Below are 144179 nucleotides of genomic sequence, written 5' to 3'. Positions count from 1 at the left end.
AATGCATGCGAGGAGGAAACATGACTTGAAGGCGTGAAATTGTTTGACACAAATAGACAGCAGGGGAAAAAAGACAACAACCACACGACGCCCGCAAAGAAGTGATTATATTTTATTCATTATGGGCTGTGGAGCTGTAACCAGCAAGCACTTGAGTTGCATACCCACTAGACACACACACTGCACAAATGCACTAATCCACGGAGACTGAGTCGTCGTCGAGCAATTGCTTTGAATTTAATCATTAGGCATTTAAACGGCGCGAGCAATAGAAAGAAGAAGAAGGAGAACAAAAAACCTAATGCCATGTGCGTGCGGCGACGAGGCCCAAAACAGTTATTCAATCGTCGAAAAATGGTAATTTTGTACTAATTTCTGTGATTTGGGGAAGGAAATTGGCGGGTGTGAGTGCCATTCGCACTGTTCTCAGCAGCAGCAGCTATGCAATTGGAAAACGTTTCGTAGTGATTGTGGCGATGGAGTTCAATATCAATTGCTTGGATATTTGGATAGTGTTAGGAGAATTGAGAGACAAGAGACAAGAGAAAAGAGACAAGAGACAAGAGACAAGAGACAAGAGACAAGAGACAAGAGACAAGAGACAAGAGACAAGAGACAAGAGACAAGAGACAAGAGACAAGAGACAAGAGACAAGAGACAAGAGACAAGAGAACCTTTTGTATTGATGTTACAGTGTGTTTAATATATGATTTCTTACTCAAAATCATCGAACATGCTTTCTGAATCAAATCACTATTATTTCGTCTTCGAAAAAGCATTAAAAGTCCTTTAACACCCCACACAAAAATTCCATCGCAGGAAATCCGGCATCCAACCAGCTCCTAGCAGTGATGCAATCAACTCATAATCCAGTCTCCGGAATGTTGTGCACACCACACGGGCGGGTCTAAAAATAAACCCTTCACGCACAACACAGCATGTACCCGGTCAGTCGCCACAGGGACCGGTCACCGTCCCCGAAAGAGGTCGCTGCCGCAAACATGCTCTTTCTCCTGGTCGCACTCAGCGTGCGTTTGGCCCGAGATGACTTGTGCTAAATCTTGGCCGGCGTCGTAACCGGCGCATGTTTCACGAAAGTTCGTCCAGGATCTTGGGAGAAAGGTTGGGAGGAATATGAGTGGATGGTAGGTTTTATGGCATCAACCTTACAAACCAGATACATTGCAGTCCAACAGTTGGAGAAAATCGCACAATACTTCAACTTATGACTGCGAGTCTGACTGCTTTGCATGCCGGAGATTGCTGTCGGAGGAATCAATTTAACTGTCTGTTTAGGAGGCAAATCCTCCGAACTACTGTCGCAAAGAATAGCTCTGAAGCTCCGGGACTTGGAGACGACGACGCCTTCGGGCTTCACCTTGAAATTCTTGGTCACAGCAGCAGCAGCAGCAGTGGAGCAAGCCGGTTCGAGGAAAAGGGGGAGTTCGTTGCGGATTAGTGGCACAATACTATTGCAATACGGATCGATTCGCGATGGTGACATCCTAGGCCTGAGCTAAGCTGCGGGGAGTTTGCATATTCATCGATGATTTTTTTTTGCTGCTGTCATTGTGCTTGACACGCGATCGAAGGTTGACTTGATGAGTTTGGCCTCCAGCTGTCGATCAGGACGGTCTTCGTCGGAGATTTGCCTTTATTCTTTAACAAAAGAAATCTAATTCGATTAGAAGATGTTATGATGAGTGAACAGAAATGAAAATAGTTTTTTAACACTGCATCTTCAATATTGAATTTTGTTTCATTTTCCACGACTCATTTCTCATTTCTCATTTCTCATTTCTCATTTCTCATTTCTCATTTCTCATTTCTCATCTCTCATTTCTCATTTCTCATTTTTCATTTTTCATTTTTCATTTCTCATTTCTCATCTCTCATTTCTCATTTCTCATTTCTCATTTCTCATTTCTCATTTCTAATTTCTCATTTCTCATTTCTCATTTCTCATTTCTCATTTCCCATTTCTCATTTCTCATTTCTCATTTCTCATTTCTCATTTCTCATTTCTCATTTCTCATTTCTCATTTCTCATTTCTCATTTCTCATTTCTCATTTCTCATTTCTCATTTCTCATTTCTCATTTCTCATTTCTCATTTCTCATTTCTCATGTCTCATGTCTCATTTCTCATTTCTCATTTCTCATTTCTAATTCTATGTTTCGCATTATTATTTCTCGTTTCATTTTTGTTTCAGAATTATTGAGGACTAATTCAGTCAAAAAGTAGTCGAACCTTGCAAAAAACATAAATTTTGACATTTTAAAATTCATTCCATGCTAAACCCATTCGATCTCACTTTCAATTTGCTTACTCAATCGAATATTCGCAATCTCACCCATAACATCTCGATTACTCAGCGCCCGGTCATTCTGCCACGTTTGGCGGCCTCACAATCACCACAACCTCAGCTTTTTTTTAATATCTCACTTCATTGACCATTGACATTTCACCGCCACGAAAGATGACGAGTCTTGCTTGCATGCGGGCCCACCGTCGAAACCCGGTGCAGCAGCAACAACCAGCTGTTTGCCATCGATCGGAGGAGTTCCTGATCACACTTGTCGTGACCGGCAAACCTTCCCAACAACCTGCACACATACACACAGGCAGGCAGACAAAAAAGTGTCGTGACCTATTGATGATGACGCAAAAATCTACAGCTACACTGTGACAGGGGCTGTTGTTCAACCTGAAAAAAAAATACACACCGTACAAGTCGCTCCCTTCTTTGTCTTGCGAGGGATGGTGGGCTTTGTTGGGCTGATTTTCATTCGCCAATTCTCAGTTTTCATTAGTTATGTCTCTTGGCTCATTACTCTCAACTCATTACTCATTGCTCATTTCTCATTACTCATTACTCATTACTCATTACTCATTACTCATTACTCATTACTCATTACTCATTACTCATTCATTACTCATTACTCATTACTCATTACTCATTACTCATTACTCATTACTCATTACTCATTACTCATTACTCATTACTCATTACTCATTACTCATTACTCATTACTCATTACTCATTACTCATTACTCATTACTCATTACTCATTACTCATTACTCATTACTCATTACTCATTACTCATTACTCATTACTCATTACTCAATTCTCGTCTTGGCACTCTTAATTCTTCTTGCTCAACTCTTTAAATAATTTAACAAAAATATTTCTAATTTTTTATCAAATTTAGTTCCAAGCAACCCCACTCTCCCCTGCCCACAACCAGCTCTTTTATTATTTACTATTTATTTATTGATTGCAGTCACCTTTCACCGGGCAATTTTGTTTCAATATTCATAGACGGGCTCACGCTGGTGAGTTGCGCCAAGTTTACGGTAAATACGCGACAAAGTTCGCTTCTGGCCGCTTCGCCCTTTTTCGAACTCGAACTCGATTGAGTTGTCCCGAAATGATCGGCGGAGCGGATCCTGGCGTTCGAGTTCAGTAGGCCAACGTCCGTGATTTATGGGGAGCCTCCTGGCGTTGGTGGAATATATCAAATAAATTACAGTTTAAACACGGTGGATTTCAAAACTGCACAAATGCAAATCCGCGCTGACGGCCGCCAAACGTCTAGCCCACGCTGCAACTTTTTTTTTCGATGTCGGAATTCGCACTCTTTTGGCCCATTTGAATGCAAATTTCGTCAAGGTTTTCGGGCGGGAGTTATAGAAAAAAAGGACTCAGAAATGCTTGTTCAACAGGCGAGGATCACTGAACGATTGCGGAAATTCTAGCAATTTCCGGATCAAAATCGTAAAAAAACTACACGAGTCACAAAAAAGAAATTCTGAAATGTGCACCCGAAGTGCCTTTCTCATCATTATATACCAGTTCTTAGTTGAACGTGCTTGACTTCGTTCGAGAAGGAATTTGAATCTAACTTGTTCTAGCAAGGAACTGAATCGGTGAGCTGTAACAAAGATTCTTGTAGAAAAAATCGATAGTTCCAAGTAAAATTCATTTTTTATTAGATGAGATCAAGAAATCACAAATAGAGTAATGAGTAATGAGTAATGAGTAATGAGTAATGAGTAATGAGTAATTAGTAATGAGTAATGAGTAATGAGTAATAAGTAATAAGTAATAGTAATAATAATAATAATAATAATAATAATAATAATAATAATAATAATAATAATAATAATGAATAATAATAATAATAATGATAATGAGTAATAATAATAATGAGTAATGAGTAATGAGTAATGAGTAATGAGTAATGAGTAATGAGTAATGAGTAATGAGTAATGAGTAATGAGTAATGAGTAATGAGTAATGAGTAATGAGTAATGAGTAATGAGTAATGAGTAATGAGTAACGAGTAACGAGTAACGAGTAACGAGTAACGAGTAACGAGTAATAAGTAATGAGTAATGAGTAATGAGTAATGAGAAATGAGAAATGAGAAAAATGAGAACGATAAACCTTAAACAAATTTTTTATAACCAATAAATTGACATCCATTCCACCAAAGACCCACCGCTCCTTCTCACCCAAAGTGAACGCACAGCCCCGACCGCCGCCGACACGACACGAGGTTCGTCACTTGGCCACGCCGCCAGCATTGCAGTCGTCACCCAAGCGAGCCTGCGACCGACCGATTCGTGCCAGCCGCGATCCATTCGTGATCGAGCAGTTGACTGGTACGAACGCGTCTCTTTTGTTTCTTTTCGGGTTGTTGTGCCTTTCGTGGAGTGGAAGTGCCTTGTGGCAAGCAATTTTGGGTTTTCCAGGGTTTAATTTGAGTGATGTTAGTGCGATACTGGAAATGAGCGCCTCGTTTCAGAGCCCTGTGTGACTGTGACTGTAATGCTCTGAAAAGGCCGTCATTTTCAAGTGTGGGTTTGTCGAGAAAATTTAAAAAGTTCTTTTTCCTACTAAATTTTTCAAGATAGTGATAGTGATCTAGTCGTGGCTTTGAAGAGTGCGTGGGAGAGTGAATCGATTCCGGATCGTGAAAAGAGTGCGAAACTCCACCCCTCCGGGCAAGAGAAAAGAGTTCAACGGAAGAAAGGAACTAAGGAGAAGCCTCGCGGAGGCAATCGACACAGGTCACGTAACTCAACAAAACCCCGGCGAGCTCAACGGACGAACGAAGGCAGCAAGCAACGTGGTTTTCGAGAAGAAGAATATAAAGCTAGATCAACTGCCAAGATGCATTTTACGAAAACGTGAGTTCCATGCCTAATTTTTTTGAAACGATTGTGATGGGTTTTGTGGGCTGGGATACGTGGAGTGAATTGACTAAATTGTTTTGTGAGATTTAATGGTTTAGGTGTAGGGTGCCATGGAAAAATATCCGTGTTCCAAATTATGAGAACATATGTTTATTGTCATCACCTAAACCTAAAATATTTAAAATATTTAGTTTAGTTTAGTTCTTCATGAAAGTTTACGTGGAAATTAGGGCGGCTTGGCGCTCTTGCATATTATCCAAAAATTGCAGTAATATGTGCAAGAAGCGAATCGTACTGATTCTTCATACTTACGGTAGAAAAAATCATTCGACCCCGTCTAAATATTTTTTTAAAAACTCAAGGTATACTTTTTGAAAATCAATACTTTTATAGCAAAACATCATATTTTTGTCTTGTTTTATTAAGGTATGCTTACCTTGAACCTTTGAGGGATTTTTCCCAACTTTAAAATTTAAATAACAGAAGATAATTTACTTTCACAACCCAACATCAAACTGTTATGAATAATTTCTGAAGTGAGCATCCATTACTACAGCCACTTTTATGGAAGAAGGGTACCCAGTAGACACACCTTTTCTTAAAATATGAGCCCGATTGGTTAATACAACAATTTGTCAGAGCCATTTTATCATTGCTGACATTGTTGACCTACAAGTGTTTGTTTCTGGGGACCCCAAAGTTCATGCTTCCAGAAATGTTGGTGGTCGCTGTAGGTTAAATTAATTTGTAGTCAAGGTTGACTAAATTTGCTCACATTTAGAACCATTTTTTAGTATTCTGGACACCCTATCGAGAAATCATTTGAGGTTATTTGCTCCATAACCACACAGTAAAGAATTTGGTATATTTTTAAGGGTTTAATTTGGAATGTTGAATATTATCTCTTTCATGATGTAATGTTACCTCTATTTATACTGAAAAAGTGACATTACACCAGAAAAGCTGTAAAATTACACATTTTCAGAGTAAAATTACATATGATTTCTGAGATAAAAGATGTACCCCTTCCCAGTTGTAAAATAACCATGATTTTTTTTTTACAGTACATTAGAATTCAATTAAGAAGATAACTGCATACGAACGTAAAGTTGTACCACATAAAACTTGGTAATGCTAGAAGCTATTTGGGCTTGAACTATTTCATCTATGATTGAAGCATTTTTCCCATTTAAATTGTATTTTAGTTGAAACTTTTTTTTTTTGTTTCTGAGAAACGAAACGATTTTTTTTATTGTCAGGACCAGGGCGGCGAAATTATCGAAACAAGATTTTGAGAATTGCAGGGTGAAATAAATTCTTGTAAAATGTTCAGGAAAATGTTGACCCTTTACAACCCAACCCCGCCTTAAGACGGGCTTCGATTTAAAAAAAATCGCCAAAAACCAATTTTTCAATCAATTTTTGATCTTTAAAAAGCATTCGAATGAAGAACTCTCAAAGTTTTAGAAAATTTTATGGTTCAAAGTTTGACTTGTTTTATATTGCTTTGCCAATGTTTTTGAAAAGGTTACTTTTGGGGTCAACTTTGGCTGTATTTTTTACTAACATTTCATATTTTTGGAGTAAAAAGAAGTATGCAGTAATTTTTCTAGTTTCCCAGACTATGCCTGTGCTCATTTTTTACAATTGAAATGATAATGGTGCCACTCTAGAGCAGAAAATGGGAAAAACAAGAATAACTCCAATTATTGACTTCTGATCACTCCAGAGTACACGTCTCAAAATTAAGTTTGGATCAAAGCTTGAATTTTGGTAATCATTTTCAAGTTCAAAATCTAATCTCATCTAATCTAATCTAATCTAACACAAACGTAGCAAGTCCGATGAAAGCATGCTGGAAAGTCTTGTGATTAGATTACGCCCCAAGCACTTTTCTTGTCATTATTACATCCGAGAACACCCAAAAACGCATTTCAAAAATTTAAGCGGCCAGCCCTACCGCGTTGTGTTTACCGCAGCGAAGATTCTGTGAATCATTTTGTTGTCTGGCCGAAATAATTAGACCCGATTTTTTTTGTTAGGCCATTGCTAGGCCAATCCGAAAAATGACCGTTTTCGTCGATTTTCGCAACTAATGAGTAGTGCGGTGCCTGTGGGGACGCGCAGTCCTGTTTTTTCGTGTTATTTTCCGTCTCTTTTGTGTCGCTGTTCGAGTGCATGGGGTGATTGGCTATTATAATTAAATAATGGCATCAGTAGTGTGGTGCTTTTCGGGACGCGCAGTCCTGTTTTTTTAACCTTCTTTTTTTCATTGTTTTTTTCCGCTCGCGTTCGTTGGCCGATGAGTTTTTTTGTGTTGTTCTCTATTTATAGTTTTCTATAAAAACGTACCTATTTTTTTTGAGACTAGCAAGTCGTATTGCTGGATTAAGCCCTTTCTATATCATTTCAATAAATGAAGCCCTTCCTACATCACCGTTGATCGGAAGGCACGCCGACGGAGAATTTCTGGAGAATCGCGGTCGAATTAATACTATATTTAAATCCCTAGATAGCTATCTTTCCGCAGCCGGCTGCCTAAGATTTTAAAAATTTCAACCGAGAAACAAATTGCTCATGGTCGCATCACCTACCACAGTGAATCCTGACCTCATACCCATCTTACTAACACCTCAAAACTCATGTGATACTTTGTCGGAGACGCAGTCGATTTGGCGGTCCCATCACTCAAGTATCGGACTAACATTCCCATCCACTTCCCCGTGTCTTACCTCTGGTCGTGGCCGGCGTCGGTATTGATCAGCATGATAGGGACCTTTGAAAATTGCGAAGGGGTGATGATTGGTTCCTACTTTTTATCTGTGGTCCACGGAGCAATTTTTGGGGGTCCTGGTCAATAACGAAGTAGCAGCTACGGGTAGACACCAATGCTATGCTAAAATCAGTTGCGTCTTTCAAATCAAGACTAACATTTCAAACGGGCCAAACATTCAATATTACGCCCATTTGAAATGTTAGTCTTGATTTAAAATTTTTGAAAGTATTTTTATCTAAAAGATCGGAAAATTTTACGAATGTTTCATGTTTTAACATTGTAAATCGGACCTATAGTTGCTGAGATATCGACGTTAGAAAATGGTGGGTTGTTTGGGTGAGACTTAGAAAACATAAATTTTCCTGTTTTTTAACCTTTGCATGGCAATATCTCAGCAACTATGGGTCGTATCAACAAAGTCCGAAAAAGAAAAATATAGAGAATATTGGGCAATCATGGGCACTATTTTAAAAAAATGAAAAACTGTGATTTTTTTTCAAAAATGTTACCTAAAAATGGCTATAACTTCAAAACGGTGCCCTTTATCAAAAATTCACTAAAGTACTTTTTGATTGCAAATTCGATTTTACATCGAAAAATGAAGTTGAAAATTTTTTGCGACCGATATTTCGATTTTTGAAAAAATCCTTATTGATTCAAAAAATTCTAACTCGGTTAAAGATTTTTTGCCCATTCTGGAAATTTCTGAAAAGATGGCATTTTATGTCCTCTAAAAATAAAAATAGTTTTTTTTTGCAAATCAAGTTTTAGTGACAAAAAGTTAAATTAAAAATCACCAATTTTTTTTACCGTGTATCATTTTTTTCAGTGTAGTCCATATCCATACCTACAACTTTGTCGAAGACACCAAATTGATCAAAAAATTCCTTCAAAAGATACAGATTTTTGAATTTTCACTTGTATGGAAAATTATATGGACAAACCAATGATGCAAAATGGCTTCTTTGGGCATACCAAAAGCACCAAAAAAGTTTCAGCCGGATTAAAAAATACAAAAATAAAAATTAAAGAAAAAAACACTGATTCCGTAGAGAACTGCTCATACATCTCGAATGTAATAACAACATTTTTAGGAAATACTCAAAATTTTCACAAAACTACGTATTTTTGTAAAACTTTTCAAAATTTCAGTTCTTACAATATGGGTATCAAATAATCAAATCAATGTTTTTTTTTTTCAAAAATAAGTAGTCTTGTGTAAATTTTGAGTATTTTCATCGTATTTCCCGATCGTTTGATACCCACATTGTAAAAACGAAAGTTTTTAGAAGACTTCTTTAAGATGTTCAAAATTCGAGTGATTGTTTTGCCTTTCCTCAGTATAGAAGTCCAAATCTATCAAGCTGCTGCCTGTACAATCGATTTGATCGGCACCGAGTAAATTATGTTTGCTCTATGAGCTAAACATTACGTTCCTGTTTTATAATCATAGAATGAGTTGCCAAATATTCGATGTGTTTTCCTCTCTTGAAACCTATTTTGATGATGAAGTTGTTAAGTTGATTTTCAAAAGAAAAATATCAAAATTTTTGACTTGATTTTAAGAAGCAGAAGTTTCAATTCAGTCTAAATCTCAAAACTATTCATTGCCCAGGATCAAACCCAAATCAAGATGCATTTCCACATGTTGAAGGCAGCCTTTCCCAGTGCATTCTCTGTGAAGTGGCGGTGGCTCAGCGGCTGACTAAACGGCAATCAACTCAACATCAACTGCAACCAATAATAAAGGGGTGATCGTGCAGAAAGCCCGCGCACGGAAAGCCGGCGAAAACTGGTTATTTCCTGTGCCCAAGAAGTTTGCCTTCTGCTCGCAGGCCTGCCGGGTGTGGAATTTTCAAGTAATTGCCCGTAACTTAAGCGCTCTCTGCTCACCGCCAAGAACGTACGCCGTGATATTGTTCAGCCGGGTGTCGAAATTATGACTATTAAATCGAGCCGGAGTCGTGTTGGGCTGGCTGTGGTTGTGGCGAAGAAAACGCTCAATGAGTTTGGTTGCTTGGTGGTTGTTTGCCATTCACCGCCAACTTCCCTTCCAATTGGCAGATAACAACCCGTCACGGAACTAGCCTCTCCCGGGCCAGTAATCACGTGCCCTGATTGGGAGATAATCGGCACGTTGTCGATGGTAGAAATGTCAAAAGGTACAAAAAGCTTCGCCATTGATTTTGATTTCCTTGCCCGTTGCCTTGGACGCGATGCGGTAACACTCGCCCTGATTTGAAGGTTTTACGAGCTTTCATATTTTTTGGAATGCTTTTTTGAGGGGTGATTTTTTGTTTGTGGCATGATTAAAGGTCGTGTATTAATTTAGTAAATTGATGTAACGAGCGATCCGGAAAAATTTATGACTTCCTTGTGGGGAGTTTTCTAGTTGGTTAGTGAAGTAATTGGCGGCAATAAACTTCAATTGTGGTCAATAGTTGTAAGTATCTGATTTTCTGTATTTTTGAACATTAATCTTTGTCACCCTCCCAAGTAACCACAAGCACTAAATTGAAGTATTAATTCAGTACTAAATCAGCACTGGAATGTTTTGAAGTAGTAAATAAGCATTGCGAATGCTTCAAAGTACCACAACTTTGCAGCATTACAACTGGCATTAAATCACCATTTACGACCTTGAAAATGTGCTTCAAAGCATTTGATGTTTATCAACAAAGTAACCCATCGATACGGGAAACATTTCAACCAGGCACGCTGTTATTGACTTTAATCCTTTTCTCGTCATACCGTTCTAGTAAGCGTGCGGGCTAAGGCGCAGTTCCCCCAGTGTGCATCAGTTTCATTTTTGCGTGAACTGGGTTCAATTCCCGCTGATTGAAGTGTTTTTTTATTGTTGTTTTTTTTTTTGTACAAAATCGCAGCCTGTAATCACAGACAAACAGACGTAAATCATTGAACAAATTTAACGAAAATCCATCAATCACAAAAAAATGGAAAAAGGTTAGCTAGTAGCTCGATCTGGTGGCCAATACTAGCATTCAGCATCACTGTATATGAGAATTGGTTAGTGTGTGAGTGAACGCGGTCACTCTTGTTGTAGTGAGAGGAGGGAGATTTGTTCACTAACATTTACATTTGTTTACCAACATGTGAGAAGAATGCAAGAAGTTCAAATTCTTAACTCACGCAGACGGTCCACGTCCGCGTCCGATTGCGGCCATGCACTAGGTAAATCTTGCCGTGTAGGCTGCAGAGGTTGATGGAAAGATGCACCAGTTTGAGGGTGGTTTGGGTATTACTGCGCTGTTTGTGAACAATGCCCACAAATTGGCCATGAGTTTAAATAATAAATTTCTTGGCGTGAGGTTAAGCTACCTTCTCGGCAAGCAATTTAGTCCACTTGCAAGCAACCAAATAATTGTATGAGACCAGGTTGACCTTGTTGTCGACGGTCTATACCTACATCTTCAACCTTATCAGTGGCCAGTTTCTGCCATCCAGCTTCCGCGTCATTCACGAAGGCCGGATTTGAGGACCACGACGGAGTAAAGATTCTCGCGGTCTCTTGCGTCCTCGAAGTCGGCAGGGTCGCGCAACTGCCATCGCTGGACACCGCGTCATTCCGGCGTCTCTTCTTCTAACGGTTCGGCCGGGAAGGATTGAGGATTATCTAAATGCTCAACAGACCATTCAGCGGAATCCACACCCGGAGGCGGGTCCGGATCAAAAATTCCACCGACCAATCTTCTCCAAACTGGTCCATCATCACACTCAAGTAGCAGCAGAAAAAAAACAAAACTTTTGGCGCGCTAGCTTAAACGTCATTTGAAAGTGTGCCTTGATTGCAGCGCCATCCTATTCTGGTGGATAATCCGAGAACTAAATTTAAATTCAAATCAGCCGTTATATTCCTGATTGATGGAATTAAAAAGAGATTTACGTCTGTTTGTCTGTGCTGTAATTAAGTCAAATTTTTCAAAACATATTCCCATAGCACAAAGGACATTATCAAAGGTTCTCTGGTAAATTGAATTACTTTTCTCACAAGCAAAAAGCTGCTTTCCGGAAGTCTGATACACTTTGTGAAATTTTGCCAACCGTGGACCAAGCACTCCTCTCCTGCTTGTCCCTTTTAACCCGTAATTAATTGTACTGCACTTGACTGGCTGGCCACAATTTGCTGAGTGATAATCGATAATTTCCGTCCAACGAAATCACAACGGAAACTCGAAACAGCAGAAAGAAAGTCTTAATTAATGTTCGATGCATCAACCACATCGATTAAAACTTTCAAAATAAACACTCAATTCCGAATACATCAGTTGGCTGGCGCGCATCCTGGAGATCGATGAAAAAATGTAAGAATATCATCAAAGTGTCACACTCACACATGAAACGCAACAGGAGAAAAAAAACAAAGGAGGCCCACCACCAAGTGTGTGAGTGGAGCAGGTGTTCTTTTTTTTTCCCCAGCCTTGACGTCGATAAAGCAGTTTGTTTTTGGTCGAGCTTTCGGCGAATTATTAAATCGGCATCACTGTGCGCCACTTGAAATATTTCTCAAGGGAAAAGTGCTGATTAAATGTTTTGAAGCATTATTTGCTGTGTGTGTGTGTGTGTGCAACCAACCAAACGGGACCACGCGGTCGCTTCTTACAAATAGGGGGATGGCGTCGCTATTTTTAGACCACGTTTTCCACTTTTTCTCATCGAAACCGACTACTTTATCGACTTCATTTTGCTGGGCGAGATAGGACGCCGTCTATTTTTAGACGATGACTCAGCACTTTTCCACTCTTGCGCTTAAAAAAACCAGATGGCAGCACGATGTAACGCCACGTCCCTATTGAGTTGTTTCCATGTATTTTTTAGATCTACATTCTATACAGGCAAATAACTCGCATAGGCATTTGGAAGGTGTTAGCTCTGCCGAGCTTCGGTGACCCATTTCTACGCTGGCTAGCCGAGCGCGAGGTCCCTCAGCTTTTATCGACTTTTCAGACTTTTATCGAAACGTTATTTAGAACTTCCGAACCCCTGTCAAATGGACAAGGACCCAGCGCGTATATAGTTTGATAGTAACAGTATTCCTAATTCCAGACGTCGCTCACCAAGCCGTGATGGCCTAGTGGTTAGCATTTTTGCTTACCAATCCAAAGGACGGGGGATCGAACCCCGACTCTGGCGACTTTGATTTTTCGTTCATGTTCAGAGTTTCAAGATTAATATTTCCTATACTTTCTCGTTGGGAGCAGATGGGAATCGAACCCAGGACCATTCGCTTAGAAAGCGAACACCGTAACCAGTCAGCCACGGCCGCTCCATGTTTTGAAGCATTATTTGCTGGTATTACATGCCAATATAATGCTGATTTAATGCTGCTATTTAGTGCTTCGCGGTTACTTGGGCCTGTTGGGTATCTCAGTATTGATTTGTGGGGTTACTTTGACCACGTGGTAGCTGTCTGACGTATGGCGTCGCGGTGTTCATCAAACTTTCATAGCATGCTAAGGAAAATTTGATGTTTTTTGGGGGAAAACCGTTGATTCCGGAGACATCGGATTGTTTGCCGATGCGCCAGGTCTAGGGACAATGAATCCATATGCACTCTTCGGGAAAAGTGTTCTCCAGACTATTCTCCATAGGCCTGGCCATACCAGAAGTTGGCGCATGATTTTCCCAGACCTGTAGGAGCGCTTGAACAAAATTTCCAATTTTCCCATAGTAATTCCCATGTAAACTTTAACCCTGATGCGCGCAGCCAGTTTACAACCAAATGAGCTGATATTTGGCATGAAAGTCCCTATGGGCATGCCCTACAAGGGGAACTATACTAAAACTTGATCCGAGAACTTTTTGAAAAACGTACCCACCCTAATGGACAGCTTCCAAAATTGTATGGAGACTTAAGTCAATTGTATGGGTGAACTAATGGCAGAAATGGCTTTTTTGGGCAATGGCCCCCACAATGTTTGAGCCAAATCCATTTCCGAAATTTGGGGAGAGTAGCAAAACTGTCAAACATCTTTCACTGAGCTGAGGTGAATTTAAACTGACCGTTAAGTTGTTGAGTGATGGATTTCAAATGATAATTATATCTGTTTGTCTGTGAAAAAATCTGACATTTGTTCAATGAATATGAATATGAATATCAATATTATCCAAAAACCAGACTTCATGCATGGATTCTTTGGAGAGTTTTCTATTTAAAGTAGAGTAGAGAGTAGAAAAGTTTACAAATAAACCTTTTAAATATATTGTTACTGCAACTCTCATAAATTAAGTAACACACTTCAACATTGTTGTTAATGATAATTTTTGCACTGGAAACTATCGCTGAGAAAGAAACAAGTTTGCCCATATGCCAATCACATTAGCAAAAGGCCTCTCACTGCTACCGTCATTCAAATAACAGTTATTCTAATTAATTGTATCAAGGTTAGTGGAGTACAAACGCAGCTGGTCTAGCAAGTCAGTAGTCAATCATTTGTAATGTGAGAGCTGCAAATATTAAACCTTTAAACGAAGCTTAAAAGGATCATTTGTAACATTTAATTAAAGTTTGGATCAGTTTAGGCAACAATTCATAATTTCAGCTTATAACTAAACACGACAGTTCATGCCAAACCCTGTAAAATGGTACGCTAAGCTCCGTTACCACTGCTGCTCGACCCCGCGGGCGCTGTCCTTTCGACTATCGCGTCTAATATGCAAAACCCGTAAGCAGAATCGAAAAGTTGAGCCAAAATCGATTTACATAAAAAGTTGCAGTCTACCGAGCAAGCTTCACCTGCGAGTCAACACGAAATGTCGACCCCCTCCCGGGGTGGTCCCACCACCATCTGTCAGCAACGCCCCACAACCCGTTCCGCGGCGACTGTTGTTGCAGGCCGTGCCCGTTTCGGCAAAGTGGGTCACAAATGTCACAGGTGGCTTGCACGGCTCGTTCTAGCACCACGAGTTGGTGCGGTTCGTCGCCTGTTGGCGCGCAAGTCTTTTGCAGGCCGAAAAAACGGTAACAGAGACAACTGAAATGACACGGCTAGTCCCCGAACACCAGTGCGGTCTTGAACTAATTTTGGAAGCAATTGAACGGAAAAACGGAATCGACGTAACACCTTATAATGTGGCCCTCTTAAACCTTGCGGTTTCGTCAACGGATCCACAGGCGTGTATCGTTCTTTTTGCGACAAGACTCCGCCTCCCGGGTCTCCTAAGTGTGAAGGTATGGGCACGGGGAGAGGGCACCGAATACCTATATTTACACTTAGAATTTTTTGCGTCCGCCCCGGGATTCGAACCGGCGACCTCTGGATTGTGAGTCCAGTGCGCGGTCCGATTGATCCACACAGGCTGACACGACAGGCTGACAGGCAATTAGTTGGTTTATTTTGTTCCACGAAATTGCTCATCACCGACAAGATGAAGGTCCGATCCTCGTTTTGTGGGGGTTTCCAGTGAGTTGCACAAATTGCAGACGATCCACTTCCAATTTGGAACGAGCGCTTCCTCCGCTGCATACAATATTATTCGTTGATGTGTTGTCACTATGTGACGATGGCGCTGACGCGTTTCAACAAGCTTCCGATTGGGTTTGGGGCATGTGTTTAACTGCATAATGCACTTATATAGTTTGAGTATTCATAAGATGCAGTGTGTGAGGAGGCAGAAACAAAAAAGTCAATACACGACGAACTGTGAAAGTTTGCGTAATTTTGAGTCGATGCATTTTGATTCGATAATGATATTGTGTGAAACCGTGTGTAAGTAATCGATTTTTTGAACGATTTCCCCTGGTATTTTGCGTTGAATTACTCCAAAAAGGTAAAAAAAAAATCGTTTCTTTAACAAACGTTGATAATGAGTTAATGATAGCGTTTCATTAAACCCAATAAACGCTACAAAATGAAGGGATATCGCAAAGCACACGTGTGACATATTTGACGAATGTTTTCTCACACTTCCGCAAAGTAGTTCCCTGGAGCATAGTTTATGAGCCCACACAGCAAAAAATCCGATGGTAAAATCGCATGCAAAAGCATGCACATCACCTTCGTCAAAAAAGACACTTAATATTACACGCTGCATGTACAATTTTTGTAAACACAAAAAAAAGTTGCAACAGACGGGACTCAAACCAAGCACCTACAGTAAGGACTGGCGCCTTAGCCCGCTCGGCCATCAGACCGATAAAAAATGAAAAGGATAAACGTATATGTGAGCTTGACATTTCGATAAAGTAGGTTTCCCATACTGATGGGCTACATATTTCATGGTGTAATATTACACAGAATTTCATAGAATAATGCAAAATTTATTTTACACCCAGGCCTTTTACACGCAGCTGGATTACTACTTTATTTGCTGTGCATGTGGCTTTTGAAAAATGCAAAAGTCGATAAGGTGCTCACAACTGGCAAAACTCAAAACGCACAGATTTTACGGGTTAAGTTCCATTCAAACAACAAAGTCAAAGCGCAAGGTCCTGTCGCAACCGAGCGATTCTCTACGAAATCTGTCTTTTTTTATTTTATTTTTTTGTATTTTTTTAATTCGGCTGAAACTTTGTTGGTGCCTTCGGTATGCCCAAAGAAGCCATTTTGCAGCATTAGTTTGTCCATTTAATTTTTCATACAAATTCTGCAACTGTCCATACAAAACCGAGTCACGTAACCCAGTGGTAACAATTCCGCCTCGTAAGCGGTAGATCGGGGTTCGAATGCCGGCTCGGACCAACACAACTGGTTATCTTTTCCCTTCTGGATTCGATTGCTTAGTAAAGGGAACTGGACCTTATCAAGACACCATAGGAAGACAACCTGTAAACATTAACCATACCATGTTAACATTATGTTGATTAATAAACTGTCACTGAATCCGCTTCGTTAATGCCGGCCCCGATACTCTTCACGGGTGTTCCCCTCGGGAACAGGGAAAGATTTACTTACGGTTAAAATAAAGATGATTTTAAATTTAAATTGTTGTCTCTAAAACTAAATTTGCAAAAAAACACACTTTTATATGGGTCATTCCAGGTCAACTGAGTACACTTTTGGACTTGACCTTCACCGATTTGGACCAAACTTAGAGGGAACGTTCATCTATCGATGGTTAACAGAAATCCCAAGTTTGGTGCTGATTGGACCATCCCTCTATTTTTGGCACCGCCCTCTTTTATGGCGATTTTCTAGAAAACTTTTTTTTCTTTTAATCATAACTTTGAAACTATTTGAGCAAAAGACTTTCTACAGGTTTTATTTTACAGAAAATTTTCCAAGTAATTTGATGAAAATAAAATTTTTACCCTTAAATGCCCACTTATATTATATTTTAACGTTTTAAGTATTAAAATTTAGTTTTGACCAAATGCTTATATTTTTATTTGTTTTATTTTATCACCGTCGTGTTTCCCGGATAATTTAACATAATAATCAATGTCGACCTCAAACTAAAATGAACTATCGGCGAGATACAGCGATTTTACTAAAAAAAAAGTTTGATTTTGCGCAGCACTCGGAAGTACAAAGTGTACTTTTCAACAAAAAGGGATGAATCCCGCATAATTCGGTTTTCATATGTGAGAAACTTATTTCGGATTTGAATTCATAAGACAGAGTGCAGCGCAAAATCAAACTTTTTTCAGTCAAATCGCTGTATCTCGCCGATAGTTCATTTTAGTTCGAGGTCTACATTTATTTTTATGTAAAATTGTCCGGGGAACACGATGTTGTTAAAATAAAACAAATAAAAATATAAGCAATTGGTCAAAACTGAATTTTAATACTTAAAACGTTAAAATATAATATTAGTGGGCATTTAAGGGTAAAAATTTCATTTTTATCGAATTCCTTGGAAAATTTTCTGTAAAATAAAACCTGTAGAAAGTCTTTTGCACAAATAGTTTCAAAGTTATGATTAAAAGAAAAAAAGTTTTCTAGAAAATCGCCATAAAAGAGGGCGGTGCCAAAAATAGAGGGATGGTCCAATCAGCACCAAACTTGGGAATTCTGTTAACTATCGAAAGATGAACGTTCCCTCCAAGTTTGGTCCAAATCGGTGAAGGTCGAGTCCAAAAGTTTACTCAGTTGACCTGGAATGACCCATATATGGGATTTATTCAAAACTCAAAATCATAAAACCTTCTTAAAAATATTATTTACAAGAATTAAAAGATAATTACACAATTTTTGTGTACAAATATCACGTGTCTGCTCTTATTGAGCTGATACAATCGATTTTTTTGCAGGTTTGAAATTATTAAGTTCATTAATGGATTTTTATGAATAAATATGATACTTCTTGAAGCATACATGAATCGGGAACATGGATCTAAAAGATGATTTAAAATCGAAAATGTACTACCAATCACTGTTGCAAGGTTCAAAAGTCATATTCTCATGTGTATGAAATAACGAAAAAAAAATTGCTGTTGAAAATGAATTTAAATGTAGGAGTAAAATTTGTGTGTTTTAACTCTGAATGTTGAAAACACTGCCACATACATTTTTTGGTTTAAACATAAATAAAATATTATTTAACAGAAAAAATCAAACAGATGCTTCCATTCCAAACTATTTAAACAAAAATCAAAGTATTTTAAAAGCGTTTTAAAAAGATAAGATTAGACCTCTATAATATTGCTGATTCCTTGATCATCTCATACAAAATAAAAATTATAAAAATCATTTCATACTCATGAAAAGTTTTTCTCCTGAAACTCGCCACAGTAATTTATAGTTCAATTTTGAGTATATAACATGTTTTGTATCCATGCAATTGATTAATGTTTGTTTAAGGAAATATGATTTTTTTTTTTCATAAAAATCTAGTGATATCCTAACTAATCTCAAACTTGCAACAAAAAAAATCGGTTTTATCAGCTTAATTCAAGCTTAATCCGAGCATAAACGTGATATTCGTAAATAAAAATTATGTTTTTATCTTTTAATTACTGTAAAAAAATATTTTTTTAATATGGTTTTATGATTTTGATTTTTAAATAATTCCCATATATTCAAAAACTCAGTTAAACTTAATTTTAAAAATATTTAGCGATTGGCAGCCTCCTCCTCTTGTCTTATTTTGCACATTTTGATGAGTAAATGACGCATGAAAAACATCATTTGACAAGTTTCCAGATTAGTTATTACTAAGTTTACAATAAATAATACAGGAATTTAAAACAAAAAACTTTAAAAAAGGATATCTCAGAAATTTCCCGATGAAACATTTCGCTCTTGGAAGCATTGGAAAGCTGAGAAAGTTTCCTTTAAGACACATTTGACAGTAGCGATGACTATTTTTTCTTGAAAAGTGTTGCGACACGCCGTGCAACATCAACTACGGGAACCAGTAGCCAATCCCCCGGTCGCGTGAACTGTCACAGTCCGAATCGAGCGGATGCGACAAAAGAAGAAAATGAAGCAAAATCAAAACGTAAACATTGAAAGTGAATGTGCATTTTGTAATGAGGAGAAAAGATCAAGTTTTGTGAGGGATTTTGTGCGATATTTGTAGACGGGCGGTTCGAATGTAGGAAAACTGGTGGCGATTTGTAAGTAGAAGGCAAAGAGAAATATTTTGTTCTGTTTCTCGCGCAATATTTACCGTTATAAACTTACCTGTAGCGCAACAAATTCTCACCTGTAAAACCTGCGGAAACTTACCTGCTCGAAGACTCCAAGTACGAAGATTCGTGAGTACCTAGAAATAGCTAAAAACCTAGAAAAAGAAACTTACCTTTATAAAACAACCTCACAGAAACGCCTACACATAGGGTAACTGTTCCATGATTGAACCAAAGTAAAGGAACTCAGTGCCAGAAGAGTAGTGAAGGAGGAAACCAATTCTTGTGAGTGGTTAAAGGAAAGGTGTGTAAATTTAAACTAAAATAAACAAATATTTACAGTTTGAGTTGCTGAACAACAAAACGTCGGCTACTACAAAACGCTGGTTAATCCATCCGAACATTCTCAAAAAGAATTGACACACGGTGTCACAAAATGTCTGGCACGGACGATGAAGCTCTGGAGACGGCGCTAGCTTCATGTGGAACCTGCAAGGTGAAGATTGCCGCTGGCGAACAGACTGTCAGCTGCGGAAACTGCAATCACCGGTTCCACATCCAGTGCGTGGAAGGCGAGGCTGCAACCCAAGTTGGAAAATGGTTCTGCAAGGAGCAAATTTGCCAGATTGCCAGCCTGATCGAAGAAGAGAAGTTGCTGGCATTGGCGGAGAAAATAAAGAACCTGGAAGATGCCCAGAAAATCGAGTTGCTGCTGAAACAGAAGGAGAGGAAGATGCTGCGCGCACTGGAGGTGAAGAAGCTAGAAGAGGAAGAGAAGATGCGCGCTGAAGAGGAGGAAGAAGAAACTGCCTTGCAGGAACGTATGCTGCAGGCCAAATTGCAAGAACTGGGCCGCAAGGAAGCCAGAATAAAGTCGTTCGACGAAAAGATGGCGGACCTGGATCGGAAGATACAAAACCTGAAAACCGCTACCGGTTCAGGGAAGACACAGGGACCAGCAAAAGATGCAGATGAAAACGGCAGTACTAGCGATGGCGATGGGCAGGAGAATCGAGATAAAACCAACAGGAACAAACACGGGCTGGGGCAGCAGAATTCCGGTCCAACTAAGGCACAGCTGGCAGCGCGAAACGGGCTTACACAAAAGCTTCCATCGTTCTCGGGTAAACCAGAGGAGTGGCCTCTGTTCTACGGAGCATTCCAAGCGTCCAATGCTGCTTGCGGGTACTCCGACGTTGAAAATCTTGTGAGGCTTCAGGACTGTCTGACGGGACACGCCCTCGAAATGGTGAGCGGCCAACTGGTTCTCCCGAAGACTGTCCCTAAAGCAGTTGCAAAGCTGCGCATGCTGTTTGGACGCCCGGAACAACTGCTGCAGGCTCACTTGGCCAAGGTACGGAATCTGCAGCCACCTAGGTCCGACAAGCTGTCCACTTTCATCCCGTTCGGAAATGTTGTCGAGCAGATGTGTGAGCACATCGAAGCGGCTGGTCTCAATCAACATCTGATCAATCCATTGTTGATTCAAGATCTGGTTGAAAAGCTACCAGATCCCGAGAAACGTCAGTGGGTCCGTTTCAAAAAATCGCACAAAACGGTGACCTTAAGGACGTTCACTGATTTCATCACGGAAATAGTTGAAGAAGCCTGTGAAGCGAACGTCACACTCGACTTCTTGTCGTGTGGGCAGTTATCGAGGGAAGAGGAAAAAAGTACCGAAACAAGATACTATCATCGCGAAGAAGAAGAACCAGAAGCTGGTCCTGGAGACCAAAGGAGGTTGGCGCCTTGCAAGATGTGTCACAGCACGGAACATCGCCTGCGTGATTGCGGAAACTTTAAGAAACTGAAGTACGCTGAACGTCTGCAGCTGGTGTCTGAAGAACGACTGTGCAACAGGTGTCTAAACGATCATGGTGGCCAATGTTGGTTCAAGTTTCGCTGTAGCGTCGGCGACTGCAGGGAGCCCCACCACCCGCTCATGCATCCGGTGGAAACAGTTGTGGGGGTAAACGCACACATTTGCTCTGGCACTGACGTGATGTTCCGCATGATGCCGGTTCAGATCCATTGCGCTGGACGATCGCATACTGTGTTAGCATTTCTCGATGAAGGCTCTTCAGTCTCTCTGATCGAAAAAAAGCTGGCTGATCAACTTAAGCTCGACGGCATTCCTGAGCAGCTGACGATCAGATGGACAGCTGGTCACCAACGCGAGGAGCGGCAGTCCGGAGATTGAACCTTTCGGTATCGGGCGTAGAAGAAGCAGACGGTTCGCTGGAACTGCACGCAGTGCGTACAGTAGAAAAGTTGATGCTGCCTCGACAAAAAGTAGACTTCGATGAGCTTGCCGGAAAATACAACCACTTACGGAATCTGCCAATCGCGTCCTACGATGGGCAGCCAAGGTTGCTCATCGGACTCAACAACATCCACACATTTGCAGCTGCTGAAGTTAAGGCAGGTGCCGATCGAGAGCCGGTCGCCGTCCTTTGCAAGCTCGGGTGGTCAGTGTATGGGCTTACAGACTCAGCCACACATCAAGTTAGCTCAGCTGATATGGATGAAGCGCAACTAATTCTAGGGAAACCGAAGAAAACGAAGAAGGCCACACGAAAACCCAAACAAACCGGGAACCGCGCCGATGTGAACGAGGAGCAGTCTTTGGAGATAAGCGAGGAGAGTCGATGTTGCCGCGTCATTTCTCTGGTAAAATCCGGATTTTCAACACAAACGCCGGATGTTACGGGCTGGGGTGTTGCGACACGCCGTGCAACATCAACTACGGGAACCAGTAGCCAATCCCCCGGTCGCGTGAACTGTCACAGTCCGAATCGAGCGGATGCGACAAAAGAAGAAAATGAAGCAAAATCAAAACGTAAACATTGAAAGTGAATGTGCATTTTGTAATGAGGAGAAAAGATCAAGTTTTGTGAGGGATTTTGTGCGATATTTGTAGACGGGCGGTTCGAATGTAGGAAAACTGGTGGCGATTTGTAAGTAGAAGGCAAAAGAGAAATATTTTGTTCTGTTTCTCGCGCAATATTTACCGTTATAAACTTACCTGTAGCGCAACAAATTCTCACCTGTAAAACCTGCGGAAACTTACCTGCTCGAAGACTCCAAGTACGAAGATTCGTGAGTACCTAGAAATAGCTAAAAACCTAGAAAAGAAACTTACCTTTATAAAACAACCTCACAGAAACGCCTACACATAGGGTAACTGTTCCATGATTGAACCAAAGTAAAGGAACTCAGTGCCAGAAGAGTAGTGAAGGAGGAAACCAATTCTTGTGAGTGGTTAAAGGAAAGGTGTGTAAATTTAAACTAAAATAAACAAATATTTACAGTTTGAGTTGCTGAACAACAAAACGTCGGCTACTACAAAACGCTGGTTAATCCATCCGAACAAAAAGTTTGTTCTAGAAAACACGCCGTGTCTCACTTTTAACAGAAAATTTCTGCAAAATTAGCACCACCTTCCGGGTGGTGCCTTCAGAATGCCCATAGAAGCAATTTTGCATCATTAGTTTTTCCTTTTAATTTTCCATACACATTTGGCAGCTGTCCATATAAAAATGATATATGAAAATTCAAAAATCTGTATCTTTTGAAGAAATTTTTTGATCGATTTGGAGTCTTGGGCAAAGTTGTAGTGTAGGTATGGATAAGGACTTCACTGAAAAAATGATACACGGTATAAAAATGGAGATTTTTTATTGAACTTTTTGTCGATTTGCAAAAAAAAAAAACACTATTTTTGTATTTTTTTTATTTGTTTTAGGGGACATCAAATGCTAACTTTTCAGAAATTTACATGTTGTGCAAAAAATCTTAGACCAAGTAATGAATTTTTAATTCAATACTGATTTGTTCAAAAAATGAATATGGGTCATTCCAGGTCAACTGAGTACACTTTTGGACTCGACCTTCACCGATTTGGACCAAACTTGGAGGGAACGTTCATCTATCGATAGTTAACAGAAATCCCAAGTTTGGTGCTGATTGGACCATCCCTCTATTTTTGGCACCGCCCTCTTTTATGGCGATTTTCTAGAAAACTTTTTTTCTTTTAATCATAACTTTGAAACTATTTGTGCAAAAGACTTTCTACAGGTTTTATTTTACAGAAGATTTTCCAAGGAATTCGATAAAAATGAAATTTTTACCCTTAAATGCCCACTAATATTATATTTTAACGTTTTAAGTATTAAAATTCAGTTTTGACCAATTGCTTATATTTTTATTTGTTTTATTTTAACAACATCGTGTTCCCCGGACAATTTTACATAAAAATAAATGTAGACCTCAAACTAAAATGAACTATCGGCGAGATACAGCGATTTGACTGAAAAAAGTTTGATTTTGCGCTGCACTCTGTCTTATGAATTCAAATCCGAAATAAGTTTCTCACATATGAAAACCGAATTATGCGGGATTCATCCCTTTTTGTTGAAAAGTTTACTTTGTACTTCCGAGTGCTGCGCAAAATCAAACTTTTATTTAGTAAAATCGCTGTATCTCGCCGATAGTTCATTTTAGTTTGAGGTCGACATTGATTATTATGTAAAATTATCCGGGAAACACGATGGTGATAAAATAAAACAAATAAAAATATAAGCATTTGGTCAAAACTAAATTTTAATACTTAAAACGTTAAAATATAATATTAGTGGGCATTTAAGGGTAAAAATTTTATTTTCATCGAATTACTTGGAAAATTTTCTGTAAAATAAAACCTGTAGAAAGTCTTTTGCTTAAATAGTTTCAAAGTTATGATTAAAAGAAAAAAAGTTTTCTAGAAAATCGCCATAAAAGAGGGCGGTGCCAAAAATAGAGGGATGGTCCAATCAGCACCAAACTTGGGATTTCTGTTAACCATCGATAGATGAAAGTTCCCTCCAAGTTTGGTCCAAATCGGTGAAGGTCAAGTCCAAAAGTGTACTCCGTTGACCTGGAATGACCCATATTCAAAAACTCGTTTAAACTTAATTTTAAACATGTTTAGCGATTTGCAACCTTCTCCAAAGTTGTTTCTTGCCTTATTTTGCACATTTTGATGAGTAAATGACACATGAAAAACATAATTTGACAAGTTTCCAGAATAGTTATTATAAAGTTTACAATAAATAATAAAGGAATTTAGAACAAAAAACTTTAAAAAAAGATATCTCAGAAATTTCCCGATGAAACATTTCGCTCTTAGAAGCATTGGAAAGCTGAGAAAATTTACTATAAGACACATTTGACAGTAGCGATGACTATTTTTTCTCCTTAAGGTTGCCCAGAAAACACGCCGTGGAGATTCTAATGTGAAATTTCAAGCTCTACATTTATAACCAAGAGTGCAAAGCGATCCAAGTTGATCCTGAAAATAAATAAGCGATTTTTTCATCGACTTTAACGTTCTTCGCTTTTGCAACATCTGTGGCTAAAGAGTAAAGTCGAGGGATGTCCCTAAAATATTTTTTTGTAACCCTACTGTCCATACCAAAAGGCTTTTTAAATTTATAAAAAATCTGTATGTTGAGAACGGATTTGCTGATCATTATGATGTATTCAGCAAAGTTGTAGATATTAACTCTCAGAAAAAAATAACTCAGTAATTTTTTTTTCTGTTTTGGATATGTTTTAGATGACATTGAAGCTACGACAAAAATAGTTTGCAATCATTTGGCAGTGTTGCCAATTTTGCTTTTAATAAAACACGATTTAAAAAAACGTGATTTTTTAAAGTTTGCATAAAAACATTGCAGATTTAATCAACAGTAGCCTCTGAAAGAAAAGCAAACTGGAAAAATTTAGTCATTAAATGCACCACCAAAATAGCTTTAAAACTGTTAGGTGACTCAACAAATATGCGTCATTATTTTAAATATCAAAAAATAAAACTATCGTATTATATTCCGTTCTTTCGGCAAACAAATATTTTCAAATATTTTGTAATCAAACCTGACATTTGAATGGCCAGAAATAATTGTCTTATGGCCTTTTGAAATGTAATCGTTGATAATTTTGAAAACATTTTTCAATTCTTTTTTTTTTCAATACGATCTTAACTATAAATTGGCAACATTGCCAAATGAATTTCGACCAACTTGTGCCTAGCCCAAAAGAATCCTTTTTTATCATTTGAAACATATCAAAAACTCTGATTTATCGACAAAAAAAGTTTATATTGCGCAGTTTAATATTTTGTTTACAAATTCAATTAACTGTAACTGTTTTTTCTGCATTAATTTGAAGAAATTGAGCCATACTTTAATTGATTAAATGTATTATTTGGTATCTCAAATACTCAGTTTTATTTCAACTGAATTAGGTAGTTAAACCATCTGTCAATATGAACCAATTTTCGCCAAAAAAAAACGGATATGCTGTGAATTGGCTCACATGAACATACTTCTGAATTTAAATTGAATATCACAAAAATCGGTAGTTTTTTTCTGAGTGAGTACAAAGCAAAAAATTGGATGTATCAAAGGCTGTTGCATTTTTTTTCTAGTTGATTCAGTTTTTGTCACCATCCGGCAGCTCAATCCAGGGGCAAAAAATATTTTTTTCGATAAAAAGAGGAAAGTTTCAATGTAATTTTAAACTGGATATCCCTTCGTTTACAATAACTTTTAACATGTTTCATTAATTCAAACATATTTTTGTAAATTTTCGTTGTACATTATGGCAAGAAAAATCGTAAAAAAATTGAAACTTATAACTTTTGAATACTTATCATTGCAATCCGACCGTATACTGCATTTTCCACAAATTATGGCTTGTTATTTCAATATTTTTTTTTTTTCTCATAGCCATAATTATCAAGCTCTAGACCATAGTAAATATTGGGTTGGTTGTACAGATTTAAAAATAAAATTAATTATTGATTTTTCAGTAGTATTGGAAACGGAATTGGGTAATTCTCTACCAACTCACACGAAATCGGGAAAAGTTGCCCCGACCCCTCTTCGATTTGCGTGAAACTTTGTCCTAAGGGGTAACTTTTGTCCCTGATCACGAATCCGAGGTCCGTTTTTTGATATCTCGTGACGGAGGGGCGGTACGACCCCTTCCATTTTTGAACATGCGAAAAAAGAGGTGTTTTTCAATAATTTGCAGCCTGAAACGGTGATGAGATAGAAATTTGGTATCAAAGGGACTTTTATGTAAAATTAGATGCCCGATTTGATGACGTACTCAGAATTCCGAAAAAACGTATTTTTCATCGAAAAAAACAATAAAAAAGTTTTAAAAATTCTCCCATTTTCCGTTACTCGACTGTAAAAAATTTTGGAACATGTCATTTTATGGGAAATTTAATGTACTTTTCGAATCTACATTGTCCCAGAAGGGTCATTTTTTCATTTAGAACAAAATTTTTCATTTTAAAATTTCGTGTTTTTTCTAACTTTGCAGGGTTATTTTTTAGAGTGTAACAATGTTCTACAAAGTTGTAGACCAGACAATTACAAAAATTTTGATATATAGACATTAGGGGTTTGCTTATAAACATCACAAGTTATCGCGATTTTACGAAAAAAAGTTTTGAAAAAGTTACTTTTTGCGTTTCTCTTTGTTTCGTCGTCCGTGTCTGTCGCGGGTGACCATGAACGGCCATGATCGATGACGACCAACTTTTTAAAACTTTTTCGTAAAATCGTGATAACTTGTGATGTTTATAAGCAAACCCCTTATGTATATATATCAAAATTTTTGTAATTGTCTGCTCTACAACTTTGTAGAACATTGTTACACTCTAAAAAATAACCCTGCAAAGTTACACGAAATTTTAAAATGAAAAATTTTGTTCTAAATGAAAAATGACCCTTCTGGGACAATGTAGATTCGAAAAGTACATTAAATTTCCCATAAATGACATGTTCCAAAATTTTACAGTCGAGTAACGGAAAATGGGAGAATTTTTAAAACTTTTTAGTGTTTTTTCGATGAAAATACGTTTTTTCGAATTCGGGGCGTATAATTTTACATAAAAGTCCCTTTGACACCAAATTTCTATCTCATCACCGTTTCAGGCTGCAAATTATTGAAAAACACCTAATGGAAGGGGTCGTACCGCCCCTCCGTCACGAGATATCAAAAAACGGACCTCGGATTCGTGATCAGGGACAAAAGTTACCCCTTAGGACAAAGTTTCACGCAAATCGAAGAGGGGTCGGGGCAACTGCTGTGTGAGTTGGCGGAGAATTACCCAATTGAAAACTGTTTGCGGAAATCTTCATAAACAGTCGTTTAAATTGCCCTCAAATCACATTTAAACGATCAATATTTCACAGAAGTTTCTCCGATTTCATCGCCCGAGAAAGAAAAAAACCAACAACCATACCATAAACCACTCGCTCGCTCGTAACTCTTAACGAATCACTTATTCCAATCAGCAGTGCACTTTTCCCTGAAACTTGAACGACTGCACTCGTGGCTGATTTACCACCTCAACAAACCACACAAGAGTTCCGGAACTCTTGTACGGTCGACGGTGTTTTACTGCAGCACAAAAACAGCCTTGGCTGTTGTTCGCGGCCAAGTGATGGGGCTCGTCGTGATCTTGCCTTAAGAGGCAACACTTCAGCCGCGAACGTCAAGTTCAAAGTCCTCTCTCTCTCTTTACCGCAATAGTTGGGCTGTCACCTTAACACGGAACACTTGACACCAATCGCACGAGTTTAACTTTCAAAAATTCTTCAGCTTGTTTGAAACAGTTCAAAGAACCGGTCAGTTTGCGTTTTTTTTTTTTTGTTTCTGGAGAATTGCATATGTAATTTTTGCGTAGAACGCGGAACTTTGGACACCGTCCAAACACGAGGAAGAAATATGTGAAGGTCAGTGAAGGCAGATCTGGTCGTTCAAAACTTGCCTCAACCATCACGAAGCAGTCATTTAAATTAGCGTTTTTTGGAGCCGGTTTCGGTCGTCAATATCAGCAAATTTAGATCAGGATTAGACACCGGCCAAATTCCTGAACAACTTCCTGAATAGTTTGGATCTCTCTCTCTCTGCTTCTTCCAGGGCTTCCGTGATGGTGGCGACGCTGCTCTGCCTAGCGGCGGTGACTTCCGTGCACTCACAGGACGGTGGTGGTGGGGCCGCCAACAGCCGGAACAACCTGCTGCTGCGACGGGGCAACATCGGCCGACAGAACCCGCTGGCCAAGACGACGACCACGACGCCACCGCCCGAGTACGCCGAGGTGAGTGAACTAGATGTGAAGGCTTAGTAGAGCTACTGAAATCTTGATGACCTTTGGGGCTAGGGAAAGCGTGCATTGGACGCGTTTTATTGCGTGTCAGTTTGGGTACAAATCAAGGTTTATCAAAATAGAGCCCTATAATGGCTATCATCGTTTGAATGGGAATTAAATCCAGAAATTATGGAGAAAGACAGTTTTTATTTTACGAAACTGGGTATATCTCTGCTTATATTGAACCAAAATTGATATTTTTTATGGAAATTGTTCAGAAAACTGTTCTCTACAATAAGATTGATTCGAAAAAGTTTCAAACAATTGAGTGGTTTATCGCAGAGGATTGATAAAAAATAATGTTAGGAACATTTTGGGTAAGCTCGATTTTGTATCCGGGCAATCTGTTGCTGTATTTTTATGACAAATTATACAAAGAAAAAAAATTATTCGGTTGTTTTGAGGTTTCCAGTTTGGATGTTGGGGTTATTTCAAAGAAAATTAGAAATCTGGTAAATTTGGGTTGGTAACTTTTGATTTGAGTTCAAATATGTAATTTAGAGTCTCTTGAGGCACATTCATAAGGAATTTGATGGATAAGAACATGAACCCATCGATTTTTATGGGCTTTATCCTCAAAAAAAAGTTGCTCTAGACCCCCGACGAAAAATTTCGCCGGACCCCGCAAAATGTCGGGAAAGAGCCCTTCTTTCATGGTGCCAAAAATCAGACTTGCCGAATTTTTTATCTTAATGTTCTCGGAAAAATACACCGTGACTGAAACAGTAAAAACGAAAGTACGAAATTTCAAGTCGCTTGATACACATATTGCAAATTATGGAAGTTTGAATAATTTCAACAAAAACACTGTATTTTGTGAAAATTTTTGTATTTCATTTTAAAACTAAAAAGCAGTCAGAATGCTTGCCACATTTTGAATCCTTTCAAATTGTTCAAATTGAAGTAAAACTCTCAAACAGGGAAAATCAAAACGTTATTTCAAATCGGTTTATATACAGTGACATCCCATTTTTGTCAACATTCGAAAAATTTACTGTCGTCAAAAATGACTGATGAATGAGACTAACTTCACTTTTCTTTTAAATTGTCGATTGTTGAACCAATCTGAAAACTTCACACAACAAAGATCAATTTAAAAATTTCCGTTTTTTTTTGCAATTGGAAAGGTTTGAATAATTCGTGTTGCCAAAAACGGGATTGCACTGTATGGCAAATAATGAAAATTTTAAGTGTTTAAAAATATGGTATTTGAAGTACCGTATTTTGCTGATTTGTTTGAACTATTATACTCGCTTTAGGCCGTTGCAAATAATTTTCAAAGTTTATGTCGCCCCCCCCCTTCAAAGTTGGCCTGAAAAACCAGGGGCCAAAACAATATTTTTTCGAAAAACTTCAAAATTTTAGTGTAAATTAAAGTTTAACCAACTGAAAACCAGTTAAAATGCATTTTCCCGCGTTTATAATCATATTTAGCATGTTTGAACTCCTTTAAAAACATTTTAAGTTTTCATGAAATACCAATGTACAGTCCTAGAATTTTGTTTTTGGGGAAAAAAATACGTCAATACGCATGTAAAAAGCATTTTAAAAGACTTTTTTCATCCAAAAATTAGGCTTGTAATTTCAAATTTTATATTTTTTTAGACCTCCCCCCCCCCTCGACTTTGGTCAGAGCCGAGGGACATAAACTTTGAAAAATATTTTTGGTCTCGTAATTCTTTCAAAACATAAATTAATTAATGAGTACTTAAAAATATAAATATTTTTAGTGTAAATAATATTTTTATCACAACATAATTTATTTTTTAAAAGTTAAAAATTCATCAATTTTGTTTATTACATGATTTATGAATATTCCCTTAAACCACATCCTTCATTATGGAATGTTAGCAATATTTATTGATGGTTCTCACAAAAATATTAACAGTTATTACTAAAAAATACACTTTTCAAAATTTCCCGATTTTGGCAACATGAAAATCGCTTCTTGTTTCCAAAAACGGGATGGCACTGTATATTTAAAATGAACTATCGTCATCGTTAACGAACCTCGATAATTTTATTGTGCACAACCTTGGGTAAGATGCAAAATCATTTTTTCTTTTGCCTTCCTCACTGAGGTAAGGCTATAATCCTGCTCGAAAAATGAACTTTTGAAAAACAGCTCGTAGACCTATATTCATGTATACCTATCGACTCAGAATCGAAAACTGAACAAATGTCTGTGTGTGTGTGTGTGTGTGTGTGTGTGTGTATGTGTGTGCGTATTCCCCTTGGTGCTCAAAATTCTTGCCAAGTTTTCTCGGCACTGGCAGATCCGATTTGAGTCAAATAAGTTGCATTCGATCTGGTTTGGTGCCCCATACTGCACTATTGAATTGTTTGAAGATCCGATAAGTAGTTCAAAAGTTAAGTATAAAAAAGTGTCAGAGTTGCGAATCGGATCGCACATAAATGCATCTAAACTATATCCAGACCCATCACCCGACCCATCGTTGGTTAGGTTATCAAAAGACCTTTCCAACGAGCCCAAAACATTGAAGTTCTGGCAACCCTGTCTCAAGTTATGACCACTTAAATGATATTTATGTACTTTTTTGATGCCGGATCTCACTTAAATGTATGTAAACTATGTCCGGATCCATTATCCAACCCATAGTTGAATAGGTTATCATAAGACCTTTCCAATGAGTCCAATACATGGAAGATCTGGCAACCCTGTCTTATGTTATGACCACTTAAGTGATATTTATGTACTTTTTTGATGCCGGATCTCACTTAAATGTATGGAAACTGTGTCCGGATCCATCATTCAACCCATCGTTGGATAGGTAATCAAAAGACCTTTCCAATGAGTCCAAAACATTGAAGATCTGGCAACCCTGTTTCATGTTATGACCACTTAAGTGATATTTATGTACTTTTTTGATGCCGGATCTCACTTAAATGTATGTAAACTATGTCCGGATCCATTATCCAACCCATAGTTGAATAGGTTATCATAAGACCTTTCCAATGAGTCCAATACATGGAAGATCTGGCAACCCTGTCTTATGTTATGACCACTTAAGTGATATTTATGTACTTTTTTGATGCCGGATCTCACTTAAATGTATGGAAACTGTGTCCGGATCCATCATTCAACCCATCGTTGGATAGGTAATCAAAAGACCTTTCCAATGAGTCCAAAACATTGAAGATCTGGCAACCCTGTTTCATGTTATGACCACTTAAGTGATATTTATGTACTTTTTTGATGCCGGATCTCACTTAAATGTATGTAAACTATGTCCGGATCCATTATCCAACCCATCATTGGATAGGTTATCAAAAGACCTTTCCAATGAGTCCAATACATTGAAGATCTGGCAACCCTGTCTCATGTTATGACCACTTAAGTGATATTTATGTACTTTTTTGATGCAGGATCTCACTTAAATGTATGTAAACTGTATCCGGATCCATCATTCAACCCATCGTTGGATAGGTAATCGAAAGACCTTTCTAATGAGTCCAATACATTGAAGATCTGGCAACCCTGTCTCATGTTATGACCACTTAAGTGATATTTATGTACTTTTTTGATACCGGATCTCACTTAAATGTATGTAAACTGTATCCGGATCCATCATTCAACCCATCGTTGGATAGGTAATCGAAAGACCTTTCCAATGAGTCCAAAACATTGAAGATCTGGCAACCCTGTCTCAAGTTAAGACCACTTAAGTGATATTTATGTACTTTTTTGATGCCGGATCTCACTTAAATGTATGTAAACTATGTCCGGATCCATTATCCAACCCATCGTTGGATAGGTTATCAAAAGACCTTTCCAATGAGTCCAATACATTGAAGATCTGGCAACCCTGTCTCATGTTATGACCACTTAAGTGATATTTATGTACTTTTTTGGTGCCGGATCTCACTTAAATGTATGTCAACTATGTCCGGATCTATCATTCAACCCATCGTTGGATATGTAATCGAAGGACCTTTCCAATGAGTCCAAAACATAGAAGATCTGGCAACCCTGTCTCAAGTTATGACCACTTAAGTGATATTTATGTACTTTTTTGATGCCGGATTTCACTTAAATGTATGTAAACTATGTCCGGATCCATTATCCAACCCATCGTTAGATAGGTAATCAAAAGACCTTTCCAATGGGTCCAATACATTGAAGATCGGGCAACGCTCAGTCACAAGTTATGACCGCTTAAGTGACATTTGTGTATTTCTTTACTGAGAAACAAGCCTTACCTGACAAACTTCGTTCTGTCTTTTTTCGTTTGTTGACGTTTTTGACTTTTTTGCTTGTTCAGCCTCCTGTGATCGAAACTTGATTTTAACCTTTCCCATACAATCTGCAAATTTTCCGGAATCAATTCCAGAGTGGCCAAAGTTGTAACTTTTTGGCGTAAGAACCTTCCTTGGACTCACGAACTTACCATACGAACCCAACGCAACAAAGAGCACCTCGATCGGACGTTCCGTGTTGAATTGATTCGTGTTCGAACAAAACCGTCGAAATTTTGTATATATATATATATATATATATATAGATAGAATTTGTGTCCAAACCCATCACATCACCAAACGTTGGTAAAAAGTGAGGAAGGCAACAACCACATAGGTGGATTAAGTTAGTTTTTATATTAATTTCATGAATTCCTCAATTTAAAAAGAAATTGATGCAAACAACATTTTAAGAAAACATGTACAGCTATTTTTTAATCAAGTTAGCTTATATCTGTAAGCCCATACATCCAATTGAAATGTGGTCAAAGACAAACTTATGGGAAATTGGACGAGCTTTCCGTTTAAAATATTTTCGAGACTGAAAAATCAAGTCTGTCATATAGAAATTGCCAAAAACCATAAAAAAACCTATTTTTTCAACATTTTTATTTTTAAACCGCTGTAACTTTACAAGGATTGGACTAAGGACAATGGTCAATATGGAGACTTTTATGTAAAATTGCCTGGAGAATCGATTCCTGTACTCGGATTTTGAAAATTTTGACGTTTAGAGCAATTTTCAAAAAAACAGTTTCATTAAATGATTTTTGTATTTTTATAGGGGAGTTGCTCCATCCTGCAATTTTCGTGAGTCTCTTTGTAACATCTTAGGCTATTTTCACAAAATTTTGAACGAAAAAAATCGTTGGCTCACCTTCAAATTTAACTTTTAAACTTTAAAATCAAAAAATCTCATAAAAGTTGAGTATTTTTTTCTTTCAGTGTATTTTTTCGGAAAGGATTTTTTTTTGCATTAAAATTAAAAAAAAAGTGATCACAAATGGTTTTTAATCGAATTTTTTACCGTTTTACATTCAACTTTACATAGGTTTTTAGGACCACATTGATCTCCTAATTTGTTTTACAATTTTATTTTAATTTTCTTCATTTTCCTCCTCGCCAGGACGAGTACGTGGACGAGGAGGGCGAGCAGCCCGAGGGTGACGAAGCCGGCGAGGAGGCACCGGCCGCCGGCCGGGGTCCGCTGGTGACGACGACCACCACCACCACCGAAGCGCCCAAGAAGAACCTGCGGCCAAGCATCCGGCCGTTCCGCAGCAACGACGATCTGCTGTCGGCGCTGAAGAAGCGCCGCCTCGACGCAAAGAACAACAAGCCAGGTAAGAGGGATGGCTATCAAAACAACGTTAAGAAGCTGAATTTAGTGAACAAGAAACTCATCTGAAAATCGAAATGGTTCTAACCATATAGTCTTATAACCTTGCAAAGAAACGACATTCCTTAAAAAAACGAAATGTCATCGAATGTCGCAAAAAACCACACAGTCACGGGGCAAAAACTGGATCCACCCCGGGCAAGGACGTTCGGACAAACAACAGATCTACACACTCCTGTCAGAGAAAGTATCCGATTCTGGTCCACCTTCGCGCCGCCGCCACCGTAAACCGGTAATCCTCTCCACCCACCACCAATCCCCCCCGTCAACCGAGACTCGAACCACATTCCGCGATGGATTGAGCGATTTTATCGTCGTGGCCGCGTGGTGGTTTGCATAATCGACCGGTTCGCGAACACCTCAGCCGGACAGTCCGTGTGTGTAGACGCTCAAACCGGGCCAGTTCTTTATAGGTTATCCACGCCGCCCCGTCGCACTACTACACTGCTAGGACAAGATACTTCACTCTCACTTTTGTTTTTTTCGCGGTTCGATGATAAAATATTGATGGGAGGGTTGGTTCTTTTGCTTGGTCATTGGTCACTGGCTGGCCACGTGCCCACCACTGGAATTGGCGTGAAGGGTTAAGTTCAAGAAATTATTTTTCAAATATTGTAGTCCAAGTAAGGTTTAAATGTGTATGGTCAAATCGATTGTAATTTTACCGTCTAGGTTCTGCCCAAATTTGTTCTACGAAAAATTTGTGCAGATTTATTATTTATTATTCATTATTGCAGTAAAGATATTTTTTAAAGCTGGATGAATCAATGCACTACTGCCATACACGTGAACATATTCTCTCGTGGTTCTCAAATTCATGAACATAAATCACAATTCCGGAAATTGACTTTTTTCTGTCCAAAAACTGTAGAGGAATTATTTAGATAAACTTGGGGTTCAGGATCTATTAAGATAAAACTGAGAGGTTTACAGCTCACCAATTTAACGTTGATATCAGAGTGTAAACCCGAGCAGGCGGAAATAACTTGGGAAGGTCAGTTTTTGATATTGTGAGAAGATCGAAATATGTTATTGGGATGATCGGATCAGTTGTTAAAATAACACAAATCAAAAACAAAGATTTGTTCGAAGAATAACTTAAACTGTTATTTTGTTGTTATTGCAATAACAAACCAATAACACAGAAGGAATCATGAAGGAATAACAAGATTTGTTATTTTGTGCGGAGAGGTGGAGCAGCATAATAACAAAATTGTTGTTGAACTTGTATGTCTCCATAACAAAAAAGTTATTGTTTTGGTTTATTTGCCATTTGCAAATAAACCTGCAGTTGCCATAACTCTTCTGAACTAGTCAGGGCTGCAGAGTCGGGTACATTCAAGCGATTTTGAATCCATACTTTGGAGACAACTCTGACTCTGGATGCAGGATATGACATCAACGCCGACTTCATCTTTCGAAAAATACCCGACTTCACAGATTCCGACTCCAAGTAAAAGTTGCTGAAAATTAGCTGAATCCGATGCCGTCCCCGAGGTCTCACTCCAGCTCGAACTTCAACGTCAGCTCCGACTTCCTCGCTCTGTGAAAATAATAACAGTTTTTGTTATTCACCTTTCAAAAATTCTCAATAAACAAATCAATTCCCTTAGAGAATATAACAAACTTAAAAAAAAAAACAACTTTCAAAATTTAATTTTATCAGATTATTTATGCTTAAGGACCCCATTTCATGGTCAAATAAATGACCACGATTAAATTGGTCAAAATTATTCCATAGTCAATATAATGACCCCTACAAAAATGGTCAAAATTATCCCATAGTTCTAGCAAATTTTAGCAAAGGCCTTTAGGGGGTATATCAAATAATGAAAAAAAAAAATCAACTTTCTAGTTTTCAACTTTTTAGAATAAATTTAGATTAAGGACCCCATTGCATGACCAAAATAAAGACCCCGACGAAATTGGACAAAATTATACCAAAGATCTAAACATATTTAACAAAAGAAAAAATAATAACAGATTGTGTTATAGAAACTTAAAAACTTTTCCATTTGTGCGATTTATGGTAATTTTATTTCTAAGTCAGAATACCAAACGAATAACAAATCTTGTTATTAGGAGAGTTTTTGAAATGTATAACATTTCCTCCTATTAGTGTATAATTAGTGTATAATTCAGTATAATACAACTTCAATACCAAATCTTGTTATTTTATCAGAAACTGTTATTATTTTTTCTTCTTTAATTACACTTTTTGTTATTTTAACAGGATTTGTTGTTGAAATATTCTTAATTTTGTTATTACCGTCTGCCCGGGGATGGTTTTAAAAAATCCGGCCAGATTTTTAAAACATTCTTAAATAAAACGTGATTTGCTGAATTAAATCAAAATATTCTGAAAATTTTTAGAACATTAAAAAGTTCACAAAATATCAAGTTTGTTTTAAAGAAAAATATCGTTCTGAGTGTTTTCACAAGCACATTTTTTAATTCAGGTTTTCGTAAGCTTTTGGATCATTTATTGGATGAAATTGTTTTGTAAGAGATTGGATACGAACAATCTATATTAAAATTTAATGTGACAAAATCCCGAAAAACTACCCCAATTATCATTTCAAAATCAAACTGACAGTAAAATAAAAATGTAGAATTAGCAAAAGCCTTGGCCCTAGCCAGACAACCCAAGTAACATTTTTAAACCAACTAGCCACCACATTGTTTTATTAATGTTTTATGGTAGCATCTTGATTGCATAATAGTTTTATTTGGGCATTCCCCGCAACCAATACGCAAGAACTAATTAATAGGCCTCGGACATAAAACCTTGTGACAACAAAAGCTAAATGGCTTTCCAAAAGATTTTATGAAAGTTTTAAGAGAGTCTTGAAAACCCAATGGCAATTCATGCCAAACGGTTTTATCGCATGCTTCTTTAAAACTAAAGGTGGGCAAAACCGCCCTTTTTAGGAACCGCTCATTTTCGTTCGCTCATTGAAAAGAGCCGCTTTTTTGAACGGCTCTTTCGCTCTTTTTCTAAATTTAGATGAAAAGGTATTTCAAGAATCGTATGACTTTATAAGTTATTTCACAATGGACTTTTACAAACTGAAAACGAGAAAATGCTCTTGAAAACCATAGGACCATTTGCAGAGGTCCTTTTGGGTTTTAACAGAGGTTTATCGGGGTTCTGGAGAGGCTGTTACGACTAAGTGGTTTCAATGTTGGTTTTGGCTGATAGGTTTTACAGCGGTTGTGACAGCTTTGATAAAGCCTAAAATGTTACTTGGGATGCCTCAATTTCACCACAAAGGATCTACATTTTTGAGAAAGATACGACCATTTTGGAAAAAATCATGACTTTTCAGTGATTAGTAAATAACTCTGGAAGTCAAAGTCGAAGATATAGTGCATGTATAGGCCTTTCAAATAAAACCAAGCGAGCAGGTATACGCATTGTCAAACTTGAGTTATGATCATTTTAGAAAATTGTTCAATTTATTTGGAACTTCCAAATTGGAACATTTTTGCAGAAACTTGAATGGGTGTTTCACCTCACTTACCTTAATCGTAGGGGGCTCATATTTGGGATGAGTTCATATTTTGTGTAAACCAACAAACGCTGAAAGTTTCATCAAAATCGGTACCCGTCGATACGCACACTGAAAAAATAAAAAAGTACCAATTTCCTAAATTCTAGAAATTTTGGCTCCTTTCCTTAATTAGAAAATTGGGTTTTGTAGATTACTTAATAAGAAAAGGAGGCAAAATTCCTAGAATTTAGGAATTTGGTATTTTCTTTTTATTTCAGTGAACTCTAGAACAAAGCCGTGCCCCCTAGCGAAAATCTGGCTCTTGAAGATAAAATGAAACTCGTTAAATTCGGGCTGAAAAAAAGATTATTTAAAAAAAGAAAAATATATTATTATGGTTCCCGAGCAGACGGAAATAACTTGGGAATAACACTTTTTGATATTTGAAAAAAACTTTGCCAATAACATTTTACGTTATTTATAACAAAATTTGTTTTTAGTCGTAATGATTTTTTTGTTTTTGGATTGTTTTTGTTATAACATTTTTAGTTATTCTTCGAACAAATTTTTGTTATTATATTGTGTTATTTTAACAACTAATCCGATCATCCCAAAAACAGTTGGAGGTATTCTTCCATAACAAAAAATGTGATTCCAAAGTTGTTTTGGCTTTCAACCAATATAAGGCCAATAACAAATTTTGTTATGATAACATAAACCCTTATGCAAAAATGGATTTTTCAAGAAGATTTCATAACACTTTCTGTTATTTTAACAGTATTTGTTATTGAAATGGCATGAATTCCGTGAAATTTTCAGCGAAGATCGGAAATCATATTTGTAGCGGATTTTCAGCAATCCCAAGTAACAAGCAAAATGCCTTTACTTCTTAACAAGTTTTATAAAAGGTTTGAAATGTGCTTTTCTGTTTTATGAAAACATTTATCAGAACTTTCTGAGTTTATGATACGGAAGTTTTAAAAATATCTTTAAGAATACTTTAAGAGCATGGAACATAGTTTTATATCACACTTCATTGTTTCTCTTAAAGCTATCCTAGAGAGGTTATTAATAAGACTATTAAGCATTGTCAAAACTGCTTCGAAACTAAATTAAAACTACTCTGTTCTATGAAAGCATATTTCCAGATTATTTGAACTTGATCTGTCAAATCACATTTTTTGTACAGTCGGTCGGTTTAGTGTTAAAGAAACTTTTACCAAAATTTGAGAGCGAGTTGTGGCGCTATAACCACGGCAAATAGTGTCCAGGGCATTTGTGGAAATACGATGTCCCATCCTCGAGGGTCCCGGAGCACCAAAACTTCTTAGCATGGTGGCTCCCAACGATTAATTGCCTAAATAAACAGGAACGTGAGCGGGGATTCCACGTTTCTTCGTAGATTCAGAAATGTATTGCTGTTTGAACATTCGTGTTCAAACTCAATCCAATTCAACGAATCATCTTTGCGGTTAACTTTACGCAGTTGGCCTGGCCGTTTCGACGTTTGTGATGTTTCAATGCATGTTAATGCAATGGCGCACTGCAAATGTTGATAATGACAAGAAGATGCTAGGCGTCAATCAACCTAAAGCATTCTCCAGGATGCCCTCGAAAGACTGGCTGCGCTAGGGTTAGATTAGATTAGATTAGATTAGATTAGAAAGAAACTTTTACCAAAATTTGTAATCCCGGTAAACAAGTGATACTTTTCGTCCATTTCCGGCTCCAGCGCGGATGTAACGGGGTACACCAATCCGAGGGTGATCGAGTACATGCCGATTTGGTCCATTGGCATGCATGGGCAGTAGATGTTTTATTCCGGCACGTGCTGATCGAGTAACAGGAGAATCATCATGGGCGTCGATTCCGTAGCTACCGTGAAGCTCTCTCCGACGCGCAGAATCGACAAGCTACAAATCATCAGTTAGGCCATCCGTTTGTCCGTCAGAGCCTTTCGAGGACAAGCTGGATAAGGCGTTCCGAGAAGCGGATAAATTCGTCGCGGAGTGCTAGTGTTTTAACGTTGGTCTAGTGTTGTTTATTAAAATCAGTTTTGTTGGGTCGACGGAAAAATCCTTCATACGAGGAAAACTTATGATGATCCCAATCGAATAAATGAATAAATAATATGAAAAACATTGATATTTTGTTTTTATCCAACGATGAAAAAATAACCATAAAAAAACGTTTTGGATCTACCTCCTGCTAACTAAAATTCGCATGCGCTACGGTCGCAGTACTACGCCTTTTGCTCTAGGTTAAAATCGCCTTAAAGCTCATTGCAGTCTACATGTTCTTGCTTAATCTTGAACAAGAGCTTCGCAAGAAACATAGCTCTTAAAGTTTCTTGTACGAGAGCTTCTTAAGAAAAATGGCCCTATTAACTGCTTTGAGTAAGAGAGCATAGTGTTTATGAGATCAGCCATATTAACACGAAAAAGCAACGGCCAAAAATGGAAGCCATGTTGATTTTTTAGAAAAAAAAAATTAATCGGTCCATCAAAATAAAAAAATCTATGCAATTTTGAACGATTCATGCCTTCGATGCATATCTAAGAAAACTGACCAGTGAAATTTTGATGGCAAGAATTTTTCGGATAGATTGGCTGCGTAAAGTCACAATAAATTATTATTTTGATATTATTTCATAGTTATCAATATAATGTTATCTTTTATCATTGGCCATTTGTGATTTATTTCATAAAGAATGATTGAATTTAACGAGATTATAATTAGAACTGATTTTCCTTCGACAAATCAATTTTATCTTCAACGAGAGAAAACATCTTTAATGAAAGTTTATTTCAATCTTGAAGATCTCTTCTGTGCGGTTATAAATTTAAGAAGCTTGAGCATAAGTTTTTTTTAGCAATTAAATACACTTGCAGAGTGTTTTAAAAATCAATGTCAAAGCAGATGAGTTTTAGATGACTCCTAATAAAAGGCCTTGATAACCTCCTAAAATAGTCCACTTTGCTCTTAACTCAGGTTTAATGCTGATTTATTACTGTCCTGGAGATAAAATGACTTTATCATCAATTTAAGCTAAGATAACTTGAATCTCTCCTCAAGATAGGTACAAAACTGAAAATGTTACTTGGGATGAGATTTCCTACATGTAGGTACGTAATCACTTAAACGCCCAGGTTTTCATGTTTGGTTTTGTTATGCCTAAGGCTACCAACTGTACGGATTTTTTCCTTACCATACGGATTTTCGACGCTCTTCGCGGATTTTTAACGGGCCGGAATTTTTGTAGGGATTTTTTAGCATTATACGGATTTGTACGGAATTTTAACAACTTTTTAAACATTGAATTGAATTTTTTTTATTTATCAAAGCTTTTGTTAACTAGACATTTTTATTTTTATTTAACTGTGAGTTTGATTTAAAAAGGGAGTTTTCCGGGTTTTCCTCAATTCAAACTTGATTATCAATAAGGATCTAGAGTTTTTTTAAAGGTCCTATAAACTGTTGTGTTTTACATGTTGTAGGACCTTTTCAATATTTTTTTTGGAAATGTGTTCGTGAAAACACTGAGAACGTTATTATTCGTTAAAGCAAACTTGACATTTCGTAATCTTTTAAACTTTACCAAAAAAATTAAGAACATAATGTTTTGATTCAAATCACGGTTTATTTTATGAATACTTTTAAACGTGCAAGTCATAAGCACTCTGATAGCATTTTGTGAAATTTAAAAACGACACAGTTTTATATTTTTAATTCTCAAATTTACCTAATTTCATTTATATAAATAATTTCTTGACAGTTTTTGTTATACCATGCTGTCATTTCGGCAAAGTGTACGGATTTTTGCTCAGCAAGAGTTGGTTGCCTTAGTTATGCCGCTAGTTGATTTTTTTACTTATAGCAAAGGAACTTCCTGAAATAAATTGTTTTTCAAATGCTAGTAAAACGATCGAAAAACGTACTTCGACTACAACAGGCCTTAGAAGCATATTGCAGGCTAACCTAAAGATTGGTCCACGAAGCTTGAACTTAAAGAATTTTTCATCCATTTTTTGTTTTTGTTTGGTTATTTTGCAGTTTTATTTGGCTTTTTATTTAAGAAATTCATGGATTTTTTTATTTAGAGGCTTTTCATCATAAAAATTGTCTCAAACAGCAATTCATTGCACAAATGCGCAATTTTCCATGTTAAAATCCAATTAAAAACGCTACCGGTCATTTCACACCTCGAAATCAACGTAAAAGAAGAAGAAAAACTCCATGAAGAAGAAGCAATCGAAGAAGTGCAGGCACAGACAAAATGCAAGAAAATTAATGAATCAGATCACAAAAAACAACAACAAAACAACACAAAAGCATTAGCAGCATCCACGAGCATCGACGAGTTTGGCAAATCGACCGTAACCGAATTACAAGAACTTAAAAAACTCGTTTCGTGTGTGAGTGTGTTTGTGGAGGTAGGGTAAGGTGGCCGATGTTGGACATCGTGAAAAATAAATAAACGCAATGTTGAAGCACTCCATTTCAGCCACCGCCAAGGGTAATCCTCCAATGACAAGCGAACAAGTTCAGCTGACATTTAATCAAGATCAACCTTGCGTGCAAGTTTTTCCTGCTGCCTGTCCAAAAATGGCCCATCGTCGCATCCTTCGAACTTCTTCCCGGCTCGAAAACTGGATCGTCGTAGCTCGTCGAAACTGGGTCAATGAAAAATTGGCGAATATTTCAACAAATCACCAGAAAATGTCAATATCAAGTCCTTCTGCAGTGGCGACGGCGGCTGCAACCGACCCGACCACCGCTGGAACCGGTTCTAGCGCGGCCCAAATTCTGCCTCGCTCGGCCCGCGCCGCCACGGCTGCCGTCACTATGGTGATCGGCGAGCTTGCCCGTGTGCTACACGGTTCGGTTCGCAATCGGATTTCATCATCATCATCTCAGGCAGGCCCGTCTCTCGAGCGGCATTTCTTCGGGTAGTGTGCCGTGCATAGTAGGCCGCCGTGTAGACATGGTCAAGCTGCATCGGACGGGCGCTGCTGACAAGAAGAAGGCGATTTTAATAATACGATATCAAGGCCTTCGAGAGTGTCATGCTGACGGCTTCTTTTGGACGGGCGGCCCGGCGGTTAGTGGAACCTGGTCATAGTTGGCCGTGTGGGTTGGGGGGACCACCTCAACCTACTACTACTGCAGGTCAACGTTAGTAGTTCTTGGCGTGGCTGCTACTATCGATACGACTAGGTCGCTGGGTTTACAGTTTAGTGTAACAGTTTTAAGTTGGGCAAATGTCCCTTTTTTGGTCCTAATATCCATCGACTTTCACTGATTTTGACAAAACTTGGAGGGAACGTTCATCTATCGATAGTTAACAGAAATAAGCGTCCTCTTTTTTGACGATTTTCTTAAAAACTTCTTTTTTTCAACTATTTGAGCAAAAGACTTGCTATAGGTTGAAAATTTTACATAATAATCAATGCAAACGTCAAACCAAAATGAAATATTGGTGAGATACAGCGATTTTACTGAAAAAAGCTTGATTTTGCGAAGCACTCGGAAGTACATGGTGTATCCCGCATAGTTCGGTTTTATATGTGAAAGACTTATTTCGGATTTCAATTCATAGGACAGACCAAACTATTTGCAGTTAAGTCGCTGTATCTCGCCAATAGTTCATTTTAGTTTGAGGTTTACATCGATTTTTATGTAGAATTTTCCGGGGAACACGATGGTGATAAAATAAAAAAATAAAAATATAAGGAATTGGTCAAAATTTTATTTAAATAATTAAAAAGTTAAAATAAAATATTAGGGGGCATTTGAGAAATAAAATAAAAATACTTGGAAAGACCGTTAATTGATCGGTTTGAATAAAAAAATCATTATGATCATTTGCTTGCAACATCATTTCCTTCTGACCGTCTGGGATCGGACCAAGTCCAGCTGGAGTGAGAGGCAACCACGCTTATCACTACACAGCAAAAAAATGTGTAAATTTGAAAGGTGTTATTTAAGAAGGTTGAATATTACCTCTTTTATAATGTAATTTTACCTCAACTTAGACTGAAAAAGTGACATTACAACAGAATAGTGGTAAAATAACACATTTTTTCTGACATAAAAGAAGTACCCCTTCCTAGATGTAATATTACCATTTTTTGTGTACACCACCGGGCCCGGCTTGAGTTTCTTAAATTATTGAAAATTCTTAAAATTTTAAAATTTCTGAAATTTGTTTAATTTTGAAAATTTTGAGAATTTTGGAAATTTCTGATATTTCTTAAATTTTCTAAACTCCTTAAATTCCTTGAATTTCTTGAATTTCTTGAATTTCTTGAATTTCTTGAATTTCTTGAATTTCTTGAATTTCTTGAATTTCTTGAATTTCTTGAATTTCTTGAATTTCTTGAATTTCTTGAATTTCTTGAATTTCTTGAATTTCTTGAATTTCTTGAATTTCTTGAATTTCTTGAATTTCTTGAATTTCTTGAATTTCTTGAATTTCTTGAATTTCTTGAATTTCTTGAATTTCTTGAATTTCTTAAATTTCTTGAATTTCTTGAATTTCTTGAATTTCTTAAATTTCTTGAATTTCTTGAATTTCTTGAATTTCTTGAATTTCTTGAATTTCTTGAATTTCTTGAATTTCTTGAATTTCTTGAATTTCTTGAATTTCTTGAATTTCTTGAATTTCTTGAATTTCTTGAATTTCTTGAATTTCTTGAATTTCTTGAATTTCTTGAATTTCTTGAATTTCTTGAATTTCTTGAATTTCTTGAATTTCTTGAATTTCTTGAATTTCTTGAATTTCTTGAATTTCTTGAATTTCTTGAATTTCTTGAATTTCTTGAATTTCTTGAATTTCTTGAATTTCTTGAATTTCTTGAATTTCTTGAATTTCTTGAATTTCTTGAATTTCTTGAATTTCTTGAATTTCTTGAATTTCTTGAATTTCTTGAATTTCTTGATTTTCTTGAATTTCTTGAATTTCTTGAATTTCTTGAATTTCTTGAATTTCTTGAATTTCTTGAATTTCTTGAATTTCTTGAATTTCTTGAATTTCTTGAATTTCTTGAATTTCTTGAATTTCTTGAATTTCTTGAATTTCTTGAATTTCTTGAATTTCTTGAATTTCTTGAATTTCTTGAATTTCTTGAATTTCTTGAATTTCTTGAATTTCTTGAATTTCTTGAATTTCTTGAATTTCTTGAATTTCTTGAATTTCTTGAATTTCTTGAATATCTTGAATTTCTTGAATTTCTTGAATTTCTTGAATTTCTTGAATTTCTTGAATTTCTTGAATTTCTTGAATTTCTTGAATTTCTTGAATTTCTTAAATTTCTTGAATTTCTTGAATTTCTTAAATTTCTTGAATTTCTTGAATTTCTTGAATTTCTTGAATTTCTTGAATTTCTTGAATTTCTTGAATTTCTTCAATTTCTTGAATTTCTTGAATTTCTTGAATTTCTTGAATTTCTTGAATTTCTTGAATTTCTTGAATTTCTTGAATTTCTTGAATTTCTTGAATTTCTTGAATTTCTTGAATTTCTTGAATTTCTTGAATTTCTTGAATTTCTTGAATTTCTTGAATTTCTTGAATTTCTTGAATTTCTTGAATTTCTTGAATTTCTTGAATTTCTTGAATTTCTTGAATTTCTTGAATTTCTTGAATTTCTTGAATTTCTTGAATTTCTTGAATTTCTTGAATTTCTTGAATTTCTTGAATTTCTTGAATTTCTTGAATTTCTTGAATTTCTTGAATTTCTTGAATTTCTTGAATTTCTTGAATTTCTTGAATTGCTTGATGTTTTTTAATTTCTGGATTTTTTTGAATTTCTTGAATTTTTTGAATTTTTTTAATTTCTTTGGTCCTTTTTCTTACTTTATTTTATTTTTACGTCATATTGCAGCTCCCCCCAAGGAGAGGGTTTACGACGACGAGGACATCCCTGCCCCGGCACCAGCCAAATCCTCCGCCAAGGCCCCAGCAATCGGTAAAATTGCAGATAATGTTGTTTTTTCTTTAACGAAACGTAAATTATACCATTAATCTTCTTTGTCTCTATTTTATCCTATTTCTCTTCTCTGTTTATATTTCTTGACCTTTATGCTCTCTATACTCTATTCTATTATTATTCTTTATTTTATTTTTAAACCCTTTTCTTCCTATCATTACACTTTCACGTCTTCGGTTTCTTTAATAAAACGTGTTCATATATTTTACTAAACTTCTTTTTTTTGCACCTTTTCAATACTCCCTCTATCTCTTTTTTTTACGCAACCATTCTCTCTATCACCCTTTCATCACGCTTCACAACTGCCTCTCTCCATTTCTCTTCATTTTTCTCTCTCTTTCTCTTTCCCCTTCTCCACTTTCATTCCACACTTCTAACTCTCTATCTGTGTACGTGTGTGTGTGTGTGCCATTGCAGTGCCAAAGGGACGCCGCTTCGGACCAGTCCGCAAGGAACCTGAGCAGAACGCCGCCCCGTCGGAACAGAACGAGCAGAGCAACAACAGCAACGGCAGCGAGGGAACCAGCGGTGTCAAGTCGCTGACCAGTCGCCTGGGCCGGTCCCGGTTTGCGTTGAAGCAATAGGGGCGCAGCGAGAGAGAGGGTTAGGCGACTTTTAACTGAAATTTTTACACCTACCTAATTGTTTAGTTTGATAAGATTTAAAGGTTCTCCTGCGGCATGTGCTCACACAGTTTTTTTTTTTTTTGTACTTTTACCCTTTACTCTGATTACCTTTTTATTTTGTTTGTTTAGAAAAGTGCATTTCTCCTTCAAGAATTAGAATTTCGTCGAATATATATAAAATGTAAGGTAAAATTCGTTAGGACAAGAGTGCATCCGCTGCCAACACTGCCATCCGAGAAGGTGCGTTTTTAGAAGCATGAAATGAGTGCATGGTTTTTACTTTTCAACAAATTGTAAAATGAAGAAATGAAATAAACAGAATCTAAATTAAAAATTTGGTCGCTTTATTGTTAAATGTCACATACATTACCTTTGTACACGGACGAACGGACATGACACGTGGTTTCAAAAAGTGAAGCAGGTTTTCTTTTACTTCTTCTTGGCGAAAACCTGCGCAAGCGAGATCGCTTATGTCAAAATCTTCGCGCCACGTGGTTTAAAACGTAAACAAAGCCAGCTGATGATGCTAACTCATGGGCATTGTTTGAAATGGTCGTATGAATTTACATTGGATTACCTCCAGCCGAGGGGCGCGACAATAGTAAGAAATTAAATTATTTAATTAATTAACGGCAGGAATTAAATACATTAACGATTGTTTACGGTCAAAACAACGCCACCTCTCCTTACACTACATTGATTTGACAGTTTGACACCGCACGTGTTTGTTGTTGTGTTTGGTAAAAAAATTGCGTCCTCGAAGAGCAGCTTGAGCAGATAAGTGCCAGCGCGGCACAGGCAAACCGGAAAAGTTGCGCAGAGCCATCCCGGGCAGTGACCAAGACTTGGACCAAGACGTACTAGGGACGATATCGAAGCTGGCCCAGCCGGAAGCGGCAGCGCGGTTTAGTTACCCTCCAACTTCCCACCCTCCAGATATTTTAAACGGATCTTTACCCTCCACCCTCCAAATATCCAAGCAACTTTTTCAAAACGGCGTATGTTTTATTCGATTTAATATACATACAACTTCTTAAAAAGATACTCATGTTCAAAAATATATTTGAGAGCTCTCCGAAGAGTTCACTCGATCAAATGTAGAGAAATCTCTTGCAACAATACCACCACCAACCGCCCTGTTCCGCTATCGATGGCTAAGTTATGTTTCAAGCAGCACCACTACCCACTTTAGTAATGTTACATCAGCGATGGATAAATTAAAGTTTTTAATCAATGGGCTTTTGGGAGCGATTTAGGTTAATAATTTGCATAATTTACCGTTTTTACTTTCAAACAAACAATTAATTAACAGATTAATCACATTTCGCTTTTCAACGAATGAATCATTCCTTTCTAAGATTTTTATTCATTTCAATCATTTTGAGCATTTCAATTGAGAGATTCGACAGAAACGTGCACGCATCCTGGTGGCGAGTAGAAGCACTATGCAACGATGTTCGGAATGACAGCGTGCTTGGAAATATTATTTTTTTTGCAGTTTTTGATTTTTATTTCCTTTAAATATTTTTTAACGTCGATGAAAGTCATTGTAAAGTGTGGCAATCGCATAAACGAATCGAATGATGTAAAAATCATAGGGGCTGAGTTAATTTTTCATGTTTTTTCCTCAAATTTATCAAAAAGATCTTTTGAAAAATTGATTTAAATATGATTTATTTGATTGATAATGCTCCTTATGTGTGTATTATTGACATAACAAACTATTAGAGTCATATTACAGCATAATAACAATAATTTTCTCAAAAAATTTCCAGTTATTCCAATTTTTCCAAAAAATTCCAAAAAAAACACCAAAATGCATTTTCAAGGTCAATATTTTGGTCAAAGGGGAAGAGTAGTAAAGTTTAAACACTTTTACATAACATTTCATCATTACTTTTAACTTTTGCAACATTTAACTCAAGTTATCCAAAATATCGATCATCTTTTTAGAAAAATCGTTTTAATAAAATTCCAGTCACAATTAATCACTACAAATCACCACGCATAATGATCGTTAGCGAAATTGCCACACTTTGCAATACCCCACTTTTCTGAAAATGCTTGATTTTTCATCATAAACGCGATTTTTCCCTAAAAACTGCTCAAACTGTTTGGGGGCTGTCATTCCGAACACCGCTGGAACAACAGCGAACCTAGCGGAAAAAACGTCGTCGAATTTTTCAATACTTTGAAGTATGTTAAGTTGATTTTAAATATTACGACTAATTTTTATATTTAAGGTATTTCAGGTATACGAGTGTATCAAGTTTTTGAAGGTTTTTAAAGATTTCACGTAATTCAAGTTTTTGCAGTTTTCATGGATTTTAAGTATAATAAGTATTTCCAGCATTTCAAGTATTATAAGTACCGCAGTCAGGGGTGAGATTGATTCATACAAAAATGCAGAAATTTGTATGACCCAATCTCACTCCCTCACGGTGCATCAAGTATTTCAAGGGTTTAAAGAATTTCAAGTATTAATTTTTTTCTAAGCATTTCAAATAAATCATGTTTTCAAGTATTTCTTGAACACAATCATTTCAACATTTGTAACTATTTCATGGATTTCAAGTTTTTCAAATTGATATTTAATATTTGTAGTATTTCAAGTGTTTCAAGTAGTTGAAGTAAATATTTCAAGTATCTTTTTCATTTATTTTAATTTCATAAAGAATTTAAAATATTTCCTGTACTTCAAGTATTTTGTGTTTTTTAAGCATTTCAAGTAATACAAATAAGTCATGTATTTCAAGTAATTCAGTTAATGTTAATATTTTAATTTTTCTATAATTTCAATTCAGTTTTTTTTTAGATTTAATCGTCTCTTACTAAGTTTAATCATGAAATATCTTTATAAACGTTTCAGGAGTGATTGAAAATCATTTTTTTAGAGGATTTAATAAATTTTCAGTAATATGATTTTTGTTTTGGTTTTATACATGTTTGTAACCCTCGATGTACACATCCAAATTTAAAATATTTCTAGTATTTTAAGTATTTCACGTAATTCTATTATATTAAGTTTTTAAAGTTATTCATTTTCAAGTGATTCCAGTTTTAAAAATATTTGGAGTGTATCACATATTTTAATCATCTTAACACTTTTTTAATTTTCAAGCACTTCAATTATGCTCATGTTTTTTTATTTAATTTTTTTTAAGAATTTCAATAATTTAAGATTTTTAAGGTATTTCAAGTACCAAGTACATGAAATACTTTAATTATTTGAGCAAAAGTTTGACAAAAATACCAGTTTTTTAAGTGTTTCTAAATAAATAAAATAGCTGATTTAAATTAATTTCCTTTTTTGAATAAAATTTTAAAAACCGTATGTTATTATTATAAAAGCATCATATTTTAAGGAGTTTATGTAAACTGAAAAGTAATAATAATGATTGAAACTCATCTGAATATACAAAAGAAATCTTGGAACAATAGAAATTTGTCGATGTTTTCGATTCTTCAAACACTTTAATAACATAAAACAGTTAACAGTTTAAAATTTAAAAAATGTTCTTATTAAGTGAAAATCATTCTAAAACCCGAATAAAATGGTACTTGAAATACCGTCAGTTGGGGTGACATTGGGTCTGGGGGGTGAGATTGGGTCAAAGTGATTTTTTACGGATTTTACCATTTCTCAGATTCTTTTCAATGAAACTGAATTCTGTTAAAAGGGTTGTGTAGGGGACATCTTAAGATGACTTCGCTGAAAAAAATTCGTTCCTAGAACATATCCTGTTATTTTGGCAGATGTCTAAAGTTGGGGTACGTTTTTGGCCAAAAATGACCTCTCGAAAAATCATTTTTCTAATATTTTTGTTAGAATTGCTCGAAAACTACCCAAGTGTTTGAAAATCTACACTTCAAACATTGTAGCGTGTCAATACGATTCCCTCGAACAAGAAACGCTGTTGGATGACTTGTTTTTACCATATCTTTGTATTTCAGCATCATTTTAATTTCATTTGACCCAATGTCACCCCCTCTAAGGGGTGAGATTGGGTCAATTTTCAAACAATTGGCATTTAAGGTAGTGTTCATCAAAATCGACCATATTTTGGGAAAATGTTAGTAAACTATCTAAGAACAAATCTACGTTAAAAGATTTTCGATGTTATTTAAATTGTGTTTGTTATTAAGAAATTTCGAGAGGTGTTTCGTTTTTTGACCCATAGTCACCCCCACTGACGGTACATAAACTATTTATTGTACTTTCAATATTTACAATATTTTCAAAGATTACTTGAACAGTTGAAATATTTTTGTAGCTTGGAATACATGATAAAATATTTAAAAAGGAAGTATTTGACGTGTCAACAATTCTTAAAATACTTCAACAACATTTAAAACATTCGAAATCACTAACATATATTTAAAACACTGAAACACGTAAAAATTCAAGCTTCATATGATCAAAATACTCGACAAACCTAAAATGCTCAATATAATAACAAAAAAACAAAGCAGAAAGACTTTAAATAATAGAAACTTGAAAATTTAATATACTTGGAATCTTTGAAATAATTGAAATACATGAAAAATAATAGTAATCGAAAAATGTTAAATCATTTCGAAATACTTAAAATCCTTGAAAATAATGAAATGCTTGAATGACTTAAACAACTAGAATTAATAACATGAATCACATGAATTACTTAATGTAATAGAAATACTTCAAGGTCTTGAAAAAACAAAATACTTGAATTAATTCAAAAAACAAAATACTCGAATTAATTGAATAGCTTGAAATACATTTAATATTGGAAAAACTTGAAATTCCTGAAATACACGAAAACACGAAGTTTTTCAATTACAAGAAATTTGAAGTATTTGAATTACTAGAAATGTTTGATACTTGTTTTACTTCTATAGTTTTTAAAGGTCTAATTTGCTGTGTTTTTGAATACTACTAACTAAATGCGGTTCCAGAAACACCAAAAAACAAAAAAAAAAAACAAAAATGTGTTTACTGGACTTGAAAAAACCCCAGACTTGAAGTACTTGAAATTCTTCATATACTTGAAACACTCGAAATACTCAAAATACTTAAAATACTACAAGTTTTTGAAATACCTAAGATCAATCTGAAATACTATTGATTCTTGAAACACTTTCGGTTCTCACAATACTTTAAATCCTTGAAATCCTACTTCGAAAACTTGGAAAAATTTAAAAACTTAAAGTACTTATGAGACTTAAAACCCAATACTCCAAAACATGAAATGCTTGATGTACCGTCATCAGGGGTGACATTGGGTCAGACAAAAATTTCGAAATTTGTATGATGCAATCTCACCCCCAGACCTAATGTCACCCCTGATGACGATACTTATAACACTCTTGAAATATTCAAAATCGATTTGAAATATTTGAAGAATTTGAAAACATGAAGTATTTGAAATACTTAAAACATATTTGTTTACTTCTATTGTTTCTTTAAAGGTCCAATTTTGCTACCTCTGACTCAATGCGGTTTCAGATACACCAAAAAGACAAAATTTTGTTCATTTGACTGTAAAAAACTCCAAACATGAAGTACTTGAAAACTTTCAAGTTCATGAAATCCTTGAAATTCTTCAAATACATGAAAATTGCTTGAAACACTCAAAATACATAAAAGACCGAATTCTTTAAATATTTAAGATCAATTTAGAATATTTCAAATCATAAAAATTCAAATACATGAAATATTTGAAATACTTCAAAACTCGAAATTTATGAAATACATGAAATCTTTGAAATATCTGAAAACATGAAGTATATACAAGTATATACAAGAAGTATTTAGTTTTTTTGAAGGTCCAAACCAATATTTTGCCTGTGTTTTTGAATACCGCTAACTCATTGCGGTTTCAGAAACACAAAAAAAAACAACAACATCAAAAAACTAAATTTTGCTAACTGGACTTGAAAAAAACCCCAGACCCCTTCAAGTACTTAAAACCCTTCAGATACTTGAAACTTGCTTAAACACTCCAAATACTACGAAATATTAAATTACTACAAATTCTTGAAATATCTAAGATCTATCTGTAATACTATACATTCTTGAAATACATTCAGTTCTCGCAATACTTTAAATCCTTAAAATTATACAAACACTTGATATACTAGAATACCTACTTCGAAAACTTGGAAAAATTGAAATACTTCAATTACTTATAATGAAAACTTGAAATACTCGAAATTCTTGAAATGTTTGAAAATCTAAATTCTTAAAATATTTAAAATCATTTTGAATTATTTGAAGGAATTTAAAATAATTGAAAAAATATATTATAAGTAATTAAATAACTTGAATTGCATGAAATACTAAGACACTAGTATACAAAGTATTTAATAAACATGAATTAATAGAAACATTTGATATTTTTATTTACTTCTATTGTTTTTATAAAGGTCCAATTTTGATTTTTAGGCTTTAGAGTGTTTTTGACGCAATGTGGTTTCAGAAACACAAAAAAAACTAAATTTTGTTCATTGGACTTAAAAAAAACTCCAAACACGAATCTTGTTTGAAACACTCAAAATACATAAAAAAAACTACAAATTCTTGAAATATTCAAGATCAATCTAAAATTCTTAGAATCCTAGAAATTCTTGAAATAGGTACTTAAATACATGAAATATTTTGAAAACTTGAAATACTTGCAATACTTAAAATCCACAAAATACTTTACATACTTGAAGCTCTTGAAACACATGATGTTATTATTACACTTTAAATCCTTGAAATAATTAAAATCAACTTGAAATAATTGAAACAATTTAAAAAATATAGTATTTGAATTATTTAAAAAACTAAAACAAATTGGATAAATAATATTTGAATAACTTAGAATACATGATATACATACAATATTTGAAATACTTGAAGCACTTTAAATCCTTGAAAACTTTAAAAAACTTGATACACTCGTATACCTGAAATACCTTATCGTAATATTTAAAATCAACTTAACATACTTCAAAGTATTGAAATGCTCAAAATGATTGAAATGAATAAAAATCTTAGAAAGGAATGATTCATTCGTTGAAAAGCGAAATGTGATTAATCTGTTAATTAATTGTTTGTTTGAAAGTAAAAACGGTAAATTATGCAAATTATTAATCTAAATCGCTCCCAAAAGCCCATTGATTAAAAACTTTAATTTATCCATCGCTGATGTAACATTGCTAGTGTGGGTAGTGGTGCTGCTTGAAACATAACTTAGCCATCGATAGCGGAACAGGGCGGTTGGTGGTGGTGTTGTTGCAAGAGATTTCTCTACAATTGATCGAGTGAACTCTTCGGAGAGCTCTCAAATATATTTTTGAACATGAGTTTCTTTTTAAGAAGTTGTATGTATATTAAATCGAAATAAAACATACGCCGTTTTGAAAAAGTTGCTTGGAAATTTGGAGGGTGGAGGGTAAAGATCCGTTTAAAATATCTGGAGGGTGGGAAGTTGGAGGGTAACTAAACCGCGCTGGAAGCGGCGCATTGTGACACACCTGAATGCTGCGTTTGCTTAAACGTATTCTCGACACCAATTCTTCCCACGGGCCACATATTTCGGCAAAAATGGTCCTATTTATTTGGTCTGGTTTCTTCGTCGCCACTGCTGCAAACTGCTGGGCATGTTCAACGTGGCCCATCAGAAGTGTTGTCCCTACCGTTGCCACCTTTATCACCGCTGAGTCTTTGACCTCCGTTAGTCCCGTGACGACCTCCATCACCGGTACTACCATGAGCCCGGTGGAAAAGCAAGCGCCGGTTGACGGTGATGAGGACTCTTCCACAGAGTAATCCAGAGGACGCAGTCCGAACAAAAGTCATTGAATTTTGTGGCTGCGTTACGGTTGTTGTTGTTGGATTTTCCTAAGGGTAGCAGGCGTTATGTTTTTTTTTCAGGCGTTATGTTTTTGAACGGATATTTGAATTAAATCTAGTAGCCAATATTTGAAAATGTTTTGTCAAACTGTCTTTTCTTTCGTTTTGCACTGATCCATCGTCGGGATCGACTGTAAAAATTAAAAAAAGGTGTTGTGGTGCGAGAGAAAAAACGACCGCGAACTGTCCTCGCCTCCGCGTTGGAAGACGTCGGATTGAGCGTTAGTTTACTGTTGTGTCGTGGGAGAAAGTCCGCCTGGCGTCCTTGTCTTCGGGCCGTACGAGAAGAAGTTACCTGCTGTGCCGTGGGCGGAAGACCGCGTTGGAAGAAATCGGATTGAGCGTTAGTTTACTGTTGTGTCGTGGGAGAAAGCCCGCCTGGCGTCCTTGTCTTCGGGCCGTACGAGAAGAAGTTACCTGCTGTGCCGTGGGCGGAAGACCGCGTTGGAAGAAGTCGGATTGAGCGTTAGTTTACTGTTGTGTCGTGGGAGAAAGTCCGCTTGGCGTCCTTGTCTTCGGGCCGTACGAGAAGAAGTTACCTGCTGTGCCGTGGGCGGAAGACCGCGTTGGAAGAAGTCGGATTATCGGATTTAAAGAAGTGTCCTGAATCATGGGAAGAAAGTGTTGCATCACTGGCTGTTTTAGTAATGGCGCAAAGATCTCATTGCATTCTTTCCCATCTGACCCACGTTTGTATGATTTTTATTCAAAATTATTCTCTTGGTTCCTACAGAGATTATCGTTTTCCAGACTATCATTCTGGACTGCATTTGCCGAAGTCGATTCGCCACCAGCAAATGGTTTTGTTTGCTCGCGCCATTTCAAGCCGGACTGCTTTCAAAATCCTAAGATCTGTTCACATGGGTATGTTTTTCATCATTTTTAATTAAACAATGTAATCTTTTTTTTAGTTCTTAATAAACCAAATTTTAATGAAGGAATAGACAAGCATTAAAAAAATGGAAGTTAATTTTTTTCATCTTACATTTTTTAACTTCCATTTTTAACACTCACTATAACATAATCTTCTTTTGATGACCAAAAAATCCCATGAAGTTTTCGATGATTTGTTTGAGTTTCTAATAGGTGTTATGCAGTTGAACTTGGATGTTAAATAAACTATAAAGTTTAATTCATTTTTTTGATAGTTTTAAAAGTTTTAAAAGTTCAAATAGTCTTCTCGGATTTTTTTGATTATATCTGAAATTTTATTTCCCAGAATGGACGTTTTCCGAAAGGACCTATCCGGAAAGTACATTTCCCGAAATGGACACTTCTGAGCAACTCTCTACGAAATCGGTCTATTTTTTGTTAATTTAATTTTTTGTATTTATTAATCCGGCTGAACTTTTTTAGGTGCCTTCGGTATGTCCAAAGAAGCCATTTTGCATCATTAGTTTGTCCATATAATTTTCAATACAAATTTAGTAACGGTCCATTCAAAAATGTTAAATGAAAATTCAAAAAACTCTATCATTTGAAGGAAATTTTAGATAGATTAGGTGTCTTTGGGAAAGTTGTAGGTATTGATAAGGACTACACTGAAAAAAAAAATGATACACGGTAAAACATTTTTTGGTGATTTTTAATTTCACTTTTTAACACTAAAAATTGAATTGCTAAAAAAACTATTTTTTTTAAATTTTAAAATGTTTTTGGGGACTTCAAATGCCAATTTTTTAGAAATTTTCCAGAATGGGCAAAAAATCTTTGACCGAGTTATGAATTTTTAAATCAACACTGATTTTTTTTCAAATAATCGAAATATTGGTGGCAATTTTTTTTCTATTTTTTCAAGTTATAGCCACTTTAAGGTAACTTTTTTGAAAATAGTCGCGCCCGAATGAATCACCTGTTCAATGTTTTTTTAGTTTTTATGTTTCCAATTGCTTTTTTTTACGTTGTATTATTTTTTTATACTGTTATAATTTTCGGTTTATGCAAATAATTAACTAAAATTTTGATTTAGACTTTTTAATCTCATTAAAATGTATTTTTAAGACTTAATCATTTGTGCGGGGAATGTGGAAAAATAGGACAATTGCTCCGCCATCGAAATTCAAGGGAACTTATTAAATATTAGAAAAAAATACCACATCTTTCATAAAAGAAAACTGCTTGTTCGGCTTTTATGCCCTAATAATTTTGAGCTAACTTTGCTCAGGATAGATTGTCTAACTTTTTAATGATATTTATTCATGATCTTTTATTTTCTTTTGAATTTAAAATTTAAATAAAATTTTTATATTTTGTTGTTTAAATTAAAGCCTGAAGAAAAACGCAATACCTACAATCAAAGAAATCACCATACAGGAACAACCGGCTACAACAAACTTGGATTTCAAGGCATTGTACCTCCAAAAGGTCGCAGAATGTGCTCAGAAAGATCTGATGTACAACAAAGTTGTCGCAGAATGTACCAAAAAAGACGAGTTATTGACAAAAGTGCGACGTCAGAAAAACGGTCTGCAAAGGCTATGCTTCAGGCGAAAGAAGAACAATCTTGAGAAATCGGCCAAGATAAAACTACTAACAACAAAACTTAAAGCTGCTAACAAGCTAAAAGACCGGAAGAACAAAATTTCAAAAGCAATAGAACAAAACCACCGACACCGACGTAACACTCCTTGTAAAAAATCTGGTGAAATGTGTCCCAGCACGACTCACCCCAATCACTTCCTTGGAATCACCCCTTGCCGATAAAAATATATTTCGCAACACTGCTCGACCCATTGTTTGCAAACAAATCGTAGTTTATGAATGAATCAGCTGATTTGTGTTTACAAACAAAATAGAATCAGTGTTGCCTTGCTGATAAATTTTTCGAAAAACCGTTTGACAGCTCACCGGACTTACCGGAGGGGTGATGCAAAGAAGGGTCATCTTTTTTACTTGAGTGTTACGTCGGTGTCGGTGACAAAACCATCTACTGCGAGAATGCCTGGAAAATTCCGTTGTTCATAAGAATGCAAGACGTTACACGCACTCAAAGATGTTTGCTACAAAGTTAAGACTCGCTTCACCTGCTGCTTACAACATTTTGAGAGCAGAAAACTTTATTGCCATGCCTCATTTGAAAACGACAACAAGATGGCAGCAGAAATTATCGATCCAGCCAGGATTCAACGTTGAACTACTCCACAGACTTGAAATACTAGCACCAACCCTGTCAGAGCAAGAACGAACTGTAACTATTTTGATTGATGGAATGAACATCAAACCGAATATTGATTACCAACCAAATTCTGACCGATTCTTTGGATGGCCTGATGATGATAAAAAAGCTGAAGATTTGAAACTCGCCAAAGAAGCAATCACGATCATGATTAGAAGCACAACGAGCAGTTTCAAGCAGGTATTATTAATTTATAGCATTTATACTGCTCATGTATGCATAAATGTCCCATATGCAAAACTGCAAACGGAGAAAACGCAAGGCATAATTGTCTCCTTCTTTTATTGACTTTTTTTCATTTATAAGTTTAACTTGACATATACTTTTAGAAAAGCTCATAAAATCTATCTTTGTTCGGAAACACATTAAAAAACCATACTTTTTGTCCCATCGTATAGTTTTCTGTGCATAACTGACTACTGAACAGAACTGTTATAATAGTCAAGCGATTAACTGTTAATTGGGGCAATTAGGGATACATAGGACGAACAAGACAACTACGCGTAGAAACACAGAAATCGGTCAAAAATTCTAATAGCGTTTTTCTCAACAGCACTTCTTTGAACATGGGACAATTGTGTTGAATGGCAGTATAAGTATAGTATAGTTTACTTAATTTTAACAATAGATTCTAGGCTACTTTTTGGCGGAATCTGTTCTGAAAAGCGAAGTGCAAAAAGAGAAGATATTCGAAGCAGTGCGATTACTAAGGAAGTGTAACTTCATCCCCATCGCTCTAACTCTTGATCAGCATCCTACTAACGTAAAAATGGTAGCAGAATTAAACGCAACCAAGGAAAACCCCGTATTCTACGTGGACGGAGAAGGAGTCGTGGTTCTCTATGACACTCCGCACATCCTGAAGTCAATCCGGAACAACCTTTTCAAAAAAAACCTACTCATCGACGATCAGATTGCTTCTTTCAAGCATATCAGAGATTTATACGAACACGACATCAACAACGTTCCGCGCCTTGCTCCAAAGTTCGAAAGAAAATGTTTGCTGGAAAATCCTCTAGACAAGATGAACGTGAAAGCAATGGCAAGTCTGTTCAGTAGAACCACATCAATTGCTATGGAAACTTACGTAACATCTGGCGAAATGCAGTCTGATGCTTTACCCACCGCTAACTTACTCAACCGGATGGATTCTTTGTTTGATTGCTTCAACTCAAACGGTGAAAAAAACCAGAATAAAGTAATATTCACTATTAAATATCACACACATATTTACAATTGAATTGATTACAGCCACTGAAGGCAGGTGTAACAAGAAATTCAGAACATTGGACTTTTCTGGAAAATTTGAAAAAGTCCATCGAAAATGCAACATTTGTTCCCTCAACTTCGACAGATCCCAACAAGGTAATTATAAACAAACTCTTATCGTTTTGCTACTTTTTTAAGTTTAAGTTGACTTCCCTTTTAGTCAATCTTGAAAAATTTGTGGTTAATTTTATATTAAAAAAAAAAATTAAATTTCAAAAAATGAACAACTGAAAAAGTGAAAACTATAGGAAATTCAAATTACTAAAATGATTTTGAATACATTCCAGAAATTCCCTTCTATATGTTCTACACCAGCGATTCTCAACCTTTTTCTACGCTGGTACCCCCGTTGAGAATCAATGTTCTACACTCAAAGTCAGAAGTATCCCTCAAAAGGGTACTTTCAATCCTCAAAAAGGATACTTTCTTTTTTTTTCTTTTTTTAAAGTTCACCCGGCGTCACCCTTTTAAAAGGGTATGTCAAATTCAGTACATTTTAGATACCCTTTTAAAGGGTGACGACGGGTGAACTTGAAAAAAGGATACTTTTTACTTTGAGTGTAGGAGTGAACCACCCATTTAAAGTATTTTGTAGTATTTAGTATGCTGTTAAATGAAGATTTTTACGAAGTAATTTTATTGTTAACAAAAAAATCGTTTTTTAAAATAAATGTAATAAAAGCAGGTGGAAAAAACTCTTGAATAACAAGACTTCGCTTGTGTGCTACACTAAAACCCCCGTTTACGCGCAGGAGTTACGTTTTTAATTTGGTTGATTTCTCCAAAACAGTGTAATGTTTTTACATTCTTTTGAAAGCAATTTGTAGATCTGAACAAAACCTACAATTTGCTTTTCATAGATTGCAAAAATCGACGAATAGAAATCGACGAAATACAAAGCCTGAGCGTAAACCGAGGTTTTAGTGAATCTTGTGACCGAGGGGCAGGACACATGCTCTAATCAACTAAAATAATCGGCTAATTGATTAGAAATTATCAGTTAATCAATTAGTGTGACGCTAATCAACTAACGGTTCCCACCTTCTATCATTATCTTGGTCTGATGAAGAAATGTCAAAAACACAAAACAAAAACAATTTTTTTCCGCAGAAGCCACAAATGTTCCGTCAGGACCCGGTTGCTGCTGGTGCTACTTCAAACGACGAGGGTCATTTCCGTTCGCCGGATCCAGCTCCAACACGGTGTCATCCGACAGTAGCAGAACAAGCAGCTGTTCATTGTGGAAGGTCGTTTGTTGTTGTTTCGTCACGTCCGCGGTCTGCAGCGTCGGCAAGAAACCCAAACTGGAGGCTTCCTCTACCGAAGAGCCGGCGGCCGGGACGCAATTCGACGAAGTGGAGGCAAATTGTGTCGTTCAGTAAGGAGGAAACACCGCGAAGGCCAGGTTTGTAGATTATAACCGATTCACTGTTTTGGAGCTGGCTAAAACGACTATTTTTCACAGCCCCTCGTCGGTCCTGAAATCCCCGAGCGACAGCATTCCAGGGATCGTTCAAGTCCAAGCGCAAACCGTTGGAATCGCCAAGAGGAGGTGAACACTAAGAACAACATGATGAGTTTCTCCACGAGCACAAAGAGAAGGTGGTTGCGGCGATTCTGACCGCCTCCAAGAACTACGGGACGGAGTACAATACGGGAGAAAGTTCTGGCGAAAGGGCGAAACGGTGTCGTCGACGACGTGCAGACGTTACAGATCATCGAGCGGCTGCGGATGATCAAGATTCTGGCCAACTACTTCTGGTCGGTGATTCTGATTCTGAGTCCGGACGATCTGCTGGCGAGTGTGAACTTTAAGCTTGAACCGGCTTGCTTCGCGCCGGCGTACGCGAGCTTCGAGATGGACATGACGGGGAGCACTCGTTGATGATGCGATTTGGCAGAGCACGGGCCGAAGTTTGGCGCAAATTTTGATGACGGGGATGACGGGGGCGGATGATGGACAAGATTCAGTCAATGTTTGTGGCGGGTCGGCACGGTTTGGGTTGGTGGAGCAGTGGAGCTGTAGGCGTTGGTGCAAGCTTGTGCGATGACGCCGTCGAATCATGACGGTTTTAAAGAACCGATGATGCCGGGAACACCGTTGAAGTCCATGTTGGCGCATTCGACCAAGAGCGTTCAGCAAGTGTTGGAGCGATTCGACGGGATTGATTTAAGTGCGAGTGGAAGTACGACGGAGATCGGGCGCTTATCCACCTGGTGGAGGACGGCTGCATGAACATTTACAGTTGGAACTAGGAGAACAACATGAGCATGTACCTGGACGTGATTGCCCGGTTGGACCGCACTCGGTAGGATTCGCTCAAGAGTGCGATCACATAGGTGGAACTCCATACATTCTGATAGCCCAAAAAGTGTGACGATAGTTGGGTTCTGTAACTGGTATAGTGGAAATTTGTCCACGCTTGTCACAGCCTACTCAGCATAAACAGCTGCAAAATTTTGAATCATCTATACCGCTTGCAGATTGACAGAACAAAACATGTATACCACTTGTATCTTGACAGTTGTTATGATTACAGTGATTAATCGTTTTGTACGGAAATGTAGAGTTTAAGAGAGATTCATTTTTTGAAATTTGATTATTTTGATAATTCCATTGGAAAGAGTCCTCGCTCTTTCATACAACCAAAAATTGCATACAATATGTAGGAGTAGTGAACCGCACTTATTCTCCATACAAACTTTGGAAAAAAAAATTCGACCGTGTCCAATATTTTGGCAAAAATCAAAGAGCATGTGTTTCTTGGGAGCCCAAAGTTCCTGCTTCTCCTCGAGTTGAAAATGCGCAGAAATTATGTTGGTCGGTATTATCAGACGCTTGCAAGGCTGTGTAATCGGAGTCGGTTGGAGTTGCGTCTTTTTGGAGAGCATTCGGTGTCACCATATTCTGAGAAGCCGGAGCTGGAGTCGACGTCACTAAATCTTCAGAAACTGGAGTCGGAGTCGGCTAAATGAAAAAACAAACGTATTGTGAGCGCCACGCGACCTGCAGAATAATGTTCAACTGGGAGATGGAGTTGGATGTTTCCGGCAAACTGGACTATGAATGGAAGTCACTAAGTCACCAAAACCCGGAGTCAGTGTCGGATTCGCCACCTTGTAAGAACCCGAGATGAAAGCAGACGCCTCGAAAGTATAAGAAAAACCAGTATTGTGTTTATAAAAGTTTTATTATATTTTCTCGTCAAACTACTCTTCCATGCTCGACGCTGTTCTGCTCCGAGGATTGCGCGCTGTAGACTTTTGATACAACACTAGTCAATCAAACCCCAAATCATTTTTAAAAAAATAGTTTGTTAACGTTTCATCTGCGAAATTCTTCGAAACACAGTGCAAAGAAGCATACATAACCGTACAAAACGGGGTCGAACTGTGAAGTCTACGTTGCTATGGAGACGCGATTTCTTTACCAGCATTTCAATTTATATGCTCTTCTTTAACAGCTAAACTCTCACCCTCGTGATTTCGCAGAATGTTTGATAAAATCGTGGTTTTCAAAATTAGCGGAACAGATTTTAAAGTTGCGAAGCTCCTCTTCGCCCCACACTTTATCGATGGCGCAAACTGCAAGACATTTTACAAGCACATCCGGTCGCCTGAAAGTAGCAAAAAAAAATCAACATTGGTTTATTTAAATGTGTTTTAAAAAGCTAAATACCTATTCCAGAATGATTAAAATGATGATTCGGGTTCACTTGAGATGTAATTTTTAACTGCACAGCTTTTTTCGGCATTTTCGAGCAGGAAACGTAAATCAATCAAAACAACAAACAGCCGACACGCGAAGCAAAACGAAATTTCAAATCATGGCATGCTGCGATTGTGTTTACTTGAGGCAACAGTTCAGTATACCAGTTTTGATCGGACGAGGGGGCAATGCATATTCTATGTAGTCGATGGCTTTTCACGATTAAAAAACAATGTCATCACCTAGTTGATTAAGTTCAAAACATGATTATAATTAATTTAAGGATTGAGTTTCAGAGACGATTGTTGTCGTTCTCAGTTGAATAAGCATTAATTTTAGGATTGAAAGAAAATAGGGGATTTTGTCATTTGTATAACTTTTTAAATAAATTGATTTGAGGTTTATCAACACAGCTGTGTTCAAATGTAGGCAGCACCACTAATTAGGTTACCTGCTTGATTCATTGATAGCAGAGGTCCTATAAACATAAGGAATCCCACCTTTGCAAAAAAAAAACTCTAGGTATGTTCTTGTTCATAATAGATTAATAGAAAAATGGATAATTCAAAAATGATCTTGTAATTCAATTTGGCTTCCAGGTTTTGTTAATAGACAATCCTTTTTTTCAGAAATCGTATTTTTAAACTACTTGTTCAGTCGTCCATAAAAGTAATCCTTCCAGAAATTTCAAAATTATTGTGAGTAACAAATACTGGGGTTGGGCACTCCTTTCATACGTAGCGCATGTGGAGCGCATTTCGTATGTATCGTAAATATTGGTAAATATGGATGCACGCGTGAATGTACGGATCAGCAAAAGTCAATGCAATATTAATTTCAGTGTTTTTAAAGTGACATTTCTCCACAAACATTTCGAGCGCGTTTTTGTCACCTTTACACAAATGCCTTAAAAGCTGAAATGTTCCACAAATGGAAGTACAGATACAATATATTGATGATTCTACATGATATTTCCATGTAGGAAAATTAATAGTCTTTCCAAATATCTAAAGATTTTTTTTTGAAAAGGTCCTATAAACCAAATTTAGAATTTTTGCTTTTTGAGTGTTTTTAGAACCGCCTTGAGTCAGGGGTATTCAAAAACATCCAAAAAGCGAAAAATGAAAAATTGGTTTATAGGACCTTTTCAAAAAAACTCTGGATATGTAAAAACATTGGGGGTTTCTTCTTTCATTGTGCCACTACAACCAAAACGCTAAAACATTTTTTTTAAAGAAGCCGAAGGTAACATTCCTACAATATTACATTCTATAAAAACAAATCAAATCGTTTCATTGTTGGCAACGATAATGCTAATTTTTCTAACCACCTCTCCCTATTGCATGTTAAATTGAGTTAACAGTATGCGCTCGATGGAAATGCTGTTAAAGTTAAACATAATAATTTGCTCCTTTATATTTTTGTTGATGTGTAATTTTCATTACATGCAGTATGGACGACCCGTAGCTGAAAAACTGTCATGAAAACTGGTCGAAAAGTTGGAGCTCTCCACCGCTAGAGGCAGCACCGTACTTAACCCCGTTTTTGAACCTCAAGTTCCACGGATGTGGTGCGATCCTGAACTGCGAAAAATTGTTGGTGATGAGCAGATCTCGTGTCTCGGGAAGGCTATCATTTGTAACACGAGATTGGGGATACCCGGAATATCATTCTAATCTGGAGATTACGTGAGAAATAAACTTTGGTTTTACATATGGGGGTGGGGGAATTTCTTTTGAATGAAAGTACAACTCAAGAACTGGACCACTTCAATGATGATCCCGGAAGCCGGAATCTCAATGGAAATAGTGATCATATCACCCAGGCAACAACATTCTGGACATCGTAGACTTTTCTTTTCCTCTTCTAACTCGTCAAACGTCGAATTCCCCGCAACTTCCATGGTGGTCCGCAACTACGAAGCGCCTTAAAATTCCCCCCAGAAGAAGCTCGATTCCAATGGTCTGAATTATTAGAACCGTGCTTGTTTCCTTGTTTCCGTTTGTCTGTGAAAAAAAACAAACCTTCCGGTTACGGCCAGCAGTTATGGCCACAATAGCAGCAAGCGGTAGCAGAACCAAATATCGTGTAACCGATAAAGGGAGTTTGGCTGAGTTGGCAGCATCTAATGAAATCCGTTTCAAAAAGAAAAACATCATACAGAGACCCCCAACCATCAAAACGTCTCGGTTGAAGCATCATCTGCCGGTAAGCATCATCTGCCGGTAAGCATCATCCGCCGGTACCTGATGCGGAGAAACTCCGGGACCATCGAAAAAAGCTCGATCTCCGGGAAGTTCCGCTGGGGACACCAAAGATTAAACCTATATTTGTGCTTAAAAAACATACTTCTCACTCAAAATAAATAGTAACATAAGTAATAAATCTCCGAAAATAATGACCAGGTTTGGTGCTGCAGTACACCTCTTTCGCTTGGACCACAGGACTAACGAGAAAGGTCGTCCTGGAAGGAGCAATTCTCACGAAATTCCGAGTCGGGGTTTTAGAATCATTCCAAAAACACTGGAAACAAAACACGTTTGCTGCTGTCAAAATGACTCTTCTCGATATGACAAGATAGTTTAAATCGGGGTGGGAATGACGTGTCAGTTCAGCGCTAATTGATTAGCTAATTGACACAAAATTACGCTAGTTGATTAGCGTTACAATAATTGATTAGGTGTGTCCTGCCCCTCGCTTGTGACACGTCTGCTGTAAAAAGATAGAAGGTGTCATAAGATAGCACACAAGCTACAAAGTTTTGATAGAATTTAATAATTCATCATTACACGAGAAGTTAAACCAAGATCTCATCAAGTTTCAGAGAAACCTCTTTTTACGCGATGCGTTACGTTTTCCTAATTTTTCTATTTCTCTGGAACGACATTTTTGCAATCTAGGAAAAGCAAATTGAAGGTTTTGTTCAGATCTACAAAACGTTTTTTAAAGCTGCCTGCCTACGATCTCAACTAAAGTGAAGTGAGAAGTGACACAAACTTTATTAAATCCTTGAGCCGAGGATAATGCATTTTAAAGCAAAGATGCTTAGTTTGAAGGTGTAATAGTACAACTCATTGTTTAAATTTACATTAATATATGTTGTTAAAGCTAGAATCACTCTTGTAAAAAGTGTGTAAACAATATACATGAAGAGACAAATTACTACATGTTAGTACAGAAAAAGAAAAAATATAAATAATTAATTATAAAAAATGTAAAAATTTCAGGCCAAAACTGAAGCAAAAGAAAGTTTAACTGCCCAACAGAGATATCCCCCATGTTTCAATGGGGTAATCAATAACATTAACGGTCTGAAGTTGATATGGGAACGACTTGAACAAATGGGTTTTCAATATTTGCTAACGAGGAAGCTAAATCAAGATCCACTAGAGAATGCCTTCTCTTCGGTGCGGCGATCGTGTGGTTCCGATGACTGCCCGAGTGCACGTAAATTTGGGATTGCTGTGAAATATTTTACTGCACGGAGAACTTTAGATTGCATAAATGGAGCCAATTGCGAGTTAGACGATGAAGATGCCGAAGAATTATCATCAATGGTAGAACCATCGAGTGAAGAATCGTCAAGGCCAGACCCAAAATACACTGTTGATGGCAATTCAGTGTACATCGTTAACGAAGAAACGGAACATTTTGATTCGTCAAAGCGTACTCTATTTGAAGCAGATCCTCTAGAAACTTTTTGTGATTATGTGGCTTATCCCTTTCTTACACTCGAACCTAATGCTGAGCTACCGAACATCCCAACTTTAAACGGACTGAATTATATTCTGGGGTATGCAGCATCCAAATTGCGACACCGCAAATGTAAACGAAAACTGAGCCTCAAGCATAAAAGCGAAGGTATTCTGCAACACGAATCATACTTATTCTGTAGGCTCAAGAAGTTCTTGAATGCGAGAGGTTTCAATTTTCCAAATGAGGTAGCAGTCGAAATAGGTTTGACTTTGATTATGGCATTCAATGAGAAATTTTTTGAATTCTTGAATCAGTCTAAAGTAGGAGTTAAGCGAAGGTTAAAAGAATATGTTTGTTTTGATCTGTACAAGAACATAACATGTCGATCATGTTTGGAAAAGTTTTTGAACACCATACTTAATACTCTATTTAAGGCTAAAACCGCGCAGCTTATTAGTAAATATAAGAAGAGGAATCTTTTGAGCCGTCGAGGCAAACTGCGGCGGATGGGTCTTAAGGAAAAGAACTCTCGAACATTACCACGAAAGAAAGTAAAGCAATCTTGAATCGAAGGGCAAATTAGATTGTAAGCGACAATAAATGTAATTTGTATAACGGGAATTGTTTACTATTTTCGAATAAAACCAAGCGAAAGAAGTAGAATATTTTTTGCTAGCGAGCAGCGATCGCGATCGTCACTGGACGGGTGCGATCCATACGTCTACATCAACGGCGCCAATCGAGAAATTAAAAGTGAGAGTGGAGTTAAACTTTCTGTGCATTTGCTGTGAAGGTTCTTATGGTACTTCGAAAAGTTTAACTCCATGTTGTACGCACACACTCTCACTTTTAATTTCTCGATACCGCATCTGACGCACTTGGGCATTCTCCGCAATGGAACACCCGACGGGGTGTTTCTCCAAATTGCCGCCAGGTTCGCTTTTGTTGTACGCTGTATCCCTCTTTTGGTAGATTCAATGAACTAAATTTTAACCAATAGATAGCACCACTGTAAAGTAAACAGTTACCGTACAGGATAGTAACACTGGTTCAAAATAATTTTAATGAAATAATAAGTTTTTCACGCCGTTTTCAAAATAAACTATGTAAAAGTTAGCGGAACTTACATATCTGCAGTGCAATATTTTTTTCTTATCGTATTATCGTGATATTTGCCCAAAATCAGAAAAAAATAAATTTTTCTTTCAATACCGTATGGTGGTACTGTACGGTAGGATTTGTTTATGTTTACTGCTGTTGTTGTTGTTGTTTTTATTCTCGATTTTTGTCGTTCCTTTTCGCGGTAATTTTGCCGAATCGTCAGGAGTTACTTGTTTCAAGTGGCCGCAGCGAACAGAATCTATCCAGGACAAGCATGACCGGATGATTCTGCACTACGGCGACATGACCGACAGCAGTTACCTGGTGCATTTCGGCCGTCCGCCCGACGAAGATCTACAACTTGGCCGAGCAAAGTCACGTCATGGTTTCGTTCGACTTGAGCGAATACATGGCCGAAGCGGACGCCGCGGGGACGCTCCGGCTGCTGGATGTCATCCAGACGTGCGGGTTGGAGTACGGGAAGGTCCTCGAAATGCCGCAGAGCGAAAAAAAACTCCGTTCAACCACGAATCGCTGTGGCGCGGGGAAAACTTCTTTCTCGGTCAGCGGATCTGCCTAGAGCTGGGCAACCTCGTGACTGGGGCCACGCCCAGGCGATCATCCGTTGGCCTGAGTTCAGCTAGCCTTGCCACTGGAAGAGGGTGACCAGTTAAGAACCTGGTCAGGACGACGAAATTAACTCCTCGCTTCGACCCAGGGCTGCCGATCTCGCATCGCCAACGAGGACTCACCCCAACTGTATCAGGCATGCGTCCCGAGTACACGCTCCTCGATTTGAGTCTGTTGTTACGGCCTAGATGTTTTCGAAATGGCCGTCTTGAAGCTACCGGATAATGAAAACGTCGTCTGGGCCGTCGAGAAACGCGCGGACGGTAAGTTTCTCACGCACTGCCATCCCACCTTCCGGAGCTGACTAACGACAATCGCCTAGTCCTCACGTTTACTAAACTTAAAGAGCCTCACCAAATCCTTTCATTGCAGGTCGACGCGTTCTTCATTTTAACCTTCGTGGACGGTGCTGAGCACCGGAGACACAGACAGTGGCGCCGTCCGAGTGACCTCTACGTAGGCGTGCCCTCATTCTATTCCTCGCCGAGTTGCAGAAACACCAGCAACTCCTGCTAACCCACGTCCGAGCTCCCAAGTTGGATGAGTCCACCTGGCCGGCCACACCTCTAACTCAGCACAGCGTTGCCGCCTGGAGGTCGACCGCGTTAAGCTTGGTGAACCGGCGCTACTCGGAATGTGCCCGGCCCAGCTGAAAGAGCTCGCGCTGCGTAGCGTTGAGGATGTTTGAGAAAAGGCGCTGCGCTTGCTGCTGGGTCGCAAGTTTGGCCAGCTCGACGGGCTAACCTTATTGCATAGTGTTGCAGACAGCGATAATGCGTGAAGCTACCCTAATGCACTTTTATGCTTCACGTGCCGCAGGGCTCACAATCAACTGCCAGGCTGTTGACTTGTGATGCTGTGAGCGCGTAGATGGAGAAAAGTCATCTGTCCAACGTCATATATTGTCATTGTTTATGTTTCATTCTCTGTATGGTCGTCAGTAGTTAAATACACATTTTAATTTGTTAGATCTTAAATGATCCTTTTCTTTGTGCGTGCGCGTTATTCCGTCAATCCCAGACGCTGGGACTCGTGCCTCCCTCGTCCTGCGTACGAACACAAAAGTGGCGACGAGGATTTCCTCGATTTGGCTGGATTGTGAGCGTTCAATCAGTTCTAACCTCACACTTCCGGTACCCACGCGCGGGAGGAAGATCACCATGGAGAAGAACAGTTTCGCCAAGCCTGATGTCGACATTCAGTGGTTCCCGTGCTCACGCAACGCACTTGGAACTCCGACTGACCAGCTCCATCAGAACCCGGCTGTTCCGAGACGGCCGCCGTCGCCGTTCGTTCCTCCTCCTCCCTGCCAACATTCGCTCCCAGTAATGCTGCAATGTTTGTCATCAGCTCTGCAAGTGCTGCAGCAGACAAACGAAAACTGCCGTTTGATGTCGTCGATCGCTGGATTTTCGGCAGAATGGGAAGCCCACTACAACGACCACTTTGCAGAAAATCACGCCAGATTGCAAGCAGAATGTCAACATCTTCTCGCTCAGCAGCACGCCATCATCGAATCAAGAACTTCCCCTGTGAACGCGGTTCACCCAGTCGATCAGCTCGACGCGAAGCACCACAGCACGGAGGCGCTTCCAATGCAGAAGGGGAGGAAGGTGTACACTAAAGATGATGAGGACACGGTGCACGATCGTCAGGAGCTTCCTTCCATCAACACCAACGTGGCTAATCAAGTGGAAGCGGACGCAACAACCGACGTCACCGAAGCATGCGAAGATCCCTGGCCGGGTGCCGACATCCCAGGGCTAGCATCACCATCAACAACTTCCGGAACTTCATCGTCATCCACGAACGGTTGCAATGACGTCATCAACACCGGAAGCTTAACCATCGAACTGTCTCAAGTCTCAAGTCAGCTGCACAAGCCTGTGAGCAGCCACCATCTGCGGAACTTCAACAGTTCCCCAGCCAGCGTCCCGAAGCACGCCAACCTGTTCTGCAACGATCAACTCAACTATGCTGTTTTCCAAGTTCTCGTCGCCATTGGAACAAGCAGCGCACCAAGAACAACTCCTTCGCATCGACCCAGACTGCGGCCAAGAACTCGCTGGAAGTTGGATAACGCCAGCTTCGTAGCGCCGATCATCGTCACCGGTAGAAATGGTCCCCATCACCGCAGCTGGTCGATCACCTCATCACTCTTCTTAGATGCAAGAGTTGTTTGCTAGGCCCGATCCCTGCCTCCGGTCTTAGCGGGGAGATGTTGCAGACAGCGATAATGCGTGAAGCTACCCTAATGCACTTTTATGCTTCACGTGCCGCAGGGCTCACAATCAACTGCCAGGCTGTTGACTTGTGATGCTGTGAGCGCGTAGATGGAGAAAAGTCATCTGTCCAACGTCATATATTGTCATTGTTTATGTTTCATTCTCTGTATGGTCGTCAGTAGTTAAATACACATTTTAATTTGTTAGATCTTAAATGATCCTTTTCTTTGTGCGTGCGCGTTATTCCGTCAATCCCAGACGCTGGGACTCGTGCCTCCCTCGTCCTGCGTACGAACACAAAACATAGTGTTTGTGGACTGTGGCCGGATGAGGAGCGGAACATGTATGATCGGTTTCGCGTTGTGAAGGTGCTGCCGATTTTCGACTAAGCGAAGTTTTAGTCAGTGGAGAAGGAAGTTTCAAGAATTTCGACGGCCACCAAGGGATCTTGCAGCACATTCCATTGGGTTCCCTTCGACGAAGGGAATCTTCTCGCTGGTGCCTTGCGGAACGAGCAAACCTCCCTGCAACAACAAATATTGTTCCTGCACTGTGTCACCCTCACCACCCAGCACGGATACGGCAAACACGAACGCCGCAAAACAATCCCCTGCAACCAAAGTTCCTTCGATCGTGGACTCGCGTGCTCCATACCACTGGTGTGTAGCCGCAAGTGTGACCACACGTGCGTCAAACCGTTCCAAACCAACGTCGCCGCTGGTTACTTGCTCCCATCGATCGTGAACTTGCGCACCAATAACCACTCCAGAGAGGCGATCGTGCTGGTGCTTGCACCAACCCGATTCGTCACTTCAGAACGCCGAACATCCGCTACACGTGCATTTTTTATGGTGCGCTGGAGGAACAACAGGTGAGTTGCGCCAGATAGACTCGGATTGCCTAAGTTAAGGTTTTTGTTTTTTTAGATAGCACACCAGGCTCGACGACGCGGATCGGATGCTGGAAATGGGCTTCGAGCCTCAGATTGGACTGCGACGTGGCCGAAGGGGGTTCGCCGGTGGAGGACCGCAACTTCTACCAGATCGTGGAAATTTGTGCGAAGAACGAAAAGGAGATCGATATTTTGTTGAGAAGAAAATCAAGGTTGAGGATCTGCTGAAGAACATCGTTCGGCATGGGTACGGATCGCCCTCGATTCACGGTGACAAGTCGCAATCGGAGAGCACCACGGTATGTTACTCGTCGTTCGGAAACGGTCGTCAGGCGCAGGAGGCCGTTCAGCAGCCTACGCTCGAGCTGTATGGCCAAGTCGATGCCCGGAAGAACGGGAGAATGAAGCCGGTACAACGTACGTGGTGCGTTGACCTCGGGTGGACCATGAAGGATTCGTTGGACCGTGAGTAGGTTGTTTCAGAAAAAGTCGTTCGGTAACCGCTTCGGAGGACTGCCTGCAGACATGGAATGATCGCGATTCTGCAGTAGAGTTTAGATTTTAAGTGCGTTTTTGTACGATGTACTAACAGTACAGACTCGATTATCTGAAGCGCCCTATTTTGCAAATTTTGATCCAACTTGTAATTTTCCCACAACACTTGAATAGTTTGCCTTTCTATCTAGTTATCGGTAGACTTGAAATTTGCAAAATATGGCGCCTTCAAGGCCTTCGGATAGTCCAGTCTGGACTGTACTAGTTTAGCTTGTAAAATTCATGTATAATAAAAGTTTATTTTTGGGGTTTCCGGTGTTGGGTTAGTGGGTAACCAAAAAGACCGTTGGTGCATCCGTAAGGAGAAACACGCCGTGAACTACGACTCTGGTTAGATCAGAATAGCCGACCTGCGACCAACACGCAAGTGCGAACAGAGCTGCGTCTGGTTCAGTCTTCACGAGTGGGATGAACAAAACGAACCCTAACCCAAAAATATGTTCACGGCGAACCCTTTAAGTGTGAATCAAGTCGCATTAGATCATCTTGGTTAACGTTCTCACCCTACTTGTCCCAAGAGCCCGTCATCATACGGCCGATGTCGCAATCGTTGCCGGCCCACGTGAAATTTTATTAGTACAAGACTTCGAAAAAGCGTTGGTCCACGTTTGCATGATCGGTTCTTCTATCGCTTTCACCCTCTCTCTCTCCCACTTATCTGTTGGCGACCGAAACGAGTGTTTCCCACAATCAGGCAGGTAAATCACACATTTTTTTTAGAGAAAAAGAGATCGTTAGTAGAACTAAAGACGCGGCACACTGCCTAGATGATTCCGATCTAGTTTGCTATGTCCAGGGCGTCGCAGTCACGCGCCAGCCGCACGTACGCCATCCGGTCACAACCCTAGTGACAATTTGACTGAGTACTTCTTTCCGTGGTTCTTGTTGGCGCGCAGAAGGGTCAGGAACACCAGCATGTTGCTGTCCTCGACCTTCTCCATCACGGCTTCCGTCGTCAGCGGACAGTTGATGATGTCGTATGCGGTTGCGGTACAGACGCATAGTACGCGGCCAACGGAGTTTCAAACGGTCCTGATCTTGGTACGCTTAGCTTTCAGCAAACCGGCGGCACGAGCCATAGCAGCATCCTGGCTTCGATGCCGTAGGTGGCTGTGACCTTCTTGGTGGTGGGCTTCTTCGTGGCAGCCTTCTTCGCTCCGGAAGCTTCCTTCTTCTTGGCAGCAGCCGCTCTAGTGGCACCGGGGTTGGCTTCATGGCGGCGGCCGCAGTCTCCTTGGTATAGGCGGTGGAAACAGCAGTCAACGTCGGAGCTTGCCTCTTGCCTCCCTTAGCGGCCTTCGAATCAGTAGCAGCCGGACGCTTCTCAGCTTACCTTTGGAATCATATCATTATAAATCCGTTCAACATTAAACCGTGAACCAGACCTTACCTGTACAGATTACGTAGAAAATTCCACGGGCGCCTTTTTCCATCTGGTACAGCAGATAAATCGCTAGTTGGAGTTGCTCTCTCGAGTCGGCCATCTCGGACATTGAGGTCGACAACGTGAAATCAACGGTCCTACCCTGGTTGAGGTTCCGGGTTATAAGAGCAAAATCACCTTCGGTCGACGTGGCTTATAAAGTTCAAGGATCGTCATCTCGACGACCCGGCCGGAAACGCTACTCGGGGATGTGGCGGTGGCGGTGAATCCGACGACGGGTGGTACGCGCGCTTGCGCGGGATTACGTCCATGCTGTAGCACCCGATACGGAAGGAGGAAATTCCGCTGGTTTTTTGACGAGTCGGTTGACGCGGTGTTTGGCACGAGGGCGGTCAAAATAACACCGGCACACGATCGGTACGATTTTGAGCTGGCGAAGAGGCATCGGCTGCCACTGGTTGAGTGGATTGACTGCAAGAGGAGGATTCTGGATGGGTTTGGTCACTTTACGGATCTGCCACGGTGCAAAGCTCGCATCAAGATGATGGACTATTTGACTGAGAGGAGTTAAACCTCACTCGATGGTACTTCCGGTTTGTTCGTGGTCAAAGGATGTACTCGTTCGGTGCCAAGCGATGGCCAAAAGAGCGGTTGAAGCGGTGAAGAGTTGTCAGTTGGAGATCATTCCTGACCACTTGGAGAGGTAATTGTTTCGCTGGCTGGAAAACTGCCACGATTGGTGCATTTCTGGTCAACTCTGGTGGGGTCACCAGATTCCTGCGTTTGAAATTAAGGCCAACGGCAAATTGTCCTGGATTGCTGCCACTTCACTAGTCGAGGCTCGCTAAAAAGGCAAAATCCCCACTCAAAAGCGAAACCTTCGAAATCACCCAAGATCCAGACGTGCTGGACACGTCGTTCTCCTGATCCCTGCCGCCCTTCTCAGCCCACGGATGGCCATCCAACCAAAGTCGCTTTTAAACGCTGGACCTCATTGAGACCGGACAGGACATCCTTATCTTCTGCGTCCCCCGAATGGTCATCCAGCTACGTACGCGGCCTGGTTGGCCGCGTCCATCAACCTTTGGAAACATATCATTAGAAATCCGTTCATCCTTTAAACTGTGAACCAACCTTACCTGTACATTTCGCGCAGAAAATTCCACGCGCGCCTTTTTCCATCTGGGACAGCAGCAGCGGCAAGTGTTCCGTTAGGGAGTGCAACCCCGGAGGGCAAGGACAAAGGCGACGGAATGGCTTGTGGTGTCCGTTCCGACGGAGATTTAAATCGCGGACCACAACAAACAAAACAAAATATTTCTGGTTTGACATCTCGTTTTGACTGATCTCGCTGTCAAAAGCGAGGCGAGAAAGAGAAAAACGATGATGGCGGCAGCTGTCACGCTGGTAGTAATCGATTTAAAAAATGTATGGGGAAAATCAGTTTAAATTCAATATTTCCCAAGTTAAGCATCGCTTATGCTTTAAATTTGACCTGGTAAAGGTAATTTTTTTTTCAATCAGTAGGTCAAATTTTGTGAGGCTACATTGCGTAGTTTTTGAGATATTAATGAAAAAGTAATTTTCTCAGAACAAATTTGAATTTCTTACTACCAAACGAACAGCGCCATCTATGAGAAATTTTGGCCCGTCCGGTAATCCATTCGCACACACGCACGCGCCCAAAATCGACACACACGTGTACGCCATTTTATCGACATCCTGCTGAAGCCACTCAGGTCGCGCTAAACCTTGCGCGCCACCGTAGAGAAGCGCAGAGCTGCGTGACCATCTCCTGCACGTAGTCTTCTGACGACAATTCGTCGAACAGCAGACGGCGTATGCAGCTGTGGGGTTCATCCGCGTTCCTGCCAGCTGCTGCACGAGCATCGAGCGGCCACGTAACATCAACATCACGTCGGACAAGCGACACAAATCAGGTCAGATCAGCTAGATTAAGCTCCCCAAGTCGTCCTTGATGCATTTTGCCAAGGCAATAAAAATTATGTTCATTCGCCCTGAGCAGAACTAGTCGGGCTCGTAACACACCTTCCGGCAATTGAGGGCAATCGGAGGCACACTGGCGCAAAAGCGGAAATTGGGGTTTTTCCTGCAAAACCTGGCCGAGGAAGGTTTGCATTTATGTGTGGTATTGATTCTCCTTCACCTCGGTTCAGCTTGCTGCACATCAATCATTAAAAGATGGTATCCTCGCCAAGTTGGTAAGAATATTTACCGGAAAAAAAGTTTACTGTTCGAAAGCAACCTAACAATGAAGAATTTTCAACTGATTCAGTTATGTTTTGAATTTCTGACAAGGAAAACTGTCATTGAAAAACGTAACGCCTTTGAAAATCCAGTGAACTAAGATAGCAAAGAAATAACTTATTATCATGCTAAGTTTTTCCTGAAGGGGGGATGTACCGCGATGTACCGCGTAACGCAACCATAAATCAAATGCCAGTGCTCCCTCTGGATTACTCTGTGACTCTTCCCTGGAACGGAAAGTTGTGTATTTGTTCACGTCCTCGTCAAAGTCCTTAGCGATCAGCAACTTGGCATATTTATTCCAGACACTTCAGGAAATTACCAACTCAACACGGTTCCACCGACGACCGTCGTCGGTGCCACAATTGATGCGATTCTTGTTGAAATAAATGAAACAACAGACTTGAGTTTTTTTATTTGTCTATTTTCAGTAAAATCTACAAAAAAGTCATCACCTAACGTAAGTGAAGGCCACTTCGAGTAACCAACCCTGATGGTCTCATAATTATAATGGTCCACTCCCTCCTGGTTGCTCTTCCTTGACCCCTGGTCCTGAACCTGCGAGCGTTAAAGTGGCCTAGCTGGTGAACCGGATTAATCACTCCTGCATCCGAGCGTGAGTGGACAACAGAATTTCATTTCCTCCGGTGTCGACTTGTTGAAGGCATCGCTGTCACAAGCCACCACCAGCTGCAAAGAAATCTTGCTAGTGTCCGACGCAAGGCGCGTCCCAGGATCTCGTCATCGATTAAACCGCACTTTACCAGCTTTTTGATTTGCTGCTGGCCAATGTCATCAAAATCCGCCGGCTGCAACTTCTCCGCCTATGGCACTTTTGCATCGTCATGCTCCAGAATTTCCTCCGCCTCTTTTTTTATCCACCATGACCAAGCGCGAAACGAAAACAAACTTGACAGCCGAGCGCGCGAAAGAGACACAAAGCAAACCAATGTTTTCAAAGCAGGTGTGGCGCTGTCAAATGTCAAATGACATGAGGAATTTAATTCCTTAATGTATTAAATAGCAAAAATTAATATATTAAGGCCTTTGTCACGCCCCTCGGTCGAGCTCTTTTTTCTTTCAGCGCTCTTGTCCACGAACTAACTAAATTCAAAATATTGTTTTCGAAAAGATTGAAAAATTTCATGAATGTTTCATATTTACAACATATCGGCACATTAATTGCTGAGATATTGACATTAGAAAATGGAGGGTTGTTTGGGTGAGACTTGGAAAACTTCAATTTTCCTTTTTCTTTTTTTTCCGCTGTATCTCATCAACCAGTGGTCCAATCTCCATTGTTTTTTAGACGAAATTGTAAGAAATTTTCTGAACTTTTCGAAAAAAATATTTTCAGGAATGGGCATAGGACACAGTAATTATAGGCACTATTATAAAAAAATCAAGCAACCGACATTTTTCGGCAAAATTAAACTTTGAATGGTTCTATTTTAAAAACGATGCACTTAATCACAAAAATAATAAAGCACTTTTCGATAGCAAATTCGATTTTACATAAAAAATGAGCTCAAAAATGTTAAGTACAGGATTTCAATATTTTACAAAAATCACTATTTTTGAAAAAATCGTAAGGCCGTTGCAAATTCTTTTTATGTCGCTATGGATGTTATGGATGTAAGGGTTTCTCTTATATTCCGAAAGTGTTCCCAAGGGGCCACCGGTGACCAGTTCCAGATTGGCCAGGATGGCTCAGCGAACAACGGCATTACCAAAGATGGACATATCTTTCAATTTCATGAAGTTTGATGATGGGTTTTCAACAAAAAAAAAGTTCAAGATGGTATGTCAGAGACATAACCGAAAGACATAGGACCAAACAATTTTAATGAGATTGTTGATGTTTTTGGATTGCTAGTGAAATTTAGAATAAGATTATTTTATTTTGTTTCATAGATTTGTCGGCAAAATTGTCATAAATGTACCCCAAAGTGAACCTTCCATGAGGGCACCGGCTTCTCCAGGTTGTGGCCACTACTGTCGAAATTGCAATTTTCATGTTCAGTATCAAAATCCTTGAATTTTGATACCCATATTGCCAAATCACGTATGGTTCTGTAAAAGGCCCTCTGGGCCCCGGGGGAACCTGCTTCGAGGGCACCGGCCACTTCAGTTTTTGGCCACACTGTCGAAATGGCCATTTTCATGTTCAGTATCAAAATCCTCGAATTTTGATACCCATATTGCCACTACTCGTATGGTTCTGTAAGTGTCCCCCCGGGCCCCGGGGGAACCTTCTGTGAGGGCACCGGCCACTCCAAGATTTGGCCACCACTGTCAAGATGGCCATTTTTCATGAGAACCGCCACATCATGGCGACTTCCACCGGTCCGCTTGGTACGGCTTCGTACGAGGGGCGCGAAACTGGCCTTAATATATTTAATTTGCGCATTTAATGTATTAAGGAATTAAATTCCTCTTGTCAACTAACATTTGACAGCGCCCAACCTGCTTTGTCGAAAACATTGATTTGTTTTGCGTCTCCTTCGCGCACCCTCCTGTCAAGTTTGTGTTGATTATTTGATCTTGGTCAAAAATTTGGCAAAGCTGATCAGTTTTTTTGTTTTCAATTTGTTTTTGCGAATGTTTCCGGAAGGAATCAGTAAATTTCTGTTGCTAGAAGCTGCAAAAGGTGATCCATCGTCCATTTCGGATTCTCGGAAAACCGGCAGCTTATAACGATCATAGAGGCCTTGACCGTATTCATCTGAACTTCCTGCTGGGCCTGTTCGCCGCAGTTGCGCATGTCTCCTTGCCGTTCCGTCGAAACCCGACATCGAGAAGGTCCTGAGCTCGGTCGGTATCGAGGCCGACTCAACCCGAGTCACCAAGGTGGTCAACGAGCTGAAGGGCAAGTCCGTCGTGAAACTGATCGCTAGTAGCGATTCGCTACCCGCCGCGAGAAGCTCTCCTGGATGCCGTCCGGTGGTGCTGCCCTGGCCGCTGCCGCCAAGGAGAAGAATAGAGCACAAGAAGGAAAAGAGTTCGAATCCGAGGATGATGACGACATGGGATTCGGTCTCTTTGAATGAGGGATTTCTTCGTGGCAACATCGCCGGATGGCTGCTGCCGGTTGCTTTGGCGTTTTATCCACAAACAAAAATTGTGCATTTTTTGTAGTGCTTTTTTTATTCAGCTGCATGCAATTGTTTGATTTGAAACATCAAATAAAGAATCTTCTGCTTGTGTTTATGCTCCCCAATTTTAAGAAACCTTTGAGTCTCACTTAGAGTTCAATTTTATTCGAGTTTCATTTTTCAACTATTTTTATTTTTATTTTTTTAATCTCAACATCTCACGTTCCATTTCGACTGTGACCGCCACTAGAGTCTCAAGATAGCTAAGTTCATTTCCGCTGGAACTGTCCGGGTCGTCAGCTGGCAGAGGGGCCAGCACTGGTTGAACGATCTGTTGTGGCGCGTTTTTCTCGCAGCTCGGCCGTGAGGCTTCCCAGCCGTAATAAGGTTGAGAAGTCCCGCGGACCGTCCCACGGAAACGGGACAAGTTTCAACCGATAAGGTCGATGAAGATCAGGATGGCGATTGGTAACGTCGCGGAGGCGGTCTTTGCTCATCGAAACATGCGTGGAATCGTTCTTCTGATGTTGGTCGTTCACCTTGAAGAAGTCTGAAATAGGAATAAGGAGTTACCCCTGGAATTAGGAATCCTCCACTGAAAACTTACTCAAATGTCCTGCATGTTGTTGGCCTCATCCACAGAAACGTCTTCTGAATCGACCGCCGACCAGCGGGGCGCCTTGGCTGAAGCTATTTACCGAGCAGCTGGAGTGGTCCCAGGAATCCCTTCTTCACCGTGTCCTCGGTCTCTTTTTCTTTTTTTGCGCGTTCTCCTGTAGGCACTTCTCTCTGACAACAAAAACAACAAAAACAAACGCTCGCAATGTCAAACTGGTTCAATGTGGTGTAAAAAGAGGTGGCGATGTTTTGATCGTTAACAAAAATTAATTTTGCGTTAATTCGTTAATTTCTGCAGTTAATTAATTAAATTATTTAATTATTTTCGATTGTCACGCCCCTCGAGCTCGACCGATAATAAAAATTGCGTGGGCTCCAGTGCATTCTTGTCTGACTAGAAAAAACTTCAACAATGTTTTTGTTAAATGCTTTAAAATGAGATTTGGTAAAAGTCAAATTAAACAAAAATGTTCACAGAAAGCAGCTCTTCTGGTTAGTGTACTCTAATCTAATCTAATCTAATCAGACCCTAGCGCAGCCAATCTTTCGAAGGGATCCTGGAGAGTGCCTTAGGTTAGATGACGCCTAGCACTCTTCTTGTCATTTATTAACATTTGTAACTAGTGCGCCATTGCATTAGAATGCAGTGAAACATCACAAGCGCTAAAGCGGCCAGGCCTACTGCGTAAAGCCGTATCGCAGAGATGACTCGTAATTGGGTTGAGTTTGAGCACGGAGTGTTCGAACAACAACACAATTCTGAATCGACAGGGGAGGAAGAAGCGTGGAGACACCACCATACGCTCCGAGATTTGGTTGTATTTGTTGGGAGCACCATGCTAAGAAGGTTTGGTACTCCGGGACCCTCTGGGATGGGACATTGTATTTCCACCAATGCCCTGGACACTATTTGCCGCCACAACTCGCTCTCTGTAACAGTATTCCTAATTCCAGTCCTAGTTCACCAAGTCAACATGGCCTAGTGGTTAGCATTTTTGCTTACCAATCCAAAGGATGGGGGTTCGAACCGAAACGAAATTTTTCGTTCATATTCATCATTTCTAAATTCTGTGTTCTAAACTTTCTCGTTGGGAGCAGATGGGCATCGAACCCAGAACCATTCGCTTACAAAGCGAACACCGTAACCAGTCAGCCACGGCCGCTCCTTACAGCTCTTTTGGTTAGTGTACTTGGTTTAGGTGAATTTCAGGGATTATTCCAGATTAGCGTCATTGAACTGAAAAATATATTTTTGCAATTCCGTCGTGAAACTACTTACTTTTCCTGTCATTATTGAACGACGAAATAGCCTACTTATCTGTACCAAAAATAACAGAATCGAATAGCAACACTTTTCAAAATAAATGCTGAAAAGTTCTACTTTTTGCAATTCCGTCGTGAAACTACTTACTTTTCCTGTCATTATTGAACGACGAAATAGCCTACTTATCTGTACCAAAAATAACAGAATCGAATAGCAACACTTTTCAAAATAAATGCTGAAAAGTTCTACTTTTCAGCACTCAAATGGGTGCTGAAAAGTTGAACTTTTCAGCACTTTTTTTGAAAAGTAACACTTTTCAAATTTTTTTCGATTTAAACGATTTATTGACAAAATACATGAAAATTTGACATAAAACTTCACTCAGTGTGTGTTTTTTGGAATTGCAAAAAATGTTGTATGAAACTCGTTGCAAAACTTGATTTTTTCAGCACTCTTCGTATTTATCCAACTCGGTGAACCTCGTTGGATAAATGTACGACTCGTGCTGAAAAAATCCTCTTTTTGCAACTTGTTGCATAAACTACTATTCTTAAATTTATTGAACTAGCATTTCGCATCTACTGATCCCTCGGTTATTTCGGTTTGTTTTTTGACGTTTGTCTGCTGATAGGAACTTTTGAAAAAGTAAGCGAGATTTCCCCTACTGCAGGAATTATACTGGGCTTGTGTCTGCAAGGCCAACCAAGCTAAGCTAGGTTAACTAAGCTAAATGGAAGATTGATGATTTATCAAAATAAAAACAATTCTTATTAGATTATGCCAGCCGGGCCATGAAAACCACGCTGGAATGGTTATATTTTTGGTTATTTTTCAGCTAACAAAACGATAAACACATCCTACCGCGCAAAAAGAAATAAATTATATTTAAAATTCGTCCCGCTTCAAAGTTATTTTTTTTTTCTAAATGCTTAATACATCGCCAGCAGCTGGGGCAGATCGCGGTTAAAGTGCTCGTTGCTCCAGTCGTTCTCCGTGTTGTCCAGATAGTTGTCAAAGTCGACCAGCTCCCGCATCGCGCCCCGCTGCAGCAGATTGCTGACCGCGTCGAACGTGTTCTTGGCGTCCTCCACCACGCAGCGGGCCTTCGCCCAGCGCGACTCCTTGCTCTGCCACACCTTGAGCGCCGCGTAGTTCATGTTGATCGAGAGGGCCCGGTTGTCGACCTGGGGGAAAATTCAAGGGAAAAGCATTGATTTTGAGTTTTGAAAATAACATAATTTAGATGTTAACAAAAATGATTCCACTAAGCAAAATTTTTACAAAGTTGAACCCCCCTTAAATTTGATGAAATTTGTTGTTTAGATGCTGTACAAGGATGTTTTTTTTTTAACAGGAAAAAATCATAAGAAAATTTTTGATCAGAACGTCTGTTGAAGAGATTATTCAATATTTACATAGAAGCAACTAGTAGAATGATGAATAAATACGAAACTACTTGCTAAAAACATTCCTGTTGCACAAACGCTTTGATTACTTCAATACTTTAATTACCATAATATCAGAGCTGGAGTTTTTATTTTCAAAAAGGTCCAATAAACATAATTTCCAATTTATATTTATTAGGTGTTTTTGGAACCACCTTGAGTCAGGGGTGTTAAAAACACCCAAAAATCAAAAACTGGAAAATTGATTTACTGGACCTTATCAAGATAAACACCAGAAATCGATCAAATCAAATCGAAAACTAAGTCCGTACTAGAACTGAGCAAAATTTACTCCAAAGAAAACCCACTTTGAATCCGCTAACGCCTAAATCCAGCCCCCGCCAAACGTACTCACCACGGCAAACACCGCCGACCCGCTCACGTTCTCGGCAATTTTGTCCGCCAGCCGCGCCCCGGGCGCCTTCTCCAGGTGGTTGTCGTAGAAGTTCTCCGCGGCCGCGTAGTAGCCCAGAATGTGCAGGCCCTGCTGGGTGGCCTTGGCCTCCACCTGGATCAGTGCGATCTCGGCCATCGGCGTCACATGCAGACACTGGTGGAACAGCGGAACCACGTCGACCACCTTCTGGTCGCTTCCCTTGGCACCGAGCAGCAGCCCATTGACGGCCAGGTGCGGATATTTGGCCGCGTGTAGCATGATCTTGCAGTAGGCACGGGCGGAGAAGTTTACGTCGGACATTTTTAGCGGTGGTTGCGCGGGGTCGGACACTCTGAAATCGGTGAGAATCGGGTTATTTTGCTCGGATATTAGGAATAAATCAGGCCACCTACCTGAACAGTGTTTTGAAAATTTAATCAATGCAAATAGATTGACGTACGGCTTCCGTCAAACTGACATACACGCAAAACGGACATTAGGTATAAATTCCTAATTTTTAGTATTTTTTGAACTTATGTTCTAGCTTGTCAAATTATACCTAAAAATTAGTATTTTTTTCTTCCTAAAATTTAGGATTTTTTTAGAACACTGAAGTACTTCTTAAAAATTCCTAAATTTTAGTATTTTTTTTAGTTCAAAAATTGCGATTCACGTTTTGACAAGTCAAAACAAAATAATTTCGTGGCTGTGAGTTGGTGTTCCGCGGTGCTGCTGAAAACTTCGGAACTTTGGCAAGGTAAGTGTGCAGAAGAAAAGTGGTTCTCCGGTTCTGCACGGAGAACGGAACCCGGAGCATCCTTATTAGAGGAAGTGTGGCTCGCGTGCTTGTGGTAGAGGAGGAGGAGGAGGACGGAACCTTCAACTCCCGGCGGAATTAAAAAAACCGCCTCTTCCCTCTCGTGCTCTGGAGGACGGAGGATCTCGGTACGGATATTTGCGGAAGAGCTGGAAAGGGGAAGTATAAACGGACCCCAACCGTGGGGATTGTGCGACCGTGGCGATTGTGTGAATGAAATCTATCTTTTTGTGATTTGGTTGGACGTTGCGGGTGTGTGTATGTATGCGTTTGTGAAAGTGTTCGTGTGTGTGTGTGTGTGTGTGTGTGTGTGTGTGTGTGTGTGTGTGTGTGTGTGTGTGTGTGTGTGTGTGTGTGTGTGTGTGTGTGTGTGTGTGTGTGTGTGTGTGTGTGTGTGTGTGTGTGTGTGTGTGTGTGTGTGTGTGTGTGTGTGTGTGTGTGTGTGTGCTCGTGTGTGTATGAGAGACTGAAAGTGAGAGGGTGGGGGTAGAGGAAGAGAAAGTGAGAAAGAAAGAGAAAGTGGATGAGAGAAGAGGAGAGGGAGAGAAAAAGTGGGAGAGAAGAGGGAGTGAAAGAGAGCAAAAATGGGAAAGGGAGAGAGAAAGTAGAAAAGGGAGAGAAAGGGGGAGTTTGTGAGAGAATGCTGGAGGGGAAGAGCGAAAGAAAATGTGGGAGAGAGATAGGGTGAGGGTAGAGGAAGAGAGAGATAGAAAAAAAGAGAGAGAGAAAGTGGAAGTAAGAGGGGCAAAGATCAAGAAAGAGAGAGATAAGAGATAAAGTTGGAGAGAGAGTAGGAGATGGAGAGATAGTAGGAGAGAGAGAGAGATAGTAGGAAAGGGAGAGAGATAGTAGGAGAGGGGAGAGAGTAAGAGAGGTAGAGAGAAAGTGAGAAAGAGAGAGGTGAGAAAATATGGGAGAGAAAGAAAGGGAGAGAGGGTAGGAGAGAAAGAGAAAAAGTTGAATTGAGAGGAAGAGAAGAGAGAGATAGCAGGGAACAGGAAGAGCGAGAAAATAGAAAGAGAGGGGAGAGAGAGAAAATTTTAAAAATCTCTAATTCCAAACATTATAAAACTCCAAAAAATCCAATCTTATATTATACAATTCCAGATATTTAAAGATTTAAATGTTGAAGTTGTAAAAATATTAAAATAATAACTGATATTTAAAATAAATAAATATTAAAATATTAAATAACTAACATATTATAAAATATTATACAAAATTATAATGTTAAAATATTCAAATCATTAAATATTTATTTTAGGTAAGTACATTTATGAAAAAGTTGTGTTTTATGTAAATAAAAAAATTTATATAATTAAAAAAAAATATTCTTCCTGCAGAGCTCTTGGAAAATAACTAATTTAAAAGTTAAAATATTGAAATTTAAAAATATTAAAAAATTAAAATATTAAAATATTAAAATATTAAAATGTTAAAATATTAAAATATTAAAATATTAAAATATTAAAATATTAAAATATTAAAATATTAAAATATTAAAATATTAAAATATTAAAATATTAAAATATTAAAATATTAAAATATTAAAATATTAAAATATTAAAATATTAAAATATTAAAATATTAAAATATTAAAATATTAAAATATTAAAATATTAAAATATTAAAATATTAAAATATTAAAATATTAAAATAGTAAAATATTAAAATATTAAAATATTAAAATATTAAAATATTAAAATGTTTAAATATTAAAAAATTAAAATATTAAAATATTAAAATATTAAAATATTAAAATATTAAAATATTAAAATATTAAAATATTGAAATATTAAAATATTAAAATATTAAAATATTAAAATATTAAAATATTAAAATATTAAAATATTAAAATATTAAAATATTAAAATATTAAAATATTAAAATATTAAAATATTAAAATATTAAAATATTAAAATATTAAAATATTCAAATATTCAAATATTCAAATATTAGAATATTAAAATATTAAAATATTAAAATATTAAAATATTAAAATATTAAAATATTAAAATATTAAAATATTAAAATATTAAAATATTAAAATATTAAAATATTAAAATATTAAAATATTAAAATATTAAAATATTAAAATATTAAAATATTAAAATATTAAAATATTAAAATATTAAAATATTAAAATATTAAAATGTTTAAATATTAAAAAATTAAAATATTAAAATATTAAAATATTAAAATATTAAAATATTGAAACATTAAAATATTAAAATATTAAAATATTAAAATATTAAAATATTAAAATATTAAAATATTAAAATATTAAAATATTAAAATATTAAAATATTAAAATATTAAAATATTAAAATATTAAAATATTAAAATATTAAAATATTAAAATATTAAAATATTAAAATATTAAAATATTAAAATATTAAAATATTAAAATATTAAAATATTAAAATATTAAAATATTAAAATATTAAAATATTTAAATATTTAAATATTTAAATATTTAAATATTTAAATATTTAAATATTTAAATATTTAAATATTTAAATATTAAAATATTTAAATATTTAAATATTTAAATATTTAAATATTTAAATATTTAAATATTAAAATAATAAAATATTAAAATATTAAAATATTAAAATATTAAAATACTAAAATATTTAACTATAAAAAATTAAAACATAAAAAAAAAACAAAATATAAAAAAATTGATAAATTTAATATTAAAAATTTAGATACATTTAAAAATTAAAATTTAATTTAAATTTTAATATTTATTTTTAGGTGTGAACATTTATGAAATAGTTGTGTTTGATGTAAATAAAAATATTAATATCATATAAACCATTGTTTTCTTCTGCCTGCATATATCTTGGATAATACTTAATACCTAATTTGATCTTTGATTATTCTTAAGTATAAGTAATTTTGGATCCCTCACTTTTTCTGAAAATACCTCAAATTTAGGTATTTATACCTAGAAATAAGGAATAATCATGGTCCGCCATCTTGGATTATACCTAAATATTAGTAATTGTGGATCCCTCACTTTTTTTCTAAAAAAAACTCAAATTTAGGTATTTATGCCTAAAAATTAGGAATAATCATGGTCCGCCATCTTGGATTATACCTGAATATAAGTAATTTTGGATCCCTCACTTTTTCTGAAAATACCTCAAATTTAGGTATTTATACCTAGAAATAAGGAATAATCATGGTCCGCCATCTTGGATTATACCTAAATATTAGTCATTTTGGATCCCTCACTTTTTCTGAAAATACATTAAATTTAGGTATTTATTCCTAGAAATAAGGAATAATCATGGTCTGCCATCTTGGATTATACCTGAATATAAGTAATTTTGGATCCCTCACTTTTCCAGAAAATACCTCAAATTTAGGTATTTTTACCTAGAAATAAGGAATAATCATGGTCCGCCATCTTGGATTATACCTAAATATTAGTAATTTGGATCCCTCACTTTTCTGAAAATACCTCAAATTTAGGTATTAATTCCTAAAATTAGGAATAATCATGGTCCGCCATCTTGGATTATACCTGAATGTCAGTAATTTTGGATCCCACTTTTCCAGAAAATACCTCAAATTTAGGTATTTATACCTAGAAATAAGGAATAATCATGGTCCGCCATCTTGGATTATACCTAAATATTAGTAATTTTGGATCCCTCACTTTTCCAGAAAATACCTCAAATTTAGGTATTTATACCTAGAAATAAAGAATAATCATGGTCCGCCATCTTGGATTATACCTAAATATTAGTAATTTTGGATCCCTCACTTTTCCAGAAAATACCTCAAATTTAGGTATTTATACCTAGAAATAAAGAATAATCATGGTCCGCCATCTTGGATTATACCTAAATATTAGTCATTTTGGATCCCTCACTTTTTCTGAAAATACCTTAAATTTAGGTATTTATTCCTAGAAATAAGGAATAATCATGGTCTGCCATCTTGGATTATACCTGAATATAAGTAATTTTGGATCCCTCACTTTTCCAGAAAATACCTCAAATTTAGGTATTTTTACCTAGAAATAAGGAATAATCATGGTCCGCCATCTTGGATTATACCTAAATATTAGTCATTTTGGATCCCTCACTTTTTCTGAAAATACCTTAAATTTAGGTATTTATTCCTAGAAATAAGGAATAATCATGGTCTGCCATCTTGGATTATACCTGAATATAAGTAATTTTGGATCCCTCACTTTTCCAGAAAATACCTCAAATTTAGGTATTTTTACCTAGAAATAAGGAATAATCATGGTCCGCCATCTTGGATTATACCTAAATATTAGTAATTTTGGATCCCTCACTTTTTCTGAAAATACCTCAAATTTAGGTATTAATTCCTAAAAATTAGGAATAATCATGGTCCGCCATCTTGGATTATACCTGAATGTCAGTAATTTTGGATCCCGCACTTTTCCAGAAAATACCTCAAATTTAGGTATTTATACCTAGAAATAAGGAATAATCATGGTCCGCCATCTTGGATTATACCTAAATATTAGTAATTTTGGATCCCTCACTTTTTCTGAAAATACCTCAAATTTAGGTATTAATTCCTAAAAATTAGGAATAATCATGGTCCGCCATCTTGGATTATACCTGAATGTCAGTAATTTTGGATCCCGCACTTTTCCAGAAAATACCTCAAATTTAGGTATTTATACCTAGAAATAAGGAATAATCATGGTCCGCCATCTTGGATTATACCTAAATATTAGTAATTTTGGATCCCTCACTTTTTCTGAAAATACCTCAAATTTAGGTATTAATTCCTAAAAATTAGGAATAATCATGGTCCGCCATCTTGGATTATACCTGAATGTCAGTAATTTTGGATCCCGCACTTTTCCAGAAAATACCTCAAATTTAGGTATTTATACCTAGAAATAAGGAATAATCATGGTCCGCCATCTTGGATTATACCTAAATATTAGTAATTTTGGATCCCTCACTTTTCCAGAAAATACCTCAAATTTAGGTATTTATACCTAGAAATTAGGAATAATAATGGTCCGCCATCTTGGATTATGCCTAAAAATTAGTTATTTTGGTTGCCTCACTTTTCCAGAAAATACCTAAAATTTAGGTATTTTGGTTCTACAATTATACCTAAAATATAGGAATTCTCGTACTAAAACGCTATTAGTAATTTTATTACTAATAGCCGATTAGTAATAAAATACCTTATTGCAGTCAGGTTCGATTATACCTAAAAATTAGGAATTTATACCTAATGTCCGTTTTGCGTGTAGGATGAAAGTACGCAGCTGCGCACTGGCTGCGTCAGTTTTAGTTGGGTCTGCTTTGCCGACACATTTTAGTACAAGTTTGATTTGGCGCAATTTCGTGACAAACACGAAATTAAATTAATAAAATGTTATTGTATGAAAAGTATCTCAATAAGGCTAATTTGGTGATGATGGCTACAGAAAATAGGCAGTGTTGAGATATCGTGGTACTCGTTTTTTTGAAACTGCTAACTTAAAATAGCTATATCTCGGCAATGATAGAACCAAATGTCCTCAAATTTGTTTTTCACCGAGTTGGATAAATACGAAAAGTGCTGAAAAAACAAGTTTTGCAACGAGTTCTATACAACATTTTTTGCAATTCCAAAAACACATTGAGTGAAATTTCAAGTCAAATTTTCATGTATTTTGTCAATAAATCGTTTAAATCAAAAAAATGTTGAAAAGTGTTACTTTTCGAAACAAGTGCTGAAAAGCTCAACTTTTCAGCACCCATTTGAGTGCTGAAAAGTAGAACTTTTCAGCATTTATTTTGAAAAGTGTTGCTATTTGATTCTGTTATTTTTAGTACAGAAAAGTAGGCTATTTCGTCGTTCAAGAATAACTGGAAAAGTGACTAGTTTCACGACGGAATTGCAAAAATGTATATTTTAAGACCCTGACAACAAATTTAACGAAAAATTTAGAAAACGTATTCTTTCAGTTGGGCTCTTAAACGCTTCGAAACCCGGACACTTCAACTTGTTTTATCTATTATTTGGATATAAGTTCACGTTATGAATGTCAAAACTGTGTTATTTGATGAATTCTAATGTCAACTTTCATTTAATGTTTGTTTGAACGCTGTAGTTATTGCCAAAACAATAAAATTAAATAAAATTATTAGTTTACCAAAAATGCGAAACATTTCAACGGAAATATTTCATCACCGGGAAGACAAAGCAGAAATTTATGTTTTTGATTTCCTTAAATTCTAGCTTTTTTTTAAATACAAACGATCGATTGTTTTGATGTTAACAGTTTGTTTGAAACCTAAAGAATGCCATTCACTTACATTTCAGTCCAAATTTGTGCGATTCATAAGCAAAATCGAGTGTCCGGATTTCGAATTAGCTTTTAACAGTGTCCGGGATTCGAAGCACTACAAGTCATTTTATTTTCAAATTCTGAAAAAAATTTATTAGGAAAGACATATTTTTCATTCATTCTCTTAAAACTGACTGTTTATACTAAATCCTGATGATATTTCTACATTATCTACATAATATGGTACTAAGTGTCCAGATTTCGAATCATGACGTTATTCAATTTGAAATACAATAATCAAAGAAGACAGAAATTTTCCAAAATCTAACAAAATATTGTTTTTAATAATATTTTCTAAAACTTAGCCTGTTCGTTCCGGAATGTTTAAAATTTGGGCAACTATGCTCAAAACATATGTATTTTTTTTTTTTTCAAGGATAGTAATTTTGCGCAAATTGATGTTTTGTGTTAAATTGTGAAATATTGTGGATTAAGCTCATAGCTGGATTTTCTGGCATCTTCTCACGGTCATTGGAAACGGTCATGGATAGACCTAGGGGTTCCCAGTTGGAGTGAAAAAAATCAATTTGTAGAAAAATTATGGATTAAAATTTTTCTTTTTTATCACTTCTCTGATATCAGGAATAATTGTTTGAACATGCTCGCATTGTTTTTATTCGATCGGAAAAATATTATTTTTCTTGAAAAAACTTTCATTTTAATCACATGATCACACCTAATTCTGGCTCGATGCCTCCGTCATGCGACCGCGTGCTCCGTTTGTTTGTCAACAAAGCTGCAGCTGGATGGTGAGACGAAGTGAGGGGGGAAGAGATTTTGACATTTTTATGCCCGCATCTAGCCCGCCGCCTATTTCGTCGGTCGTTGAGTCGCCGGTCGTTTCCAGCGACCGAGTCCAGCTAGGAACTGATCGTACAATAAAAACGAGAAATTATTTATGCATTTATTCCTGGATTGTCTTCACCTACAACATTGTCGAGGGCAACAAATAAATCAGAATTCCCTTTTTCAAGGTACAAATTCTCCTTTTTGTAAGGACAGCTGTCAAATTTGTATGGAAACTTGTATGGAAGAACCAGTCTTGTAAAATTGCTTTTTTTGGGCAATGCGAAGACCTCCTCACATTTTAAGGCAAATAAAAAAAAACAAAAGGAAATTTTTGCAATATTTTCTAAATTACTGAGTAAAATATGAAACTCAAAAGAATCTGATGAGGGAAATATACGAAATTTTATTTTTCGTAGGTACTGTACATAGAATAGAGCGTCCAATTTCTCGTCCCGGGAATTCCAATGATTTCTCGCAAAAATATCCCCGAGAATTCTCGAAATTTATGCGGAACTATACAATTTCAATTTTGTTTTATTTGTGAATAATCAAGATACAATGAGTTATTTTGAAGTGCATAACAGAGTTTTGGAGTTCCTTACAGCTGTGTGTTGCATCATAATCCATTAAGGAACAATTATTTCTTTAACTAAAGCACTAGCAAGAGTAAGAAAAAACTATAAAAAAAAACTTACAGAAAATGCGGAACTATACATTTTATTAACTTTTAGTATTTTTTTAGTTTACAGAATACAGTAATGAGAGAACTCAATTTTATTTTACTAAATTGAATTGACTGTTGTTGAACTTGATTTTTTATTTTCGTCTGAAATTTCAATTCAACAATGCTTGACGAGTAAATCCACGTATTTTTTTATCCCGACTTAGAGACATTTCAAAGATTTCAAAATTTGCTTAGTGGGTGTATCAAAAATTTCAAAAATCATTTTGACATTTTTGGATTTCAAGTCATTTCAGCGCAAAATTAATGACCTTGTCAAAATTAGTCAACATTTTCCCATAGTTTCAGAAGAAATTGATAAAAAAGTGAAATACCAAAATGAGGTATCCTGACTTAAAAAATTTTCCACAATTTCAAGCCATTTGGTTGCGTGGTTGCCACTCACCCAGTCGGCCTGGGTTCGATCCCATCAGGTTCCGGTGGTATTTTTCGAGACGAGATTTGTCTGACCACGCCTTCCGTCGGACGGGGAAGTAAATGTTGGCCCCGGTCTAGCCTAGAGAGGTTAGGTCGTTAGCTCAGTCCATGGTGTAGGAGTCGTCTCCCTGGGTCCTGTCTCGGTGGAGTCGCTGGTAGGCAGTTGGACTCACAATCCATAGGTCGTCGGTTTGAATCCCGGGGTGGATGGAAGCTAAGGTGTAAAAAGAGGTTTGCAATTGCCTCAACAATCAAGCCTTCGGACACCTAGTTTCGAGTAGGAATCTCGCAATCGAGAACGCCAAGGCAATGCTGTTGTGCGAATAATTTGAATTGATTTTATTTTTGACTTGAAACAAAAAAAATAACGGTGATCGAAAAGTGTTTATTTATGAGCTCAAACCATTAAGACGTAAACTTTGAAAATTTTGTTCAACGGCCGAATATTCGACCATCACATTGCAACTTTGTATACTGTGTAGTGATAAAAAAACAGTTTAATCATATTTTTATTTATATTTAAAAAAAAAAAACCTTTGCAAATGTTATTGAAAGTTCAATTATCAAGTTACAAGGCTCAGTTGAGCTGTAACCTTCTTAAATTAACCCACCATAATCAACCATAACATATGAAACAAAAAACCCACTATCATCTCCGAAACCCTCCCCCAACAAATCCACCAATTCCGCATTGAAGAAGATCAATTTGCAAAAATGCTCACCACTATCCACCATACACACATCAATCGACCGTGACTTTCGCTTTCCATCGCTCGTGAGCTGCGATGAATTCGCGAAATAAAAAAGTGCGTTCTCGAGAATTTTTGCACCAAAACAAAAACCCGCGGCCGCAGTTGTTCAGGTGGCCCCACCGAAGGCCAAGTTCATTCATGTGTTTTGCTAACCGATTTCGGTGGTCATTGGTTGATGAGGGGGGACCGGTGGGCACTTGTTTTGAGGGGGGCTCTTCCGACAGTTGGAGGAGTTCCGATTGTACTCATATGTACTAATACATGAAACATATGAGCCCTTTATTGATATTTTGATGCTAATTAGCACTTGAAGGTCGAAATTAACGCTCTTTATGTACTTGACCAATTGAATCACTCTGTACACAACAAAAGACTCTCGTCATTAACACTCACTCACTCACTCATTTGATACCCGGGAGTACGATTATGATAAGAAGCTCTCCTGTTTGAGTGTGTAACCACCTGGAGTGGAAGTTCTCTGGAAAAAAACGATTGTTTGAACATTGAATTCACTGACATACAAAAATTTACAAAAATATTTAGACAAGGCCAATTAATTTGCTCCAAAGTTTGTACAAAGAATTAGGGCGGTCTAATTCTCCAAACAAACTTTGAAGAAAAATCGTTCGTCTGTCTAAATATTTTTATAAAATTCAATGTGCACGTTTTTCTGGGGATCTCAGAGTTCATGCTTCTCAAAGTGTTCAAATTCCATGATACGTTTATGAACAATGTGTCATGAAATTTGAACACTTTGTTCGTGGCTCCCAATTTCATGAACGATTGTTCACAATTTTCGGAACTAATTTTTCTCCGTGTATGATCATAACTTCTGATTAATGTCCAAGATTTGTTTAACTCTCAAATATTCCGATTTCCCAGCGAATATCCCAGTACTGATAAAACGCCTGCCACGACACTTGTTTCAATTTTCAGTTCTGTACTGGTACACCACAAGGGCAGTACATAAACAAACCCAGCTTCGCCACAGTATCCCCACGACGACCACGGCCTCTCCTCGTATAAGGTATCAAATCGATCTACCAGTATCGGGTACTTCAGCGTAGAAAAGGATTTTGATAACCTGTGAGCCAATCAACGCGCGCGCCTGTACCGTTAAGTGATACGTCGTTGCGTTGGCGTTCGGCGCAAATCACACACCGAGATTACGCGCTCCGTCGCTCCACACAAAACTGTGCGTTGAGTTTGCGCCGGACGGCAGTACGCGTCGGGATATGGTTCTAGCCGGATCGCCGCCACCAACTGAACACGATCAAAGTCTTAGTGAAAGTGATTAGCCTGGATTAGCTTAAACAGCGGGTGAATTAAGCAATTGTGAGTAACTAGCCCAAAGAGTCCGGAATCTGGTTGTGAAATTTTGATGGAAAATCGTGAAAAGGGTTGCACCAAAATATCTGTCCCCTCGAGGTGGTGTTTATCTAATCAGTGCCCGGTTTCAATGTGTAATAAAGTGTTTGTTTTATGAGCGACCAGCTCAATGAAGTCCGGCCAGTCGGTCATGGGGGCAATTGATTTTTTTCTCGAGCAAAAATAAACAAAAATGTACAAAGTTTTGATAAGTGAAAGATTAAAGCGATAAAAATGGTATTGATTACTTTATGTGACGATCGGTTATAAATTTATTTACCAATTGGAAAATTTTTGAGCAAAATCGGGCTTGTGATGACGACGGTTTGTAATTAAGATGACCACATGGATTGGAATTCGGCTTGGGAAGATACGCGATATGTTTTTATCTGAACCAATATTTTGAAATGATTAATGCACTGTATTTCTCTTAATCATTGCAACTTTTTTAATGATAGTTTGATTTTTTCTGACTGCAAATAACAAAACATTTGAAAAGTGTACATTTCTTTTGAGTCTTTGGCATTATCATGCAAACTTAAAAAAAATCAAGTCAAGTTAACCCTCTACAACCCAACCCCGCTTTTAGGTGGGCTTCGATCTAAAAAAATGCCAAAAATGCAATTTTTCAACCAATTTGTGATCTTCAAAAAGCATTGGAAAGAAGAACTCTTAAAATTTTAGGTAATTTTAGGGTTGAAGTTTAGCTTGCTTTATGTGACTTTGCCAATGTTTTTAAAAATGTCTTTTTTAGGGGTCAACATGGCTGTGTTTTTTATTCAAAATTTCTATTTTTTCAATAAAAGAAGTATGCCGTAATTTTTGTGAAGGTCCCAGACTATTTCTCAACGCATTTTACCAATTTCAAAATGATGACTGGTGACAAACCAAAAATTGAAAAAAGTTAATATAAAAAAGTCTGAAAATTAGGGTTAGGAAAATGTTATGATTGAAGTGGTATAATAGGCCAAATACGGTCACAAAAACAAACATAAATTAAATTGAAGACAAATGTAAATTAAAATACACAAAAACAAGAAAATGAGAAAATAAAAGTTAAACCAAAGATACCAAATGACCTCCTGAACAAGGCAAAATAAAAACTTTCGATAATTAAAATTTCAGCGGTAGAGGGTTAATGTTTCAGTAAAAACAACTAAGTATAAATTTAGGTGAACGTTTGCAAAGTTTTTTGTAAATTTGAAACAAAAAGAAAATAAATATACTGTCCGACTATGTTACGCATTTTTAGTCGAGATGGATGAAATTAGACGTCACAAAAAATTTTTAAATTTAAATGACCATTAATAATCAAACAAAATTGAAAAATCCTGTTGACGATATAATGTATTTAATCTATATAATGGACCAAACGCAAATAAATGTAAATATTTTGTCTCAAAATTTTGAAACAGAAAAACATTTAAAAATAATGCATTTTCGTCATATTTAAATAAATTTGAATTCTGCATTTAAATTAATTTGGCCAAATTGTATAAATAAATAAATAAAACATTTCAAATTTTAAAAAATTTAAAATTCAGTTTAAATTAAAATGTTGAAAATAATTTTTAAGTTTGAAAACAATAATTTGCACAAACAAATAAAAATGATTAATAATTATAATGGAGTTTTTTTTGTAGTGATATTATTGTCCCGCCTTGGATCAATATTACCGTAAACTGGAATCACAATCCTGCTGACGCCATTTTTAATTTGCATTTGTTTCATCTAAAATTCATTTGTCTAAATATGATTATTTGGCGCATTTATCATATTCAATACTTTCATAACTTAAAAATAAAAAAAATAAAAATAAATTTAGACAAAAAATCTAAAACACTAATATTGGTACTAGCAATAAATTTCTAATAATTATAAAGTCAACTTCGTTTCGATGAATATTGTAAACTTTATGTTATGCAACAAATTAAACATAGGAAAGATCAGTAAAACAAAGTTAAGCAATTTACCTTTTTTGAACAAAAATAAGAGCTGCAATCGAATGGTACAATTTAATCAAATATTCACTAAGAATAAATTAACCAGCAAGTTTTTTTTTCTCAAAACATCAATTAAATTCACATTTATCTTAAAACTTAATCAAATGAGGTTCAAAGGTTGAATGTTTCTAAAGCATTGACGTCTAATATAAAAAATCTTAATACCTAATATAAAATATCAAAAAGTGACACAATTCGATTAAAAGTAAAAAATAACATTAACAACATTTCTTTATATTAAATCTTATTAGGCCTTATTTTTGTTCCTCATCTCTGCAAAAAAATGAAATAACAAGCAAAAGTCTCAACATTTCAATAGAAAACGTGTTTTAAAATGTATTCTACACCAGTTCAGATGTTTTGCAATCATTAGTTTTCAAAAAATGTAAGATTTCGACGTCGTCGTGCTATCTTGTCGCACCCGCCATTTCGCAGTTCCGAGAAAAACGCGTTTTAATGTTTGACCTTGAATAAACAAAAACAAGAGCACGCGATGTAAACAATAACAAACACGTTTTGTTTGGCTGACCATTCTGTGCATTGTCCCAAAGTTTGGTTGAAGTTGGTTGCTGGAGTCCCGAGTTATAATTACAAATGTTTACGGTAGTCTTACTTGTACGTGCGTCAAACGCGTTGTGGCCTGAAATCCTTTGGCCAGTTGTCGCACTTACATCAATTTTCAGGGAGTGACAAGATAGCACGACAAGATTGAAACTACTTTTATATGAAAAGCGTCAAACAGTTTTGGAGCTTTTTTGGTTTTCATTGAATATCTCAGGATTGAAATCGAATTTTGGGGATCTGTGAAAGTCAAAAGATGAGGCATTGTGAGCTACACAAAATGCACGTACGACAAGTTAGCACGACAGCGACGATTTGACGATAATACAAATTTTAGCGAAAACAAAACTTTTAGCGGTACTAAACATCGAACATTTTTAAAAAATCAAGAGATCAAGAGAAACATGCTGAAAATGATTCTAAGCGCATGGAAAATTATGAAGTTTTTTGAAAAAAAATGTTTTGCCCCCTGATTTTTTGGGCCAATTTGAAAGATGACATAAACTTTAAATAAAAATTGTTCCAGCCTAAAGGTTATGTAAATGCTTTTGCAGTTGATGTTCTGATACAATAGTGTTTTTTTTTTTTTGTAATCTGAACTGTTTTGAATCTTTTCAGATAGTTATTTATATGACAGAAATAATACTTTTCAGTATAGTTCTGATTTGAATGGAGAATTGACAAAAATCATGCGCATTTGACTGAATATTCCATTCAAGGAGGTGGGAAAAGTTATCCCACAGACGGTTATCCCAGGAATAATTTAAAGCGTTATGGCGGCCATTTTGCATGTGGGATAACTTGTCATGGTTATCTCAGGAACATTTTTTAAGAAAGATTCCAAAACTTTAAAAAACGGAACAATTAACATTACCTGGGCATAATTCTGGGGAAAATGTGATGCCCTACATTCCTGGAGCATAAAAATACGACTTGGCATAAGGCCATGTGGAGGAAAAAATATTTCAGAAATATTTGAACAATAGGCCGTTTCTTCATTTGCGAATGACAAGAAAAGCAAGTAGTATCACGAAGAAATTCGAAAAAAAAATTCTCATGGGACGAATTGAAATAAAATGTAATGAAAATCTTCGAAAAAAAAGTCAAGGGTTGTTATGTTTTACTCAGTAAAAAGAAATGTTTTCATAACTTTGCCCACTTTTATCTCTCATGCATAAAGTGTCAACGAACTTGTAGCAACCTAAAACTGCACTCAAACCTGCTACCCTTTAATAATTGAGGCGCCTTTCTCTTTCTACACGATACATGTTTCATGTACAATGCATCCAGAATGCATCTCGGAATTATAAAACTGCACGCTTGAGCGATCTGGATGTACCTCTGCTCAGGCCCCAGAGCTAGAGAAGACTTCACTGACCGCACTCAAGGTCAGTGCTGTTGGAACACTTGAGGTTCGTTGATCGACTTAATTCATTGCGAATTCTTTGTTCAAGTGGTGGAGTAATTGTAAGCTGTTCATGATATGTTTACATGCGTTCATGGGACGGTGAATGTTCTCAGACAGAACTTGAATTTGATTTAATAGAATGATTATAGGAACAAACCCTTCTTGCACTTTATTAGAGTTGTCTGGAGAACGAAGCTATAATAAAGCACAAGGAATGTTAGTAGTACCCTTTTATCACATCATTCAATTTAATGTAAGTATCGATAGCTAAAGTTCTGACACCTTGCTGGTACTGCAAAAACGTGTAGTTTTTAGCAAGCTGTTGCAATACGGCAGCAGTATCAATCATACATCACTCAAGCACAGCAAGTCATCGGTACTGAACGGTTCAACAAGTGTACAAATCGTCACCGTCGTGCTACCTCGTCACAACAAGTGGGTTTTTTAGTATTGAAGAAAAAATGTATGACGTGTGGCAATATTGCATAAAATTAGTGATGTTGCAATTACTGTCCTAAAATCAACAACTGTCAAGTGAACACAACGCCAACTAGATGATGGCACGTAGACAGGCATGCCTTATTCAAATGCAAAAATCGCTCAGTGCACGAGAGTTCCGCGGCTGGAGATAACTGGGTCCGGAAATTAGATAAATCATCTAATTGAATAATTCAGCTTTCGTCAGCGACGGGGCACAGCTTAGTCGGCGTTAGTCCGTTTCGAAAGCGAGAACTTTTGCTTTCTCGAGACTGAACTGCTCAATACCGTTAGCTGAGAAAGTCCTTTTGACGCAGACGTCTGGGTTAATTCACTTGAATTGCGTCAAACTGCTCGTTGAGCGTTATGGGGGTAGATCGCAGTTACAATTGTTGTAGGTTAAGTCGTTGGCGGGTATTCTGTACTCTGCTTGGAAAGATGAACCAGTTGCCAGTTGGAGCTAGTATCTGAGCTGGTTGATAAGAGAGATAATGGTGTTATGCAATAAAAGTCGATGTACAGAATGGGCTCCAACGTGGTTTACAACTGTTGATAATTTGATCAATAAAACATCAATCACTTGGAAAGTTGGGCTCGCTATCCCTTGATCACCAACGAAATAAACAAGAAAATGTTAGTTGATATTTCACATAATTCAAAATTGATACAAAGTACAAAACAAACTACTGTTGAGTGTCACCTTTCTATGCCGGATCTCCCACGAACAATGGCTAATTTGGATGTATAACAGCGATGCGATAACCTAACTCTAAAGGTCGTAAAGATTACAACACGAGTTGTCATCGATTGAATGCTTTTTGCATCATTTTGTGATAAGAGCAAAGTGATACTTCAACTTAATTATGAATAACATTTGCAGATAGGACTTATCAAAGAAACACCAGAAACCTGAAATAGGCAGGCAAAATTTATCGGCCTGATTCGATTATCCAAAGTTTATTAATCAATTATGATCGTGCTATCTTGTCACACGTGCATTTTGGGCTGAATTACGTTTCGAACGCCATTTTGTGCAGCTTTCAACGCCTCACCTTTTGCTTTACACAGGTTTACAAAACTCGATCTCAATCCTGAGACATTCATCAAAAACCGTAAAAACTCCGTGCAATGTTGACACTCGCCATACAAATTTTCTGTCTGTTGTCACATAATTTGTATGACAATTTCCGTCAGAAGTGTTAAGCAATCTCAGGACTCTTGCAACTAAATTCAACCATATTTCTGAACAATGTGCAGAACGATCAGCTAAACAAAACGTGTTTGTTATTGTTTACATTTCGTGTTCTAGCTTTTGGTATATTCAACCATTAAACAAGCAACATTCGACAAGGCCACGTCGACATTTGAAAGACGTCCATTCTTCAATCAGAACTACAAACTGCATTTTTCCGTTGATTAAGTCAGGAAAAACAAAATTCCGGTATTCCTATTTACACTTGCACATTTTATTATTCGCTGTTTACTCCGGGAACACGTTTCGCCACGCCGCTACTCAGAACTAATAAAATTTGAATTATTTGTTTATCACCGAGCCTCATTTGCGTAGTTGTCGCACCGCTACTATTAAAAAAAGTGTCAATTCCAATCGCAAACCTGTTGGCATTTCCAAACTCGGTGCACCGCATAGACGAGAGTGCGTGCGTGCGCTGAATTACAAATCATTTCTGGAAGTCGTCCTGAGTCGCGTCGACAAATCCGTGATCAACGATACCGGACCGGCGGGGGGCATTGTAACGGCACTACGGAAGCTCGCTGTAGTACGTTTTTGTAGCATTTCATCTAATTGCCGACAATTTGGTTTAATGAATCTGCTATCGTTGAGTTAGACTGCGTTGCAATAAAGGGGTTAGGCTCAACAAATAGACCGAAAATTGTACACATTAAACATGTATACCAACTACAATTTGCCCTGAACTTGGAATACAACCGTATGGGAGTGCCACATGTGTAACAAAGAGCTCTGTTATGGTTGTGGTGACAAAGGTTTGACAACAATTGCTCCGCGAATAGACTCGTGCCCGGCTTACAAATATGTGTTAAGCGAAACAGTAAATTAATTTGAAAATTTGCTTCCGATTCTGCCTCTTGTTAATACATTTTTATGTAAACATGTTTTGCTTTGCTTCATTGTTTGTTTGTCTTATACTAGTTACAAGACAGCATTGCAAAAAGCAATCTACAAACATTAGTGGGTTATTTTCACAGTGCACTCAAACTTACACGCTCAGAACATACACAGACAAACTGTCATTTAACTGTCTCGTTTGATTGACAAGTCGCTCGCCGCGACTTCACCTGGTCAAATAAGTGTATGAATAAAAGTGTAAGTAAATCCCCACAGCATGCTGCGACAAAGTGTATGCGTGTGTAACATCGTTTATGTGTAACGTTACTACACGCAAACCACATGCGCCGCGTGGATATAAAATGATAAAAATGTCGCCGGCACGCGTGTGCTCGTCCGACAACTGGCGCTGACAGGCAGAACCGTTATGGCACCCAAACAATCGTAACATTTTACGCAAACTGACGCTCGCTTTTACTTCAACTTCAACGTGCGGACAATGTCAAGGTCGTTACAGAAGGGATTTGACTGTGTGGGAAAATAGCTTTGCTTTTTTGATTATGGTAATTTGATAACTGACTTCTTTTTGGCAGTTAAACTGATTTTTCATATGGACTTGAATTTCAAAAAGTGCCCACAAATGTTCATACAAATCTGTACAAGTCTTTATACAAAACTTTTGAAAATCAGTATCTTAAGAAAACATTTTCCGATCAATTTCTTCTTCTGTAAATTTGTAGACCTCCGCCAACTCACACAGCAGTTGCCCCGACCCCTCTTCAATTTGCGTGAAACTTTGTTCTAAGGGGTAACTTTTGTCCCTGATCACGAATCCGAGGTCCGTTTTTTGATATCTCGTGACGGAGGGGCGGTACGACCCCTTCCATTTCTGAACATGCGAAAAAAGAGGTGTTTTCAATAATTTGCAGCCTGAAACGGTGATGATAGATAGAAATTTGGTGTCAAAGGGACTTTTATGTAAAATTAGAGGCTCGATTTGATGGTGTACTCAGAATTCCGAAAAAAACGTATTTTTCATCGAAAAAAACGTATTTTTCATCGAAAAAAACACTAAAAAAGTTTTAAAATTCTCCCACTTTCCGGTACTCGACTGTAAAAAATCATTTTATGGGAAATTTAATCTACTTTTCGAATCTACATTGACCCAGAAGGGTAATTTTTTCATTCAGAACAAAAAATTTCATTTTAAAATTTCGTATTTTTTCTAACTTTTCAGGGTTATTTTTTAGAGTGTAACAATGTTCTACAAAGTTGTAGAGCAGACAATTACAAAAAATTTCATTAATTGTATGATTGAAAAGTTATGAAAAAGTTGGTAGTCATCGATCATGGCCGTTCATGGTCACCCGCGACAGACACGGACGACGAAACAAAGAGAAAAGCAAAAAGTAACTTTTCCAAAACATTTTTTTTCGTAAAATCGCGATAACTCGTGAAGTTTATGAGCAAAATCCTTATGTCTATATATCAATTTTTTTTTAATTGTTTGCTCTACAACTTTGTAGAACATTGTTACACTCTAAAAAATAACCCTGCAAAGTTAGAAAAAACATGGATCAATGGATTCGAAAGAAAAATACGTTTTTTCGGAATTCTGAGTACACCATCAAATCGGGCGTCTAATTTTACATAAAAGTTCCCTTGACACCAAATTTCTATCTCATCACCGTTTCAGGCTGCGAATTATTGAAAAACACCTCTTTTTTCGCATGTACAAAAACGGAAGGGGTCGTATCGCCCCTCCGTCACGAGATATCAAAAAACAGACCTCGGATTCGTGATCAGGGACAAAAGTTACCCTTTAAGACAAAGTTTCACGCAAATCGAAGAGGGGTCGGGGCAACTGCTGTGTGAGTTGGCGGAGAATTACCCTCTTATTTTTCGAATAGTCAATATCTAAAACTTTGCCGAAGGCATCACGTCGTTAAAAATTCTTTCAAAAGATACAAGTTACAATTTTTGTGTGGGAATTCGCTAATATTGTATGGATAAAGAACCCTAAAAAGTTTGAGCCAAATAAAAAAATCAAATAAAATTCATTTCCGGAATTCAAGGATGTCTTTTTCCAAAAAAAATAAATTTATAAATAAAATTTTCAATTCTAATTTTTCGTTAAATCAGAATAAATCGTGATGATTACAAGCAAACCCCTTATGTTTACATATCATTTTTTGTATAATTGTCTGCTCTACAACTTTGTAGAACATTGTTACACTCTAAAAAATTACCCTGCAAAGTAACAAAAAACAAGAAATTTTAAAATGAAAACTTTTGTTATACTGTCAGTAGGGGTGAAATTGGGTCTAGGGGGTGAGATTGTGGCAAAGTGGTTTTTTTTACGGATTTTGCCATCTCTCAGGTTCTTCTCAATGAAACTAAATTCTGTCAAAAGTATTGTGTAGGGGACATCTTATGATGACTTCGCTGAAAAAATCTCGTTCCTAGAACAAATCCTGTTATTTTGGCAGCTGTCTAAAGTTACGGTACGTTTTTGGTCAAAAATAACCTCTCGAAAAATCATTTTTCTAATATTTTTGTTGGAATTGCTCAAAAACCACCCAAATGTTTGAAAATCTCCACTTCAAACTTTGTACCATGTCAATACGATTCCCTCGAACAAGAAACTCTGTTGGATGACTTCTTTTTACCATATCTGTATTTTATTTGAGCATTATTTTAGTTTTTTTTTGACCCAATGTCACCCCTTCTAAGGGGTGAGATTGGGTCAATTTTCAAACTATTGGTATTTAAGGTAGTGCTCATCAAAATTCACCATATTTTGGGAAAATGTAGGTGTATCGTTTTTTGACCCGTAGTCACCCTCACTGACGAAAGATGAAAAAATGACACTTCTAGGTTATTGCAGATTCGAAAAGTACATATAATTTCCCATAAAATGACAAGTCCCACAAAATTTTACAGTTGAGTAACGAAAAAATTGAAGAATTGTTTTAGCATTTTTTTCTTGTAACAACAAGTTAACATCTGATAACCTGATTTATATTACTTGGCAAAAACTGACAACCACGTGTGTCATAATCCATGCGTTGCTATCTTGTGTAGTTACTTACATCAGGTACACACAAACACCGCAAATTTTAAAGTGGAGCTTACGCTACACTATCTATGTTGACTACTTTTATATCAGCTGTAGTGTTTTGTTGCTGTTGATCGGCAGGGTTGCAATTGTAAACAAAGTAAGTTATTGTTACAGACCATTCAAGCAAATCATTTTTTTTATATTTACACTGTTTAGCTAGACTTTACCACTGGTTTTCAAAAAGCTGCTAACTCGTTGATAAGCAGTACCATCCCTGACCACTGGTAAACCAAGCTGCAGTTTTCCTTTTATCTACTACAGCGCACGCAACACTGTTGATTGACGTGAATTTGTAGCAAAATCCATTATAAATATTTATGGACGCGGTGTATCTTTCACTAATCGTTCGTCTAGAAAAGGTTCAAAGCTCGCAATCATGTTGTTCCCTTTCCTTATCGTTATCGATCGCAGTTTATTACACCCGAGAAAACAATATGACCAATTGCCCATTTCAAACGTTAATTCGCAGACCTCGGAAGGTCATTTAAACTTCAATCGTCAAAGTCATTATGAAAAACGGATTGAAATTGGAATGAAATTCTTTGCATTCCGTGAGTGTCGTGTTATAGCTCTTGGTTTCCTTTTGTTATCTGCAGAATTGTCTAATTATCGTCAATTATGCTTAATTACATCGTTAAGGTTTGTCACGTAACCCCTTCTTTCTAGTGGCCGGGCAGGGTATTGCAACAGTATGATGCCATCATAAAGTGAGTTCTCTTTTCTCGCGAACCGGATTTGATGGGAGGGGCACGATACGACTGATTGGGACTTTCGTACAAGGAGATAAGATTGCCCTCTCGAGAGTGGGATTTCTGCATCAAGGTCAAGAATTACATCGAAGGTTGATCTTGATGAAGTGTCTGTGTTTCAATTTAACAAACAAATCTATAAACTTCCACTTGATACGATGAACTAGAGTCGTGAGTGCTGGTCAAGCGACGACTACGACAGTCAGTGTATCGCACGCAAAACGGTCGGTGGTAGTTCCAAGAATCACTAAAATCCCAAGCAAAGTTGGGGGAGAAACAACAAACCCAGGGAATCCCAGCTGATCTCGTTCTACAAGTCTAAGAAAAGCAGGTTGATTTAAATATGTATCTTTTATGGATCATCGTGAAGTCGCATTCCAGGTTTGATTATTCCAGGGCTGTGGAGTCGGAGTCGGAGTCGGAGCCGGAGTCGGTGGAGTCGGGTCTTTTGGGTACCTGGAGTCGGAGTCGGAGTCGGAGACGGAGTCGTCAAAACTCGAACAGTCGGAGCCGGAGTCGGAGTCGGCTAAATTTTACGAGCTGGAGTCGGAGTCGGAGTCGGAGCCGAAAATTCCTGATAACCCGGAGTCGGAGTCGGAGTCGGAGTTATCTAAAATTCAACAAAAATTATCTTTTTTTTATTGTTTAGTATTTGTTATAATGCAGGTTAATTCATAAAACTTCTTATTTTTTAATTGTTTTTTAATGTCGCATGCATTGCGTTGCCATTTTTTTTTAAAGATTTATCAGATGAGCAATTCTCTATAAAATCGGCCGATGTTAACCTTTTTTATTTTTTGTTTGTTTTTTTTTTTTTTTTTTTTTGCTATTTGACTCAAACTTTATGGGGGCTTTCCCACAAGAAGCCATTTTGTGTCAATGATTCACTCATAGTTATCTCAATACAATTTTGGCAGAAGTTCATATAAAAATAGTACGTAAATATTCGAAAATCTGTAACTTAACTTTTCAAGAAATTTTTTTATTTGTTTTGGTGTCTTCGGCAAAGTTGTGGATATTGTAGAAAACTATTGAAAACAGGTACACGGACAAAACATTTGGTGATTTTTTAATTAGGTTTTATTTACAAAAAATAAATTTCAGAAAATCAAAATTTTTAAATTTTTGAGTTTTTTTTTTTCAGGGGCAAAACCTTGCATCAAGCCATCCTGAAGTATAAACCAAAACTTTGCCGACGAGTCATTTTTTTTTTTAATAGTGATTTATGTAAAAATTGAAAACTTGTACTTAACATTTTCTGACCTAATTATTGATGTAAAATCGAATTTGCCATCGAAAAGTATTTTACACATTTTTTGAGTAAGTACACCGTTTTAAAAATATATCCATTCAAAGCAAAATTTTGCCGAAAAATCCGATTTTTTAATTTTTAAAATAGTGTCCATGATTGTCCATTTCTAAAAATATTGAATGTTTGGCCCTATTAAAATGTTAGTATTCATTAAAAAAAAATTTCCGAAAAGATCGGAAAATTTCACGAATGTTTCATTTTTCAATATTGAAAATCGGACTGCTGATATATGGACATTAGAAAATGGAGGGTTGTTTGGGTTAGACTTAAAAAATCAATTTTCCTGTTTCTTTAATCCGCTGTATCTCAGCAACAAGTGGTCAAATCTTCTTAGACGAATTAGTAGGAAATTTTCTGAACTTTTCGATAGAGATATTTTCAGGAATGAACAATCATGGACACTATTTTCGAAAATTAAAAAAAACCGGAATTTTTCGGACAATATTTAACTTTGAATACTATATTTTTAAAACGGTACACTTAATAAAATAAATTGTAAAGTACTTTTCGATTACAAATTCGATTGTATTCGAAAAATGAGGTCGAAAAATTTTAAATATGTGATTTATTTTTTTACAAAAATCACTATTTTTAAAAAATCATAAATCGTCGGCAAAATTTTGGTCCATGCTTCTGAATTGTTCTTCTGAAAATCCCTTTAAAACTGGAGATATTTTTTGATTTCTGTTTCAATTACGTTTAAAACTTGTTACCTGGAAAGTTTTTTGTTCACTTTTGTGATTCGAACTTATTTTCCTTGAGAAAAACATAACAATTTGAGAGTATTTAAGTAATCCTATTCAACAATATTTTCAAAATAATAGTCAACTAACTTTTGAATTTTTTTTAAATATGTGGAGTCGGAGTCGGAGTCGGAGCTAACCATTTGTTGAAAGCTGGAGTCGAAGTCGGAGTCGGAGTCGGCTAGAGTTTGTAGGCCGGAGTTGGAGTCGGAGTCGGAGTCGGCTTATCTCAGAAAGCTGGAGTCGGAGTCGGAGTCGGAGTCGTTTGAAACATGACCCGACTCCGCAGCCCTGGATTATTCAAATATTGTGGGAAATTGAAATTGTATTGAACTTGGTAGATACCTAAATGTTCGAATTATGTCCAAGAAACAGTCACTCTAGAATAGCCTGCGCCATTTCTTAAAGTTACAAACCACGTAAATTCCTCACGTGTAACACTCATAAAACTTCCCACAAATTCACCAAGGTATCAATCCAATTCCACCGCAAACCAATTGCTGCGGAAAGCCCACAATCGAACAAGTTCAATTAAAGTGCATTGCGCAACCTGGGCCAAGCCCCCGCAGGAGGTCAATTCTACGTCTAGTCAAAGAAATTTTCTCCACTTTACAAGCGCCGCGTTGGATGAAACAACTCCTCTAGTACATATATCTATAGCTTGATTTTTTTTCTGCGCCGTTTGGTTTTCCCTTCCGAAGCTCCGAAGCCCGTGGACATTCCTATCCACTATCCACAAGCTGTGATTCACCAAGCTTAGCTTTTTTTCGCGCGCGCATTTTTCGCAAACCCCCATTCGTCGTCGTTCAAGTTCAACCTCGACGACGATCAGTCCGCGGGTAGACGCGTTACGGTGAAGATCTCCACTCTATTTGCGGGGTGTTTAGTTTGGTCGATTTGAAAGTTTGTCGTTACGGTTGAGTGAGGAAAATTTATTTTTGAGGAAGTTGGTGACGCTTGAAGCAGTCGAAATGACCAAGTCCTTGTGGAAAAGGGTAGGTTCTATTTTGGTCAAGTTAAAAAATTTAAGTTGTTCAAACAGCATAACTTCAAACTAGTTTCGCGTGAAAGGAAAACTTAGCATCGTTGTGTGAAAAAGGTGCAAAAAGTGAAACACTACCGAGCGTACAAGTAATATCTATTTACTACTATTTATAAAGCTGAAGAAAAGTGGCTAAAAGGCAATATACCTATCATGTGCGATCGCTAGATGCTTAGGATGGTTTGGATGATTGCACACTTCCAGAAAACAAGTTTTACGACTGCAATGGACTGTGACTGTTTGGAGAAGGTGTATTTTTTTATATTTGAAGTGCATTGAACCATAGGGATTATATTATAATTTCAAGAAAAATCCAATCTCAACTAAATTCAATGTTTTCAGTTCTTAGTGATAACAAAATAACTGAAATAACTCAACTGTTTTGTTAAACACTAACAGTTTATTTAAAAAAAAAAGTGATATTTTCTGGCACTATTTACAAATTTTTATTTCTTCTATGTTTTCTAGTCGTTCAAGAAAGTTTACACGTTGGCCAAAAAAATCGTAGCTTTGGTATTGCAATACATTTTGAGCATGAGCATGGTTGACTGCCAATGAGCTGCTACTCCGTTATTGACAGATCAGCTGAAGTTAAACAATGAATCAAGAATGATCAGTGGGAGCCAACCATCCGTTCACTGTTTAACCTCTGAAGATCTCTAGTTTATTAGTCAATACCGGCGCCCTCCCAAGAAGCCTGCAGTTCAACGAAAGGGAGGAATGTTAGTCCGATAGTTGAAGTTGCAGACTCATCAAGCACATAGTTTTTCGCTATATACTTGTTGATACCGCTTGAGACCGTTGAATCCACAGCATCTCCTTCAAGCATCACGTGATTATTTTTTTTTTTGGGTTAGTAGGATAAGGTATTGGCTTTTCGATGCCTCCCGAGCTACGACGCTATGGGGAGGACTTTCATAACAGACCCGTCGGCGAGCCTTCCGAGCAACGATGCTATGGGAAGGTCTTTCTGGTTAACACACAAAATCACTCACATACAGTTATTTTGCTCCACTATTAACTCAACGATCCAAATTGTCAGTGCGTCTTTCGTTCATTATATAGAAATGGCTTTTTCACCGCCAAAAAATCAAACCTTATTCAAAAAATTTAAACACAATCCACCCGACGCCGTGCCTTCCGATCAACGATGATATAGGAAGGGCTTTGAAAATCACAAAAGAAATCACTTTTCACTCCGAATATTTTTACGACCACGCGCTCCCTTTGTCAATTATGCACTCTTTGGTATTGCAATACATTTTGTTTAGAAAGTATCGTCATCTGAGGCGAAGCGGTACATATGGGATGAACATAACCTAGTTACTGCGCAATATTTGGATATTTTTGATTAGTCTCAGATAGTACAGACACAGATCACCAAACATAGTGCATCGTTTTCTACATTTCAAGGTTTTAAGTGCTCTTAAAAATGCTGTCCCTATTCAGACTGTAGTCCCGATTCACCCCAGATGACGATAGAATCCAAGTTGGCCCAAAATGTCACAATGTCACATAAAACAAGTCATACCACAAAAAAAAACAAAGCATGAAAATTTTAGGATTATTTTATTTCAAGTATTAAAACAACTGATACTAGATTAATTTTGGTATTTTTAAATTTGGTCTTTCCAGGTATTAATTCTGTTATTGTCATTTATTCATGTTAAATTTTCAATCTTGAAGAAAAAAAACAGATGGAATCGGTAGGAGAACAAAATGACATCACCTTTTTTTGTCGCCTCTCTTTCATATTTTTATCCACTTAAGGTGGTTGATGCTTTCCTCACATTAATAAACTTTTGATGACGGGTTTTCTTACAAAAAAGTTTTTTTGTAACATAACTTTTGAAGTACTTTACTTACATTTTTCTTTCTTTACTTACTTTTAATATGAACTTATGGGACCCCAAGACGAATCGAATGAGACCAAAACGGACCAAATCGGTTCAGCCAGTGCTGAGATATTTGAGTGAGAATATTTCTGCGCACACATCCACATCCAAACACACACACATTCAGTTTTTGATTCTGAGTCGATAGGTATACGTGAAGGTGGGTCTTGGCGCTCGTATTAAGAAGTTTATTTTTTGAGTGAATTTATAGCCTTTCCTCAGTAAGGTGAGGAAGGCAAAACCATATATGGGTCATTTCAGGTCAACTAAGTACACTTTTGGGCTCGACCTTCACCGATTTGCACCAAACTTGGAGGAAACGTTCATCTATTGATAGTTTACAGAAATCTCAAGTTTGGTGCTGATTGGACCATCCCTCTATTTTTGGCACTTTTTTTCTTTTAATCATAACTTTGCAACTATTTGAGCAAAAGACTTTCTACAGGTTGCATTTTAAAGAAAATTATTTAAGGAATTCGATAAAAATAAAATTTTAACCCTTAAATGCCCACTAATATTATATTTTAACGTTTAAAGTATTAAAATTCAGTTTTGACCAATTTCTTATATTTTTATTTATTATATTTTATCACCATCGTGTTCCCCGGACAATTTTACATTATAATCAATGTAGACCTCAAAATAAAATGAACTATTGACGAGATACAGCGATTTTACTGAAAAAAGTTTGATTTTGCACTCTGTCCTATTAATTCAAATCCGAAACAAGTTTCTCACATATAAAAACCGAACTATGCGGGATTCATCTCTATTTGTTGAAAAGTACACTATATACTTCAGAGTGCTGCGTAAAATCAAACTTTTTTCAGTAAAATCGCTGTATATTGCCAATAGCTCATTTTAGTTTGAGGTCTACATTGATTATTATGTAAAATTGTCCGGAGAACACGATGGTGATAAAATAAAACAAATAAAAATATCAGGAATTGGTCAAAACTGAATTTTAAAACATAAAACGTTAATATAAAATAGTAGTGGGCATTTAAGGGTTAAAATTTTATTTTAATCGAACTCCTTGGACAATTTTATATAATATGCAACCTGTAGAAAGTCTTTTGCTTAGGTATTTGCAAAGTTATGATTAACAGAAAAAAAAGCTTTTTAGAAAATCGCCAAAAAAGAGGGTTGTGCCAAAAATAGAGGGATGGTCCAATCAGCACCAAACTTGAGATTTCTGTTAACTATCGATAGAAGAACGTTCCCTCCAAGTTTTGTCCAAATCAGTAAAGGTCGAGTCCAAAAGTGTACTCAGTTGACCAAGAATGACCCATATTAAAAAAAATAACACATAAAACTTAAATGACTATTCTGATGCTGTCATTATGCGTTTTATTCCGTTTTAAATGTTATGCTTGATTTCAACTTTTTTTAAGCGAGCAGAAAATTTCACAAATGTTTTGTTTTCTCCCAAAGTTTTCTCGAAATTCTAACTATAAGCAACCCGCAGTCTGATCAAAGTCAAAGTCTAAAAAGAAAGCTCTAAGAAGTTGCTCTTTTTCAAAAATATTACGTGACAACTAAGCACTTAATAAAAAAAAACTGGTAAGTCATTGTCATTAGCTTTTTTGTGGCATCTAAATTTTTTTGCATGTCGACAAAAAACATGTTTCATAAATTCTTCTTAAACACACGCAAAATATTGAACCTTTTAAAAAATTGTATTGTTTGAATTTTACGATTAGTAATAAAAACTAAAATGAAAAAAATATCGTTTTTCCGTGTACAATTTTTGTGTATAATTTCGGCAAATTTGTAAGACCTATTTTTACCATCTGACCCAACATCACTTTCTGCTGATGGTAACAATGTTGTTCTGAAAAGCCTTAACTAAAAATTAAAATTGTAACCTCCAACTTTGTCATAAGCACCAACTTGATCAGAAAATTGCTTCTTCAGTTACAGATTTCCTTATATTTACGTGCACTTTTCATATGACCAGTTCGTTTAATTGTATGGAGACTTGTATGTAAAAACTTAATACATTAAAAAAAAAAGGGAAAAATTATCGAGATTTCTACGATCTCTGGTCCAAAATTTCATGATTTTTAAAGCTCAAGAGTGTGAAAAAATCAAAATGTTTTCTAAATTAAATTGTTGTTTTTTGCAAAAAAAAAAATATAAAAATATTATTTGTTTTGATTCGACTTTTTAATTTGTAGAACTTTATTGCGGAGGGGAGGGGAAATAAACACTTCAAAAGCAGATAGAATGAACTTTATACAACATGAGTATTGTGTACGTGTTCAATAAATGAATGATTTTAACACTCTGTCACACTCCAGCAATACTAACTCATATTATTGAAGAAAAAAAACTAAAAACCCGATTTAATCCCACCAGGGGTGAGAAAGAGCCTTTCTTACTAACGAGTATAACTTGTTTCAATTCATAACATCGACTTTGTTGTCTTTCTTTAGTAAGATAGGCAAAACAGTAAATCGTTCTAAAATTTGATCGGGATTGCCGATCGATGTCAAATTTGTTTCAGATGCTCACTCATGGTCTGTACTATGAATGTCTAATCTAATCTAATCTATCAGACCCTAGCGCAGCCAATCTTTCGAAGGGATCCTGGAGAGTGCCTTAGGTTAGATGACGCCTAGCACTCTTCTTGTCATTTATTAACATTTGTAGTGCGCCATTGCATCGGAATGCATTGAAACATCAAACGTTAACATCAAGCGTTAAAGCGGCCAGGCCTACTGCGTAAAGCCGTATCGCAGAGATGACTCGTAATTGGGTTGAGTTTGAGCACTGAGTGTTCGAACAACAACACAATTCTGAATCGACAGGGGAGGAAGAAGCGTGGGGACACACCACCATACGCTCCGAAATTTGGTTGTATTCGTTGGGAGCACCATGCTAAGAAGGTTTGGTACTCCGGGACCCTCTGGGATGGGACATTGTATTTCCACGAATGCCCTGGACACTATTTGCCGTGGTTATAGCGCCACAACTCGCTCTCATGGTCTGTACTATGAATGTAGAAAAAAATCGGATAAAATTAGAAAAGAAAAATTTGGGCGAAGGTCACCAGGTGGGCTTTTGCCTTTTTATAGAGATTTTTTTTTCTTATGGTAGGTTAATCAAACGGCTCTAACTCCAGAACCAAATTATGAATCTGGATGAAAATTTGGGAGGTTGTAGAGCTCGAAAAATGCAATTTTTGAGATAAATAAAAGATATGAAAATGAAAAATTTTGATCATATTTTCATTTAAATACTGTGTATTTTGTTGAAAAGTCTAGCCACATCCGAAAACAGATAGATATTTCTAAAATCGGCCTCTAAATGACCCAGATTCAGCACACCAGCTTTCAAATGCACTTGGAACAATCAAAATCGAAAATTGGGGAGCCGAGAACTTCACGACACAAATTTTGGCAAAAATTTTACCACGCACGGACGTGACTCGAACTCCACAAAATATATTTTCTCAAAATTCGAGGGTTGGAGATAGACGAGTTCTGTCAGAGTGAATCGATGGAGCGTCGAAAATCGATGCAGTGTGGTTTTTGACAATTTTTCCGATGAAAATTTATGCTGTTTTGTAATATTTACGAAGATGAAAATGACGTCCATGGACGTTGTTATGGTTTCGTTTGAGCAACCTACCAAAAATGTATGGAATTTCGTAATTTTTGTTCTCGTGGGTTAAACTTACTTTTTGCCCAGGTATTTAAAAACGTAGGTTTTAAAGAAAACCTAGATGTTTGGGTATCAAAAGATCGGAAATTTTATGCCCTTTCCGATTCCACATAGGTTGACTTGTGAATCGTGTACCGGTTCAGATGCCGGCGGATTTTCCTACGACGTAATTCCGGGTTGGTACGAAATTCCAAAAATCTTTTCTATCGATACTAATACCCCCAAAACGGTGTTATACCCACTCCAAAATGTTTATTTAGCAATTCTATGGTAATATATTGACATTTAGTTGAATTAAAAGTTTGCAAAATTGAGTTTAGATAAGTTTTATATAGAATTTCTAGAGTTATATAAACTTTTATTCTAAGTAATTAGTAAACTTTATATTTAATCCAAATTATTTTTTAATCAGTCGAGGATGCCTATTTGGAGTTGGGAGACTGGATTTATAGTGATTTGTCAACAAATAACTTTACTTATGTTAATTTTTCCAAAGGTGTACAAACTTTTTTGCACCTTTTATTTTCGTAATAGTATTTGTTATATAACTTTTTATAGAAATCGATCTTTTCATGAGCTTTTTGTAGCAAAATTTTGGCATGAATTTTGAACAAAATGTAGTACTAGGTTCCTGTCAAACTTTAATTTTTTTACATGTTTCATCACAAAATGTGCATAGTGCCCAAGGGGTGTAAATACTTTTTTTACATACTGTAAGAATAAAAAAAGTACACACATTTAATTTTACTATTAAACAAGAATTAATTAAACTTTTATGAAGAAACGTTTCCAAGCAGCCCACAAAAAAATTGTAAATTTTAAATTTCTTGCCGCATTTTTTTCATTTTTTTGTTGACCAAATTTTTCGTTTTATTGTTTTTGTTTAAAGGTTTTTCAAGAGTTTAAATAAGCGATTCAGATTTTCTCTTCTCCAGAAATATTATTATCTAAAAAAACCATTATAGCAAAATATTGTGTTTTTTATAAATTTGAATGTTTTACATCAACATTTTTCCGAAAGAAAATCTCACAAATTTTGTCTGTATCCATTATGAAAATTTGAAGCTAGATTTTTCTAAAACCGTTTAACAAATTGAAACACGCTTCATGAGCATCCTTGTGGAAACATACCACCCATTTCAAATTTGTACAACTCTGCTTTACCACCATGCTCTGATTCGTTATTTCTCTTCTTTGTACTAAAGTAGTTCATTACGAGTGAATTCTACCAGCAATGAACTCTAACTTCTTAATGAATTCCTTCATTCAATTCATTCTCTCCACTATTCATTCTTACTACACAAACCGTTATCTCCAACGACTCACTACCTGGGTGGGAGATTCCGTACGCACACAAAGGTTCACCCGAACCAAAACAAAGAGCGAGTCGAATCGTTCAGGTTCAGATGTTTGTGATGCGTCAATGAAGCCAAAGAAGCGACAGTACATACAATTAGCAAATCGCTGAAATTTTCCATTGTAAAATACTGGGGTTTTGAGTTACTTAACTGATCAAACGATGTCGGATTCAACGAGCGAACGTGCTCGACTAATTCCAGCGATCCCTTCGGGATCAAGACAGTATGGGGCCACCGCGGAAAACGATGAAATTGTGATTTTTTTGGCTGCAAACGTCAATAAAAAAAAAATTAACTCTAAAATTTCTTCTTCCAGACTCGTGACACGATGAGCAGCTTCGTGGTGAACAACGTGGCCGGCGAGTCCGGCCGCAAGCTGCCCCAGTATATCGCGGGGCTGGCCGCGTCCGGTGGTGCCCTCGCTGCCGGTACCTTCCTGGGGTGGACCTCGCCGGCGGAGATTCCGCTGGTGCGTGACACCGAGTACGGGTTCACCATCACGACCGAGCAGTTCTCGTGGATTGGTTCGATGGCGAACCTGGGCGCGGCGCTGATGTGCTTCCCCATCGGGATCATGATGAAGCTGATTGGGCGCAAGTGGGCCATGCTGTCGATGGTGTTGCCGCTGGTGCTGGGCTGGGCCCTCATCATCTGGGCCAGTAATGTGGCCATGCTGATGGTGGGCCGGTTCTTCCTCGGTATCGGTGGTGGTGCGTTCTGCATTGCGGCGCCGACCTACACGGCGGAGATTGCCCAGTCGTCGATTCGGGGAACGCTGGGAACGTTCTTCCAGCTGCTCGTAACCGTCGGTATTCTGTTCGTGTACGGCGTGGGGGCGGCCGTGAACGTGCAGGTGCTGAGCATCATTTGCGGCGTTATTCCGATTGCGTTCGGGTTGATCTTCTTCTTCATGCCGGAGAGTCCGCACTATTTCGTAAGTTCTTTTTAGATTTTACAATTTCTATGCAATATCTACGTTATCGTGTTTTCTTGTAGCACGCCGTTTTTTGACGTTTCACGTTTTTGTTAAACATAAGTAGAGTGTGCAATGTAAACAATAACAGACACGTTTTGTTTGATTCACCATTCTGCTTCTTGTCCCGTAATTTTGGTTGCCGATGTCTCGAGTTATAATTACAAATGTTTATGGAAGTCGGGCATGTACGTGTGTCAAATGCGTTCTGACCAGAAATCCTTTAGGCCAGTCTTCTGGCAACATTGCACGGGGTTTTTACGGTTTTTGTTAAATATCTTAAGAACGAAATCGAATTCTGGGGATCTGTGAAGGTCAAAATGCATTTCAACATTCTAATTTAAATGTCCACTTCCCAGGTCGAGAAGAACCGCTACGACGATGCGTCCAAGTCCCTCAAGTGGCTGCGGGGCAGCCGCTACGACGAGCGGGCCGAAATCGAGGAACTCAAGGCGGACGACGCCAAGATGCGCGAGGAGAAGATCACCTTCGTGCAGGGCTTCCAGCAAAAGTCCACCATCCGGGCGCTGATCATCTCGCTGGGGCTGATGTTCTTCCAGCAGCTCTCGGGCATCAACGCGGTCATTTTCTACACCAACTCGATCTTCGAATCTGCGAACACGGGACTCAACTCGACCGACGCCACGATCATCGTCGGTAGCATCCAGGTCGCGGCCACCCTGCTGTCGACCTTCATCGTGGACAAGGCCGGCCGCCGGATGCTGCTCATGGTGTCGGACTTTTTCATGGCCGTGTCCACCATCCTGCTGGCGGTTTACTTCCAACTGAAGCAATCGGACCCGGCCAAGGTCGCCGACCTCGGCTGGCTCCCCATCCTGGCCGTGTGCATGTTCATCGCCATGTTCTCCATCGGGTTCGGTCCGGTGCCGTGGCTGATGGTCGGCGAACTGTTCGCGAACAACGTCAAGGCGTACGCCAGTCCGCTGGCCGGTGTGTTCAACTGGTTGCTCGCCTTCCTGGTGACGAAGATCTTCGCCTCGCTCGTCGATGCGCTCGGCAGTGCCGGCGTGTTCTGGCTCTTCTCCGGCTTCTCGCTGCTCGGAACCGTGTTTGTGTTCTTCATCGTGCCCGAGACGAAGGGCATCTCGCTGCAGGAGATTCAACAGTTGCTGGGAGGGAGAAGAACGCGAGCTCCGCACCGCCGGCCTCCGGGCTGAACAATCCGGCGTTCGATGAGAACAAGACGGAGGCGCAGTAGAGTCATGTTGCAGGGAGAAGCGGTTTTTTGTTGTAAATAACTTCAAGATTGAGAAACGAAAAAAATAATGCTGGGACATTGTGTAAGTTAGGTAGCTGTTTAGCCATGTGCAAACATTCCTCGTTGCACGACGATTTTAGAATTGACTACGAGAAAAGTGTGAAAACCAGAACTGACGTGTTTTATAATTATTATTATGTATTCTTATTTATTTAAGAACAAAGCTCGCATTTTGCCACTGATTTGTTGAATCGACATATCAAGATAGCGAAAAAAGCCTCTAAAGTGTTAAAATAAAAGTCGAAAATCAAAAAACAGTCTTTTAAATTTATGAAAGAAACGTTAAATAAATAAATTAATCCTAAAATAGCTTCATTTTTATTTGAACATTACGAAACCCTTCCCGCTCGGAGCAAAATCGAGTTTTTCTGAAGTCTTTCTTGCAGTTGCAGAGACAGTCGACGGATGTGGGCTTTAAAATATCAAAACTCTCTCACTTTGTTTGCAGCTTTGTTGATAAACAAACGGTCGTGTGATTACCGCAACAAGTCCGTAGTAACAGTTCAATAGGGCGAATCTGCGTTTGTAAAAAAGCAGTCTATCCCCCTCTTATCTAACGTGAACAGTCAATTGAGCAAAAGGGATAGACTGCTTGTTTACAAACGCAGATTCGCCCTATTGAACTGTTACTACGGACTTGATGCGGTAATCATACGATGTTTGCCATCAAACAGACATTCTTTTAATGTTTGCACACGTTCGACATTTCTCGTTCAAACCAGATTTTTAAGCGAAGATGGCGTTCGAATTGTGAACGCCCGAAATGTCAAAGTCATGCAGTGGTACCAACATTACGAAAAAAGTGTGCCATGGCATGACAGCCACATTCTTTTTTCTAATGTTGGTGCTACTAAGCGATTCTGACATTTCGGACGTTCACACTTTGAACGCCATCTTTGCTTAAAAACCTGGATTGAACTGTTACTAAAAAGCAAAGTAATCCACTTTAATGACCCCCGGGTCTTTTGTGTTCCCTGTTGCAAGTTTCTGCTCATTTCTAGGCGTCCGAAGGTTATGAGTGGTGAGTCACCCAAAACCTCTTTTACGCAAATGGACCGACGTTTTACTTCCTCATCCGATAGAAGGCGTGGTCAGGCAAATCTCGTCACGAAAAATGCCACCGGGTCCGTCTGGGATTGAACCCAGGCCATACTGGGGTTTAGAGACTACCACGCTAACCACTAAACCACCGGACCCGGCTAAACTGTTACTACGGAAGTTTAACCGGCGGGTAAAGTAATACACTCAAACCCCGATGGTTTGACATCAACTGTAGTCAAACGAACGGGGTCACTTTTAGTTTGACACCCTTTTACATGGAGTTCACACACACTACTACATTTTTTAGTTTGACTTTGACCAACCAACGGGGTACAAACTAAAAAAGTGTCAAACGAAAACGTGACCAAGTACCGGGGGTTAAATGTAACAGAAAATGAAACTTTTTTCAAACAAGTAAATACTTTTTCAACTCTGGAAAAGTAGGCTGAGCAACAGAGATCTTCATAGCGTCACTGCTCGGATGGTACACCGACACAAGCTTAGAACAAAAATAAAACAAAATGAATTGTTTCGGGAAAAGGCATTAATAACTGATTTATTAAAAAACAAACATCCTCAGAATTTGGCCTCAAAATGCAACCATCACTGGTAATACCCCAACCGCGCCGCTTCCTCCACAATCGCCACGAACGCCGCCATTGTTTCCTCGCCCACGGGCGTAATCTGCTCCGCCGGCAAGATAAACATGTCCTGCGAATCCGGGGGCCCGCGCAGCTCGAACGTCAACGACACCGGAATCTTGCCCTCGTGGTAGGCCCAATCGATGCTGCCCCCGCTGGACGGGTAGATCGTCTCGTACTTGCTCCCACCCTGGAAGCTGGTCCCGTGGACGGCCGTCAGCGCCGAAATTGCCTTTTCGGTGATGGATTGCAGGTGTTCGTAGTTGGGGACCTTCTGCGGGGTGTGCCCATAGGAAACATCAGCAGCTGTGAGTACGAGTGCAGTGCGATGTACGTCCGGATGCGCTCCTTTTCGGCGTTGTCGCGGATAAAGTTGGCCAGCGCCTCGGCTTCCGGTTCGGAAAAGGCCGATCCGCCGCAAAAGTCGTAACTGCACGAGTCATTGCTGGAACCAATTCCACCCCAGTTACTGGCGAAGTTCCGGTTGAGATCGACGCCCCGACACAGGCCGTACGGTTTTCGGTTCTTGCGCCAGAGGCGGTCCCCTCGAAGGTGAACTTGTACCCGTCGGGGTTGACCACCGGAAAGAAGAACCAGTCGTAGTTGGTGGCAAGATTGACGATTCGCGGATCGGTTGAGGTTATTAGCTGGTTCAGGATGAAGGTCGCCGTCGCCGGGGAGATCCACTCTCGGGCGTGGATTCCACCCTCGACGAAGATCGCTTTGTTGTCCGGACGATGGGAGAGCTTGACCCCCTTGATTGGTAGACCTTCGTATGAGGTTCCCAAGCTGAGGACGGTTACGCCGGAGTGCTTTGCGGACAGCTCATCCATCCAGGCGTAGATCGTCTCCAAGTGGTGGTAGTGATCCCAGTCAAGATTAGGGCCTTCGAATGGCTTAATCCACTTGGCTTCACTGTCGATGATGTCCTGCATGTTGTACTCCTACAAAGTTGAAGTGGTTGAAACAAAATCTTCAAGAAGCCAAAAAAACAAAAATCTCACCAAAACCCTTCCCGAGACCAAGAACCGATCCAGCAGGTCCTCAAAGTCCGCCACCTTGCTGGCGGACACCATGATCGTTAGCTCCTGTCCCGGCTGCCTGGCATGGCCGTAAAAGGTGCAGCTATCGCTCGTGGCTTCCAAGTCCTGGAATATCCGCACCTGCTCGTCACTGACCAGCTGAACCCGGTACAACCGATAGTGATCGTAGCGGGCTCGGTCTTCGGATGCTGCCAAAGCGAACGCGATTAGTACGAGAGGTATGAATGACCCCGTAATTGATCCCTTCTTACCGGCCATCGTTGCTCAACTGACTCTGAGACGTCGTTCAATCAATACGATCACAATATTGAACTTATCAGCCGAGATTCGGTTGCTGTGACTTTGGAGTTTTTCGCCTTTCTAGCCAGATGAATCTTCGGTCTCTTATCTTGAGAGCCGTATAATAGCGGTATTGTCTACCTCGGGCTTAACTGGTCGTAAACGGCGAGGTAGTCACTGATCCTCAGGGACTGTTTACTGTCTAATAAGAACAGTCTGCACAAAGATAAGTGGGACGAAAATAAACGACTCTGTCGTCGTGATGAATGGCGTTGAACGTCCAGAATTGAAAGCTTGAACATGACTTTCTCATTGTGGTTACGATTTATGTAACCACGGAGAGCTGGTTGCAGTGGAATCGAGGAGTCAGAGTCGACAAATCCTGAAAAGCCGTTGTTATGAGTGGCTTCTTAAATTCCTACAACTTTGTATGCAAGATGATGGTGAGGTCAAAGCCGATATCTGTCGGAATAATAATCAAACAAACGATGTAACAATTCCAGTCTTTTATTAAATCTACGAATCTCAATTCTACAACTCTCCCTTCTGCCCCACACCATCATAATACCCCAGCTTCCTCGCTTCGCCCAGCATCGCCACGTACGCGGCCAGCGTCTCCTCCCCTGTTGGAGCGATCTCCTCCGCCGGCAGGATGAACATGTTGGTACTCTCCGGCGGACCTCGCAGTTCAAAGGTGTACGCCACCGGAACGCCACACTCGGCGTACGCCCAGTCCACGCTGTCCCCCGACGACGGGTAGATCGTTTCGATCATCGCCCCCGCCAGGTACTGCTTGCCGTGGGTGTTACGGATCGCCTCCGAGCCACGTTCGCCAATCGCTACCAGGTCGGCGTAGTTGTCTACCCGGTCCGTGGTGTAACCGTACGGGAACATGATCAGCTGGGAGTACGAGTGCATCGAGAAGTACGTCCGGATGCGCGCCGATTGGGCGTTTTGCTTGACAAAGTTCTGGATGACCTGGGTTTCCGGCTCGCTGGCCGCAGATCCTCCGGCAAAGTCGTACGCACACGGATCCGAACTCGCTCCGATGCCATTCCAGTTGCTCTCAAAGTTCCGATTCAGGTCGACTCCCCGGCACAGCCCGTACGGACGGCGGTTTTTGCGCCAGAAGCGATCCGCGTCGAAGGTGTACTTGTACCCGTCCGGGTTGACCACCGGGAAGAAGAACCAATCAAAGTTGGTGGCCAGGTCGTGGACTTCGGGGGCCTCCGAGGTAAGTAGCTGGTTCAGGATGTACGTGCAAACCGCCGGGGAGATCCACTCTCGAGCGTGGATTCCGCATTCGACAAAGACAGCGGTATTACCGGGTTTTGCAGACAGCTTTACTCCTTTGATGAGATTGCGTTCGTAACTCGCTTGCAGCGGGATAACGGTCAAGAGATCCGGATACTTTGAAGCTTGCAGATCAAGCCACTTGTGGATCGTATCGAGGTGGAAGTAATGCGTCCAATCAAACTGTTCCGGAGCAGTTCCCTTTGGCATAACCGTCAACTCCTGCGCATCGATCAGCTCTTGGATGTTGTACAACTAAAACGTAAAACTGAAATCTCAGCAGATCCCCACCAAACCAATCCACCAAATCAACCTACCAACACCTGCCCCTGAATCTGAAACCGGTCCATCAGATCGGTTATCTCGGCGATCTTCTGCGGCGCAACCATAATCGACAGGTTCTGGTTCGGGTTCCGGCATGGCCCATAAACTGGTAGCTGTCGCTGCGGTTCTCCAGCTGCTGCATAATTCCAACCTGTTCGTCCGTCTCCAGGAACACCCGGTAAATGCGGAACTGGTCGTAGCGGGCCTTGTTGCTCGCCGCGGCCGAGGCGGGACCATCGCAGGCGATGCATGCGTTGATTCCGAAGAACACCGCCAGGATCAGCGGCGCGAGTTGCACCGGGTGATTGAGTAATCGCATCGCTTTCGGATAGTGATACCGCAAGTAAGAATACTACCGACTTGCCGGTAGGCACAGCGATGAATGATTTGTTGTGCATTATCAGCAGCAGAGGAAGAGGTTCATGAACCGTTGTTCATTTCAGAGAGTGTTCACTCGCGTAGCACGTGGTAGTGTGAGTAATGGTAAGAGCTCGGGTTTATCTGCCAAAACCAGATGATACAGCAGAACTAGCTGCAAGAATCGAATGTTGTGGGCAGTATTGAATTTTATTTGTTTTTTAAATGCAAGAATGCAATGACCTACGAAAATTTAAAAAATATCTTCACAGGCTCAACTCAAGCGGAAGCATGAACTTTGAAATCCCCAAAAACAAATACAACTTGATTTTTTGAAAAATATTTAGATAGGCCCGAATGGTTTTTCTACCAAGTTTCTAAGGAGAATGTGGGCAGTTGTCAAGGAGCAGACCACACAATCCTTCATACAAATTTTGAAGAAAAAACCATCGGGCCTATCGTATGAAACCTTAAAATGCTGTATGAAGGTGTCTGGACCAAAGAGTCGACGTTTGGGAATATTTTTATCGATTCCTTGAGATATGTTAGGAGTTCATTAACATTAATGCTTAAAATAACAAAAATAAAGTACCTAATTACACCCATTTAATAAATACACCCATTTTAAGCCTGATAAGCGGTCATGTATAAATGATGCTGGATAATCTGGAGTGTTTCTTGAAATTTACTAAAACCAAGTACACCAACGAGTGGCACAACTTTTTGTGAACATTACAGTTTATTTTCACTTCTACTAAAAGTTATTCTATTCCTTCTACAAGCAAAAATATTTCCCAATTGTATTCTAATCAGACGAGGATGCATCGGGCCACGCCCATTCCGTAGTAACAGAATCTGCGTCTGTAAACAAGCAGTCTGTCCCCCTCTTACTTGGCGTGAACTGTCACTTGAGCAAAAGGGATAGACTGCTTGTTTACAAACGCAGATTAGCCCTGTTGAACTGTTACTACGACATTTTTTCTATTTTCAGCTCAGTTCACTTTTCTTCCAGTGCTCTTTTAAGTCGGCTTAGTGCTGCCAATTGTGATGAAATTTTAAGCGAACACTCACGAAAAGTAGCATTTATAGAGAAAGTTTCCTGGCATCACTGGCTCACACCAACAGGCGCTGCTGGTGGTGTTGTTTGCCTTCGCTTCTCGCTTGGTTTTCTTCAGCCTTCGATTGGAATGGGTCGTCAAAAGACAAACGTCAAAGGACTTGGCGCGGTTGGTTTTTTGATGGTGCTTGCTAATTATTTACATGTTTTGGGATTATTTTTCAAGTCAGTGACTAACTGATGTTCAAAAGCACATGTTGCCGGTAGATGGAAGCAATTTCATATCTTAAGTGCTTTGTGCTATTTTTGGCTATTTTTGTTAAGCAGTTAAGCTCTCATCTTGCGTGAGGAGAAAAAAAGTGCATTAAATTTGATCTATTTGGCCAGTAAGCGGCATACATTTGCGTGCTTACTCGAGGCGGTGCTGTTGCTGGTTAAGTTTATAGCCTAAATAGTATTTTTGGAGCTTTTATCGAGCATCAAACTCTCCGTATGGCGAAGATAGGTGTTTGATTAGAAAGGGTATGTTTCCCCTATTGTGTTTCTGCAAATGTAAGCAAATATGTTGTGCATATTAGACTGGCTCGTCGTTATTTCGTCGCTGTCGTGCTAACTTGTCGTACGTGCATTTTGGACCCAATTGAGTTTGGAACGCAATTTTGTGCAGGTCACAATGCCTAACTTTATGACCTTCATAGATTTTTATTTTTGAGATATTCATTAAAAACCGAAAGAAGTCCGTGCATTTTTGTCACTTTACATAGAAAGAAATTTCAATCTTGTCTGTCCCCTTAAGTCTTCCAGTATCCAAATCCCCTATCCTTGTCCCTGGTGCGCGATGGAGATGGGATCGGCCGGCAATGGATGGCTGTCATGGTGGTGAGAGTCTGGTTCAGGTGGAGTTGGTTCTATTCCCAATTATCAATTCCTAGGCAACTTGGACTTAGACAATCGTCACATCACATGGTGAAATCCAGTCTGCAATCCGCTAAAATCACCGTCTCCTAGCGTAGCGAAGCGAAAGAAATTTCAATCTTGTCGGACTATCTTGACACAGCTTGAAAATCGATGTAAGTGCGACAATTGTCCAAAGGGATTTCCGGTAAGAACGCGTTTGACACAGATACAAACTCAACTAGTGTGAACATTTTCAATTATAACTCGGGACTCCGGCAACCAAATTCAACCAAACTTCGAGGCAATGCTCTCGTTTTTATTTTCTTTGTCAAACATTAAAACGCTTTTTTTCTCGGAACGTCAAAAAGCCACGTGCTACTAGATTGCACGACAGCGTCGATATTTTGATGCATCAAGCATTCTGTACAGTCTCCACAGCATTCGAAAGTTGTCCAATACCAGTAACGTATCTAATTTACTCTGTTCTATCACTGAATGAGCAAATCATCTCCCGACTTCGAAGTAATACTCACCTAATTGACCTTCACCCTGAGGGTTTCCCGAAATGGAAAAGCCAAATCCAGTGATCTCAAATTGATTGATTCGCAGAAACTGCCGATAAAAAAGGCACTGGCACGATAAATCCCACTAATCTACAAATATTAATTGCCTACAGGTTATTCCAAATCGACTGCATAGGGAGCTCAATTCGTGGAAAATGCAACTCGAATTCCGAGTGCGGGATTTAGGTTTAATGCGAAAATTGATTGATTTCAGCTTTAATAGTTTGAATGCCAACTCATTACCATGATTGTCTCTTCCATGGAATTATGATTATGATTTCATGATTTCAGTAGAAAAGGAAAGATTCGAGCAAATCGATTGCCATCACGTAATTGCAATAAAAAGCTGCGTGACTGATTGATTTCGTAATAATTGCCGAAAAGGAAAACCCATTTTTTCTGTCTTCCTTTCTTGCGAAAACACCACCGGTTTGGATTGGAATTTTAAGCAAGCAAAGTTTTTCTCTGGTAATTGGTCTGTGCCGTTCGTAGAATTAAAACACTTGCTTTTACCAATAGAGGTTGCTGGTCGAGAGTTGATTTGCTAATGTTGATTTTTTGTTCCAGATTTTACTCAGATTTTCTGATGTTCTCACAGCAGTGCTGTATGGACCGCCCTCAAATTAGTATCCAGCTCAACCCTTGCCACTTCTTCCCTACTAATCTCCATAATCCAGCCATCTCATCTCGCCACACTAACCTTCCCCAAATTGCCATCATTGATTTCCATTTTCATCGCACTCGACGGCGAACATCCTGAGTTTTACGGGTTTCCGAACAAAGTTTTCTCCCCACAAATAGCTTTTCTTCGGAGTAAGGTGGCCACATTCCCGTTTGTGGTCCATTCGCCCCCCGATGATGCAAAGGACCGCTTTACGAGCTCCCGGTGCTGCTGGTCATAAATTATTCTTCCTCTGAGTTCAATATCTGAAAAGGGAAAGGGTAGAGGATTTAGGTTCGTTACGAGGTGGCACCAGGAACGATCGATTCGGTGTGCAGGCACGATTTTGTCGTTTTATTTCCCGAAAGTAAAAAAAAAACAACTTCAAAAGGGTTTGGTCTGCGTTACGGAAGGGACCGTCTTTTAAGTCCGCGTAAATGGAATTTTGTTTTATGACAATATTTTGCGCAAGGAGTGAAGATGGAGAAGGAAGCAAATTAATGAGTTACCTGGCAAGTCGTTAAACATGCGTCGAAGAAATTGAAATAATTTTATGATTTTGTGAAATCTTGAACTAGCTGACAAAGTAAGTAGCAAATTATTTTGGATCTGGTAGGATTTGCACTATTATATTGATGATCTGAGACGCAAACCCGCAGAAGTTCAGAAGATTAAACATGTTATGGTTAAAAACCTCAAGGAATGAAATGTATGCCAATCAATCCCAGAGTCTACCCACCAAAACAAAGCTGACGAAGCGAATAGTTTGGCGCTAATTGCCTCGTAACACCTTAGCTCCCACACGTTGAAAATTAGTGCCAAACTTTCGACTGAAAGATGTCGTGAAATGTCACTTTGCCGTCCGGAAGCTGTCCCGGGAGCTGCTCGTCGATACTTCACATTCCATTAACGCGAAAGATGAGTCCGAGCTCGCATGTCTAGACTGTGAAGTTGGGAATGGGGCCATTATTGTCAAGTTTTTTTTTGCTCCCGCAGTCTTCAACATGGACGTGGAAAACAAAAAAGTATGTACTGTAATGTGAGCAGAATGGTGTTTATGAACTTTCAAACACTTTGACGACTTACACGTGGTAATACATCAGCTGGTGTATGTTCAAAGCTATTTATAGCTTTACTTCCAAGCTCAGTAAAAGTTTCTTGTTCTGAATTTGGGAGTTAAGAAGTTAATTTATATTATCCGTTTGACAGCATTTTCCAGAAACAATGATACTTTAAAATTTTTCACTAATTTAGTGATTTTTAAAAGCTTCCTTTTCTAGAAGTAATTATTTTTACGAAGTCATCGTTTAAAAAAAATATTTAAATTTAAGTATAAAATTGAAAAAAAAAATTAAGTTGGATCATTTGGGATGATCACTATTGAACTGGATTCTGCTGGTTTGATGTGAAATCGCTGCACTTGTTTTATGAAGCAGTTTTTTTTAATGCGATCGGTCGTGCAGATATTACGCTTCATATTTTATCATGATCTTGTATTTTTAATCTTCCATATTGTCATAAAGTAAAGTCCAAACCTATTAAAAAAAATCCAAAGCATAGAAATTAATTATTAGTGTTTTGGAATCGTAATGATGTCAGCTGTCTATTGCACTTGTAATTACATGAAAATTTACACAAAAATACGTATTTTTCCTAAATTTATAAAATGCTCAAAATTATAGTTATTGCAATATGCTTAGGACTTTTCATACATTTTGAATGTATTTTACTAAACATTTTCACAAAACTACGTATTGAAATAAAATACTCAAAATTTTTGTTTTTTACAACATGGGTATCAAACAATCGCAATTTTTTCATACATTTCGCAAATTAAAACATTTTTTTAAATACTCCAGCTTTTAACAAAACTACGTATAATTCAAAAAAATACTCAAAATTATTTCTTTTTTCACAATACATATGGGTATCAAATGATCGGATAGTTTTCTATACATTTGGTATGAAATAATAACATTTTTTGAAAACACTAAAAAATTTCACAAAACTATGTATTTTCGAAAAAAGACTCAAAGTTTCAGTTTTTTTCACTATGGGAATTAACGATTGGGATTTTTTCATGCATTTCGAATACAGTACAATTTAAAAAAAAATACTCATAAATTTCACATAAAGTCAAGACTCGATTATCCAAAGGCCTTGGCAAAATGTAACTTCGGATAATTGAATCACGAAAAAAAAATTTTTTTCGTCGCCTTAGTTTGATGATGTGCTTAAACTTTTCAAACGTGATTTAGAACTTCTAAATCCAAGTTGGCGGCCATGCAAAAAAATGCATTTTTTTAATTTTACAGGCAATCAACCATTTAAATTTGACTAAAATGGGGTCGTAGAACTTAAATTTGATGTTTAAAGCAAAAAATTAAAAAAAGAAAAAAAATTAAACCTTCGGAAATCGAGGCTTCGGATAATCGAGTCAAGACTATATTGAATATCAAACGATCGGAATTTTTTCATTCATTTCTAAAGTTGTAAAACATTTTTTTTGAAAATACTTTTTTTTTTCAAAAAACTACGTATTTTCGAAAAAATACTCAAAATTTTAGTTTTTCACAATATGGGTATCAAATGGTTGAAATATGTTAATAACATTCGAAAGTAATTTTTTTTTTGAAAATACTCTAAATTTTCACAAAACTACGTATTTTCTAAAAAATGCCCAAAATTTCAAACTTTCAAAATGTATTACACTCGAAATGTTTGAAAAAACTAACCTAATCCACCTATGTGGTTGATGCCTTCCTCACTTTTTACCAAAAATGGGTAATATGAGTGGTTTGGACACACATTTCATCTTTTTTTAGTTCCAGAAAAAAACACAGGTATAACTTATGTGGTAATAACTCGAAACAGGGTTGCCAGATCTTCAATTTTTTGGACTCGTTGGAAAGGCCTTTCAATTGCCTAACCAACGATGGGTCGGATGATGGATCCGGACATAGTTTACATACATTTAGGCGAGATCCGACTTCAAAAAAGTACATAAATATCACTTACGTGGTCATAACTCGAGGCAGGGTTGCCAGATCTTCAATAATTTTGACTCATTGGAAAGGCCTTTCAATTGCCTAACCAACGATGGGTCGGATGATGGATCCGGACATAGTTTACATACATTTAGGCGAGATCCGACATCAAAAAAGTACATAAATATCACTTACGTGGTCATAACTCGAGGCAGGGTTGCCAGATCTTCAATAATTTTGACTCATTGGAAAGGCCTTTCAATTGCCTAACCAACGATGGGTCGGATGATGGATCCGGACATAGTTTACATACATTTAGGCGAGATCCGACTTCAAAAAAGTACATAAATATCACTTACGTGGTCATAACTCGAGGCAGGGTTGCCAGATCTTCAATAATTTTGACTCATTGGAAAGGCCTTTCAATTACCCAACCAACGATTGGTCAGATGATAGATCCGGACATAGTTTACATACATTTAAGTGAGATCTTGCTTCAAAAAAGTACATAAATATCACTTAAGTGGTCTTAACTCGAAACAGGGTTGCCAGATCTTCATTGTTTTGGACTCATTGGTAAGGCCTTTCAATGACATAACCAACGATGGGTCGGATGATGGATCCGGACATAGTTTACATACATTTAAGTGAGATCTTGCTTCAAAAAAGTACATAAATATCACTTAAGTGGTCTTAACTCGAGACAGGGTTGCCAAATCTTCAATGTTTTAGACTCATTGGAAAGGTCTTTCAATGACCTAACCAACGATGGGTCGGATGATGGATCCGGACATAGTTTACATACATTTAAGTGAGATACTGCTTCAAAAAAGTACATCAATATCACTTAAGTGGTCATAACTCGAGACAGGGTTGCCAGATCTTCAATAATTTTGACTCATTGGAAAGGCCTTTCAATTACCTAACCAACGATGGGTCGGATGATGGATCCGGACATCGTTTACATGCATATAATTGAGATCCGGATATTTGTGAAAACACATTTTTATACATAACTTTTGAACTACTTATCGAAACTTCAAAAAATTCAATAGCGATGTATGGGACCCTAAACCAAGTCGAATGCAACTGGTTCGATCAAAATCGGTTCAGCCAGTGCTGAGAAAACTCAGTGAGAATTTTGGTCACATACATACATACACACACACATACACACACACATACACACACACATACACACACACAGACATTTGTTCAGTTTTCGATTCTGAGTCGATATGTATACATGAAGGTGGGTCTAGGAGCTTTTAATAAAAAGTTCATTTTCAGAGCAGGATTATAGCCTTACCTCAGTGAGGAAGGCAAAATACCGATTATTTGTTACCCAACTGAAATTTTTTGTTTGTTTTCGAAAATTCGTAGTTTTGTTAAAATTTTGAGTATTTTCAAAAAGGTAGTTATTAAATTCGAAATGTATGAAAAAATTCCGATTATTTGATACACATATTGTAAAAACTGAAATTTTGAGTATTTTTTCGGAAATAGGGGAACTTTACCCTTTCTCAGCCTATTTCTATTATCGGCCTATCAGCACTTTGATCTTGAATTACATCTTATATAAAGTGTTTTTGACTGTTCCAAAGTAATAAATAGCTCAAATAAAAGTGAGCAAGCAACTCTCCATTGTTGAAACATCTTAAAATGTTGATTTAATAGCAGAAACGGCAAAAGTGATGAGAATTGGTCGAACGGCTTAGTGTGATTAAAATGGGTATATTTCCCCTACGTAGTTTTGTCAAAATTTTCAGTATTTTCAAAAAAATTGTATGACATTTTAAATGTATTACAAAAACACGATCATTTGATACCCATATTGCAATGTTCAAAAATCAAATTTTTCGCTCTACAGCATTGCCTTGGCGTTCTCGATTGCGAGATTCCTACTCGAAACTAGGTGTCCGAAGGATTGGTTGTTGAGGCAACTGCAAACCTCTTTTTACACCTTAGCTTCCATCCACCCCGGGATTCAAACCGACGACCTTTTGATTGTTAGTCCAACTGCCTACCCGCGACTCCACCTAGACAGGACCCAGGGAGACGACACCTACACCTGGACTGAGCTAACGACTTAACCCTCTAGGTTAGACCGGGGCCAACATTTACTTCCCCGTCCGACGGAAAGCGTGGTCAGACAAATCTCGTATCGAAAAATGCTACCGGGACCTTTTGGGATCTGACCCAGGCCGACTGGGTGAGAGGCAACCACGCTTGCCCCTACACCACGGGTCCCGGAAAAATGTTCATGTAACCATAATTATAATGGATAGCTACCATCAGCTCAATTCCAAAACACTATAATTTTTTGGTGTTTGCATGATTTTTCATTCGATTATAGTTAATATCTCCCATATAGCCAAACCAGGGCTGCGGAGTCGGGTCATATTTCAAGCGACGCCGACTCCAACTCCGACTCTGGCTTTCTGAGATAAGCCGACTCCGACTCCAGCTCCGGCTTTCAGATCCAATCGACTCCGACTCCGACTCCAACTCCGGCCCACCAACTCTAGCCGACTCCGACTCCAGCTTTCAAAAAATGGTTGGCTCCGACTCCGACTCCGACTCCACATATTTTTATATATTTCAAAAGTTAGTTTACTATTATTTCAAAAACATTGATAAATAGAATTATTTAAAAACTCTTCAAGTGGAAAAACCCGGAAAAAAGTTTCTAGTTTCACAAGTTTAAGACGTTATTGAAACAGAAAATAAGAAACGCCAGTTTTGAAGACATTTTCAGAAGAACAGTTTGGTAAGTAAATTTTCATTAAATTGATTAAAAGCTAAAATATTAAATTGTTATTTTTTTAATGATCATTAAAAGAAAGCTGGCCATAATGATTGAAAATATTTTATCTCGGAATTTTGAATTAATTTGAATTTTTAATATTTTTATATATTTAAAAGGAGGCGCGTGGTACTTCTTGCATCTTCACCTAAACTAAAGCTTTATGAAAGGTCGTGCGCCTCCATGAAAATATAAGAAAAAACTTAGAATTGGATAAAAAACAAAAATCGTTGAATATTTGCTGGAAGAGTTATCCTGTCAGTGATTTTTGGTTTTCAATTTCCATAAATAGTGATTATTATTTATATTTTTTGATGTACCTCGTAACGTTTTTCCTGAACATTGATTTACTTAAAACCACTAAGACATTCGTTATCGGGGTACAAGATGACTGTGTGTGTACTTTTTTTTCAGAAAGAACTAGATTAAATTTGGTCAAATTTAAGTGTAAAGGGTACATAAATGTTGGCAAAAGGATGCAGTCAAAAATCAAATAAATATTTCTGACTACAAAACCAATATTGTTTTTATTTTTATTTCACCAAATAAATCTAATTTAATGTATTTTATAATGTCTCAAAAACTTGTTAAGTTCTCTCAACCACGGTTGAGATGTATGACTGATGATGTATGAAAACTGTAATTACTCAGTTACTGGTTTTGGCGAAAGCAATTTTTTGACCAACTTCAACTAATAAACCCAGTAAAATTTTTCGGTTGATGCAGCCGATTTTTTCCTTTTTTTCATTAAAATTACTTTTTTATTTTAACTCAAATTTATTGCCAAAGTCGGTAACGAATAATCATTAAAGTGCCCAGAATATGGAACTCTTTACCACATTCGAAGGTGAATTTATGGTTTCAAAATCCAAAGAGGCATATCATATCTCACCAGCGATATTTCCCAAATTCACACCCATACATTTGCTCGGCTTGTTGAACGCCACCGAAACAGCTCATTAATTAATTTTCAACTACTACAACCAAACAGGTGGCATGCAGCAGCAGCAGGATGCTGTCGAGACTACATAATTTCATATTAATTTGACGCTCGTTAATTAGGCAAAGATGGTATTCACCCCTTTTGTTGGAACTATGTTATAAATGGTATGTTGATGAGTCCACTATATTAATTATAATTGGACTTGCTTCAAATCTCCACTCTCTAATTATTTCGCAAATGCGCCTATTGTTAAGGGATAGTCGAGTGAATAGGAAATATAGACCAGCTGGGATGTGTTTGGGGTTTCCCCACCGAAAGCCGGTACCGTCGAAACCGAAACTGACCCAGCACAAATTTGTACAATCATGCCGAGCGAGGTAAGGCATCATATCGACCGGTCAGCAGCAGCAGCACCGTGCGTGGGTGTCGTGGGAAAGTCGAGATATAAATAAAAAAGGAAAATTTCACATATTTACTCAGGATGGTGCTGCAGCTGGGCAAGAGTGGGGAAAGGAAAATAAAGGAAAGTAAACAAAATATTTCAGTGGTTCTCGTCAGGGGATTGTTTAAGAATATGGTTCTACAATGAAAGCCAGCAAATGACGGCGGTGGTGTCTATTTTCGGGAATTTTATTCATTTTATGAATGTAAATTAGCAAGCGACACGGGGTCCACACTAATTAGGTTGTAAGTAGGAGCTGGTTTGGATAGTACACATATAAAAAAACTGTTTTTAAGAGTTGATATTGGAATTTGTCATTTCATTTTTCAAATCAGCCAAAAAATGACAATCATACAAATAAATCAAGAACCGCCAATGGAATGCAAAATCTAAATTACTTATTAAACAAATAAGGCCAATAAGAACAGAAATGAAATAGGAATATCCAAACGTATCAGTTCCAAGAATGATTCTGAATTTTTTTCTTGCAAATTTAATAATAAAAATCAGGTAAAAGATACAAGGAAAAAAAGTTCAAAATTTCACTTCTAGTATTTAATGATATTTCATCATTTTTTTTAATACTTGCGATTACAGAGATCAAACGTTATAAGTAGCATGATTTGAACTGATTTATCTTATTCCAAAATATTTTATGAAATCTAAAGGCATACGAAATCTATGCATACATATATTTAATTTTAATGAGTTAAGATTTACGTGAATTTTGTTTATAAAAAAATGAGAAAAAATAGAGAGAGGAAGTGATGGGCACCAAGGGATTAATCATAAATAAGAAGCAAGTTGTATGAAAAAGATTCTGTATTTGAAAGCAGATAAAAAATTCTCAAATAAATTAAATTTTTCTAGAAAGCTGCGTTATCTGTGAAATATTTTTAAAAGTTTCTTTAGCCAGCACCCTTTCTATGATTATTTTACACAAAATTATAAAAAAAAAATTCTCAAGTACATGATTGTTAGAACATTAATACACATATAACAAAGATTTTACCCCAACAAAAATCTCATTGCCGTCTATAGATTTAAGCAATATTGTTAATAGCGTTTTAATTTAAATAACTTTTTTTAAATATTTTTGATAATATTATCCTGTAATTAGATCATAAATGTCCAATAAACAAGACACAAAATCATTGCTGGCTTAATAAATCAATGATTTCGTTAAATGATCCTTTCAGCCTGATGATCCAAAATAACGTAAAAATCGAAATCTTCAAACTTAGACAAAAATTTTGATATATACAGCAATTCCCCACGAAAACAGCATGGAAAAAAACAAAAGTCCTCGGATCGGGCTCAAAATTTTTCTGGGGGTTCCCTGGCCGAAATAATTAGACCCGTATTTTTTTGTTTCCCCATTAGGGTGACCTACGCCGTGTTAGGGTGGTCTGAAATATGGCCATTTTCGTCGATTTTCGCAAAAACCACTTTTTTCGAAAAATCATAACTCCTCGCCATTTTAACCGATTTCAATTGTCTTATACGCAAATGAAAGGTGATAAGTTGACCTTTCAAAGAAAAATAGTAAGAAGTTTCAAAAATCTAGCCTAACATATGAAAAGGGCGTATGAAACTTTAAAATGCCGTTTTGACGGTGTCTGGACCAAAGAGCCTAAAAACTAAACTATTGGCACTACGCCCCCCGGGGCATGGCCTTCCTCTAACGTGGGATTTCTGCTCCAGCGCCTCTGACGAGACAGGAGAAACCGGGACCGACGTTTTACTTCACCATCCGATAGAAGCTCAGTGGATAGGGCGGGAATCGAACCCGCGTCTCATAGCATCATCGGGATCGGCAGCCGAAGCCGCTACCCCTGCGCCACGAGACCCACCAAAGAGACCAAAGAGCCTATGTCTGGAAATATTTTTATCAGATTCCCCGGACATTTTTACATAACATACTAAAAAATGGGAGGAGTTCATTAACAGGATTCCGAGATATGATTTTTTGAAAATAAAATCCGTGTTTTTGACGCGCCGCGCGCAAAAACCGGAAAATGACGAAATTGGCAAAAAATCAACATTTTTCACTAAAGCTGCGATAACTTTAAAATTTCAGCGATGACCTATACATGTCTGGAAACCAAAAGTTGCGTCTCTTAATTACGAAAATTTTGGTACCCAGACATGTAACATCACGAGCTATTGCGATTTTAGATAAAAAAATTTAAAATATTGGTCGCCGATGATCATGGCCGTTCATGGTGACGTCACCCGCGACAGACACGGAGGATGAAACAAAGAGAAACGAAAAACCAGGGCTGCGGAGTCGGGTCATATTTCAAACGACTCCGACTCCGACTCCGGCTTTCTCAGATTAGCTGACTCCGACTCCGACTCCGGCTCCGGCTTTGAACAAATGGTTGGCTCCGACTCCGGCCTTCCAACTCTAGCCGACTCCGACTCCAGCTTTCAACAAATGGTTGGCTCCGACTCCACATATTTTTAAATGTTTCAAAAGTTAGATAACTATTCTAAGTTAATTATTTTTTAAACATTGATAAATAGGATTATTTAAAAACTCTCTAAGCGTCATGTTTTTCTCAAGAAAAGTAAGTTAAGTAAAAGTAAAGTAAAGTAAATAAACGGAAAAAAAGTTTCCAGGCTACAAATTTTATACGTTTTGGAAACAGAAATCAAAAAATATCTTCAGTTTTAGAGGCATTTTGAAAAGAACAGTTTTGTAAGTAAATTTGGATTTATTTGCTTAACCTCAAATTTGAAAATTAGTTTTTCAAAGCTAATAAATTTAAATATTAATCTGTTATTTTTGAATGAATAACTAAAAAAACCTAGCCTTATTGATCTATTGAACATTAAAATTCAATTTGCTCACTTTCAGGCTGACATTTGTAAGAAGCACAGTGACAGGCACCTTGTTTTTTTAAATGACAATTTCAAACGAAACATTTTTTTTGTTATTTTTTGAAAGACGTACATGGACATCACACCATGGCTGAAGGAGATTATTATTTCAAATCAATGTATTGCGCATTTTGCACTTTACTAGAGTCTCGCGCAATTATTTTCATCACAGTATTTTTTCATCACAGTGATTTTTCTTCACAGTGATGACGATGATATCCGTTGCTATGGCAGGCTGTTTATTTATTTATTTTTGAAGTTCAGAAAGCTCGTCCAGCCCAGAGAAAGTGTGTTCCGACTTGTTCCGACTGTGGAATCGCGGTCTTTGGTGCCGAGATGCAGTGGTGTTGCGCCGGCATCTTGGCTTACGGTGGATCTTTGGAGTCAAATAACGGCTGATGGCTGTTGTTGCTGCTTCGGGCAGGATTCCGCTGCCGGATGTCGAGCGGGTGTTGCTGGGCTTCCGCGCGGCTAGGCGTCTTCTCAGTGACGGTATCGGCCAACCCAGCACCTGGCTGATCCGGTTGAACCGAGAGGGGAACCTCCTTGACGATGATGGCGCGTTCCGCGCCAGAGGTGAAGATGGTCCACGCCAGAGATGAAGATGGTCCGCCAGAGGTGAAATGTATGGTGGACGTTTTGATGCAGGCAATGGCCCCTACGCACTCACATGCCTAGACCGACCAAAAACCGTGGGTTGCCGAGGTCCTGCGGGTTATTGACTTCCGCCGGGGCACTTCCTTTTCCGGGATGCAGAGCGTGACCAGTACGAAAACGGGACTGACACTGGGACACTTGACTAACCTCACAGATGCCTAAATGGCAAAAGATTCCGATCTTTGCAATCGGTGATAAAATTCCACTCTACCCTTCTAATCTTTTCCGGAAGGAAACTCCACCATTTTCCAATCCAACCCATTTTTGATGCAGTTTCGACGCAGCGCTGTCGAGCCTGTCTTAATTGCAGTGGTACGCAAATCCCTTCGCTGCTAGTGTAGGATGTAGTATTGTAGGTTGAGGAATTATGTTAAAAAGTAAAGGTTCGTTCAAGAACTGTGACCAACGGTTACAAGATGGCCAATATAATTATGGCCTGGAGCTTATTAGAAAAAATAACCCGTAAAAAACTCAAAAGTGTCAACTACAAGAATCGATCCAAGAACCTTTAACAGACCATCTCAAGACTTAACTGCCACGGCCACCACAGCTTGGTGACTAGATTGGGGTCAGAAGTCGATGCATTGCACTTGTTTTGTTTTGATGGTGTGATAGAAATTCAGTTTGAGATGTCCTTTTCAAATATCTGTGAAATGGAAAATATTTTAACCTGGAAATTTTTAATTTATTTTAATTTTAAAATTTTATATACTTTTAAAAGGAGGCGCACGATACTTCGTGAATCTTTACCTAAAACGAAGCTTTATGGATGATCTTGCGCCTCCATCAAAATATATGAAAAAATTAAAATGTAATAAAAAACTAATATTCACAAGTAAAATATTTTCGAGGTCACAAATATTTCACAGCAATTCGTACCAGTTGATAATATTTTGATTCTGTTTTTTTATCTATAATATTTGAAAAATAAATTAAAATCCTATATTTTGTTGTATACATTTTTTTATTAGTTCATTTTTGTACTGAATTCTTGAGAATTGTTCAACGATAATTTGCAACGATATCAAAATAGTTTACCTAAAATCAACATCAACATCGACAATCAATGATTATTTCAAATTTGTTGCAACTTCTTTTGACATTTTTGCACATGTTGAGTTTCAAGTAAGAGATTTTTATTATCGTTGATTATTTTTTACAAAAGTTAAACTGTCAGTGACTCTTTTTCGATCTGCAAAAACAGTGATTACTATTTATAATCTTTTTATGTACCTCTTAAATTTTTCCTAAAAAATGATTTAACTGAAAACCTCTAAGACATTCGCTATCGGGGTAAAAGATGACTTTGTGTGTACTTTTTCAGAAATAACTGGATGAAATTTGGTCAAATTTGAATTGAAAGGGCACATAAATATAGTCTGAGTACATAACCAATTTTTTATTTAATATTTTTTGAATTATGATACTACATACTTGGGTAAGAGGTTTTCATTTAGTGATTATAGTGTAATAATACAATTAGAGCTTTTCAATCACAATAAAAAGCTTCAAAAACATAATGGCATCTGATAAATCAATCAAAAATATAAGTTTACAAATCAACTAAGCTGTTATATAGGAAATACTGAACAATTTAAAAAAAAACATATTTTTTGTTGAATTTAAGATAACTCCGGCTCCGACTCCGACTCCAGGTTATCAGAAATCTTCGGCTCCGACTCCGACTCCGACTCCAGCTCATAAAATTTAGCCGACTCCGGCTCCGGCTCCGACTCCAGCTGTTCGAGTTTTGACTACTCCGACTCCGACTCCGATTCCAAGCATCCCAAAAAGACCCAACTCCACCGACTCCGGCTCCGACTCCGACTCCACAGCCCTGGTTTCCGAAAAGATCGAAATTTTTTACTTTTTTTTTATTTTTTAACATTTTAAATCGGACCATTAGTTGCTGAGATATCGACATTAAAAAATGATGGGTTGTTTGGGTAAGACTTAGAAAACATCAATTTTCCTTTTTTTAAACCTTTTCATGGCAATATCTCAACAACAAAGAGACGTATGAACAAAGTTCAAAAAAGCAAAACATAGAGGATTTTCTCAGCACCTCAAAAATATTTTTTTTCGAGAGTGGCCAAACACGGGCACTAATTTCAAAATCTGAATAACTACAACTTTATTCAAAAAAAAAATTAACCAAAAATGGCTATAACTTGAAAACGGTGTACTTTGTCAAAATTTCACAAAAGTTCTTTTCGATTGCAAATTTGATTTTACATCGAAAAATGAAGTATTTCGATTTTTTGAAAAAAATCAGTATTGATTAAAAAAATTCATAACTCGGTTTTCATACATCATTTTCGTATGCGCAGCTGCCAAATTTGTATGGAAAATTATATTGACAAACTAATGAAGCAAAATGGCTACTTTGGTCATACCGAAGGCACCAAAAAAGTTTGAGCTGGATTAAAGAAAACAAAAATTAAAATTAAAGAAAAAAGACCGATTTCGTAGAGAATTGCTCATATGTAAATAAAACTATTGTATATAAGAATTAATAACTTTTTAAAAGAAAAACATAAACACGTTTGAACCGATTAAATTTTTAAGTTTCAAAAAGAATTTGGATTAATCGGTAACTATTATATCAGATTTCAAAAATGTTCCCATTCTCCTCTTCTTTTTTGGGTGTACCTCAAAGAAAGCTGGTCCACCCCTTGCCACCAATTGTTAGGCAAAATTAAAACACAGCCACGTGATTCCATTTTTCTCGCATACATGTGTGCGGGGGTGTTTGGGAAAAGTCCCCGTTTTCACAGTGAAAAAGTCATTTTTTATTTTAAATTTTAATCGTAATGTTGTTTCAAGCATGAATCGGGCTAAATGCTTAAATTATTTGCCAATAAAATCTAATTTATTTCAAAAGAAATTTTTTTTTCACAGTGTCCTTACACCAGCTGCCTCTCGGCCACAACCGACTTAAGTGATTCGCGCTGGTGGTGGTGCCCTTCATCTGGTCCGCATGGAAAGCCGGGTTGCGGGGAAAGGGAGGAGCGTGGGGTTTTGGGAGGTATTTTTTTCGGAAAATCTAGCAAATCGCTCAACACCATCTCGCCAGCCAGTCGTCATCGGATCATCCCGGGGCCACTTTGGCCGGTTGGGAAACTTGAGAGTGGGGTTTTTTTTTCTTTCTTCACTTTTCTGTTCGAAATGGTCAGTTTGGAAATTTGCGCCGTTTGCGGTGTTCCGGCCGGTCAACGGTGCGGTGGGTGCCAGCAGGTGTCCTACTGTGGCAAGGACCACCAGCGGCAGCACTGGAAGGAGCTCCACCGGAAGGAATGTCGGTGCTACCGGGTGAGTTGGGGGCGGGGGGAACGGTTTAAGGAATTTTGAGGGGAAGAATTTTGGGGTTGAACCCGTGCCTGGCCTTGACATGTGACGACCCAATCTGAACAGCAGTGAAGTGAGTTTAAAGTTGAACCGATGTTCTAATTTTTATTATTACGTTCCAGATGGTTAAGTGTTGATTTTTTGTGATAAATAGTTATGGATGAGGCAGATTGTTTCGCATCAAATTGCTGATAACAGTGTAATTTTTCCCGGTAATGGAATTTTTAGGCAAACGAAAAAATGTCTGCAAGTATTCATAATGAAATCTGTAGTAACAAATTTTCTGGTCGATGCTTTCAATGAAAGTGTTAGTATTTCTTAGGACTCCCTTCTCAACTTAAGAAAGAAATTTACAATGATTACAAAATAATAATTTCGGTTCTTGTTATCTTAAATGATTAAACACTTTTCAAAAAGTTAATCAAATTCAACAACTCTGTGTTGTTGAAGTATTTCAAGTACCTGGAATCCATAGAAAAAAGCGTCTGCAGCCTTATCTTTATTAATCAATCTGATCACTCAATAAATCGCCCATTATACTGTTGCTACCAATTTAAAAAAAATCCTTCAAAACGGGCTTCCCGACTTCGCAATTCACAAACAAAACACTCATCCAAATCACCGCCTAAAGCCCACTTCCGCTGGACTTTGCCCTCAAACCATTCGTCCAACCTAAAAAGCAATTTTGCTGATCATCAAAAGCCATCAAAAACGGTTTCCCAGACGCCATTTCAAATTAATATAATAAAATACAAAAAAAATATGTTCAAGGCCACGAGCCTAAAACCTCCCCAGGCTTTTCCACCTGGCCGGTTTTCATGGCAAAATTCTGACCACTCTACTGGTGATTTGTGTTTCTTTGATATTGTGACGAATTTTCCTCGTCTTCACCTTCTACTACTCTGCGGCGCGCGGTTGTAAAACGTTGATCTCGATTGGTTCTCGGAGGAAGGGCGGAAAATTTGATGACTCAAAACACTGACAGGCTTCCGTCACTCAGGGCAGGGCGTCATCGGTGCTGCGAAGAGAATTGAGAATAAACAACAGAGTTCAACTTTAACGCAGAAACACACACACGCACACACAGGCACCAGCAACATGCACCATTTGCTCGTCATTTGGAAAATGTCAGCTGAGGACAGTGGAAAGGGGTCACCAGAGTTCGTCGCCGTCGTGCTAACTTGTCGTACGTGCATTGTGGGCCAAATTGAGTTAAGAACGCCATTTTGTGCAGCTCACAATGCCTCACATTTTGAGCTTCACAGATCCCCAAAATTCGATTTCAATCTTGAGATATTCAATAAAAACCAAAAAAGCTCCGCGGATTTTTGTCACTTTTAATATGAAAGAAGTTTTAACCTTGTCGTGCTATCTTGTCACTTCCTGAAAATTTAGGTAAGTGTGACAATTGGCCAAAGGGATTTCAGGTCAGGATGCGTTTGACGCACGTACAAGTGAGACTACCGTAAACGACTACGACTACGATTTCGAAAAACGTACCATGGGATTTGAACACTTTGTTCGTGGTTCCCATTTTCATGAACGCTTGTTCACGATTTTGGGAACTCTTTTTTCTCCGTGTATGTGCAGCGATGGAATAATCAACATCTAAAAAAAAACTTTGGATGTTCATCAAGAGAAAAAATCCGAAGGGAGCTTGGCTCTCTTCCCTCGCGCACAAAAGATCGGTAAAAGGAATCTAAAAAAAATCATAATCTTGATTATTCGGCGGAACATCTTTTTCACTACTACACTTGCATGTGTAACGTCACACGTAGAAAAATGACCTGTCACATTTTGTAGATGGGCAATGTGTGTAAACAAAGTGAAATAAATTTTGCAGCAGATTGATTTTCTTCGAGAATTTCGGGTGCGATTTTCTTTTACGTGATTTGCCTCCTCTCTCATTCGCGGGTGAAGAAAGTTCGCAAGCGAAAATGATTTTTTTTTTGCGATTATTCCATCCCTGCTTATGTGAAATTTTCAAGACATTTAATAAATAAGAAATTTTGAAATGGAGTTGGACTTGATTTTTGGATTTAGATTTTTACTATACAAAAGAGCTTATAATTCACAAAAACCTCATTCTCAGCATTAAAAATCGAACCTAACAACATAAAAAAATGTTTCATTCACTAAGACTTTTTATGATTTTTTTTAGATTTCAATTGAAAAGCGTGACATGAACCAATTGAAGAATTGTTAGCAGAACATACATTTACATTAAATTGTTACAATAATTATTGAGAAGTGGATGCTGCGAATACTTAAATGATATTAACAAAAATCAGTTAAATTAAAACACATATTTTTGGACGCATCAAGTTATCACAAAGATAGCTTATAAGTTTTTTAATGAAAAAACTAAATTTAGTTAGATTTTCAATCGAATTACAATTTAAAACCTTTTGTATTTGAAAGGAATATTTTGAAAAAAAAAATATAAAAATCAAGCTTGATTTATTCAAGTTTTAGTAAGTAGTTTTTTCATCTTTAACACCTAAACTCCCATGCTCGAGAAAATGAGTGAATTTCCATATAAGTTCCCCCTTTTCTGAGTCCTGTTCAATTTTGACGAAATTTGATTATTTGGGTGGATAAATCCTGTGAAAGTTAAAAAATATCACCTTTTTGTTTTTTTGTTCTGATATTGATTTTTTTTTTATAATTCGTTATAGATTAAATTTTTTTGCCTATTGGTTTTTAATTTTGTTTTTTTTAATAGTCAGGTGAAAACCACCATAAAATATTTTTATTGGGCCCATCCATAAACCACGTGGAAACTTTTTTGGAAATTATGAATAGTTTTATTTTGCGTCACGTTCAAATTTAGTGAAGATTTTTATTGAAAAATAATATACATTGAAGCATAAAAAGTAGTTTCTATAATTATAACCTAAGATTAGGCGGAACATGAAAACTGGCAAAATAACTCAGAAATAATTTAAACAGTTTTCACGTTCCGCAAAATTTCCGTGAAATTTGGTGTTTTCAAATTACGGTCCCCGTGAATTTTGCCATTTTTTTACGTGAAAAATCACTAAGCCTAGCAATGAGGTTACAAAAAATAGTTTTTGTATCGAGCTGTGAGTAGGACATTTTTCTTGCATTTTTTAAATAAATTTTGGATGAGTGCTTTTCCTACATTAGAGTAATTCCCTACAAAATCGTAAGGTTTCGTTCATTTTTATTTTTTATGATTTGGCTCAAACTATGTGGGAGATTTCCCTATGACCAAAGAAGTTATTTTGTGTCATTGGGTCACCCATACAAGTTTCCATTCAATTTTTTCAGCTGTCAAAAATAATACGTAAATATTAGAAAATCTGTAACTTTAAATAGAATTTTCTAATCATTTTGATGTTTGGCCAAAGTTATTTCCATTGTTCACCAAAACGTCGGTCGCATGATTGTGATGCATACCTGCATGAAATTATATCAGAATCTGCATGAAAACTATCCTCATGCATTTTTTGCGGCTTTTTGGTTGTATTAAAAAAACCCCTTAACAGAACGAGGATTGAACCACCAATTTCTTGATTATTGATCCGACACGCTACCATCGCGCCATGAACGCTTGATGAAATGTGAGTGAAAGAGCACCAACATATTCTTCTTTCTGAAGTGTTGCTCGGGACGGGCCAGCATTATCTGTGTTAGTGAGAACTGCAGATCGCTGAATTTTTTACATGCGGGCAAAAATTAGGTTTTACGCCGACTCGATTTGGAGGTTAGAAAGGAGTGCACTGTTTACATGGACTTAGCACAGTTCGATGCGATCGTCGATTTTGTTCGGGGAAGTTCGTCGACAATCGACGAAGACCATGTAAACAGTGCACACGAGCTGTCAAATGACGTCACGGTGTAAAACCTAATGATTTAATAGGGGGATGGCGTCGCTATTTTTAGACCACGTTTTCCTCTTTTTCTCATCGAAACCGACTGCTTTATCGACTTCATTTTGCTGGGCGAGATAGGACGCTGTCTATTTTTAGACGATGACTCAGCACTTTTTCACTTTTGCACTTTAAAAAACCAGATGGCAGCACGATGTAACGCCACGTCCCTATGGCTTGCTGCAAAAAATGTCATTAAATGTGACATTTTCTGCAGCAAATCCACTGTTGCAGATTTTGAGATATATTTTTCCTTTGGGTGTTGAGGAATATCTAAAAAATAGGTACACAGTAAAAATGCCAAATTTCCCAAAATGCGTATTTTTTATATGTTTAAGGGAATTTATATCCGCAACTTATTTGCAATAGAGAAGTATGGTCAAACATTTTGTCACAGAGTTTTTGATTTTGAAAAAATAGTGAGGCCGTTGCAAATATTTTTCAAAGTTTATGTTGCCCCCCTTCAAAACGGTCCAAAAACTCAAGGGCAGATTTTTTTTTCGTAAAACTTCAAAATTTAATTGTAATCAATCGAATACAATCTGAAATGCATTTTTCTGTATTGATAATCATATTTAGTAAAAATATTTTGAAATTTTATGAAATTCCGATGTACAACATCGCAAAAAATAATATTTTCGTCAATACTTAGATATTTTGGAAACTAATGATTGCAAAACAACTGGACAGGTGTACAATGCATTTTTAAACACTTTTTCATTCAAATCTTGAAACCATGGCTCATAAATTCAGTTTTGGTCAGAGTCGAGGGACATAAACTTCAAAAAATATTTGCAACGGCTTGATTTTCGAAAAAAAACTTAACTTTATAAAAAAAATTAAATTCATACATTTTTTGACCATTTTTTTCGGTAATAAATTGAATTTGAAATCAAAAAGTATTTTACAGATTTTTTATACAGGGCCCCGTTTTCATGACATAGCCACCAAAAGTTTGATTTCAACGAAATATTCGCAATTTTTCGATTTTTAAAAATAGTTACCATGAGTGACCATTTCAGAAAATATGTTTTTGAAAAGTTCAGAAAATTTCCAATAAAATTGTCTAAGAGACACGGGGAAGTGGAAATTTTTCGTCGGCGTGCCTGCCGATCAATGGTGATGTAGGAAGGGCTTCATTCATTAAAATGATTTTATATCGTAAGCCTTACAACATATTCGACGGCGTGCCTTCCGATCAACGATGAAATAGAAAGGACTTAATCCAGCAATGCGACTTGCTAGTCTCAAAAAAAATCGGTGCGTTTCTATTGAAAACTATAAAAAGAGAACAATACAAAAAACTCATTGGGAAACGAACGAGCGAAAAAAATCAATAAAAAAAGAAGAAGGAGAAAAAAACAGAACTGCGCGTCCCCACAGGCACCGCACTCTTTATTTTGCGTGATTCGCCTCCTCACTCTTTCGCGAGCGAAAAAAAATCACAAGCGAAAATGATATGTTTACATTTATTTCATCCCTGCTTCATACCTATGCATGTAAAATTTAGATAAAATGAACTTTTTGGAGAGGATTGAGAGAAAACAACACCAAAATTAACATCTTCAGGTTCTTTTTGAAAGGTCCCGACTATTTCAAATGCATATCATCACGAGTGAAAACGAGAACATTTTCAAGCAAATTTTGAGTGTGGAAACGCTGCACAACGGATGCACAAAATGATCGTAAAATAACCCGCCTCTGTTGGCGGACCTGGGCGCTCAGACACTTTGCTGTAATTGCTTCTACCTTAACAAGCGAGCAAGAGAGAGACAGATAAGGAGTTAGGATGAGATGCTGTCAGCAGCACTCAAAGGTTCACCCACTTCCTTTGAATAACATTGAAAAGTTCCGATAAGTTATGACAATGAAATGGTGCGATACTTTCTGCCGTATTGGAGTGACTTTATTTTTCAGGAATTGTTATTTAAAGTGCTTCATTACAATGCTGATATTGGAGCAACACGTTTGATTAAAATTCTAATTATTTTTATCCGAACAGCTCTCCACGAATGCAACGCTCGGTCGTCACTTGGTGGCAACCCGGCCAATCCGCAGCGGTGAGGTTATCTTTCGCGAATCA

At 37.8% G+C, this 144179-nt stretch overlaps 9 protein-coding genes, 3 long non-coding RNA genes and 1 pseudogene across 20 annotated transcripts in view; 9 read left to right on the top strand and 4 right to left on the bottom strand.

Annotated features, from left to right (window-relative positions):
• Positions 1-4588: 4588 nt before the first annotated feature.
• Positions 4589-46818, top strand: LOC6049273. 7 transcript variants are annotated; one of them, XM_038248972.1, is made up of 6 exons: positions 4589-4669; positions 4918-5197; positions 28489-28669; positions 34104-34320; positions 45754-45876; positions 46276-46818. In XM_038248972.1, the coding sequence occupies exons 2-6, from the start codon at positions 5181-5183 to the stop codon at positions 46440-46442; spliced, it is 705 nt and encodes a 234-aa protein (XP_038104900.1). In that variant the 5' UTR covers positions 4589-4669; positions 4918-5180; the 3' UTR covers positions 46443-46818. The 7 variants fall into 7 exon arrangements, with proteins under 7 accessions (XP_038104900.1, XP_038104903.1, XP_038104906.1 ...); XM_038248975.1 differs by having other exon boundaries at positions 4604-4669; positions 4922-5197; XM_038248978.1 differs by lacking the exon at positions 4589-4669 and adding an exon at positions 4676-4736 and having other exon boundaries at positions 4922-5197.
• LOC119765330 lies at positions 19285-19863 on the top strand. Its single transcript, XR_005276653.1, has 3 exons — positions 19285-19497; positions 19571-19638; positions 19704-19863. It is a non-coding gene; the product is annotated as an uncharacterized LOC119765330 (long non-coding RNA).
• On the top strand, positions 22090-22863 carry LOC119765329. Its single transcript, XR_005276652.1, has 3 exons — positions 22090-22466; positions 22541-22608; positions 22673-22863. It is a non-coding gene; the product is annotated as an uncharacterized LOC119765329 (long non-coding RNA).
• An 18544-nt stretch (positions 46819-65362) lies between the features above and the next one.
• LOC119770735 lies at positions 65363-66778 on the top strand. The gene has a single exon (XM_038266147.1). It carries the CDS (start codon positions 65858-65860, stop codon positions 66776-66778), a length of 921 nt encoding a protein of 306 aa, XP_038122075.1. The 5' UTR covers positions 65363-65857.
• Positions 66779-67494: 716 nt separating this feature from the next.
• Positions 67495-70383, top strand: LOC119765608. Its single transcript, XM_038249851.1, has 2 exons — positions 67495-68206; positions 68316-70383. Exon 2 carries the CDS (start codon positions 69104-69106, stop codon positions 70127-70129), a length of 1026 nt encoding a protein of 341 aa, XP_038105779.1. The 5' UTR covers positions 67495-68206; positions 68316-69103; the 3' UTR covers positions 70130-70383.
• A 494-nt stretch (positions 70384-70877) lies between these two features.
• Positions 70878-71533, top strand: LOC6045885. Its single transcript, XM_038266136.1, has 2 exons — positions 70878-71039; positions 71095-71533. Exon 2 carries the CDS (start codon positions 71126-71128, stop codon positions 71531-71533), a length of 408 nt encoding a protein of 135 aa, XP_038122064.1. The 5' UTR covers positions 70878-71039; positions 71095-71125.
• A 6449-nt stretch (positions 71534-77982) lies between these two features.
• LOC119770727 (60S acidic ribosomal protein P2-like) lies at positions 77983-78480 on the top strand (the record flags this gene model as incomplete). The annotated part of the gene is given in 2 exon segments (XM_038266128.1): positions 77983-78180; positions 78183-78480. Coding segments are annotated over 2 exon segments (333 nt in total), but the record flags the coding sequence as incomplete, so codon positions are not given.
• A 53-nt stretch (positions 78481-78533) lies between these two features.
• On the bottom strand, positions 78534-79210 carry LOC119765614. Its single transcript, XR_005276850.1, has 2 exons — positions 78970-79210; positions 78534-78912 (listed from the first exon to the last, which is right to left on the bottom strand). It is a non-coding gene; the product is annotated as an uncharacterized LOC119765614 (long non-coding RNA).
• Positions 79211-81014: 1804 nt separating this feature from the next.
• LOC119765512 (ER membrane protein complex subunit 8/9 homolog) lies at positions 81015-82549 on the bottom strand. Its single transcript, XM_038249509.1, has 3 exons — positions 82479-82549; positions 82045-82417; positions 81015-81428 (listed from the first exon to the last, which is right to left on the bottom strand). Exons 2-3 carry the CDS (start codon positions 82384-82386, stop codon positions 81174-81176), a joined length of 597 nt encoding a protein of 198 aa, XP_038105437.1. The 5' UTR covers positions 82387-82417; positions 82479-82549; the 3' UTR covers positions 81015-81173.
• A 10353-nt stretch (positions 82550-92902) lies between these two features.
• On the top strand, positions 92903-116230 carry LOC6049271 (facilitated trehalose transporter Tret1). Of its 3 annotated transcripts, none has more exons than XM_038257488.1 (3): positions 92903-93266; positions 114040-114657; positions 115056-116230. In XM_038257488.1, exons 2-3 carry the CDS (start codon positions 114052-114054, stop codon positions 115872-115874), a joined length of 1425 nt encoding a protein of 474 aa, XP_038113416.1. In that variant the 5' UTR covers positions 92903-93266; positions 114040-114051; the 3' UTR covers positions 115875-116230. The 3 variants fall into 3 exon arrangements, with proteins under 3 accessions (XP_038113416.1, XP_038113411.1, XP_038113407.1); XM_038257483.1 differs by lacking the exon at positions 92903-93266 and adding an exon at positions 106573-106754; XM_038257479.1 differs by lacking the exon at positions 92903-93266 and adding an exon at positions 113753-113977.
• A 1312-nt stretch (positions 116231-117542) lies between these two features.
• Positions 117543-119254, bottom strand: LOC6049266 (annotated as a pseudogene).
• A 216-nt stretch (positions 119255-119470) lies between these two features.
• Positions 119471-120986, bottom strand: LOC6049267 (zinc carboxypeptidase). The gene is given in 3 exon segments (XM_001866022.2): positions 119471-120527; positions 120590-120690; positions 120693-120986. Coding segments are annotated over 3 exon segments (1341 nt in total). The 5' UTR covers positions 120916-120986; the 3' UTR covers positions 119471-119510.
• A 16934-nt stretch (positions 120987-137920) lies between these two features.
• LOC6049268 (SET domain-containing protein SmydA-8) overlaps positions 137921-144179 on the top strand; it is an 8136-nt gene continuing 1877 nt past the window's right edge. The window contains exons 1-2 of the mRNA XM_038249778.1: positions 137921-138164; positions 144099-144179. The exon at positions 144099-144179 is cut by the window's right edge and continues 90 nt beyond it. Of these exons, the coding sequence (XP_038105706.1) occupies positions 138021-138164; positions 144099-144179 (225 nt within the window). The 5' untranslated portion in view covers positions 137921-138020. The remainder of the gene's footprint in view (positions 138165-144098) is intronic.

This window comes from Culex quinquefasciatus, chromosome 1 (genome assembly GCF_015732765.1).
Source record: "Culex quinquefasciatus strain JHB chromosome 1, VPISU_Cqui_1.0_pri_paternal, whole genome shotgun sequence".
NCBI lineage: Eukaryota > Metazoa > Arthropoda > Insecta > Diptera > Culicidae > Culex > Culex quinquefasciatus.
Note: the sequence above shows the minus strand (reverse complement) of the source record. Positions and strands in the feature narration are given on the sequence as shown.

Coding starts and splice junctions, on each gene's coding strand:
- LOC6049273 (XM_038248972.1), top strand. Junction 28,670..34,103: donor CACCGCCCGAGTACGCCGAG/GTGAGTGAACTA, acceptor CCTCCTCGCCAG/GACGAGTACGTGGACGAGGA. Junction 45,877..46,275: donor TGTTTTTTCTTTAACGAAAC/GTAAATTATACC, acceptor GTGCCATTGCAG/TGCCAAAGGGACGCCGCTTC.
- LOC119770735 (XM_038266147.1), top strand. CDS start 65,858: ATGGGTTTTCAATATTTGCTAACGAGGAAGCTAAATCAAGATCCACTA.
- LOC119765608 (XM_038249851.1), top strand. CDS start 69,104: ATGGAGAAGAACAGTTTCGCCAAGCCTGATGTCGACATTCAGTGGTTC.
- LOC6045885 (XM_038266136.1), top strand. CDS start 71,126: ATGCTGGAAATGGGCTTCGAGCCTCAGATTGGACTGCGACGTGGCCGA.
- LOC119765512 (XM_038249509.1), bottom strand. CDS start 82,386: ATGTCCGACGTAAACTTCTCCGCCCGTGCCTACTGCAAGATCATGCTA. Junction 81,429..82,044: donor GGTCGGCGGTGTTTGCCGTG/GTGAGTACGTTT, acceptor ATTTTCCCCCAG/GTCGACAACCGGGCCCTCTC.
- LOC6049271 (XM_038257479.1), top strand. CDS start 113,885: ATGTCGGATTCAACGAGCGAACGTGCTCGACTAATTCCAGCGATCCCT. Junction 113,978..114,039: donor CCGCGGAAAACGATGAAATT/GTGATTTTTTTG, acceptor TTCTTCTTCCAG/ACTCGTGACACGATGAGCAG. Junction 114,658..115,055: donor CGGAGAGTCCGCACTATTTC/GTAAGTTCTTTT, acceptor TCCACTTCCCAG/GTCGAGAAGAACCGCTACGA.